The sequence below is a fragment of the Xenopus laevis genome, chromosome 6S (genome assembly GCF_017654675.1).
Source record: "Xenopus laevis strain J_2021 chromosome 6S, Xenopus_laevis_v10.1, whole genome shotgun sequence".
NCBI lineage: Eukaryota > Metazoa > Chordata > Amphibia > Anura > Pipidae > Xenopus > Xenopus laevis.
In genome coordinates, this window is record NC_054382.1 from 2,476,419 (window position 1) to 2,613,870 (window position 137,452).

At 42.3% G+C, this 137,452-nt stretch overlaps 6 protein-coding genes and 2 long non-coding RNA genes across 12 annotated transcripts; 5 read left to right on the forward strand and 3 right to left on the reverse strand.

Moving 5' to 3' along the window:
- The first annotated feature begins 4,223 nt into the window (after nt 1–4,223).
- Nucleotides 4,224–7,645, forward strand: LOC108695584 (thiosulfate sulfurtransferase-like). The gene is made up of 2 exons (XM_041567272.1): nt 4,224–4,862; nt 6,984–7,645. Exons 1-2 carry the CDS (start codon nt 4,292–4,294, stop codon nt 7,268–7,270), a joined length of 858 nt encoding a protein of 285 aa, XP_041423206.1. The 5' UTR covers nt 4,224–4,291; the 3' UTR covers nt 7,271–7,645.
- Nucleotides 7,646–10,599: 2,954 nt separating this feature from the next.
- On the reverse strand, nt 10,600–12,711 carry LOC108695558 (vomeronasal type-1 receptor 100). The gene has a single exon (XM_018224143.2). The coding sequence runs from the start codon at nt 12,080–12,082 to the stop codon at nt 11,117–11,119; it is 966 nt and encodes a 321-aa protein (XP_018079632.1). The 5' UTR covers nt 12,083–12,711; the 3' UTR covers nt 10,600–11,116.
- Nucleotides 12,712–22,831: 10,120 nt separating this feature from the next.
- On the reverse strand, nt 22,832–44,713 carry LOC108695513 (gastrula zinc finger protein XlCGF58.1-like). Its single transcript, XM_041567274.1, has 4 exons — nt 44,535–44,713; nt 42,160–42,241; nt 40,758–40,868; nt 22,832–25,458 (listed from the first exon to the last, which is right to left on the reverse strand). Exons 2-4 carry the CDS (start codon nt 42,206–42,208, stop codon nt 23,504–23,506), a joined length of 2,115 nt encoding a protein of 704 aa, XP_041423208.1. The 5' UTR covers nt 42,209–42,241; nt 44,535–44,713; the 3' UTR covers nt 22,832–23,503.
- Nucleotides 27,189–35,709, forward strand: LOC121394985. Its single transcript, XM_041567273.1, has 2 exons — nt 27,189–28,477; nt 33,758–35,709. The coding sequence occupies exons 1-2, from the start codon at nt 27,310–27,312 to the stop codon at nt 35,125–35,127; spliced, it is 2,538 nt and encodes an 845-aa protein (XP_041423207.1). The 5' UTR covers nt 27,189–27,309; the 3' UTR covers nt 35,128–35,709.
- Nucleotides 44,714–52,096: 7,383 nt separating the features above from the next.
- Nucleotides 52,097–61,317, reverse strand: LOC108695506 (oocyte zinc finger protein XlCOF6-like). 4 transcript variants are annotated; one of them, XM_018224063.2, is made up of 4 exons: nt 61,158–61,317; nt 60,582–60,840; nt 59,116–59,226; nt 52,097–56,046 (listed from the first exon to the last, which is right to left on the reverse strand). In XM_018224063.2, the coding sequence occupies exons 2-4, from the start codon at nt 60,700–60,702 to the stop codon at nt 53,729–53,731; spliced, it is 2,550 nt and encodes an 849-aa protein (XP_018079552.1). In that variant the 5' UTR covers nt 60,703–60,840; nt 61,158–61,317; the 3' UTR covers nt 52,097–53,728. The 4 variants fall into 4 exon arrangements, with proteins under 4 accessions (XP_018079552.1, XP_041423209.1, XP_018079553.1 ...); XM_041567275.1 differs by lacking the exon at nt 61,158–61,317 and having other exon boundaries at nt 60,582–61,148; XM_018224064.2 differs by lacking the exons at nt 59,116–59,226; nt 60,582–60,840; nt 61,158–61,317 and adding an exon at nt 56,257–57,236.
- Nucleotides 61,318–62,612: 1,295 nt separating this feature from the next.
- On the forward strand, nt 62,613–64,724 carry LOC108695533 (E3 ubiquitin/ISG15 ligase TRIM25). Its single transcript, XM_018224106.2, has one exon. It carries the CDS (start codon nt 62,770–62,772, stop codon nt 64,336–64,338), a length of 1,569 nt encoding a protein of 522 aa, XP_018079595.1. The 5' UTR covers nt 62,613–62,769; the 3' UTR covers nt 64,339–64,724.
- A 9,080-nt stretch (nt 64,725–73,804) lies between these two features.
- On the forward strand, nt 73,805–78,635 carry LOC121394986. The gene is made up of 3 exons (XR_005962151.1): nt 73,805–74,346; nt 76,032–76,101; nt 77,076–78,635. It is a non-coding gene; the product is annotated as an uncharacterized LOC121394986 (long non-coding RNA).
- A 44,607-nt stretch (nt 78,636–123,242) lies between these two features.
- Nucleotides 123,243–126,307, forward strand: LOC108695590. 2 transcript variants are annotated; one of them, XR_005962152.1, is made up of 2 exons: nt 123,243–123,774; nt 125,800–126,307. It is a non-coding gene; the product is annotated as an uncharacterized LOC108695590 (long non-coding RNA). The 2 variants fall into 2 exon arrangements; XR_001932156.2 differs by lacking the exon at nt 123,243–123,774 and adding an exon at nt 123,793–124,099.
- Nucleotides 126,308–137,452: the final 11,145 nt, after the last annotated feature.

Here is a 137,452-nt window from a genome sequence, read left to right on the forward strand (position 1 = left end):
CAGACCCAAAAGAGCCGGAGGCATCAGGGTATTCAGGATAAATAGTTGGCCCTGAGGTGGTGATATGTGACTTAACAGTTTCATCATAATGTGTAAATGAAGGCTAACTACAAGTTCTCGTAATAGTATGCAAAGAGCCTGACGTAAAAACCTGTTGTGAGATCAAGTGATTATCGGATCTCAAAAGTCTTCCTTTACATGCGGTGCGGGAAAGTTATGTCATCTAACAAGAAACAAGAGTCCATCTGAGCTTCTGTTTAGCCAGTTGTCTTGTGGGGTGAGACTCTAAAAACAGTATAAAAGATGTGTCCAAAGTACAGTCTGGAGTTTTGGGGAGCAGACCTCTGTGTATAGGGGTCCCCCTCTGAACTGGAACTCTGCAGGCCCAGAGACTGACGCGCTGTCCAAGGACTGGTAACTATCTCTGTGTCTCTTTATCATTGACAGTTATTACTTATGTGTGTGGTTATAGGTGTAAGAGGGTTTAGAGCATATCGTTTTGAAATAGTTGTAACCTTTTTCTCCTCGTTTACATACTGTATTGATTCTTGTTTAAAGGAAAACTATACCCCCCAAACAATGTAGGTCTCTATAAAAAGATATTACATAAAACAGCTCATGTGTAAAACCCTGCTTCATGTAAATAAACTATTTTCATAATAATATACTTTTCTAGTAGTATGTGCCATTGGGTAATCATAAATAGAAAATTGGCATTTTAAAAAATAAGGGCCGCCCCCGGGGATCGTAGGATTCACTGTACTCACAAACATACCAACAAACCATACATGTTAGGTCACATGAGCCAATTAACAGACAGAGTTGTGTCTTTTGCTTCCTCACTTCCTGTTACAGTTAGAGCTGCAGTATTTCTGGTCAGATGATCTCTTCCTGTTACAGTTAGAGCTGCAGTATTTCTGGTCAGGTGATCTCTTCCTGTTACAGTTAGAGCTGCAGTATTTCTGGTCAGGTGATCTCTTCCTGTTACAGTTAGAGTTGAAGTATTTCTGGTCAGGTGATCTCTTCCTGTTACAGTTAAAGCTGCAGTATTTCTGGTCAGGTGATCTCTTCCTGTTACAGTTAAAGCTGCAGTATTTCTGGTCAGGTGATCTCTTCCTGTTACAGTTAGAGCTGCGGTATTTCTGGTCAGGTGATCTCTTCCTGTTACAGTTAGAGCTGCAGTATTTCTGGTCAGGTGATCTCTTCCTGTTACAGTTAGAGCTGCAGTATTTCTGGTCAGGTGATCTCTTCCTGTTACAGTTAGAGCTGCAGTATTTCTGGTCAGGTGATCTCTTCCTGTTACAGTTAGAGCTGTAGTATTTCTGGTCAGGTGATCTCTGAGGCAGCACACAGACCATCACGAAATGGTGGCTCAAGGCAAGAGATGTAAAAGGGCAATATTTACTTTAATATATATTCCAGTTTGGTAAGATTCTTTAATATGTCACTTAATATGATATGAACTATCTGTTGCTTAAGTGTTCATTTTGGGGGTATAGTTTTCCTTTAAGTTAGAGTAGTTGATTAGTCTCACTGGTCGTCTTTATATGCATTGCAAATATCATTCTGAATTATAGATTGTTGGTTTTTCCTTGTACCTTTCTTATGTGTATATTATGGCTTATTATTTTCTGTGTTTTGATTTTATACATAAATCATCTTTTCAGTAATACCGTTGGTTGAATGTCATTTCTTTGCCAAACCTCCCCGTTAGAACCTACAGTTATTGTATTTTTATGGACTAATATTAATATTTCATATTAATATTGATATTGTCCATAAGAATATCTTACACCCCCTCCCAGCTCAATATAAGGTTACCACAGGGTTGGGCCCGATGGGAGTCCAGTCGGGCTGAGTAAGACGAGATGATTCAGACGTGAACCCTGAAAGGGACGAGACTTGCTAGGAAACGGATGGAGGTCGAGATAATTGGATTTTGCTCCATAGATCATGGATGTGTCAAGCACCGTCCTTTTAAAGGGGTGGTTCACCTTGAGGTTACATTTTAGTATGTTATAGAATGGCTAATTCTAAGCAACTTTTCAATTGGTCTTCATTATTTATCTTTTATAGTTTTTTAAAAATAAATTCTTATTCCTCTGACTCTTTCCATCTTTCAAATGGGGGTCACTGACCCCATCTAAACAAACAAATGCTCTGTAAAACTAGACATATATTCTACTTTTTATTTATCATCTTTCTATTGAAGCCTCTCCTATTCATATTCCAGTCTCTTATTCAAATCAATGCATGGTTGCTAGTGGAATTTGAACCCCAGCAACCAGATTGCTTAAATAACTCTATAGAGCTGCTGCGTAGAAGGCTAAATAACTAAAAAAAAAAACACACAAATAAAAAGTAAAAACTAATTGCAAATTTTCTCAGAATACCACCCTCTACATCATAATAAAAGTTAACTCCAAGGTGAAGAACCCCTTTAAATAAGCTTTTTTTATTGGAACACATTCTGCTTAGTTGACCTGGCCCATTGCATAAGCCTAGGTGGGACGTTGGCTTATAATCTTGGTACTCTGAGGGGGAAGTCCCTACAAACTAAGTAGTATGGGGTTCCTTAATTTCTGATGGAGGCCCTGTGTCCCTTTACTCTTGTGGGGGGTACAACTGACCTTCTACAAAATGAGAGAGTAGGAGTAACAGAGAGAGAGTATGAGTAACAGTTGGGTAGAATAGAATTCTGCAGAGGAAACAAATTAGGGGCAACTGTTGGGTAGATATAGACTCTGTGATCAAAGAAAATGTGAATAACATTTGGGTAGGGAAAAAAATCAGAGAGTAGGAGTAACAGAGAGAGAGAGTATGAGTAACAGTTGGGTAGAATAGAATTCTGCAGAGGAAACAAATTAGGGGCAACTGTTGGGTAGATATAGACTCTGATCAAAGAAAATGTGAATAACATTTGGGTAGGGAAAAAAATCAGAGAGTAGGAGTAACAGAGAGAGAGAGATTAGGAGTAACAGTTGGGTAGAATAGAAATTTGCAGATAAAACAAATTAGGGATCAAAGAAAATAATAATATCATTTGGGTAAGGAAAACAATCAGAGTAACAGTTGGGTAGAATAGAATTCTGCAGAGGAAACAAATTAGGGGCAACAGTTGGGTAGATATAGACTCTAAGATCAAAGAAAATATTAATAACATTTGGCTAGGTTAGGGGAAAAAATCTGAGAATAGGAGTATCAGAGAGAGAGTAGGAGTAACAGATAGACAAAGAGGAAATTCAGAGAGATTGTTGGAGTAACAGTTGTGTAGAGAGAAAATCTAGAGAGGAGAGAGAATTGAAGTAACATTTGGGAAGACAGAAAATATACAGAGTGGACAAAGCAGGAGTACCAGATGGAAAAAGAGGAAATCCAGAGAGAAGAGAGAGTTGGAGTAACAGTTGGGCAGAGAGAAACCCCAGAGAAGAGAGAGTAGGAGTGACAGTTGGTTAAATTACCAATCTGAAGAAGAGAGAATAATTAAAAGGAGGGCAGGACATTCTACTGTCACTTACTTTACTATAATTATAATGTTTCCAGTTTATTGAACACCATGAGGATCCATGATAGGAAAATAAGAATCCAGCAACCTGTATAAACTAATAGCAAAAGGGAAAGTTCTGCTCTAAAACCACTAAACATTTTTACAGGAATCGGGATGTGACTACATAATTGAGGGACAGAAGATACTCTCTGCTTGACCAAGGCATTTCTATCAATCCTTTATTTCATGCAACTGGAATATTCCCTGTAAGGTTCACTATGAACTCACAAGTCATATCTAACAATCATTGTCATTCCTTTCTATCCAGCTCTGTTGGGAATTTACTGTGTATGTTGTAAGGTTCTATTGGATATAACAGACCGACGGGGCTTAGTTGAAAGAACATTAATAGAAACCAGGACTTGCAGAGGATCGAAAAAAACGTCACCAAATAATGTAGAATTTGCCAAAACTTTGAGCATAAAGACAAGCCCAGGGCATTGCACAAAGCAGCACCTTAATGATCCCACGTTTACTCCACTTCTTGCTTTATATTTAACCCACTGGATCAATATCTTAGAGGAGGAACAGGTAAAAGGTTGCTCAGCCCTTCAGTTTATCACCCTAACAATTAACGCCCCAATTCTCTCAGCCGAGATACTATCAGGAAAATTATTAACATGAAATCCTGGATAAGAACCAAAGGAATTTTCCATAAGTCTACGACATATTCAACTCCCACCTCCTTCTGCACGCCATAAAAGTCAATATAAGCATGGTAGAGATGACTGGGCTATACCAATCATGGGAAAGCAAGTCTTCTGCCGGGCTCTCGTCTCTGCAAATTGGCTCTCAGGAGCCCTAAAGTCCCGGCCTAACTTGAGGGTCCTGGATGCCACGTACGATAAGGATGCCCAGAAGCAGTTCTCACAGAGGCACATGCCCAAGGCAAGGTTTTTTGACCTGGACCAATGCAAAGATCAAGCTTCACCTTATGAGATGATGCTGCCCAGTGAGAAACATTTTGGCCAATATGTAGGCAACCTTGGGATCAATAATGACAGCCATGTTGTGGTTTATGATACTGATAAGATGGGCATGCTCTCTTCCCCAAGGGTCTGGTGGATGTTTCGGGTATTTGGGCATAAGAATGTCTCTGTTTTGGATGGTGGGCTTCAGAACTGGCTGAAGCAGGGGCTTCCTGTAACATCAGAGAATCCACAGTATGGACCCGAGACCTTCCGAGCAAAGCTGGACCCCTCTCTGCTGAAAAGATTTGAAGACATTCAGGACAACATCAGCAGCAAGCGCTTCCAGGTGGTGGATGCCCGGTCAGCGGGGAGATTCAGGGGCCCGGAGCCAAAGCCCGGGGAAGGTGAGATGGAAGAGGGAGGTGAAAGGAGATACACTGTAGAGACGTATTCACAAACCAGGTGCAAATGTTGCTTGGGGGGTAGTAACCAATTGCAACCAATAAGATTTATCCTTCTTTAAAGGAGAAGCAGCCCTAATTGTGCCCAGTTCATAGACAATATAAATACTGTATATATTCCTAGTCCTTGAACCCAAAGGTTCTCCCTTGTATCTCTGTGAAATGATACAAGAGGGAACCCTTGGTTTTGCTTCCTCCTGGGAAATCCATGAATGGTCCATGCTGTGCTGAGTGGGAGGATAATACCCAGAGGGCAAAGGGGTTTGTTTATATTTAGTTGGCTTTGATGAAATCCTTTATTGTAATACATTATAAAACAAAAGTAATTTGTAGGGATGTCGCGGACTGTTCGCCGGCGAACTTGTTCGCGCGAACATCGGCTGTTCGCGCTCGCCGAATGTTCGCGAACGTCGCGCGACGTTCGCCATTTCGGGTTCGCCTTACCTGGCGCTTTTTTTTGACCTCTCACCCCAGACCAGCAGATACATGGCAGCCAATCAGGAAGCTCTCCCTCCTGGACCACCCCCACACCCCCTGGACCACTCCCCTTCCATATATAAACTGAAGCCCTGCAGCGTTTTTTCATTCTGCCTGTGTGTGTTTGCAAGAGCTAGTGTAGGGAGAGAGCTGTTAGTGATTTGAGGGACAGTTGATAGTAAGTTTGCTGGCTAGTAATCTACTTGATACTGCTCTGTATTGTAGGGACAGAACTCTGCAGGGATTTGAGGGACATTTCAGGTTAGGTAGCTTTGCTGGCTAGTAATCTACCTTCTACTGCAGTGCTCTGTATGTAGCTGCTGTGGGCAGCTGTCTGTCCTGCTGCTGATCTCTCATCTGCATCTGTTCTTCAAACCACTGCCACCTAGCTGTGTGAGCTTGTTCACATTCTGTCTAAATATCAATAATAATACCGTCTCCAGAAACACCACCTGAGTGACGTAGTGTGATTTCTGCCCTTTACAGCACAAAATGCAGCGCTGTGTCAACAATGGATTTTTTAGAAACATATTTGCCCTTGATCCCCCTCTGGCATGCCACTGTCCAGGTCGTTGCACCCTTTAAACAACTTTAAAATCATTTTTCTGGCCAGAAATGTCTTTTCTAGCTTTTAAAATTCGCCTTCCCATTGAAGTCTATGGGGTTCGCAACGTTCGCGAACCGTTCGCATTTTTGTCCGGACGTTCGCGAACATGTTCGCGAACTTTTTTTCCGACGTTCGCTACATCCCTAGTAATTTGCAAAGTAATTCCAGTCACCATGCTCCTACACACAGCCCACATGCAGCCTGACCCAAGGCTCTTCTCAAATATCCATATCCATATATCAATATCAATATCCACTGACTGAGTACTGACTGGCTACACCCCTGGCACCCTTATAGACTCCTCAACTCCCAGGCACCTTTATCTATAGCCCCAGTACTGACAGGCAGGTCCAACTCATAGATACAAACACAGGCTGGCACCCAGCTGGACACACGCCTGAACTCCTATGCCCTGAACTCCCAAGCAATTTCACTTGGATCCAAACAGACCTTATTAGTATGAGGGAATGTCATCCAGCACCCGCCCGGCAGGTTTTCTAGGGCAACTATAAGAATTTGGGGAAGGATAATAAGGACTTGGCCAAGTTTATAGAGTTAGGTTTTTGGTTTAACTGTTCTTAATTGAGTCACTGTCAGGTTCGTCTCTGCTCACCCTGGCAATAGCTTTAATGTGAGTCCTCTCCAGCCCAGGTGCATGAGCTTCTGCACCACTGATTGGGAACCCACATACATCCCAAGCCTGGGTATATTCTGCACCCTCTCACCGGCCTGGCACCTCAATAACCAAAACAAATACACATCATGAACATCACAAGCACCATGAGATCACCCCACACTCACTTCTGCCACTTGGTCATTTTGGGCAATACCCATTCAGGACACTCCCTCTAATGGGCACTATGGGCATGATAGGCACACTCTTGGCTCTATGGGCACACTCACTGGCACGAGGCACAGTTCATACATTTCTCTCTAGTGTTTCTCTGCTCTGAGTCATGTCTGGGTCTCGTCTCTTTCAGGCATTGAACCCGGGCACATCACTGGCACCGTCAATCTTCCTTTCTCCAGTTTCCTAACAAAGGAGGGTTATGAGAAATCCCCGGAAGAGATCCAGCGTCTGTTCCAGGAGAAGGGGGTGGACCTGAACAAGCCCATGGCTGCTTCTTGCCGTCGAGGAGTCACAGCGTGCCACGTGGCACTGGCTTCTTTCATTTTGGGCAAAGAGAACACAGCGGTCTATGATGGCTCCTGGTCTGAATGGTTCCACCGGGCCAAACCTGAGCACAAGGTGTTTGAGAAGAACTAGAGAGGCAAGAGGGGCTACATGTTTAGGCCACTGACCTCTGCCATGGACAACTGGAGTCACAGTCTCCATTGCTGTAACTGCCACACAAGATTATAGGGACTTTGTTACCCATAGCAACTAACTGTCAGCTATCATTATTATAAGTCTCTCTGGCAGTCAAGGGTAACTGCTTATTGGTTGCTATGGGTTACTGGACTGTATTATAAACAATAGCAGGAAAATGGAACATGCAGTCTTGTCCTGTACCCATAATGATTTTGCTAAAGCCAGATGTGAGTATATATATATATTTGTGGGTGGGTGGGCATGTCAGAGAGGTTACTCTACATGAATTTGTAAACTAAGAATCAATAAATGTGTATTTGTCTGCCTGTCTGTCTGCTTCCACTCTCCACATACTAAATGAGGGTAGGACTTCACTGGACTAGAAAGGGAATCTGAACTGGTTCCTGATTGCTTGGGCAAAGGTTCCCTAGCAACCAGGAATTTTTTGAATGGAAATAAACAATAAAACATAATGATACATCTGACTTCTCTTTGCTATAGAAGATATGAGAAGATTTAGGCAAAAAAAATTCTGGAAGCTGTAGGTAAAAAAAAATTTGGCCTAATTTTCCTAAAACTTCTGCATCATGCAGTCCCCCTCTGTCACTGATTTGGTGCAACCCTGCAGGACTGAACATCCAGGTGCTGAAAAGAAAAAAGTGCTGACATTAAAGGATAAGTAAACCTTTAAAATAAGTGGACAGGCCAATAAAGGAGGGAGTGTGATGGTCATAAACACCACGGATTATATAGCTGAGGCCAAGCGGTATGTTATGGTGTTTCTTTGGGGGTGGTGGATTCTTGGGATTGGAATTAACTGGTCAGGCAGATGCCAACCATCCCTATTTCCACCACCCCTCCATGATATATAAATCTGTGACCTTCCCTGAAAGTAGGCCTATTGTGGCTAGTGGGTCAGTCAACGAGGGGCTCTTGGACTAGTTGGATTTGGGTTTGAAGCCCTTGGTCCCGTAGTTGGGTCATATATTAGAGATTCAGGACACTTGATTCACAAGTTATCCACATTAAAGTGGTTGAATAGTTATCATTGGATTTCAATGGGTGTCAAATCCTTGCATTCTATGATACCTCACAGTTTAGCTGTACAAGCAGTTTTGGACTGGCCCACCGGGATACCAGGAAAGTTCCCGATGGGCCCCTGGTGTCCCAGTCCGACACTGTGTACAAGCTATTGCTGAGATATTGAAAGAATCACAACAGTACACACATGATTATAGTGACTATAATTTAATGGTTTTGGAGTTTTTGTTAAAACATAATTTTTTTCTATTTTGATGGGGGTTTTAACCTCTAGAAACTGGAGGAACTGCCCTGGGGCGACCTTTGCCCCCTCCTATGCCAACCTGTACATGGGAGCAGTCCCGCGTCTTTGGATGTGACAACCCCTTTCGAGAGCACATTATTTGGTACAGTCAATACATCGACGACCTTTTATTTGAATGGGGTGGCACGCCGGAATCCATAATCAATTTTCACACATATCTGAGCAACAATCATTATAATGTTGAATTTTCACTGGAGTTTCACAATGTCGAGATGAAGTTTTTAGATCTTAAAGGGGAATAGTCACACTGGGAAGATTGACACTGAAATCTTTAGGAAACCCACAGCGGGTAACGCCATATTTACAGCCAATAGCTGCCATCCAAAGAATATCACACAAATATTAGCCAGTTTGTGAGATATCAGAGGAACTGTATTTTTATAGGACGTACAAGGAAACAAACTATTTGAAGGATCTGGTTAGAACATCATACGAGAAAGCCAGTAGGTATTTTATACAAGAAACAAATAATGCTTTAATTAATTAATCATGAGAAATTAGGGAACACTGAGAAGGATACAATTTATTTTGTGATGGAATATAGTGAGGAATACAATGAAGTTTGTGGTATAATAAGGAAGTACCTTGCGGTTTTAAGTAATGATTCTAAATTGGCAGATGTTTTGATATTTAAAATGAATATTAAAGGTGTCTCCAAAAAAGAGCCTAGTCTGGGTAAGATTTTGGCACCGAGTTTAGTGTTATCCCTCCCAGTGAGCCCTAGGGAAAACTGGAAACTGTGAAAGGTTTGTGTAGATGTGGAGCAACTATATGTAAGACCTGTAAAGTAATTTCCATTGGTACGGGCGTTAGATCTAATGTTACCGGGCATATCAGAACAATGGCTTTTAGAATTGCAATACAAAACAGGGAATATACCTTTAAGAATGTGGATGTTGCAGGAAACAATATGTGAGCCGTACGAGCCGGTGTTTGAAGGAAAGGATAAGAAAACACATAAGGGCCATTACAAAGAGAGATGAAGTGTCCCCTGTAGGAAAACATTTTGCTTCACAGGTTTCACAGTCAGCACCTTTCACCACCAAATCACTTTAATCTGATGCACGTCCAACGGTTTCCACCTTCAATCCGTTCAATCAGACCACATTAGTTATTGACGGCACCAGTCAATGGTTTCTTTGATTAAAATGCCTTTATTAGGACATGGGCTCTGACCCCAAACAATGGCAATGTTTCAGACCGCACGGTCTTTTCTCAAGCTACATTGGCTTGAATTATGTCCCATGTGGCTCCCCTTATAGTCACTGACTAAAGGTGGCCATACACGGATAGATCCGCTCGTTTGGCGATGTCGCCAAACGAGCGGATCTCCCTCCGATATGCCCACCTTGAGGTGGGCAATATCGGGCAGATCCGATCGTGGGCCCTAGGGCCCAACGATCGGATCCTAGCATTCACAAACGGGCGGTCGGATCGCGGGACCGCATCAACTAACAGATGCGGCCGCGATCCGACGGGGTTTTTAAACCCATCCGATCGAGATCTGGCCGACTTTCGGCCAGATCTCGATCGGGGAAGCCCGTCGGGGGCCCCCATACACGGGCCAATAAGCTGCCGACACGGTCTGTCGGCAGCTTTTATCGGCCCGTGTATGGCCACCTTAACTCAGAGTTAGAGAGCTGAAAAGCAGGAAGTAGTGTTCTGGCTATTATGTTACACACCCACTCACTCCAGCCTTTATACATTACATTTTTGCCTCACTAACTATATTAGATACATTATTTATTTTGCACATAAATATTGGATGTAACTGTCAGTGAATATCTGACACCCAACTGCTGCATGAAGACAGAATGAAGAGAAACAGATGCTGAGAGAGGAATAGTGAAGATAAACTTGATTATTTCAGAAACAGTACAGAATATTTAATTTATGGTATTTAGAAAGTTTTTTATTTCGGTATGATGCTTATTTGGAATTTTCATTTTCGTGATGGTTCCCCTTTAAGTTAAGAACCAATTCACCTGCCTGTATATTTTTGGAGTGTATGGGGGAACCCTATAGACATGGGGACAGCATACAAACTCCTTGCAGATATTGCCCTGGAGGAATTGAACTCAGGACCCCAAAGCTGCAGGGTTCTAACCCTCTGTGCATACATTGTAATAATAAATAAAGTTGAGAGTCAGTCAGATCTTACAAATAACCCCAGGTCCTCCTTCCAGAACCTTCTCTAAGGGGAATGTCCTGACCCATCGTCTAGTGACTTGAACTTGGAACAACAACAAATCAATTTAAAATACATTTATCAAATTAGATTTACCCCTTTCACCTTCCACCTGCTTAAAACATCAATGTCTTCGCTGCTAACTATTAATCCACATATAACCACTGTCACAATGGTACAAAACTCTCTTGACTTATAATAACTAGACTTAGCATCTCTCATAGTCAAGGGCACTCTTCTTTGGCGCAACAAGGAGTATAATATTCCATCATTGCTTCTGTGGTTCTTCTTGTATAACCGGGGGCACCCTCCACTTGCAGGAACAAGTTGCCTTACATAAGAAGTCCCTCACTTTCCTGTAGCCAAAAACCATGATTCCAGAGGTGCCAGAATAGTAGAAAGAGGACAAAACCCCATACATTGCAACGTGAAGATTATTTTGGAAGCCCTCTGATAGTCCAGACACAATTGCAATCCAGGTCAGGTCGGTGGAGACCCAGCAGATGACATAGATAGAGAGAAGAGACAGCAGGATCTTTGTTGCCCGTGCCGTACGTTTGTCCCATCCTTGTCTGACAGTCATTTTGTCCCTTACTTGTCTCCTGTGTCTACAAATCAGATCGACGGTAAAGCCATTTAATAGTGTCACGAGGATTATCAGCAGGAAGTCCACACTCACTGTGATGTAGGTGAGAAGATTCAGCAGGGAGCTCTCCGATTGACCTAAACAGTTGGTGCTTGTGATTAGGATGCTGCTCTGATTGTGCACATGCTCTGTATCACTATATAGAAGATATGGTACATGAAATGTGATACTAACAACCCAACAGCCAGCCAGGGACCAGTTAACGTAGGGCCCATAATGTCTGTGAATATATTTCAACCAGCGATGGCTTGGCCTCCTTATCTTGATGAGATGAAGAAAGCTTAGGTTGGCCACTGACCATAGGCTGACTAACCTGAGAGTGCGGTATAGATAAAGCAGGATCCTGCATCCCACATCTACAAACACTTTAATATGGAAAAACACCAAGATCCCAGGAATCTTCTTGTAACAGCAAAGCAAGAAGTTGACCAATACCATGTTAACAATGATCCTGTCCAGAGGCTGGAAAACCTTCTTCTTGATGGCATTGCTGATAAAGGCGAAGAAAATGATCAGGTTTGCCACAGCCCCGAAAAGAGTGGTGAAATAAATGGCAATAGACACAATATCTGGCCACCCTAGAATCATTGTTCGCAGCACTGTTTCTATTCTTCTTGGAATGCTGATTTATCCGTTTTATGGCCGAAGAGGAACATCTCATCTTGTTTCCTTCATTTCTCTGTATCGTGCCCTGGAGATGCCTTGTTCTTCTGCTAATCAGCTAAAGGCTTGATCCTTTATAAAGGCTTCTTCTGAGAGAGCTGTGATTGCCTTATCTGTATATCCATGGCTACCTCTCTCCTTTCCAGTAAGATAAATAGGATGCATAGTAGTTAACAATGGTGTCATTATAGTATTTCAAGAAGGTCAACGCTGATGTCTGGTGAGACTTGTTTGTTCCTCTAGAAATCCCTAAGGATCAGTAATTCAGTACAGGGAGTAATGAGTGTAAGGGGTTTAGGTAGAAAGCTCTGCTGTAGGCTCAATCTATGGCTGAACTCAACGATCAAAAATATCTGAGATGTTTTTTGTATAGTGACTACCCTATGTGTAACAAGTCACTCCTCCCTGGGACCTCAGAATGAAGTATGAAAATCCTTTGATGTTTTTGAGGGATTGCAGCCACATTTTAGTTCAGATTTGTCTTCCTGAATTTGGATCTTCATACCTTAAGTCTACTAGAAAATCATATAAACATGAAATAAACCCAATAGGCTGGTTCTGCTTCCAATAAGGATTAATTATATCTTAGTTGGGATCGAAGTTACTGTTTTATTATCACACAGAAAAAGGAAATAATTCTTTAAAATTTGGGGGTGGTTTTTTGGATAAAGTCTATGGGAGATGGCCTTTCTGGATAACGGGTTTCTGGATAACAGATCCCATACCTGTACTTTTTTTTAATCCATCCGAATTAGTATCTGCTTAAAAAAAAATGTTTTTGTCATAGCAAACTGGGTGCTGGGTAGTGATAAGTGAATTTTTTGGCCAGGCATGGATTCGCTGAGAAATTTTGCAATTCATCATCTACAAATTATTTCATGAAACTGCGGCAGAATCCGCCGTGAAAAATTTCACACTCAAACAATAAAAAAAAAGTCGCCAAGACAAAATTGACGCTGAGACAAAGAAAAAGTCACCAAAAGAAAGAGGTGCCGGAATAGTAGAAAGAGGACAAAGTCCCATACATTGCAATATGAAGATTATTTTGGCCAACACTGATGTCTCCTAAAACATGTTTGTTCCTCTGAGAAATCCCTAAGGATCAGTAATTCAGTACAGGGAGTAATGAGTGTAAGGGGTTTAGGTAGAAAGCTCTGCTGTAGGCTCAATCTATGGCTGAACTCAACGATCAAAAATATCTGAGATGTTTTTGTATACTGACTAACCCATGTGTCACTCCTCCTCAGGACCTCAGAATGAAGTAGAAGAATCTTTTTTTTGAGGGATGGCAGACAAATTTTAGTTCAGATTTGTAATACAGATATGGGACCTGTTATCCAGAATGCTCGGGACCTGGCATTTTTCAAATAACGGATCTTTCTGTAATTTAGATCTTCATACCTTAAGTCTACTAGAAAATCATATAAACATTAAATAAACCCAATAGGCTGGTTTTGCCTCCAATAAGGATTAATTATATCTTAGTTGGGATCAAGTACAAGCGACTGTTTTATTATTACACAGAAAAAGGAAATCATTTATTAAATTTTGGATTATTTCCCATAATTCAGAGCTTTCGGGATAATGGGTTTCTGCATAACAGATCCCACACCTGTAGTTTTTTCCTAAGTTGTATCTGCTTTTGTCATAGCAACCGTATTTGTTAATGAGCAAACTGGGTGCTGGGTAGTGATAAGTCAATTTCTTCGGCAGTTATGGATTCGCTGAGAAATTCTGCACTTCACCATCTGTAAATTGTTTCCTGAAACTGGGGCATAAATCAGACGTGAAAAATTGTCGCAAACAAAAAAAAAAAAGCCGCCAAGACTAAATTGTTGCTGAGACAAAAAAAAAAGTCGCCATAAGAAATGAAAGCACATCGACTTTAACATAATTGAACTAAAAAGTTCTCAAGACAAAAAGGTGGCCACTAGTGATGGGCGAATCTCTCCCATTTTGCTTCTTTGAAAAATACGCGAATTTCCCGAAATTTCGGAAATGGAAAGTTCACGAAAACATTTTGGAAATTCAGCCGTTTTCAGCAAAAACTGTGAAATTCGTACATTTTCACGCAAAATTGAGCAATTCGAACCCTTTCACGTAAAAAATTGAGCATTTCGAACGTTTTCACGAGAAAAAAATTTGCAAGAGATTCGACGGCGTCGAAATGTGGGAATTCACCACAAATTCGTGCCTGCCGAATTTATTCACCCATCACTGGTGGTGACAATAAAAACACTCATTGGGGCTCATTTATAAACTTTGGGCAAATTTGCACCTGGGCAGTAACCCATGGCAACCAATCAGAAGTTGCTTTCAGTGCTCAACCTGTAGTTAGCAGGAAAAAAAGCTAATCACTGATTGGTTGCTATGGGTTACTGTCCAGCTTTATAAACGAGCCCCATTGCCTTTAATGGATTTGGAGTGAATTTTTTTTTTTTGAAGTCTATTAACTTTAATGCATTTTGAGAATTTTTTATCGTTTTTGCAAATCTTTTTGCAATTCCACAAATTTTAGGTACAGATTTGCTCGTCACTAGCGCTTGGCACTTTAGTTCAAATGTTCAGTTGTCCCATGTTTAAATAATAGTGTGAAACAAATGGGGATTTCACAAGGGACAAGTCTCCCACTGATAATCATATTGGTATTTATCAATATCCTCAGATCTTAGGGATGCAGGGAATCCAGGATTCGGCCTTTTTCAGTAGGATTCGGAATCCTAATTTGCATGTGCAAGAAAGGGACGGATATTGATAATTTTGCGTAAGAAAAAGTGACAGGTTTTGACAGTGGAGTTAATATGATCAGAGAAGGAGAGAGAGGAGACAAAGATTCCCCCCAGACAGCGAGCTGAGTTGACAGGATTAATGAGCCATCAATAGAGATAGTAAATAGGGGAGTAGGACCAGGCTTAGGTGGAAAGATGATTAGTTGAGTGTTGGGTTGAGTTGGAGGTGGCGCTGGTTCATCCAGTTGGAAATAACCAGGAGGCAGTTAGAGATCTGAGCCTCTGTTTCTGCTGTTAATGAAGGGGTGGATAAATATATTTGGGTACATCAGCATACAGATGATAATTAAAGCCAAATAATCGGATGAGATCTCCCAAAGACAGAGGGTACAGGGAGAACAACAGTGGACCAAGTACAGAGCCTTGCGGCACCCCCACATTAAGTGGAACTGGAGATGAGGTTTTGTTATCAGAGGAGACAGTGAATGATCAGTTAGACAGGTAATTAGAGAGCCAAGATGCAGCCTGGTTACTGATGCCAAGCGAATAGAGAATCTGCATCAGGAGAGAGTGATCAACTGGATCTAATGAAGATGAGGTCAAGGAGGAGAAGGGAAGGTTCCAGAAGCTAGAGAAGAATTGAAGATGTGAGTGAGAAGTGGTGGAGTGTAAGTTCTGCAACACAGTGTTTGAGCAGAGAAGAAGGCATAGGGTCCAGGGGGCAAGTTGTGAGTGGGGAGAACAAGAGAAGTTTGGAGACTTCAGACATTGTTACTGGAGGGAAGGGATTAAAGGAACAGTTCAGTTTGAAAATAAAAACCTGGGTAAATAGACAGGCTGTGCAAAATAAATAATGTTTCTAATATAGTTAGTTAGTCGAAAATGTAATGTATAAAGTCTGGAGCGAGTGGATGTGTAACATAATAGCCAGAACACTACTTCCTGCTTTTCAGCTCTCTAACTCTGAGTTAGTCAGTGACTATAAGGGGAAAAGCAAGAGAGCTGAAAAGCAGGAAGTAGTGTTCTGGCTATTATGTTACACATCCACTCACTCCAGCCTTTATACATTACATTTTTGTCTAACTAACTATATTAGATACATTTTTTATTTTGCACAGCCTATCTATTTTTACCCAGTTTTTATTTTCACACTGAACAATTCCTTTAAGATATGCAGAAGGGGCTCAGGAAGGAGGAGTTGCTTTACATTAGTAGAGTTAGGGATCTGATTGTGGATGGTCTACTTTGTTGTTAAAGTAACCAGCAAAGTCCTGAGGAGAGTGTGTCAGGTTGTCTGATCCTGTTGATGAGGAATGGAGAAGAGTATTGAATAGAGAAAGCAGGCGTCGTGGGTTGGGTTTGGGATTGGGGGAAAGGGTGACATCTAGTGGTTGACAGTTAGTAATGCAGTTCCCTCACTCCTGTAGTGAGAAGGAAAGGGTGACCTCTAGTGGTGGAGTGTAATGTAAGTGTACAAATCATTTCTATTCACGATTAGTTATCCACTAGTTATCCACGGGCAAAATCTATAGGCAGTCAAGCTGTTACTGTAGAAAGTAAAATCAGACACTGGTTTGGGGACCTCTAGAGCTTAGAAATGATAGTGGTAAAATATCTGGTAAGAGATATAACAATAGCTGTAGCTGTGGCACCGACTTCTGCCAGCCATGAAATATAATGGCAATAAATCCAATCAGTCAAGGCTGCACTTAATGCACAGGTTAGTGACATGTAGTGGTACAGGTTAGTGACATGTAGTGGTACAGGTTAGTGACATCTAGTGGTACAGGTTAGTGACATGTAGTGGTACAGGTTAGTGACATGTAGTGGTACAGGTTAGTGACATCTAGTGGTACAGGTTAGTGACATCTAGTGGTACAGGTTAGTGACATCTAGTGGTACAGGTTAGTGACATCTAGTGGTACAGGTTAGTGACATCTAGTGGTCAGATGGTTTCATGGCAAAATCATTCAATGGATTCCAGGCAAAGAAAGAAAATGCCGACCCCATAATATAGGTAATGTCAGTTAGACTACAATGATAGGTCTCATGCATTCATTTTCTACTTCCAATGTGGTGTACTTAATACAATGTGGTGTATTTAATACAATGTGATGTACTTAATACAATGTGGTGTATTTAATACAATGTGTTGCACTTAATACAATGTGGTGTACTTAATACAATGTGGTGTATTTAATACAATGTGGTGTACTTAATACAATGTGGTGTACTTAATACAATGTGATGTACTTAATACAATGTGGTGTATTTAATACAATGTGATGTACTTAATACAATGTGGTGTATTTAATACAATGTGTTGCACTTAATACAATGTGGTGTACTTAATACAATGTGGTGTATTTAATACAATGTGGTGTACTTAATACAATGTGATGTACTTAATACAATGTGGTGTATTTAATACAATGTGGTGTATTTAATACAATGTGGTGTACTTAATACAATGTGGTGTACTTAATACAATATGGTGTACTTAATACAATGTGGTGTATTTAATACAATATGGTGTACTTAATACAATGTGGTGTATTAATACAATGCACTAAATGTATAACAGGGGACTGTATATAAGAGAGACTGGGCAAAGCCTGAGAAAGAGAAATAATCACCACCCATTCACTATAACCAATAAAAAACTGGACACACCAATAGGAAATCATTTCAATGGCCTCATCACTCCATAAAGGATTTAAGAATTATTCAGTGCAGCTTGTAGGGAGATCAATGTGGGACATTTGAATAAGGATCTAGAATTGTGGGTTGAGATGTCAAAACTAGGACTGTCTCATGAAAAGAGCGTCAGTTGGGAGGTATGTAACAGCGGCACTTTCAATGCAACGTGCAGAGAACATCAGGCAAATTGGAGTCAGGAAGGAGCCAAAGGTCAGGGCAGGTAACAAGAGTCAATACGAGAAACAAACAGAAGCTGAGCAGGAATTCAGCAGCAGAAGAGCCCAGGAATCAGGTTCAGGATACAAAGCTAAAGGCTCAGCGTCACTCTGCTATAGGCAATTATCACTTCACTTCAGGGAATTCAACACACGAACACTGCAAAAAACTAAATAAATGTAATGTACAAAACTGATTTATCTCCTGAATGCGTCAATACCAAATAAATATAGTTTTTTGGAAATTTCTGACTTGTATTGGTCAGACACTCCCAGCAGTACACTATCCAATCACTATCAAGGAAACCGCACTTTTATTCGGAGGGAACACATTCTGATGGATCCAAAATGAGTACATTTGCATTTACCCTTTACAGAACTAAGACTCGTTACAATTGTTTGGGTTTAAAGGCCACAGCCAGATTAATTAACAATAAGTTACCCATAACAACAATGTAAACTGAATTGATTAACAGTAATTTGTAGACAGAACTGGATAATAGCCTCCAAGGGAACTACTAAAGGGTTAATCTAAGTATGTGGCATGCGTGTGCCCCAAAAGTTAAAATACCCCCATCGTTTCTGCTATTTTAGCTGCTGCAAAATCAATATTTTTACTGCATTTTATGTGGCCACAAAAAGTAAGTTCATCCCAGAAAACCATATTTTTATTTGGAAATTCCGATGAATACAAAAGGGTAAAAATTTCTACTCCAACCTACCACATTTTAAAGCTGTGCTAAAGGCAGCCATTTTTATTGCATTCCTGCAATTTGTCACATGTATCTCTTACTGTTTCTAACATACAGTGATGTTGTAACATACAGTAACATACAGTAACATACAGTAACATACAGTGATGTTGTAACATACAGTAACATACAGTAACATACAGTAACATACAGTGATGTTGTAACATACAGTAACATACAGTAACATACAGTAACATACAGTGATGTTGTAACATACAGTAACATACAGTAACATACAGTAACATACAGTGATGTTGTAACATACAGTAACATACAGTAACATACAGTAACATACAGTGATGTTGTAACATACAGTAACATACAGTAACATACAGTAACATACAGTAAGATACAGTGATGTTGTAACATACAGTAACATACAGTGATGTTGTAACATACAGTAACATACAGTAACATACAGTAACATACAGTAACATACAGTGATGTTGTAACATACAGTAACATACAGTGATGTTGTAACATACAGTAACATACAGTAACATACAGTAACATACAGTGATGTTGTAACATACAGTAACATACAGTAACATACAGTGATGTTGGTCGTTTTTACCTTATATTATATAACATATTTGGTATGGGACCTGTTATCTAGAATGATCGGGACCTGAGGTTTTTCAAATAAGGGATCTTTCTGTAATTTGGATCTTCATACCTTAAGTCTACTAGAAAATCATGTAAATATTAAATAAACCCAATAGGCTGGTTTTGCTTCCAATAAGGATTAATTATATCTTAGTTGGGATCAAGTACAAGCGACTGTTTTATTATTACACAGAAAAAGGAAATCATTTTTTTTAAATTTGTATTATTTGTTTAAAATAAGGGGAAATGGCCTTCCTGTAATTGAGAGCTTTCTGGACAACCAGAGCCGGATTTCTTTGCTGGCCGCCCCTAGGCCGTGCGGTCCGACCAGGCGGCCGTGTGGTCCGACTAGGTGGCCGTGCGGCCACCTACACTTCCCCTTCCCAGCGCGCCGGCGAAAAAACGCCGGCGCAGCTGGTGTAATTGCACGCGTCCCCATAATGCGGCTGGGCGGCATGCCGCCCCTATTTTTTGCCGCCCTAGGCCTATGCGGCCTTGCCGCAAATCAGGGCCTGTGGAAAACGGGAAAAAGAGATGCCATACCTGTATAGAAAATCAAATGTATCACAGAAAGTTTCAAATAGGTTTTGCAAGTCTGTATCCACTCGTCAATTGATGTCGCCAAATGAGCGGATCTCTCCCTATTGAGGTGGGCGATATCGGGATGAACCGATTGCGGCCATAGGGCCAAACGATTGGATCATAATGCAGCCAATAGGGATGCTCGGATCACAGGAGCACATCAACTGACAGATGCGGCCACGATCCAACGGGATTTTTAATCCTGCCCAATTTTCGGCCAGATATCGATCAGGGAAGCCCCGCCGGAGAGCCACATACATGGGCCAATAATCTGCCGATTCGGTCTGTCTGCAGTTTTTTTAGGCCCGTGTATGGGGTCCTTTAGATAGCATTCACAAGTTATGTGTTGTAAGAATACTATGGGTCAGTGTCGGACTGGCCCACGGGGATACCAGGAAAACTCCCGGGGGGCCCAGGTGTCAGTGGTCCCTCTTGCTGCTAAACTTTTGGCCTATTTCATGGTTATTCCCTATTTCTATGAGAACAAAGAGGCTAAATAGATGGAGTAATTGATTATAGTATGTAAAGAAAAGAGACTAGGAGAATAGAGGTTGATTGAGAAGATGAAGAATAATAGTACTGAGAGTGGCCCCTGGTCTAAGGTTTTATGGTGGGTCCCTGGTGTCCCAGTCTGACACTGCTATGGGTTGAAGCTAAACCACCAAAAAAATATTCAGTGGGGACAGTGTTTACATGCTAACTGCTTGGTAGAGTTAAGGGAGGTTTTTAATTAAGGGTTTAGTTCTCCTTTAAGCTTAGTCAGCCTTTGTTTTGCCAGCCTCTGAATAGTTTATGTGACAGTTCTGCCTACAAAACCTCCTGCCCCTCCCCCAGCCTTAGATTATCTTTCTAGGAGACACACATGGGAGAAGTAGGTAGGTGCTGCTGTATCCAGATCTTACCTGTCGTCAGTAAGTGTCTCCATCACAAACAGCTCCCCCTACCCGATTCCCTCTCACTTGCACCTACCGGCTGTGTGTAGTTTGTAGCTGGTGAACAAACTGTCAGGTAGGAGACCGGCTGAGATGGGGGATTTCTATTTAGCCGACCCCACCATCCAGGCCCACCGGTCCCTTGGACCCCTCTGCAACCACAGGTTTTGCTTCCTCTATAGTTACACCAGTTGGCAGGAATGAAAATAATGTCTATGAACTTCATGGCTGTCAATTCTGCTTCTGCAACAACAACAAAAAGCAACTGACTGCCTATTATTATGTATCAGAGATGCCCCAAACAGTATGAAAACCCCCCATAAAGCCATGTAATTTTGGAAAGTAAACATTCCGACAAATCTAACATGAGCAAAGACATATTTCTTCCCCAAACTAGTAAACTGCGAAGTTTAGCTAAATGCAACAGTTTTAATAATATTTTGGAAAATCACAAATATCTCATTTTGTCACATTTATTTTCCACAATTTCTTTCATACAGAGACAAATCACCATAAAAATGAAAGCAGGGGGTCTACTGACTAGTTGGATGTATACAGGAATATTTTCAGCTGCCAATTCAGCTTCTGCAAACAAAGCCGCCCGCCTGCGTATTATGGGGCAGATTTATTAAGGGTCGGATTGAAAGTTCTAGTTCAAACCTTCACTTTTTTATGGTCAAAACTCTCAAATTCGAATTGTGAATTATCCAAACTTGATTTTGAGTTTTAATTCGAATTTCGAGATTTGTCATAATCATAACCTTTAAGATCTCGAATTTGACTATTTGCCACCTAAAACCTGCCAAGTTCATGTCTAAGTCAATGGGAGAGGTCCAGGGACCAATTTGGTCATGTTAGTAGCTTTCTTGACATTCAAGTTTTTTTCGGAGAAATATTTAAATAAATGTTGCCCTTTTACATCTCTTGCCTTGAGCCACTTTTTCGTGATGGTCTGTGTGCTGCCTCAGAGATCACCTGACCAGAAATACTACAATTCTAACTGTAACAGGAAGAGATCACCTGACCAGAAATACTGCAGCTCTAACTGTAACAGGAAGCGATCACCTGACCAGAAATACAATTCTAACTGTAACAGGAAGAGATCACCTGACCAGAAATACTGCAGCTCTAACTGTAACAGGAAGAGATCACCTGACCAGAAATACTGCAGCTCTAACTGTAACAGGAAGAGATCACCTGACCAGAAATACTGCAGCTCTAACTGTAACAGGAAAATGTGAGTAAACAAAAGGCAGAACTCTGTTAATTTGCTCATGTGACCTAACATGTATGGTTTGTTTGGTATGTTTGTGTGCACCATGAATCATACAATCCCAAGGGGCGTCCCTTAATTTTTAAAATGGCAATTTTCTATTTATGATTACCCAATGGCACGTACTACTAAAAAAGTAAATTATTATGAAAATGGTTTATTTACATGAAGCAGGGTTTTACATATGAGCTGTTTTACTCAATATCTTTTTATAGAGACCTACATTGTATCGGGGGTATTGTTTTCTTTTAATGTTGAACTTGATGGACAGGGAGGGCAGCAGTTGTACTTACAAATGACCATCTTCATGTACCAATTATGATTTGTCTTTCTCTTTCACAATTCAGCGTTTAGATGGGATACTCTGAGTTCCAGCCCTGATTCTACATACTGTTAAAAGTTCATATGCCTCTCCTGCCCCTTCAGTATCCACGACTCTCCCCTATAATTATTGTGTATGGTTGAATGGGGTAACATCAACATAAACTTTTGGGGGAGGGGATTTTGGGTGGAATTGATGTTCTGAGCATCAGTTTGGCTGACCCTCTGGGTTATCTCAGCCTGTAAAGTCACTGTGCACAGCTTAGGGGTACAAAGTTGCTTCTGCACTTGCATCCAGGCCATTAAAGTATAAGTAAACCTTAAAAATATGTTAATATGAAAATGATGAGGGGGCTATTCTAAGCACTTTTGTAACGTACATTCATTATTTATTTATTTTTAATTCCATGATATTAAGGGATACATGTACTGTTAATTTGAATGAATTGTGTTACAACAGCGCCACCTGCTGGTCAGTTTCCCACCAGTCTGACCAGCAAGTAGTCAAGGAAGTTGTCAGGAGAAAGAAAGAGGCTGATGTTCTTCTGCTTAGGAAAAAATTTAGAAACCTTTCTCACATCTTTCCTAAGCAGAAGAACATCAGCCTCTTTCTTTCTCCTGACAACTTCCTTGGAAAAAAACCCCAGCAAAACATTTTATCAGTCTCTGAGATTATCCTTTAACTTTTCTCATGGTCCCTATTTTTCCTTATGTGCAATAGTTAGCACTGCTGCCTTGCATCACTGGGGTCCTTGGTTCAACTCCAGCCAGGGCACGATGTGCAAGGAGTGTGAATGTTGCCCCTATGCATACAGATTCCCTAGGATAAACCGAATTCCTCCCACACCCCAAAAATACATAAGCAGGTTAATTGGCAAATATTGTGAATATGATAGTAACATCAGATTGTAAGCTCCACTGGGGCATGGACTTATTGAGAGGATATGTTATCTCTGTTAAGTCTGAAATATATACATAAAATTAAAAAAAACTGAATTCTGAAATATTTTGCCACAATCTGTGCCGGCTCAAGGTTTCTCTCCTGCGTGGGAATATGAATGTGTCTTTAGGTTCATACAAACAAAAGGCTTCTCACTGGTGTGGATGCTCGAGGCTTTGATTGTTCAGGAATTGGCTCTCACATTTGTACATCCAAAAGATTAAATCCCAGTATGAGTCATCTGGTGACATTTCAAATGGTCTCTTTGACTGAAGCACTTGCCACATTCTTTACACTCAAATGGTTTTCCCAGTATGAATCTTTTGGTGCCTATTGAGCCTTGAACGAGATGTAAAGCTTTTCTCACACTCTGTACACTCAAATGGTTTCTCCCCAGTATGGATAGATTGGTGATATTTCAGTTCACTCTTTTGTCTAAAGTTTTTCCCGCACTCTGTACAGGCATATGGCTTTTTCCCAGTGTGAATGTCACAGTGTCGATTTAGATTTCCATAAGTGGCGAAACTTATCCCACATTCGGGACAGGTGTAAGGTTTCTCTCCTATATGTCTCTGCTGATGAACCTTAAGATTTCCCATCAGTAAGAAGGATTTACCACACTCATTACACTGATAGGGCTTCAGACCGGTGTGAGTCTGTTTGTGGGACTGGAGCCAACTCTCTGATAGAAAAGTTTTATTGCACTCTGTGCAGGCAAAGGGTTTCTCTCCTGTGTGAATCCGCACATGAGTATTTAGGCTCCTCTTCTGCCTGTAGCTTTTCCCACACTCCATGCAGACATGAGGTTTCTCACCAGTGTGAATCAGTTGGTGGTGGCGGAGGCTGTGTTTGTGAGTGAATTGTTTCCCACACTCTGTACAGACAAATGCTTTAATCCCAGTGTGAGTCTTCATATGAGACTTGAGTTCGCCATGATTTCGGAAACATTTCCCACACTCTGTGCATTTATATGGTTTCTCTCCTGTATGAAGACGTTGATGCGATCTAAGGTTCGCTATCCTGGAAAAACTTGCATTACACTCTTTGCACACAAATGGTTTCTCCCCAGTGTGTAAGAGGTGGTGCCTTTGCAGTTGGACCTTTGTTGCAAAACATTTCCCACACTCTGTGCAGGAAAAAGGCTTATTCCCAGTATGAAGATGACAATGTCGATCAAAATTTCCCTTCAATGCAAATTGTTTCCCACATTCAATGCAGGTGTACGGCTTCAATCCAGTGTGAGTCAGCAGGTGTTTTGTAAGAAACTCCTTTAGTCTGAAGTGTTTCCCACATTCTGAACAGGCAAATGATTTGGCTCCTGTGTGAATCAGGAAGTGCTCGTGTAGATGTTGTTTTGCTCTAAATCTTTTGCCACACTCTGTGCAGATAAAAGGTTTATTTCTAGAATGAATACGCTTATGTATGTTAAAACTCCCCTTGCAGGAAAATCCTTTACCACATTTGGTACAAACATAAGGTTTCTCTCCGGTGTGCGAGCGTTCATGAATGCGCAAACGTGATTTTTCTTGGAATGATTTGCCGCACTCAGTGCAGGTCAATGGTTTCTCTTTAGCAGCCGTCCCTTGGTGCCTGTGAAAGTTGCCCTTACCTGATGACATTTTATCGCCCCCAGTGCTGTGGGTGAAGGGTCCCTTTCCCGTATGAGCCCGGCGGTGCTGTCGGAGGATGGTTCTGTGTGAGAAACATTTGGCACAATCGGCGCAAGAGAACGGTCTCTCTATGTGAATTCGCCGATGGATGAGGAGGTTCCCATTGCTGCCGAATCGTCTCTTGCACTTAATACAGACAAAGGGCTTTATAATGCCCAGCGCTTTATGGAACATGGTTTGCTTTGTGCTGTGGGCAAATGTATTTCTTGGCTTTATGTTTTTCCCTGAAATATTATTTATCCTTTTCTGACTTTCATGAAGCTTTTCCTCAGCCCTGGGCTGTTTTGCTAATTTGTGGGTTACAATCAGCTCCCCCCCTGTTACTGTACAAAGTTGGAGCGTTTGTTTCTGTTGCGCTTTTGGGGCAGAAGTCGTCTCATTGGCGTGAGGTTTCTGGTGATTGTGGGCGGATCTGGAAACAAAGTCATGGCATGTAGAGGACTTCCTGTTTGTGTCACTTCCTGTCTGGTTCCTCACACCAAGCCCTTCTCTCCTCTCCCTGTTCATCTTTGTGATTCCTGATCCATATGGAACCAGTCTGTATCCAGCAGCGCTGAGTCTCCTCCTCTCCTCTTTGTTCTCTGTCACAATAAAAACACAAAAATGTCCCGTTATTATTACTTCTCTAAAAGAATAGTTTTGTTTTCTTGTTGTCACCATAGTCCTGACATAACGTATCAGGGTTGCCACCTTTTCTGGAAAAAAATACCGGCCTTCCTATATATTTATCTTTATTCCCTATTAATAACATTGGTATAACTGACCTTTCTATATATTTATCTTTATTCCCTATTAATAACATTGGGATCACTGACCTTCCTATATATTTATCTTTATTCCCTATTAATAACATTGGGATCACTGACCTTCCTATATATTTATCTTTATTCCCTATTAATAACATTGGGATCACTGACCTTCCTATATATTTATCTTTATTCCCTATTAATAACATTGGGATCACTGACCTTCCTATATATTTATCTTTATTCCCTATTAATAACATTGGGATCACTGACCTTCCTATATATTTATCTTTATTCCCTATAAATAACATTGGGATCACTGACCTTCCTATATATTTATCTTTATTCCCTATTAATAACATTGGGATCACTGACCTTCCTATATATTTATCTTTATTCCCTATTAATAACATTGGGATCACTGACCTTCCTATATATTTATCTTTATTCCCTATTAATAACATTGGGATCACTGACCTTCCTATATATTTATCTTTATTCCCTATTAATAACATTGGGATCACTGACCTTCCTATATATTTATCTTTATTCCCTATTAATAACATTGGGATCACTGACCTTCCTATATATTTATCTTTATTCCCTATTAATAACATTGGGATCACTGACCTTCCTATATATTTATCTTTATTCCCTATAAATAACATTGGGATCACTGACCTTCCTATATATTTATCTTTATTCCCTATAAATAACATTGGGATCACTGACCTTCCTATATATTTATCTTTATTCCCTATTAATAACATTGGGATCACTGACCTTCCTATATATTTATCTTTATTCCCTATTAATAACATTGGGATCACTGACCTTCCTATATATTTATCTTTATTCCCTATTAATAACATTGGGATCACTGACCTTCCTATATATTTATCTTATCCTTATTGGATCACTGACCTTCCTATATATTTATCTTTTCCCTATTAATAACATTGGGATCACTGACCTTCCTATATATTTATCTTTATTCCCTATTAATAACACTGGGATCACTGGCCTTCCTATATATTTATATTTTTTTCACTATTAAAAACATTGGGATCAATCCTCATTTTTACCGGCCAGGCCAGGAGGCAACCCTACGTGTCACCATAACGCATTTATGAACTTACAGTCAAACGGCAATGGCGCTTCCCAATAGAAATCAATATTCACACCAGTGTGTTTGTGTTTAGTTTGCAATAGAGTCTAAGGTACTTTTTCATTATACCCTTGTTCATATTTCTTGAAGTAGAAGACAAATCTAAAACTTGAACCAACTCCATCTAACAGAGCATTCTGTCCCAGTGGCTGCACAGATCCTATCTGATCCCCATTGTAAGCAGCAGTCCTGTCCTGCTTTATGGCAGCTGAGATTCTAGCTATCTGTATAACAGAACATTCTGTCCCAGTGGCTGCACAGATCCTATCTGATCCCCATTGTAAGCAGCAGTCCTGTCCTGCTTTATGGCAGCTGAGATTCTAGCTATCTGTATAACAGAGCATTCTGTCCCAGTGGCTGCACAGATCCTATCTGATCCCCATTGTAAGCAGCAGTCCTGCCCTGCTTTATGGCAGCTGAGATTCTAGCTATCTGTATAACAGAACATTCTGTCCCAGTGGCTGCACAGATCCTATCTGATCCACATTGCAAGCAGTCGTGTGTCAGAGAGCTCTGCAATGTCCGGAACAAGCCCAGGCCCTGCTAGGGCTGGTCGGGCTACCAGACAAAGCGAGGCCCAGGCTTTGGGGCCTAGCCTTCCGGCTGAACATACAAGGCCAAAGCTACGCTCCTCTTCTTTGGGAACCCCGAGATCAAGGAGGAGAAACAGCAGTGAAAGTGATGAGGAGATGGAGAAAAGTCTGGCTGAGATAAGAAAGCAAAAACAAAGGAATGTACAAGTGGCTCGGGCCCAGGAAGTTGGAAGCCGGCGTGGGGCTCCCACTGAGAAACCCCCCCAGGAAGAATCCAAGCTGAATCCTGCATTACCCCCAGGGAAACAAGGTAAGAAGAAAGAGCAAAAGCCTGAATGTGACCCTGTGTGTGCAGAGAATAAACAGCAGCAGCTGCAGGTTACAGCAGTGAATGAGTTAAGTAAATGCACTGACACTGAAAGTAAAACCCTGCAAAAGAAAGAAACATCTGACAAACCTGCTGATAAAATGCACAAGTTTATTGCACCCCAAACACACAGTGATCCCCCCCTGTCAGACCCTGTGATGCACATGGAGTTGGAGTCTGTGGCCCCTGGGGAGGGAGGTGTCTGTGTTGTGGAGCTGGGAGAGTCTGGGAAGCCAAGTGAACTGACAGTTGCAGCAGACCTGCAGTCTCAGCATGGGGAATCCAAGATGGCGCCGGCAAACACTGCACAAGGAGTTGGGGGCGTCGGCAATGACATCACAAAGGCTCCTGTCAGTCAAACTGAGCCTCTCACCTGTGCAGGTGCAGCCAATGTTACAGCTCAATCACCAGGGGGAGAGAATGTGCAGGAGGAACAGCTTGTGAGGAAGAAGGGGGAGGAGCCAACATTTAAAGCAACAGTGGCAAAGCCAAGCAAAGGAGCCATTCCATGCAAAGGCAAGATTAAAGGCAAAGACGAGCCAATCACTGCAGAGGAGGTTGCAGAAGCCTTAAAGGAGCTGCAAACATTACAAAATGAAAAGAAAAAACTGCAGATATCCATAAAGTGTCTGAATAACCTCGTATCCTTTTCTGATGGGAAGGAAACTGAGCTTCACAGGAGAAAGAAAGACAGTTTGTTTGATGAAATGAGCAGCATTGACCAGCGAATAAACCAACTGTATGGGAAAGTCGGGCCGTGGAAAGAAATCTATCAGAACAAGCAAAGTGTCAGGGAGCCGGGAGCTCCCTCCAGGGAGGTTGTCAGGATCAAGGAGGAAGCCCTCTTGAGGGAACAAGGTCGCGGTGTCCAAAGGGTTAAACGAAGAATAGTCAGGATCAGGCAAGAGTTCACAGGCAGGCAGAATACAACAAGGTCCAAAGTCCAGGCAAAGGGGTCAGGAAACAGATCAGGAACAAGATTTGGCAATAAGGTACACAGGAAACCCAGGATACACTTTAGGGAAGGTAATCCTATACTTGGGCGCCATTCTGGCGTCTAAACAGGCTTTTTATTTGAATTTGGCGCCTTAGTGACGTCATTGACGTCCTTGCGCCGACGTCGGCGCACTGACGTCATCGCGCCGGCGCCGCTTACCCACGTGGCGGCCATGGGCGCCGCCATCTTGGGAGCGACGCCGGCAGGAGAGGACGCGCCGCCCGGAGCTCTTGGACCTGCTCCGGGCGGCGCTCGTGACAGTACCCCCCCCCTCACGGGGGGCCTCCGGACCACCAGGATTTGGCTTCTGGGGAAATTTGGAGTGGAACTCCCTCACCAGACGAGGAGCGTGAACATCACGGTGACCTTCCCAGGAGCATTCTTCAGGGCCAAAGCCCCTCCACTGAATGAGGTACTGAAGAGACCCTCTGGAGATCCTGGAGTCTAGGATTCTCTCCACCTCGTACTCGAGTTGACCCTCCACAGAGATGGCAGGAGGAGGAGATTGACCGCCAGAGAACCGGTTGGTGATGGCGGGTTTCACCAGAGACACGTGGAACACGTTGGGGATTCTCATCTCTGGTGGCAGTTGGAGTCTGACAGCCACAGGGTTGATTATCTCCAAGATGGGAAATGGACCCAAGAATTTTGGACCCAACTTGGGAGATGGTATCTTCAACCGGATATTCCTGGAAGAGAGCCAGACATTATCACCCACCTTGTAGGGAGGAGAGGATCTTCGACGACGATCCGCGAAAGTCTTATGAACAAGAGCGCTCTTCTCTAGGTTCAACTTGGTAGCAGCCCAAATAGCAGACATATGGGCTGCGGAGTCGTCAGCAGCCGGGACATCAGATAGCACAAAGTCTTGGGGAAAAGCTTGAGGATGCAGACCATACACCGACATGAACGGAGACCTCCCTGTAGAGGAATGACAAGCATTATTATGAGCGAATTCCGCCCATGGGAGGAGATCAGACCAGTCATCCTGGCAGAGGGATACGTGGTTCCTCAGGAACTGTTCCAGGGCTTGGTTGACACGTTCAGCTGCCCCATTCGTCTGCGGATGGTATGCAGATGAAAACTGAAGAACAATTCCCAGGTCTTTGCATAGGGAACGCCAGAATTTGGCAGTAAACTGGGTGCCTCTATCGGAGACGATCTCCACCGGGAAACCATGCAGGCGGAAGATGTACTGGATAAATAGCTGGGACAACTCCACCGCAGAGGGCAACTTCTTCAGAGGGATGAAATGGGCCATTTTGGAGAAGCGGTCAATAACAACCCAGATCACAGTATTCCCACCGGAGGGAGGAAGTTCGACAATAAAGTCCATAGAGAGGTGCGTCCATGGACGAGAGGGTATCGGCAAAGGCTGTAACAACCCACTGGGGCGGGAATGGCTAGGCTTAGAAGTGGCGCAGACATTACAAGCAGCCACAAAGTCCTTTACATCCTTGCGGATATCAGGCCACCAGACTAGGCGCCTCAAAAGTTCAAGGGTCTTGGCCGGACCAGGATGTCCAGCTTGCCTGGAGCAGTGGGTTTGTTGCAGGATGGCCAGGCGAAGTTCTGGAGGGACGAAGGCCATGCCAATCGGAGTATCTTGAGGAGCCGAGGACTGCCCAGCCAGAATCTGGTCGGCAAATTGGGGATACAGAGAGGCAATGATCTTGACTTGTGGAATGATTGGTTCCTGTCTCTCAGGGTCACGGTCCACTGGAGTGAAGCTACGAGACAAGGCGTCGGCCTTCAGATTTTTGGAACCTGGGCGATAAGTCAAAACAAAGTTAAATCGGGAAAAGAAAAGGGCCCACCTGGCTTGTCTGGGATTTAGCCTCTTGAGGGACTGTATGAACTCCAGATTTTTGTGATCAGTGAAAATCTGGACAGGAATTTCAGAACCCTCCAGGAGGTGACGCCATTCTTCAAGGGCAAGCTTGACTGCCAGGAGTTCTCGATTTCCGACATCATAGTTCTGCTCTGCGGATGAGAACTTCTTGGAGAAAAACGCACAGGGGTGCAATTTTCCATCAGAGGAGTGTCTCTGAGACAGGATAGCTCCGGCTCCGACTTCAGAAGCATCAACTTCGATGCAGAAGGGTAGTGCAGGATTGGGATGTCGAAGAACAGGAGCAGACGTGAAGGCCTCTTTCAAGGACTGAAAGGCTTCTATGGCAGATGGAGGCCACAGGCTGGGTTTACCCCCTTTTCGGATGAGGGCCAGGATAGGTGCAATGCGGGAAGAGAACCCCCGGATGAACTGTCGATAATAATTAGCAAATCCGATGAATCTCTGGATTGCTTTGGTACTCAGTGGGAGAGGCCACTCCTGGATGGCCGACACTTTCACGGGGTCCATCTCAAATCCCTCTGGAGAGATAATGTATCCTAGGAAGGGGATCTTGGATACCTCGAAAACACACTTCTCCAACTTGGCGAAGAGAGAGTTCTTCCTCAGACGAGAGAGTACCTCCTTCACCTGGGAGCGATGACTTTCAAGGTCCTTGGAAAAGATCAGGATGTCGTCCAAGTATACGACTACGAACCTTCCTAGGAGATCTCGGAACACATCATTCACAAACTCCTGGAAGACGGCAGGGGCATTGCATAGGCCGAAGGGCATAACGAGATATTCATAGTGCCCATCCCGAGTGTTGAATGCCGTCTTCCATTCGTCACCCTCCCGGATGCGAATGAGGTTGTAGGCCCCCCGGAGATCCAACTTGGAGAAAATCTTTGCCCCTTTCAGCTGGTCAAAGAGCTCGGCAATCAGGGGCAGAGGGTATCTGTTTTTCACGGTGATCTTATTCAGACCCCGATAGTCTATACAAGGCCGAAGGCCTCCGTCCTTCTTCTCCACGAAGAAGAACCCAGCCCCTGCAGGAGAGGTAGAAGGGCGGATAAACCCCCGCTGGAGATTTTCTTGGATGTACTCCTTCATAGCGGTAGTCTCTGCAGGAGAGAGAGGGTAGGTGCGCCCTCTGGGGGGCATAGCTCCAGGCAGGAGTTCAACCGGACAGTCGTAGGAGCGATGTGGGGGAAGGAACTCTGCAGACTTTTTACAAAATACATCGGAAAATCCCTTGTAAGTGGAGGGCAAAGTCTTTAATTCCGCAGAGGAGACATTCACCTTCTCGAGGGGTTTTGGCGGAAGGCAATGTTGCAGGCAAAATGAACTCCAACGAGAGATCTGCCCAGTGGACCAGTCTATGGTGGGGTTATGCAGACGTAACCATGGAAGACCCAATATCACTGGAGTAGAAGGACAGGGGATGATGAAGAATGAAAGTTTTTCTTGATGCAGCGCCCCAACTTGTACAGATAGTTCCGCCGTGAACTTTGTGACGAATTCAAACTCCAGGGGTTTGTCATCTATGGCAGTAATTCGCAGGGGAGAAGACAATGGAAGCAGAGGAATCTTCATACGTTCGGCAAAAAAGGCATCCATGAAATTGCCATCCGCTCCGGAGTCGAGGAAGGCCCTTTCGAAGATAGACTTACTTGCCAGGTGAATCTGCAAAGGAAGAAGAAGCCTGCGTGAATTTTCTTGATACTTCTCCAGAGAACCTCGAGTGATGCCCCCTACATGAGAAACCTGAGACATACCTCGGGGTACAAAACTCTTGGCTTTGGCAGGACAGGCGTTGGCAAAATGGGAATGCCCACCACAGTATAAACAGAGACCTGCCATACGTCTTCGGAGTCTTTCCTGCTCGGAGAGGCGAGTCTTTCCTACTTGCATGGGTTCCTCCAAGGGAGACGTCGACACATGGGTCACAGGAACAGCGGGTGTTTGCAGAATCGGCCTTTGAAAGCGAGGGGCCAACATGGGAGAAAATCGTCTACTGCGCTCTCTCTCCACCTGGTGCTCTCTGAGACGAGTGTCCACCTTAATGGATAGAGCGATCAACCCTTCCAGGGTGTCAGGAGTCTCTCTGGAGACGAGATCATCTTTGATGCGGATGGATAGGCCTTGGTAGTATACGGCCTTGTAAGCGTCATCACACCAGGAAGTCTCCGCCATCAGTGTTCGGAAGTCTATAGCATACTCATTGACACTGCGGCTTCCTTGCCGGAGCTGCAAGAGACGGGCAGGGGCGTTCGTAACCCGACCTGGAGCATCAAAAACTATACGAAAAGCCTGGAGAAAGTCTTTAACATCAAAAGTCAGCGGGGAATTCTTCTCCCAAAGAGACGTGGCCCACTCTAGTGGCTTGCCTTCCAATCGAGACATCACATACCCCACCTTGGAACGCTCGCTAGGAAACTGTGTGGGTTGGAACTCAAATTGAATTTGGCATTGCGTGGCAAATCCCCTGCAGGCTTGTGGGTCCCCACTGAAACGAGGGGGAGGTGGAATGCGAGGCTCACCTGTCGGGTAGCTTGTGTTCGTGGGGGCTGCCGCCATGGGGGGATCCCCAGTAGGTGGAGCAGTGGAGGACGCAGAAGGCACTTGAGCCAGCAGGACATCGAGTGCTTGCCCAATGCGAACCTGCTGGTTTTCGTAGTCCTCCATGCGGGATGCCAGTCCGCGGAGCGCTCGTCCGACATGAGGTGTGGCTTCCTCAGAAGGATCCATGGCCCAAGTATAATGTCAGGGAGCCGGGAGCTCCCTCCAGGGAGGTTGTCAGGATCAAGGAGGAAGCCCTCTTGAGGGAACAAGGTCGCGGTGTCCAAAGGGTTAAACGAAGAATAGTCAGGATCAGGCAAGAGTTCACAGGCAGGCAGAATACAACAAGGTCCAAAGTCCAGGCAAAGGGGTCAGGAAACAGATCAGGAACAAGATTTGGCAATAAGGTACACAGGAAACCCAGGATACACTTTAGGGAAGGTAATCCTATACTTGGGCGCCATTCTGGCGTCTAAACAGGCTTTTTATTTGAATTTGGCGCCTTAGTGACGTCATTGACGTCCTTGCGCCGACGTCGGCGCACTGACGTCATCGCGCCGGCGCCGCTTACCCACGTGGCGGCCATGGGCGCCGCCATCTTGGGAGCGACGCCGGCAGGAGAGGACGCGCCGCCCGGAGCTCTTGGACCTGCTCCGGGCGGCGCTCGTGACACAAAGGTTTGAGTCAATGCGTTCTGGTTATAAAGCAGCGTATCCACATCCTGCTACTGGGCGGCGCCAGACCCGATCCAGTACCTCCAACAGTCCAGCCACTTCTGAAAGTGAACCAGAGTTTGCAAAACCATTGCCTCCCCGGCGGCAGCAGCAACAACGAGGTGACAGAGTCAATTGGCAGAACATGACTTTTGATGAGAAGGAGATTCAGGAGCAAGAAAAGAAGAAAAAAGAACAGAAAAGCTTCAAGGTGAATCTGCCACAAACCAGCACAAGACCTAAGCTACGGTATGAGGATTCATCTCAAGCCGCCTATGAAATCTCATCTGATCAGGACTTTCCAGAGTTGCCTAAAGCAGCAGTGAGACCAACAGAAGATCCAAGTGTCCGGCGCCGGAACCAAACAGAGGGCAAGAAGGTCTCCCATAAAGCAGCTGAGAGTGGCCCAGAATCTGAAGACAAAATGGAAGTGGCGGCTCAAGAATCTCTTTTGTGTGTTCAGAATGAAGTGGCTGAGAGTGTGGCTGAGAGTGTGGCTGAGAGTGTGGCACCTGTCACAGATGGGAATGAGTGTGAGCAGATGGAAGTGAGAGAGAGTCAAGCTGAAGAGGCAGAAGTGAGAGAGAGTGCGGCTGAGCAAACAGAAGTGAGAGAGAGTGCGGTTGTGCAGCCTGAACAAGAGAATGCAGTGGAAGAGTCTGTGACTCAGGAGGCAGGGGTAGAGGTGGAGCAAGTTGGTCATATAGAGAGTCAGTCAGATCAGGTACAGCAGAGAGTGGAGGTAGAATCTATTCAGGTAGGAGGGGTGGATGAAACTGCAAACAGTTTTTGGGGAAAGCGAAGGCTCTTTGCAACCCCAGACATGTCCCATGATAACCAACCCTTTAAGAGGAAACATTGGGTAAAAATTAAATGGGATGGAGAGAAAGAACAAGTTCCATCTAGAAGGTTTCTTGTAAGAACAGTCATACTGGATAGTATGGGTTTCAGGCCTGGGGATTTATCAGCTGTTATAGCACAAACTGAAACCGATTTTGATGTCACTTTTAAGCTTCAGGAAGCACTTGAAAATTTTTGGCGAATCTATAATATGCAAAAAAGGGCAGGTAACCAAAATTGGGAACAATTTGTGGTAATCCCTATGACAAAGCCTGAGACAAAAAACATCACAATTGTAACAAAGAATGACGCCATTCCTCAGGAAGACATTCTCATATGGTTGCGCAGGCAATGTACAGTCCTTACACCTCTAGTTAAGGTTTTTGATGAGGATGGGGTTTGGGCAGGAGTCTGGAAAACCCAGGTTAAGTTGAACATCTCAGGTAACGTTCCACAGCACCTGCCCAATTCCTTTTTCATTGGGAAAGAATGAGGTACCTGTTTTTATGCTGGGCAGCCCCGTAGGTGCTATAAATGTGGAGCAAGTAACCATTTGGCCAGGTCATGTGCAGTCCTGAGGTGCGCCCTATGTAATGCAATTGGTCATGTTGCAGATGCATGTGTAAATGTCAGGTGCAATCTCTGTAATCGAATGGGACACGTGCATAGGAGTTGCCCTGAGGCCTACCATAATATAGTCACCCTTTTCCCAGAGATTGACAAGGAGATGAGGAAGGATTTTGTAACACCAGAAAGAGAGACCAGTGAGGAAAGTGAAACAGAAGTGAGGGACTCACAGAGTAGTACTGTTCCAAAGAAACCTGTGGAGAAAACAGTGAGAACAAACAGAAAGGAGAACCCAAAACCAGACAGAAAGGAGAACCCAAAACCAGTCAGAGAGATAAGTGGGAAAGCAGTAAGAACAAGCAGAAAGGAGAACCCAAAACCAGACAGAAAGGAGAACCCAAAACCAGACAGAAAGGAGAACCCAAAACCAGTCAGAGAGATAAGGGGGAAAGCAGTGAGGAGCAATACCAACAAGGAAGGTAAAAAGGATGAGAATGGCTGGCAGACAGTCAACACAAAAAATAAAACCAAAATGCAGGCTGACTTGTTAGACCCAGGGGAAGGTTCTGCCTACATCATTCTTAATTACCACCAAAAACAAATTTGTGGTTTTGGAGAAGGAGTCTGAGACCTGGGGAGACAGAACTGAAAGAGAGGAGCAGGAGGAACTAGAGAAAATAGAGAGAGAAGAAGAGAGCGAACTAGAACAGGAAAATACAGAAGAAATGGAAATCCAACTCCCTTTAAAAAAAAGAGGAAGGGAAGGGAGTGACCAGACTGTCAGGAAGAAAGGTGTAGGTGCAAAATATTCCAGTGATCAGGACGGAGAGAGTGTTTGTCTTGAGGATGGAATGAGATCTCGCTGTGGTCCTCAAGTCAAGCGATATGGGGAGGAGGCTGTAGGTTTGGGTAAGAAAAAACATCCTCACAAGCATTCATGATGGGGCAGCCTACAATAAGATTCTTGACCTCTAATGTTTGCAGTGTGAGATTGCCTCGTACAAGATTCATGGCATTCGAAAGTTTAGCAAACTCAGATGCTGAGGTTTTTTTCCTTCAGGAAACCCGACTCACTACCCAGGCAGATCTTAGAAAGGCAAAAGCTGATTGGCAAACATGGGCCTTCCTTCTGGTCTATAGCAGAGGAACCATGTGGGGGAGTAGCAATACTGTTTCGGGGTGGCCTCAATATTACAGTACACCGTTTGCTTGAGATCCAGGTGGGCCGTTGTTTGCTACTGGATGTCACGATAAGTGGAAGTCGTTTCCGTCTTATAAACATCTATGGGCCGCAGTCTATGGCAGCCAGGAGGGCCCTGCTAGTTGAAGTGAGACCTTTTCTGCACACTTCCCTTCCAGTCATCCTGGCTGGTGATTTCAACCAGGTCCTTGGACCAGGAGATCGTTCTGGTAAAATGAGAAAATCAGAAAGTTATTATTTAAACATGCTTATTCAGCAGGCTGGTCTGGTTGATGTTGCAACCTGGGGTGGCCGGAAGGCGTCACATACCTATAGATGTGCAGAAAGAAGCAGCCGTCTAGATATGGCTTTTGTCAGGGCTGGTGAGGAGTTCACTAATGTGAAGGAAGTTGGGGTCGAGTACTCTGATCACTTGACACTCTCTTTCACAGTGGGATCCTCATCTATTCCAGTGAAGGGTAAGGGTCTGTGGCGGCTGAGTGTGGATTCCCTGGAGGGTGAGTCAGTTCAACAGTCTTTTGAGGCTCTTCTTTGCCACCAGCTCGATAGAGTCGATTTTTACAACTCTGTGTCATCATGGTGGGAGGATGCCAAATTCTCATTCCGGACCTTCTTCCGTAAGCTATCTGTACGTAGGGAGGGAAATAGGTATAAGAAGTACCTGACTCTTTTAAAGAAGTTGGAGTCCTCTATTTCGGATGGGGTGGAGGGGTCAAAAATTGCCCAGCTGAAGGCCCAGATCAGAGAATGTCAGTACAGCCGGTACAAATCTCTTGTGCAGGAAAGGGATTATGGGAGTTTTCACTCACCGGACCCCTTTTTAAACTGCAAAGAGAATGTTGGGCGAAAACTTGTCACCAGTCTGATCAATCCCAAGGGTGAGTTACAAACATCAAGGGAGGGCATCCTTGGGATAGTGAAAGACTTCTACGGTTCTCTGTTCCGGGCTAAGGCTTTGGATAAGGGAGGACTTCATCCTTCCTGGAGGCAACCCCAGGGCCTGATGTAACTAATTTGGACTTTGAGCCTTTGACAGCTGAGATCACGGAGGATGAAGTCAAAGCTGCCATCGATTGCCTCGCCAAAAAGAAGGCTCCAGGACCAGACGGCCTTACAGCCGAATTTTATAAGAAGTTTAAAGATCAGCTGGCTCCGGTTCTCGTAGAGGTTTTTAGAGACTGCCTGGAAGGGGGTATCTTACCCCCCTCTATGAGAGAATCTTCCTTGATCCTGCTGTCAAAAGGTAAGGATCCAAAGCATGTTGAGAATTGGAGGCCAATTGCCCTTCTCAACACTGATAGGAAGCTTCTCGCACGGATACTTTTTACTAGATTGAGTTCATTTTCAGGCACTTTATTATCTCCTGTCCAGTTCTGCACGGTGAAAGGGCGGAGCATCTTTGGGGCGATCCTTACTATTAGGGAAGCCTTGGAGCAATGCAAAGTCCAAAATACTGGGTGTTACTTTCTAACTCTGGACCAGGCTAAGGCCTTTGATCGAGTGGATCATGAGTATCTGTGGGCCGTTTTGGCAAAGTATGGCATCCCGGGAACATTCATTAGATGGCTCTCAGCTTTGTACAAAGGGGCAGTAAGCTTTCCACTTATCAATGGGTGGCGCGGTGAAAACTTTGAGGTTGGGGCCGGGGTAAGACAGGGGTGTCCCTTAAGCCCTCTGCTGTATGTTTTTGCGATCGATCCTTTTCTAAGGCATTTGCAGGTGAGTGGAATTAAGGGTCTCTCTGTTCCCCGTAGCCAGCCCCTCAGGTCGGTAGCCTATGCGGATGATGTCACGGTAGCAGTCTCTTGTCCGGAAGATGCGAGAGTGCTGTCCGAGAAAATCAGAAGTTACTCAGAGGCCTCCGGGTCTCTGGTCAACATGGATAAGTCTCAAGCTTTTTGGTCATTAGACGAGGAGCCGGCTTTTCCACTCCAGGAATTTTCAACAGCCCAAACTCAGATTAGAATTTTGGGAATCAAATTTGGGAAGGGAGATGATGGTAGGCAAAACTGGGAAGAAAAGTTGGATGCCGGAAATGCAAAGGTACAGCGATGGAAGGGATGGAAGCTGTCCTACAGAGAAAGGGTGAAGCTCGTGAAGACTTACCTGGTCCCTATCTTTTTGTTTGTTTCCTACGTGTATCCGCTGCCAGAAGCTCTCTATGCTCGGATCCAAAGCCTGTTCTTCCAGTTAATCTGGGGGAACAGGCTGAATCCTGTAAAAAGGGGCATTACTTACCTGCAGAGGAAAGAGGGAGGGTTGGGCATGTTATGTCCAGTGGCTTTCTTTGGATCCATTTTCTTGAAGTTTAACTTTGGGAGCCTGGGCCAAAGAACTGATTCCCTGTGGGAATGTTGCATCAAGAATTGGGCATTGCCTCTGGTAGGAGATTGGCTGCTTGGCGATAGTGTGAAGCAGGTCCGAGTACGCGGGAATTGTCTCCCACTGCATATTCGACTCGGGCTAAAACTTTTGAGAAAGTGGGACATTAGAATTGGGGAACTGAGTTCTGTTACAAGGAGACAAATTTATCAGAGGATCCTATTGAGCTACTTTGTTGTCCCCATGGCCTTGAAGGACTGTGTGGGGGATGTCCTTTCTCAGAGCCTGCGGTGGCTCAATGACAGAAGGGTGCCCCCTAAGTATTTTGATCTGAAACTGGCTGGCTCTTCAGGGAAGACTTTTTGTCCGAGGCAATGTGAGCTTTTTGAACATCACAGAGAGGGAGTGCCCATGGGGCTGTTCCACTAATGAGACCCTAGAACATTTTCTTGTGGATTGTCCTGTGACAAAAGTTTTAAAACATCGGCTGGCAGAGACTCTCAACGTGCCCCACATCAAACACTTGTCCTATGCTGATACGGCCTATGGTGTTCTGTCTGTCCCACCTCCCCTGGATAGAGGGACAGTGTATCTAATAATATCGGTGATGAGGTACCACCTATGGCAGTTCCGCTGCAGAAGGTCCATTAGCCATGAGAATGTTGTTATAGACCAAATAGTGAAGTCTGTGGTGGCTGATTTGGGTTTCCTGAGGGAAAGAGAGGTTAAGCAAAGCTGTCTGAATGCATCCAAATGGAGAGGTGTGAAACTGTGACTTATACTGATGTATTTATGATACTAATGCCTGTGATGTCTGACATGTTTCTCTTTCAAACAGACAATGTGATAACACCAGCTCATGTTTTTCAGTGGAAAAGTTCTGCAAGCTCTTTGGCTCAGCAATATATATGTCCTGAGTTGGGGGGGTGTATGTGGGAAGGGTGGTGTGATGGCCCACTAATAGAAAGACAAACTTTGGACTTTGTGGCTGGGTTTGTGGTGGTGAAGGTGGTGGTTGGGGAGGGAGGAAAACCTTTTTCATGGACAAAGGGAAAGACTTTGCCAGGTTTGTTTTGGGAATTATGGACAGAGGAAGGACTCCAAGAGGGTTTGGTGGTGGGAGATACTGCTGAGCCAAGCCAAAGATTCATGGACTATATTTTGCTTATTTGGTGGTAAATAGTTTAAAATCAGTTTTAATTTAGCTGAGCTGATGATTATTGTAAATTGATAAGTTTTTACAAAATAAAAAAATTCCTATCTGATCCTCATTGTAAGCAGCAGTCCTGTCCTGCTTTATGGCAGCTGAGATTCTAGCTATCTGTATAACAGAACATTCTGTCCCAGTGGCTGCACAGATCCTATCTGATCCCCATTGTAAGCAGCAGTCCTGTCCTGCTTTATGGCAGCTGAGATTCTAGCTATCTGTATAACAGAACATTCTGTCCCAGTGGCTGCACAGATCCTATCTGATCCCCATTGTAAGCAGCAGTCCTGTCCTGCTTTATGGCAGCTGAGATTCTAGCTATCTGTATAACAGAGCATTCTGTCCCAGTGGCTGCACAGATCCTATCTGATCCCCATTTGTAAGCAGCAGTCCTGTCCTGCTTTATGGCAGCTGAGATTCTAGCTATCTGTATAACAGAACATTCTGTCCCAGTGGCTGCACAGATCCTATCTGATCCCCATTGTAAGCAGCAGTCCTGTCCTGCTTTATGGCAGCTGAGATTCTAGCTATCTGTATAACAGAACATTCTGTCCCAGTGGCTGCACAGATCCTATCTGATCCCCATTGTAAGCAGCAGTCCTGTCCTGCTTTATGGCAGCTGAGATTCTATCTGTATAACAGAGCATTCTGTCCCAGTGGCTGCACAGATCCTATCTGATCCCCATTGTAAGCAGCAGTCCTGTCCTGCTTTATGGCAGCTGAGATTCTAGCTATCTGTATAACAGAACATTCTGTCATATTGGCACGTATCACTGTACAATTTTCAACTCCACACAAAATGAATAGTAACTGAAAGCACATTTACCCACATGAAGCCCAATCATTTTTCGTTGTACTTTCCCATTAAAATCTTCAGATATTGTCTTATAATTCCCAGAATGGAACTGTATCCTCTCCAACCGAACCACCGGAAAACCTGAAAAAACAAGAAAAATATATTCCCATATGAAAATGTATGATATATTGGTTATTAGGTTATCTGATATCTACTCTGAAGAATAAATACAGTTTGTACTTACACATAAAAAAATATGTAAATTATAAAAACAATGCCAGGCCTGAGATCCAGTTGGCATAAAGTGCACAGTGGTGATGTTTTTGAGTTTTCATTGTGGCGGGGCCAACTGACCCATTTCAGTTTATCCAAAAGTGTGGGGTAGTCAGTATGAGCAGCAGGGCCGCTAATCCGGGGGGCACAGGGGGTACAGCTGTACTGGGGCTTGGCCTGAAGGGGGACCCGGCTGTGTTGCAATTTTTGAATTAGCCGAGCCCCCCTTAACAGCGTCGAAGTTCATGCCCCACTGAAATGCCGAAGACCCGAAGTTGAAGTCCTGAAGCCGCGAAAAGACCCAAAGCTACGAAAGGAGCCGAAAGAAACCGAAAAAGCTGAAGAAGAACCTTAGGTAAGTTCCACTGAACACCAATGTTTTTTATTTTTTATTTTATTGAACCCTTGGCCACCAATGTTTTTTTTTTAAATAGTCTATGGGGCCCTTGACCACCAAAACTTTTATGGGGGGGTGGCCTGGCACAATTTTTTTTTATATATGGGGGGCCTGGTCACCACTGAATTTTTTTTAACTTGTAGGGGGGCCCTGACCACCAATGCTTTTTTTTAAAAATGTTTATGTGGGACCCTGGCTGCCAATTTTTTTTATTTTTTTAAATTATAAGGGGGGCCCTGACCACCAATGGCTTTTTATAACTTGTTAGTGAGGGGGTTTACCCTTTTTTAGCGCTGGTGTCTATGTGGACTTTTTACTGTGGTGTGGGGCTTGGGGGCGGGATCTGGAGGTGGTGATTTCTGATGACGGCAATGATGAGCAGTTCTATGCTCCACAAAGGAAGGAAAGTGTGGGGTTAGTAACCCCCAGCTGACACCCTACAGAGAATGTTTTTTTTTCAATACATATCAGTTAATAGTGCTGCTCCAGCAGAATTCTGCACTGAAATCTATTTTTTACAAGTCACATGACTGGGGCAGCTGGGAAACTGACAATATGACTAGCCCCATGTCAGATTTCAAAATTCAATATAAAAAAATCTGTTTGCTCTTTTGAGAAATGGATTTCAGTGCAGAATTCTGCTGGAGCAGCACTATTAACTGATGTGTTTTGAAAAAAACATGTGCCCCCATGACAGTATCCCTTTAACCATTTCATTAACACTGAGTTAGAGTTGGTCGGAGATATCACCCAAGTACTTACTGAGCAGCCGGGGATCCAGGGAGTCACTACCGAGTCGACATTTTTCCATATTGGCAGCAGAACAGACGCCCACAGTTTTTCTCTGGGATAAGAAACAAAAACATGTACAACAAAAAATATTTCAGAAAAATTGTGGAAATATCGAACTTCTAAACAGAACAAACGGGAGTCAGCTAATTCTTATTTGTTCTCCAATTAAATGAAAGGGACCCCCAGTCTCAAGCTTTCTCTCGTCAGCTCCAGCAGCTTCACTGTAGGGTTGATATATGGGGGGGCAGGATAAATACCTTTACTGAATGGCATGTTATGTGCAGTGATAATATATATAATATATGATGATAATAATAGAAATATGTGCAGGGTCTAAATATCCCTCACAGGGGAACCCAAACTAAAGCCACCTCCAGTCACCTTCACAAGATACTCTGTAGGCTTCATATATGGGAGAGGCAGGATAAAGGCAGCACCAATGGGTGCAACTATAACAGAAGTGCAATGAGCAGCTTTGGGTGGATATACCTTTAAAGGAGAAGCAAATCCAAAAGTTAAAAAAAACCCTTCCCACCTACCCTACATAGACCCACCTCCCCCCAGCCTAAGTATTACACCGGGCAAATGCCACGAAGTCTCTTGGTGCAGATTCTGTCCAGTGGAGTTCACGGGCGCCATCTTCTTCTCTTTGGTAACCTTCGGAATGAGACCGGCGCATGTGGCAATGAAAATTGCCGGTCTCATTCTGAAGATTATCGAAGCGGCTGAAGATGGCGCCGGTGAACTCCAATGCCTGAATCTGCACCGAGGGGTAATTAAAGTGTTAGGGGCATTTGCCCGGGGCAGAAGCTAGACTGGAGGGAGGGGGTCTATGTAGGGTAGGGTTTTTTAACTTTTGGGTTTGCTTCTCCTTTAATGAATGGAATGTCTCGCACAAGGACTGTGGTCATTTTTGCACAATCCCAACTGGTAATGGCTCCTTCAGTGGTTACTCATCTATTGCCTCGTGTCCAGGACATTACGTTATGAGATCACATGGGATCATATCTCTCAGCTGTGTGCAGTGAAATGACATGTGCTAATCCTAATTCCCAGGGTTATACTCAATGGTGTAACTAGATCTTATTCAAATTCTTTTAGTGCTGTAAACCATTGACCCCTATACCCATTCTTTCAAGACTTACTGAAATTGCTCATTATTTAGGGCCCTCTACTCTACTGGCCCCCCAGCAACTGTCGTTACACCTGCCCATACTGTGCAAAAGAGAAGGGGTCTCACCAACTCCCAGGATCCTGAGCTGCAGAACAAAGGGAAAACTCCTGGCAACTTTAATCCACACTGAAAGGTTTCCTTCAATCCTGATCCACACGGTGTTATGGACTCAAACAGTCCTACTGATATCTATTCCCGCCCTAATTAGATTATAGGTGTACACCAGAAGAACCACACTGACACGAGACGTTCAGTATAGAAAAAGATTCTCTTGTTATTGTGGTTACGTGAAACAGGATGAGGCACAGCCGTGTGCAAAACACACGTCACAGTCATGAGGCACTTGGTTATCAGTTTCATTCTTGTATACAGACTTCCTCAGGGTCGTATACAGACGTCAGACCATGTGCAGCAGAGACAACTGAGAAGCAGAGACAACTGAGAAGCAGAGACTACTGAGAAGCAGAGACAACTGAGAAGCAGAGACAACTGAGAAGCAGAGACAACTGAGAAGCAGAGACAACTGAGAAGCAGAGACAACTGAGAAGCAGAGACAACTGAGAAGCAGAGACAACTGAGAAGCAGAGAAAACTGAGAAGCAGAGACAACTGAGAAGCAGAGACAACTGAGAAGCAGAGACTACTGAGAAGCAGAGACAACTGAGAAGCAGAGACAACTGAGAAGCAGAGACTACTGAGAAGCAGAGACTACTGAGAAGCAGAGACAACTGAGAAGCAGAGACAACTGAGAAGCAGAGACAACTGAGAAGCAGACACAACTGAGAAGCAGAGACAACTGAGAAGCAGAGACAACTGAGAAGCAGAGACTACTGAGAAGCAGAGACAACTGAGAAGCAGAGACAAGTGAGACGTTGGCTATCGAGGAGGCTCTTTACTTAGTTACATCTCAAGCTGTATCATATATGTTGAGCTATAGCTGAGCGAGGAAATAATGTGTAAACAGTAAAATAGACATTTTAGAAATATGAAAATAGCTGTAGATCCCCCACCACTGGCTAAATTATTGTTGAAAATTAACCGGGTCCTTAAATGTTGTATCTGGGCAAAGTCCATTCTTTTCTCAATAGTTGTTCAAATATTCGCTATCCTGAAATGGAATTGTGAATTCCCAGTAGTTGCTCAACAATAATGTTTAGCCGCACACCACTTACTTGCTTGCTGGGTGCATCCGTATCCCTGGCAGCCTCCAAGCCAAATATTATACAGATATGTGAAGTGGGAAGGAGCACACCAAAAATGTCCAGGCAATGCCTTAATTCATATGCAGATTTATTGAGTGCACAAGCTTTCGGGGTCAGAACCCCTTCCTCAGGTGCAATGCATAGAAAATCTTAAGGAGGGAGGGTGGGAGAAAAAGCTCAGGTTTGTAATGCTCCTACTTCAAGTTCCATTGCTACCCCTGGTCCCTCCCCCACATTACCCCAAGGCTGTTGTTTTCAATACACAAAGCCCCAGACTGTCCTTCCCAGCAGCCTATTGTTTCCCAATCAACAAACTTGCAAACTTGATTTCACTGGCTGCTCCTCTGATTGTTTCCAATCACCAAACTCTATACTGGTTCCATTTGGCAGATTCCAACACACGGCCCTTATGTGTCTTTCCTTGTAGTCACTGCACTCAGCCTCTCATAGAAAGTCAGTGTATATAGATCAGGGCTCCCCAACCATTTTTTACCCATGAGCCACATTCAAATGTAAAAGGAGTTGGGGAGCAACACAAGCATGCAGGCCCGGATTTGCGGCAAGGCCGCATAGCCCCGGGCCTAGGGCGGCAAAAAAATAGGGGCGGCATGCCGCCCAGCCGCACTATGGGGACGCGTGCGTCCCCATTCAATTACAGCAGCTGCGCCGGCGAAAAAACGCCGGCGCGCTGGAAAGGAGAGGTGAGGTGGGCGCTAGGACCGCGCGGCCGCCTGGTCGGACCGCGCGGCCTAGGGGCGCCGCCCATTGAAATCCGGCGCTGCAAGCATGAAACAAGTTCCTGGGGTGCCAAATAAGGGCTGCGATTGGCCATTTGATAGTCCCTATATGGACTGGCAGCTACAGGAGGCCCTTTCAGGCAGTACAACTGGTTTTTATACAACCAAAATCTTCCTCCAAGCCTGGAATTCAAAATTAAACTCCAGCTTTGAGGCCACTGGAGCAATATCCAAGGGGTTGGTGAGGAACATGTCCACAAGTCACTGGTTGGGGATCACTGACATAGAGCCTGGCACATGAGTAGGGTTGCCACCTTTTTAAAAAAATAATTAACGGCTGCTGGGGGGTGGGGACACAAAGGGGTAGGCTGTGAGGTCAAAAGGGGTGCAAACAAGGGAAAGTTGTGCTCACCACTATTTTTTAAAACCATTAGGCGGGGGTGCAATGAGGCTGTGACCACAAAATACATATAGTCAACTACAAGAATCCTCTGCACTCAACCCATTATCAATATATTTAAGACAGAGACATTTTGTGCTACTGCTACTGAAAAATGCTTTGTCCATATATTGCAATATATTTAAGCTGAACAACAGTCACAGTCATCCCATATCTGGCCAGTCCTACACTTAATTTTCATCTGATTTATTAAGAATTCTATTGCTTCTATTGATTCTAATTCTATTCTAAGCAATTGAATTCTTAATGAATCAGATGAAAATTAAGTGTAGGACTGGCCAGATATGGGATGACTTTGACGTAGTTGTTCAGCTTAAATATATTGCAATATATGGACAAACAATCCCTGTGTTGTTTAAAGGGTAAGGCATTTTTCAGTAGCAGTAGCACAAAATGTCTCTGTCTTAAATATATTGATAATGGGTTGAGTGCAGAGGACTCTTGTGTTTGACGTCAAAAGGGGCGGGGCCACACCACGGACACCACAGCCGCTAGAAGAGGCAAAAGAAAAGGTAAGTTGCAGGGGATTGGGGGCAGGCCGAGGGCTCCTTTTAATCGTATTACAAATTTACCGGCAGCTACATTGCCAGTAAATTTGTAATACCGGCCCCGGCCTTGGCAGGTATTTTACCGGCAACCCTACACATGAGTATGTTGTTTCGCTGCTGTATAACTATAGCTCTGGTTTATTTACTCGCAGGGGCACCTGATTCATTTGTTCAGGTAAAACAGTGTGAAACATTCTAATCCCCAGATTACACGTCTCTGCTCTTCATGACCCTCCTTCTTTATCCCCTCATAACATCTCTGTATATTTTTATTATCATAGCGTTCATTGAGGGCAAAGCCCTGTACAGCTAAACAATAAATTAACAATAGGGCAAATTCACTAAACCACGAAGCGCCTAACGCTAGCATAGCGCTTTTTCGTTAATTCGCCGATTCACTAACAGACGCTGGCGTAAATTCGCTAGTGTTACTTCGCACCCTTACGCCTGGCGAATTTGCGCAACGGACGTAACTACGCAAATTCACTGACGCGCGAATTATTCTGAACGCTACCTTTTACGCCAGACTTCATTCGCCACCTCAGACCAGGCGAAGCGCAATAGAGTAGATAGGGATTGCTTCAAAAAAAGTTACAAATTCTTCTAAGTCCCAAAGAAACGCTGGTGTTCTTTCTTTTTTTATGGCTGATAGGCTGAAAAAGATTGAAATTTTTTTTGGGGCTCCCCTCCTTCCCCCCTACATTTCCTAACTCATGGCAACTTAACTATACAGTGGGCACATGTGTAGGGCAAAATAACATTTTATTTGCTGTTTTGAAGGTTTCCCAGGCTTGTGTAGTGTTGCTACATATTCCTCCATTGTAACTTCAATTTGGCGCCATATGCAAATTAACCATCGCTAGCGTAACTTCGCTTTGCTTGGCGAATTAACGCTAGTGCAACTTCGCAACCTTACGCTTCCCCTGAGCGCAACTTCGGATTTTAGTTAATTTGTGTAGCACTGGCGGAAATACGCCTGGCGAAGTGCGGCGAAGCGGACGCTGGCGCAATAACAAATCTTAGTGAATTTGCCCCAATGTGTCAATGCATTAATTAGTAACAATAAGTGCATTATTAGAAAACACCAAATTAACAAAACACACGCAGTCTTAACAAACATTCACTTATTCATTCTAGAAATAAACCTTTTATCTGTACTGAGTGTGGGAAATGTTTCCTTATAAAGAGCCGTCTGAAATCTCACCAGCTGACTCAGACTGGGATTAAAGGAGAACTAAACCCTAAAAATGAATGTGGCTAAAAATGTCCTATTTTCTATAGTGAACTTATTGCACGAGGCTAAAGTTTGAGCTTGTCAATAGCAGCAATGATCCAGGACTTCAAACTTGTCACAGGGGGTCACCATCTTGGAAAGTGTCTGTGACACTCACATGCTCAGTGGGCTCTGATTGGCTGTTGAGAAGCTAAGCTTAGGGCTCGTCACTAATTATCCAGCAGAAAATGACCTTCCCTGGCTGTAATATAAGCTGATGCTACAGGTTTGCTGATTATTCAATTCTGATGCTAATTGCACTGGTTTCTGTGCTGCCATGTAGTAATTATGTGTATTAATGACTAATCAGCCTTATATTGTGACATTTCTATTCTATGTGTACTGTATATTGTGAGTGGGTCCCTAAGCTCAGTAAGTGACGGGAGCACAGAGCATGTGAATCAGTGAATCAGCAGAAAAGAAGATGGGGAGCTACTGGGGCATCTTTGGAGACACAGATCTTTACTGCTAAAGGGCTGTGGTTGCCTTGGGCTGGTACAGAAGCACAAAACATCATGTACAACATTTGTAGCTACTTCTTTAGTTACGCTTTAATTCTTGTTTAAAGCTTCCCAGAGACTATTATCCACTGTTACTATAGGCACCATCTCTCCCTACTATACCTGCTATCCCACAGTCACACTCCCTTCCCAGAGACTATTATCCCACTGTTACTATAGGCACATCTCTCCCTACTATACCTGCTATCCCACAGTCACACTCCCTTCCCAGAGACTATTATCCACTGTTACTATAGGCACCATCTCTCCCTACTATACCTGCTATCCCACAGTCACACTCCCTTCCCAGACACTATTATCCACTGTTACTATAGGCACCATCTCTCCCTACTATACCTGCTATCCCACAGTCACACTCCCTTCCCAGACACTATTATCCACTGTTACTATAGGCACCATCTCTCCCTACTATACCTGTTATCCCACAGTCACACTCCCTTCCCAGAGACTATTATCCACTGTTACTATAGGCACCATCTCTCCCTACTATACCTGCTATCCCACAGTCACACTCCCTTCCCAGAGACTATTATCCACTGTTACTATAGACACCATCTCTCCCTACTATACCTGCTATCCCACAGTCACACTCCCTTCCCAGACACTATTATCCACTGTTACTATAGGCACCATCTCTCCCTACTATACCTGCTATCCCACAGTCACACTCCCTTCCCAGAGACTATTATCCACTGTTACTATAGACACCATCTCTCCCTACTATACCTGCTATCCCACAGTCACACTCCCTTCCCAGAGACTATTATCCATTGTTACTATAGACACCATCTCTCCCTACTATACCTGCTATCCCACAGTCACACTCCCTTCCCAGAGACTATTATCCACTGTTACTATAGACACCATCTCTCCCTACTATACCTGCTATCCCACAGTCACACTCCCTTCCCAGAGACTATTATCCATTGTTACTATAGACACCATCTCTCCCTACTATACCTGCTATCCCACAGTCACACTCCCTTCCCAGAGACTATTATCCACTGTTACTATAGACACCATCTCTCCCTACTATACCTGCTATCCCACAGTCACACTCCCTTCCCAGAGACTATTATCCACTGTTACTATAGACACCATCTGAGTGAGCCCACAAAAGATAAGGGGGTGTTGCAGGTAGGTGTTCCTATGCACATAGGGAAATTTTTCTGGTGGTGGGGCCCAGTGTGGTGATGTTATGCCCCTGGATACTTAGTTGTGTGGATTAATAAGCAGCTCCCAGCAGTCAGTGTTATAAGGCAAGTCCCTTAATTGTATAAATTGTAAAGAAAATGAATTAGTAGAGATCAATAGAGAATATAAAGAGCAGACTTACCCAGCAAGTAGGAAACAGTTGTGTCTGTGCTGCTTCCTTGTCTGCCGTCTGTTTTTGTTTCTGGGGGAGGTGCGGAACTTTATCAAATGTTCAGGACAAGTAAAGACCCTCCCTGAGATGCCGTAAAGGGGAAGCTTTTGTAAGACTTAAAAACTCTCCATGATTTTCAAAAGGAGTGTGTGTTGGTTTTCACAAATGTTTAGAATTGACCTTCGACCTAGGCACATTCCTAAGGTTTGCAGGATTAATAGTTTCATCTACACTCAAGTGAACCAATCAGAATAGACCATGTTACCATCTAACCAATGGCTTTTAAAAACATGTTAATTTGGAACTTTGTTGAAACAGTATAAATATAAATATCCTAAAAGTGTATTTGCATCAGCAATTCTTTTTTTTTATTGCTGGTCCACAATTGTGTGTGTAATAAGTCTTCTCTGGAGGAATTGTTCTTTAAAGGGATACTGTCATGGGAAAACATATTGTTTTCAAAACACATCAGTTAATAGTGCTGCTCCAGCAGAATTCTGCACTGAAATCCATTTCTCAAAAGAGCAAACTGATTTTTTTATATTCAATTTTGAAATCTGACATGGGGCTAGACATTTTGTCAATTTCCCAGATGCCCCAAGTCATGTGACTTGTGCCTGCACTTTAGGAGAGAAATGCTTTCTGGCAGGCTGCTGTTTTTCCTTCTCAATGTAACTGAATGTGTCTCAGTGGGACCTGGATTTTACTATTGAGTGTTGTTCTTAGATCTACCAGGCAGCTGTTATCTTGTGTTAGGGAGCTGCTATCTGGTTACCTTCCCATTGTTCTTTTGTTTGGCTGCTGGGGGGAAAAAGGAGGGGGTGATATCAGTCCAACTTGCAGTACAGCAGTAAAGAGTGACTGAAGTTTATCAGAGCACAAGTCACATGACTTGGGGCAGCTGGGAAATTGACAATATGTCTAGCCCCATGTCAGATTTCAAAATTGAATATAAAAAAATCTGTTTGCTCTTTTGAGAAATGGATTTCAGTGCAGAATTCTGCTGGAGCAGCACTATTAACTGATTCATTTTGAAAAAATGTTTTTTCCCATGACAGTATCCCTTTAAGAGAGTGATGTTTCTTTAAAGGAGAAGGAAAGGCTAAAACTAAGTAATCCTTATAAGAAAGGCCTATATAAATACACCAGTAAATCCTCAAAGTAATGCTCAGGGTCGGACTGGCCTGCTGGTGGCCCTGGAAAAAACCCAGTGGGCCCCTAGTCCCTTCTTTTAGTTACTTTTGGAGGCGCCATAAAATAATTAAATTTTAAATGTTCTCTGTGTCACTGTTATTGGGGTGGGGATAAGCAGAACAGCAATTCCTAGTTTTTTTAACCTCTTAGGGGGTAGTACACCTTTCAGTTAACTTTTATGAATGGACAATTCTTAGCAGTGTTTCAGTTGGTCTTCATTTTTTTTATGTTGTATAGTTTTCAAATGGTTTGCCTTCTTCTGACTCAAACCAATCCCTGGTTGCTAAGTTAATTTGGACCATAGAAACCTGAAACCAGACTATTGCTGAAATTCCAAACTGGTGAGTTGAACAAAATACTAATTAAATAAGTAAATTATAAAAAAACACACATAACGAATGACCAATTGCAAATTGACTTAAAATATCACACTCTGGGTCATACTGTTCTTCTGTCATGATTTTTAAGGTGTAATTTGTAAATTTCATTATTTACACTGCAAATAATCCACTCTACCATGTAAAATGTAATTCTAACCCAACAAGTGAATATTTCTTAGTTGTGATACACGGAACAGTATTACCATATGTGAACTTACTTAAAAGGTTGAACTTGATGGACGTGTGTCTTTTTCCAACCTCACTTACTATGTTACCCAGGAAGTTATATTTATGGGTATTTCTTATGGTCTATTGTAAGTTCTGTGTGAATCTGAAATGGTACATGAAGGGTTACATTTGAATTTTTGATAGCGGGGTCCTCACATGAATGGTGAGAAACGGAGTTTTTTTTAGAAATTGGAATTGTAACATTCAAGTGCCTAACCTAATATCACTTTTTTTAATAGTCTTGTACTTTTGAAAAGTAAAGTGTCCCATCTGATCCAAGTGGAGTACTCACAGGCGTCTAAGCAAGAGCAGAAATAGAAGAGGGTTAAAGGATAAGTAAACCTTAAAAATAAGTGAATGTTAAATTGATGACCATTGCAGAGGTCACAGTACTCAGAGGGGGGGCTTGAAAAAATACAATTGTTTCCCCATCTAGAGTGTGGATTCCTCTGAAGCCTGCAGCTTCAGAGGGATTATTTTTTTTTAGCAATAGGTGCCCTTTAAATGCAGTTTGTACATATGTACAGTACTATAAGCATCCACTTCCTTATTAATAACATTGGGATTATTTTTACCAGCCAGGCCAGTAAAATACCAGCCACTATATGGATCAGTCCCGGCTGGGAGAGCCACGTGGATGTCCGTCGCTTATGGTAAATCGGGACATTTACACCCCTGTTATGTGTATTTACAAAAATCCACTATGGAGAGTTTTTGAGTGTTGTAGTCCAGCAGTCGCCGAGTTGCAGATGGGACCTTTATTTTTTAATAATAATATATAACAATACATAAGTGATTAAGCAGGCAATCCAAATACAGGCAAAATAAAGTCAAATATATACTGTTTTATTGAATTCAACACAAACTCAACAAGAAAATCTACTCCCCAGTGAAGATTTGGTAAATACATTCTTTTACTCTCAGGACCATGATCCTAATGGCAGCAACCTTTCTGGGGTTCAGATCTAGTTCAGTGTACCTCTAATAAACACTTTGTGGATTTGCAAATTTAGATACACTTTCCTCAAACATCTAGTTTCCCAATATACGTCACAACATTGCCTCCAAAACCCTTCTGTGATAATTTGGAGACTAGGAGTCCAGAAAAGCACAGTACAGTGTCACCACCTAATAAGCAATAAGAGGGATATATCTCAGGGGGTCCTACGAGAAAATAAAATTCACAGATCTGCAGCAATGATAGATTTTATAGAGGTAGGAAAATGCAACAAATATACAATGAAACACAATGGTAACACTTGGGTGTCTACATGAAATACACTGACTTTGGTCCTTGGAATACAATGCAGTTTATATTATTGCAGTTCCTTAATATGTCCCTTCCCAAGAGCTCTCTAGGTGGTCATATCCTCCTCCAAGAATCTTTCCTTGGCACTGGGAGCTGCTTCCATGTAACAAGTACAAGAAGAAGACCTCTCTTCATGCAGGAGCCACAAACTAGTACTTCTACTGATGTCCTCCCCTTGGTGGGTCACTCATTGGGTGTCAGGCATGTTCCTCACCTCCCAGCGAATAGGATCCCCAGCTTGTAACTGGGCTGGATGATGTCACAAGCAGAGGACACAAATGCACAGAAGCTTATTGGCCTGAAAGGAATGCATCCTTGGACCCCTACATAGTTCTTCATATCTACAGAAACCTCATACTAGTCCAATCCTAAATCCATCCAGACAAATATAAAAATAAAATTAAGGAGAAAAATGTTTTTTCAGTCTTTAAAAGTTATGAATTTCATCAATCACATTAGTGAAACATCTAGTGGCTGCAATAAGATGCATGTGTTTTATCGGTTTACAAATATCTTTCTTATCGAGTTGTTATTCTGCATCATTTGGGGTTGTTTGACTGTGTTACTAGATTTCATACATCTGTGTTCTTCTGGAAGGTAGAAATAAGGTTTGAGTTGGTCGCAGACATCATAAGGGTCTCCTAAGCTTCTGCTTTAATGTGGCTTCTAAACGATAGGTGGGTAAGACAGTTGCCCTAGACCCCATCAGTAACCTATGTCCTTCAATTGAGTACAAGTATGGGATCTGTTATACAGAATGCTCTGGACCTGGGGGTTTCTGTATAAGGAGTCTTTCTGTAATTTAGATCTTCATGTCTACTAAAAACATCATGTAAACATAAAATAAAGCCAATAGGCTGGTTTTGCTTCCAATAAGGATTAATTATATCTTAGTTGGGATCAAGTTCAAGCGACTGTTTTATTATTACACAGAAAAATCATTTTTAAAAATTTTGATTATTTGGATAACATGGGGTCTATGGGAGACGGCCTTTTCCGTAATTTGGAACTTTCTGGATAATGGATCCCATGTTATTCATTGGTTAATTGCAATCCCTTCGCAGTAGCACACAGGTAGCATGGAGACCAATGTAGGCTCATTACACTTTGGAGTGAAGGTTGTGTTAGTAGGGGATTCCTGTATCGGTTCATTCATCCAAATTGTTGTCCTTGTTGTGAATGTGCTGATGTCTATTAAGGTCGCTCTTAAACAAAAACTTTTTCCGACACACGGTACAGCTGAATGGTTTTCTTCTATTATGGGTCAGCTCATGAATCTGGAGAAGATCCTTCCGGGAGAAGCTTTCCTCGCACTCGTTGCATTTATATGGTTTTTCCCCCGTGTGAAGCCGCTGATGAATCTTGAGGGAATCTTTACGGGAGAAGCTTTTCCCACACTCCTCGCACTTAAACTTGTTTTCCCCAGTGTGAGTCCGCCGGTGAGTGTACAGATTCGCCTTCTGCGTGAAGCTCTTGCCGCACTTCTCGCAGGTAAATGGCTTCTCCCCAGTGTGCGTCACTTTATGGACCTGGAGGTTTCCGCCTGTATTGAAAACTTTCCCACACTCGTCACATTTAAACGGCGTCTCTCCGGTGTGAGTCCGGAGATGAACCCTGAGCTGTTGTCTAGACCTAAAGCTTTTGCCACACTCAGTACAGACACGAGGCTTCTCCCCTGTGTGAGTGACCTGATGCTTTCGGAGTCCATCCTTGCCTTTGAACTGTTTCCCGCATTCGGCGCATGCAAACGGTTTCTCCGTACTGTGTACCAGCTTGTGTTCATTTAGGTTTTTCTGCAAGAGGAATCTTTTACCGCACTCTTTACATGCAAAATGTTTCTCCCCTGTGTGAGAGAGAAGGTGATTTTGCAGGGCGTCCTTGCTCTTGTAGCCCTGCCCACACTCCGGACACACAAACGGCTTCTCTCCAGTGTGACTCAACTGGTGGTTTTTGAAAACTCGCTTTTGAAGGAACTGTTTTCCACACTCGGTACATTCAAAGGGCTTTATCCCAGCATGCATTAGCTTGTGAGTCTCAAAATAGGTCTTATGGGAAAAAGATTTGCCACACTCGGTGCAGGTAAAGGGCTTGAGCCCAGTGTGTATCTGCATGTGGTTTTCAAGGCGTCTCTCTGATAGGAAGGTTTTGCCGCACTCCGTACAAGGAATTCCTGCCTCTCCTGTGTGAGTCTGAAGATGAGCGACCAGGCCCCTCTTATCCTTGTAGCCCATTCCACACTCAGTACAGACATAGGGCGTCTCCCCAGTGTGGACCAACTGGTGTTTATTGAGGGTAAATTTACGGCTAAACCGCCTGCCGCACGTGGCACATTCAAACGGCTTCTCGCCGGTGTGAATTAACTGGTGCTGAATGAGTCTGTACTTGCGACTGAATTGCCTCCCGCACTCCGAGCATTCAAATGATTTAATCCCGGTGTGGGTGAGCAGATGCGTTCTGAAATGGGAGTTTTGCCGGAAACATTTCCCGCACTCTTTGCACTCGAACGGTTTCTCGCCGGTGTGAACACTTTGGTGGATTTGAAGACTTAACTTTAATCGAAAGGATTTCTGACACTCGGAGCAGGAAAACGGCTTCTCCCCAGTGTGGAACAACAGGTGCGACTGGAGGGTCATTTTTAACCGAAATCGTTTTCCACATTCAGAACAAGCAAATGGTTTCTCCCCGGTGTGAATTCGACAGTGGGACTTAAATACTCCAGACTGGGCAAAGCTCTTTCCGCATTCATTACAAGTATATGGTTTCACCCCAGTGTGGGTTCTTTGGTGAATCTGAAGATGGGCCTTGAATCGGAAGCATTTGCTGCACTCAGAACAGGCAAAAGGTTTAAGGTTGCTGTGAATTTTCATGTGTTGATTCAGAGATGATTTGCTCTTCAGTTGTTTCCCACACGTAGAACAGACGTACGGTTTGTGCTTGCGGTGGATTTGCTGATGTTGATGAAGGTCTCTGTTGTACAGAAAGTTTTCATTACACTGAGTGCAGGTGAATGGTTTCTCCCCAGTATGAAGCCACCGGTGAGATTGGAGGATGATTCGGTGTGAGAAGCGTTTCCCACAAACATCACAGACAAATGGCCTCCCGGTGTGAATACGTTTGTGGGAGAGAAGTTCCTCGTTGCTACAGAATCGTCTCTCACACTTTGTACAAACTAAAGGTTTGATGAGGCTCTGGGCGCTAGAGATCAAACTTCTTTTTTTGCTTTGTGCAGACAATTTATGGCTTTCAGGGATTAATGAGGAAATTGCAGTTTCTTTAGCTTTTATCGGTAAAGTCTTCTTCATATCATTGTCCATTTTAGCTTCTCTTTGTTTGTAATTCTTCAGATTCATTTGCTCTTCGGCCAACCTGTTACTTTTATTCTCTTTTGCCTTTTCTGTTCCATAGGGAATAAGTCTAAATCCAGTAACACCAGCGTTGCTCCTGTTCTCCCAATGAGGCCAAGTTTCTAATAAAATAAAAAAACATTTGTTTAGTTTTGATTCTAGGTGAAACTATTATGAACACTGTTATGTAAAAGGTTCATTTAGGGCAGTAAAGACAATTTTTTAGATGTAATAGTCCAAAGTGGACAGTGAATAATTAATAAAAAGATCAGATACAATTACAAATAACATACAAGGCATAAAAAGGGATAAAAATACAGAAACCTACATACATCACCTACAGAAGGATCTTCTATGAGTCCTGTTCCGGAGGAACGGAATTAATAATGATAAATACCTCCCAACCTCCGATCCCCAAAGGTATATATCTCTCCCAGTTATCTGGACCCTTAATATCCAGGTTGGGAAGAGATGGGTCACACCCCCATCCAATGAGAAAGGTAAAGGCGGGTCACCAATTTACAACTTGCTATTCTGGAGACATAGATCTTTCAACCAGCCTAAACTATTTGTGGGTGTATAACAAAATTATGAAATTATCAATATCAAGTAGAAAATTGAATTCTCTTTCCATAGAGACCAAACACCCCAGGACTAACATATATTATTCTGGCCTTATCAGAATATCAGGTAATACTGGGAGGGTTTCTGTTTTTATTGTAATACTGGGAGGGATCATAATAATGTGGGAGTGTTGGGGCTCCTTGAGAAGTTCTAGCTATAAGGTAAGTAATGGGTGCAATGGTTTCTATCTCTATTAGAGGATATTTAAGTTATGAGCATAAAACAATATTACCTTTAAATCTGCCCTGAGACAGACCACCCCACTTTAACACAGGTATGATAATTGTGTTTTCAGTCCCCAGCCAGACAGTCTGTCCTTATGTCATTTAGTGGCTGTTTGTGAATGACCCCCTACTGTGAGGTCTCCTCTGAATGTGGATTCTAGAAGAAGACTTATTGAATTGGGAAGCCTAACCCTTTCTATGCTTGAACTTGCTGTTGCATCATAACAAACACATAATAAGACAAAGACACAAACAAATAAAGACAACCTTCAGTTATTATTATAGTAAACAGCTGGCCCTCGGGGAGATCTCTTGTTTTATAGGGTTTCAAAGGGTAACATTACCAAGACAAAACACTATGACAGTTATCATGGTCACATGTAGATGATATTCAAAATACCTCACAGTATAGTTTCTGTGTCATTAACCTTATGATCCCCTTTCAACTCAATTCCAATTCCTGCTTCATTGTCTTTGTTCCCCCCCCCCCCAGACCCCTTAGGGCAGAGACACACGGGCAGATTCAGGGAGATTAGTCACCCAGCGACAAATCTCTTCTTTTTGGGGGCAACTAATCTCCTGTACTGCCTTCCCGCTGGCTAGAATCTAAATTGACGGTGGGATGGCACTCGGAGCGCTTCGTTTTCCGTAGTCGCCCAAAGTTGCCTCACGAGGAAACTTCAGGCAACTTCGGAAAACAAAGCGCTCCGAGTGTCATCCTGCAGGCGATTTTTACATTCTAGCCAGGGCGAAGGCAGTTCGGGAGATTAGTTGCCCCGAAGAAGAGGAGATTTGTTGCCCCGAAGAAGAGGAGATTTGTCGTCGGGCAACTAATCTCCCCGAATTTGCCCATGTGTCTCTGCCCTTATCCTAATATTCCATATCTCTGACCCATCTCTCTACTTCTCACCCAGCATCACAATTTCTCTACTCAGTCCTGCATTTGAACATTCCAAGCCCTACAAAGTGCTGGGGCAATCCCAATAGGTTTGTGCGTTTTGCGAAAGAATGTGTGCATGAAAAAAGACAATCATGCAAGAAGGACACATGCACATTAGGATGGAGATGTTGGCCAGAGCACTGAGACGGGACCAGACTAGGGGGGCAGAAGGCAGAGAAGATGCGTGCCTGGTGCCCCCTGCAGCTTTGCGCCTGTGACTACTCTGCCGACCCCTAGTTCCAGCCCTGAACTGACTTCAGTTAAAAGAAAGCCCAATGACCCAGTGTATTTGGCAGCTGGCGTGACTGCTTCTTTGCAATTCATGAAATTTCCATCAACATTTTTATACAATTTTAGCCTTTTTGGAGTTAAAGGGGAACCATTAGTAATTATTAATAAATAATTCTTGAAATGAACCATCACAACATGTTATTAAAATTCCTAAATATAATGTATTAAAAGATTTATACCGTTTTTTGAAAGGTTATGAAAGTATGAACACATTTCTGTGGTTTTTATGTGTTATTACAGTTTGGCTAATGAATTGCTTGTAAGTCACAGTTCTTCCAAGAGACCTGCTTAACTTAAATTGTTACAATTGTTTCTTTGCTTATCTTAAATTGTTACAAAGGTATCCAAGTGCACCTGCCATGTATTCTAGGCTCTCTGCCAAAAGCCAATTAAGTTTTAGAAACATTGTATCTTTTTCTGGCTGTTCAGTGCAGGAGATCAAAGAGAAAGTCGGGACATTTCAGTACAAATTCAGGTTGAGCTGTCAAAATCGGGGCTGTCCCGCGAAAAATGGGACAGTTGGGAGATATGCACAACATCAATAAATACATTACTGAATAACGCATCCGACAACTTGAAATAGTCTTTTATAGTCTCCAGTAGGATCAGTTGCAATCACAGTTGTTACACCTGTATGTTATGGGTTAGTCAGTCTGTAAATGTAGCTAGTTAGTTCCCCAAAGGCCACACTAGGACATAGAAGGACCATCTGTTTTTAGTAGGAATTTGGTGATAACTTTCTTGTGTTGAATTCATTGCCATAAACTTTGTAATATTGATCTTATCAGTAAATGGCCCTTGGGTAGAGACAGAAACGAAACCATCAGTCCTGAGCCCAAATGTACTTGCTACTGTGTTTCCTACAACTGGTACCAATCCTACAGCAGAAGGGTTAAAAAACATTAAGGAATGAAGTATCTGTCACAATAAGGCCCATATGGGAACAGCACAGTTACCTCTCAGTCATTATTCAGATGCACAAGCTAAGGGTTGCCAGAAACACACAATAAACATGACTCTTGTAATGTACTAACTGAGGGGAATAATATGGTATAAATAAAGAACAGTGGTTATACAATAAGTTATATAGAGATATATTTCATGATACTCACTGATTTGCAGCTCAGTGCATTTCCCCTGTCTTTCATCCTGAATAGCATTTATTTTGGGCTGATGTTCTGCTGGATTTGTGTTTATCCTTTCTAATGTGACCACTGGAAAACCTGCAACAACAAAAACAGACAGAAATTCATTCATTATTGACGGTTTGGCCACTGTATGAATCTGCAGAGCTCAGTTTTGGGGGTCACTGTATTTACTTACTTAGCGGTAGGTTTGTTGGGGGAACTACATGGTTTTTGTTGCACAAATGGGCCTGCCCTATAAATCCTGGGTAAACAAGGGCCAGTCATAAATATAGATTCAAGGGATACTGTCATGGGAAAAAAACATTTTTTTCAAAATGAATCAGTTAATAGTGCTGTTCCAGCAGAATTCTGCACTGAAATCCATTTCTCAAAAGAGCAAACAGAATTTTTTACATTTAATTTTGAAATCTGACATTTTGTCAATTTCCCAGCTGCCCCAAGTCATGTGACTTGTGCTCTGATAAACTTCAATCACTCTTTACTGCTGTACTGCAAATTGGTGTGATATCACCTCCTCCCCCCCCCCCTCAGCAGCCTAACAACAGAACAATGGGAAGGTAACCAGATAACAGCTCCCTAACACAAGATAACAGCTGCCTGGTAGATCTAAGAACAACACTCAATAGTAAAATCCAGGTCTCACTGAGACACATTCAGTTACATTGAGAAGGAAAAACAGCAGCCTGCCAGAAAGCATTTCTCTCCTAAAGTGCAGGCACAAGTCACATGACCAGGGGCAGCTGGGAAATTGACAATATGTCTAGCCCCATGTCAGATTTCAAAATTGAATATAAAAAAATATGTTTGCTCTTTTGAGAAATGGATTTCAGTGCAGAATTCTGCTGGAGCAGCACTATTAACTGATGCGGTTTGAAAAAAACATGTTTTCCAGTGACAGGATCCCTTTAAGTATATTGGAGATAGATTTAAAGAAAGTAAAAATGGGATTTTATAATTTTTTTGCCTTTTGCCAGGGAGGAATATTGAATGGCACAGTGAGAGAGGTGGGGAGGGAAGCATGAGGAATAGTGGAGAGGGGGGTACAAATTCAACAGAGTCAATATTGTTGCAGAGTGTAATGTTACACGGGGGGGGGGGAAGTACAAAATAACTACAAACACATGCGCATATTCACTGCCTCAGGCACAACAAACTCATTGGAAATGCGCCAAACGAGCTATGGAGTGTGTTGGTGAGGCCACGAATCCCCCTGAAATACATGTTAATAATAATAATAATAATAATAATATTATTTGATGTACAAGAGCGGCTGAGCTGGATTCCAGGACACATGAGCCCGGAATTGGGCAGTAACTTTAGAATCAAACAAACTGGTGGAACAAAGTGGCGCTTGTGTGGCCTCTTATATTTAAAGCACTTTGTTACTCTTCATATCAAACGTTTTCACCCGTTTGCCCCTCTTTACTCACATAGTAACTGGGGATCCATGATGTCACTAGAGATCCGTATCCGCTCTCTGTGCTCCATTTCTTCATCCAGTCCATCCAGATAAGGAGACAAAGAATCAATGTGGTTGCTCAGCATTTCCATCCAACATCCAGTTCTTCACAGTCCAACCAACGTCAGGCACAAGATTAGGAACTTCTTCTCATATGAACTTCTCCTAATTTCTGCTACGGCTCAATTGTGAGTGAAGGTCTCACGGTGCATCATGGGATTGTTTGCTTGCTGGAAATGCCAATAGTAGCAGAATATAAGAAGACAAGACAGACGTTTGAGGGATATGATTGCAGCACTAATTCCAGCCCTTCTCATGTTGCTCCACGGAACCTTAGTGGAGTTGTAGTTTAAAAGGGGCCCATGTCCCACTCACTCACTGCAGGGTTCCCCCCATAGACTTTAGCTCAGTGTCCCCCTATCACTGGCTGCTGCTTCCAAAAAAGAAGAGATTGTGATTAACCCCCTAAATCCCACAGTTCTCTCCCCCACACACAGAGTAGAAGCTGAGCCTATGGGGACAGTGTGAGGAATAAGGAGACACTTACCCGGCAGCCATGAGATGAGAATAGAGCGGAGGGAAGAAACACAATTCCCACACTCTGAGCAGCAACTGCTGGATCCCAAATTTAATTGGGGAGGAACTGAAGTCATGGGGAGGGGGAACAACTGCTGTTTCCTGTCTTCTAACAAAACACAAGTCCCAACATTCCAGTGCGAGACGCCCCCATGTTTATAGTCATTGTCACAAAGGAAAGCGATTGGTTATCATTAAAGGGATTCTGCCACAGGAAATGGTTTTTTTTCTTCCCCAAAAAGCATCTGTTAAATGTTCACCTTCCAAACACTTTTTTCAGTTCACTTGTTTTCAGATTGTTCCTCAGAAATAAAGACTTTTTTTTCAATTACTTTCCATTTTCTTTTTTTTTTTTACTGTTTTTCCAAAAGTTCAAGGAGTTGTTCACCTTCAAACAACTAGTTGGTTTCAGACAGATCACCAGAAATAACGACTTTTTCCGATGACTTGCTATTTTCTATGTGTGACAGCTTTTTCGCCTTCTTAAGCAGCTCTGGGAGGGGGGTCGCCGACCCTGTAAACTGTTCTACATTGATACATTAAGTTGATACATTTCTTATCTTATCATGCTGTTGGGCCAGTTATTTTGTTCTTTCATTAAAGGGATCCTGACATCGGAAAACATGTTTTTTTCAAAACACATCAGTTAATAGTGCTGCTCCAGCAGAATTCTGCACTGAAATCCATTTCTCAAAAGAGCAAACAGATTTTTTTATATTCAATTTTGAAATCTGACATGGGGCTAGACATTTTGTTAATTTCCCAGCTGTCCCTGGTCATGTGACTTGTGCCTGCACTTTGAGAGAAATGCTTTTTGGCAGGCTGCTGTTTTTCCTTCTCAATGTAACTGAATGTGTCTCAGTGGGACCTGGATTTTACTATTGAGTGTTGTTCTTAGATCTACCAGGCAGCTGTTATCTTGTGTTAGGGAGCTGCTATCTGGTTACCTTCCCATTGTTCTGTTGTTTGGCTGCTGGGGGGAAAGGGAGGGGGTGATATCACTCCAACTTGCAGTACAGCAGTAAAGAGTGATTGAAGTTTATCAGAGCACAAGTCACATGACTGGGGGCAGCTGGGAAATTGACAATATGTCTAGCCCCATGTCAGATTTCAAAATAGAATATTAAAAAATCTGTTTGCTCTTTTGAGAAATGGATTTCAGTGCAGAATTCTGCTGGAGCAGCACTATTAACTGATTCATTTTGAAAAAATGTTTTTTTCCCATGACAGTATCCCTTTAAGGGTCTGGCCACATGGGCCTGTTAATATGAATGAATTTAGTTAGAACAGCGCCACCAGCTGGTCAGTTTCCCACCAGTCTGACCAGCAAGTAGTCAAGGAAGTTGTCAGGAGAAAGAAAGAGGCTGATGTTCTTCTGCTTAGGAATAAAATTAGAAACCTTTCTCACATCTTTCCTAAGCAGAAGGAGAGATTTGCCCTGAGATTTCTACTCTCCGGTTTCACTGAATCTCATTCAGACTGTAGCGAGAACCTGAGAGGGTTAAACACAGGAATCTGAAGTGCTGTTTATCTTTTAGTAAAGAGAACTTCCGTACTTTCATTTCTTGCTCCTGCTTTCTGCAATGGCGTCGGCTGCTGATCTGAAAGACGAGCTGAGCTGCTCCATCTGCCTGAGCATTTATACTGATCCTGTATCCCTGCCGTGTGCCCATAACTTCTGCCGGGGCTGTATTGGGACAACATGGGACACCCAGGAGGGATCTGGGGCTTATTCCTGCCCTGAATGCAGACAGGAGTTTAAGGAGCGCCCTGCCCTGCCCAGGAACAGAACTCTGGGGAACATAGCAGAGCGATTCCTTTCTGCTCAGCCCGAGCCGGGGGAGACTGGGATTCCCTGCACCTACTGTGACTCCCATGTACCTGCTGTTAAATCCTGTCTGCACTGTGAGGCTTCTCTGTGTAATAAGCACCTGAGGGGGCACAGCAAGTCAGCAGAACATGTACTGACCCAACCCACCACTTGCTTCATGGAGAGAAAATGTTCTGTACACAAGCGGATCCTGGAGTATTACTGCTGCGAGGCCTGTATATGTGTGTCCTGCTGTCTGGCCGGAGAGCACAGTGGCCACAAGGTGGAGCTGCTGAGTGAGGCCTCTGAGAAGAAGAAAGAGAAACTAAAAAATGTGAAACTGGGGAAGCTGAGCCCAGAGAGAGAGGGGATTGAAAGTAGAGCCCAGAGACTGCAGGAGCGCAGGAGAGAAGTCCAGGAAAGGGCAGACAGTGAGACAGACCTTGTCGCTGGCATCTTTAGGGAGATCAGGGAACAGCTGGAAGCCCTGGAGAAGCAGGTTCTGAGTGACATCTCCAGCCAGAGAGATGTGGTTTTACTCCAATTATCTGATCTAATCCACCAGCTGGAAATAAAGAAGGACGAGCTGACCAGGAGTATCAGTCACATTGAGGAGCTGTGCAACATGGCAGATCCACTCACTGTCCTACAGGAACGGGAATCACATGGAGCTGACTTTTGTGGGGATGAGTGGGAAAATTACAAGGGAAAGGAGCCAGGTGATAGAGAAGAACTGGATGTGGCTCTGATCTCTTTATTCACTGGTTTAGAAAGGATTGTGGCAGAGGTAAAAGAAAGGTGTAGCTATGGGCAGGGGGATACAGACCTGTTATTGGATATAAACACAGCCCTTGATAATGTATCAATATCCACAAACATGAAATGTGCCTCCTACTCACAGATACGCCAAAATTACCCACAATCCCAGGGGAGATTTCAGCACTACGCTCAGGTTTTAGGCACCAGGAGTTTCCACTCAGGACAACATTACTGGGAGGTGGAGGTCAGTAAATTTGGCTGCTGGGGTGTAGGGGTGACCTATCCCAGAATAAAGAGGAAAGGAAACCAGTCCTGCATTGGGAACAATAACAAGTCCTGGTGTTTGCAAAGGTGGGATAATAAATACTCTGTACGACATGACAGTAAAATTAGCAGTTTAACTCATATTCCATCTTGCATGAAAATCAGGATCTGGTTGGATTATGAGTCCGGACGTCTGTCCTTTTATGAGATGAGTGAGCCAATCAGACACTTGCACACCTTCTCTGGCTACTTCTCTGAGCCGCTCTATCCTGCATTCAGGGTATGGGGTGGTGGTGCCTGGGTGAGGATAATTAGTTAGTGCACATTGTAGGGTTACCAGGCAAATGTGATTGTTGCACTGGGATCACGTCCTGTGAGACTGAAACAAAAACATCAAAAATCAAAGATGAAACCATCAGAGGTGACATTACACTACTAACCCCCCCCCCAGACATTCACCACCCTCCCTCCACATCCCCAGTCTCTTCTGTGCTCCTTCTCCCCTGTGACTGATCAAAACTGTCTCAAAACATTTGGCTTCCTCTCACCTTACTACCTGCCCACTTCCAAACTTCTCCCCAATACCAATCCTTGTCTAATCAAAGCCTTATTTTGTCTATATAATATCTTGCTCTCAACTGGACTGTTTCCTTCTTGACTAAAACATGCTCTTGTCACCTACATTCTGAAAAAACCCTCTCTTGATCCCTCCAATCTTGACAACCTCCGACCTATCTCTCTGTTACTACTTGAGCGCCTAGTCTACAACCGACTAACCTCATTCCTCTCTGACAACAACCTGCTGGACCCCCTACAATTTGGTTTTAGGCAACTTTAAATGAAACCTCTCTAAAACAGAAATGGTTCTCCGTCCTCCAACTCACACCAGTAATATCCCAGAATTATCTATTGTAATTAACAATTTCACTGTCACCCCGTCTCCCAGGCCTGGTGCCTTGGGGTTATCCTCAATTTTTCCTTGTCCCTTACTCCTCATATCAATTATTAAATCATGTCACTTCCACCTAAGGAACATATCCAAAATACAATCATTTATCACCCAAGATGCCGCCAAAAGTCTTATTCACTCTCTCATCATTTCATATATGGACGACTGTAACTCTTTATTAATTGGCCTTCCCCTCCAGTCCATAATGAACACTGCTGCGAGGCTCATACACCTCAGCAACCGCTCCTCCTCTGCCTCGCCATTCTGTCAATCCCTGCACTGGCTTCCGTTACCTTTCAGAATCAAATTCAAATTAATGACCCTGACATTCAAAGCACTTCATAACTCTGCCCCACCCTACATTACATATTTCTGATCTTGTCCCTGCCCACACCTTGTGTCATTCCCTTTTAGATTGTAAGCTCTTTTGCACAGGGCCTTCCTCATATTTTGTACTAGTACTGGTCACTATGTATATAATTCTGTATTTTCTATGTATATAATTCATGTGATTTCTTTGTATAGATTTATTTTTCAGTGATGCGCAATATGTTGGCGTTCTAAAAATACATGTTAATTAATTATAATAATAATAATAAAATCATATGATTGCATTGGGATCACTTCCTGTGAGACTGAAACAAAAACATAAATGCGGCCCTGTTATAGGGGGATACAAAACATGAACTGCTATAAAATTCACATCTCTGAGCACTTTTGCAATCTACATTCATTTTCTACTTTTAGCCGAGATGCTTGCAGTTTTATGCCAGGCTTTAGGTTTAACTGAGGATCAGCAAACCAAGGGTTAACTGAATACAAAAAGTGCATAAACAGGGTCATTGCCACTATGAACTTCCAAGAGAACTGCTGGCTGAAGCCTCCCTAGCACTCTATAACTGTCTAAAACTGATAATATCTCACCAACCACTAAAAACAGAAAATTCATGAAAGACTGCTTATTTAAAGGGGATTTAAACCCAAAATAATGTATTGATGTTAACCTATTCCTAGTAGTCCACTATCTGCACAGGATTGACAACATTACCTGTCCCAGCTCATTTTCGGCAGACGGGCCATTCAGTGAGTCAGCTAAAGTTTCAGCTAATTGATTCTGTTGAACAACCCAGGAGAGGGGACAATAGGTTGACACTTTTACATAAGCTTGAAATACAGGGGATCGATAGGTTGGATACAATTTGGCCTAGGGAATAGGGATTACACTCCTGTTTATTTACCAGTAAGCAAGTAGACACTGGAGTAATTTACTGTTCTGCATTACAATTAATATCTTTATTCTCATTCTAGTTTGAAGGTTATTGAATGGGAAAAGAAAATTGGAATATTCTGAGTGCAGTTGTTACCTTCTACAAATACATTGAGGTCACAGAATGAATACAGAATATTTTCAGATTTTTCTGATTTTTCTGACCTCGTTGTGTCTTTGTCTAAACTTTCAGGGTTTTAAATTTAGAGTATTCCTGAATGTCACATCTGTATGCACTTCATTCACGTTTGACTCTCTGTAATTATTATGTAGGGTAGATACTAAAAATGACTTTCGTGTAACACAATAATTGATACGGTCAGGAATTTCTACACTTTTACAAGCGAAGAAAGGACATTTTTTTCATGGATTTGATACACATTTTATTCACCAATGATATATTTATTTATAACTATGAATGGATTTAAGTACAATTTGTCAACATGATTATAAATGATGAAGGAGATCACTAATTGACCCTGTTGTTCCTGCCCAGCACCTCCCCTGACCTTTCCCCACTCTCACCTAATACTATTTATCACTGAAGATTCCAGGATTGATAAAGGACCCTGCGAGGCCTGAAACGTTGCCACTTTTGTCTACTTGATCATTTGAGCCGATAAAATCACATTGCTAAAAAATCACTTCATTTCACATTGTGCTACAGTTACTGGACTTTGGTAGTTGGTGTTGGAATTATCATTATTATTAACTCAGTCCCTATGTGTCTCCACTCCCACTGAGATGAGAGTAATTAGGACAGGGAAATACAAGGGATTCCCAAGGTGCTACAGGGACAATGAGCAAATAATAAATCTGATGTAACTTCATCTAGTTACTACTTGGCTTGATTTTGGGATATAGGATTTGCTGAATTCTGAATGGTTGGAATAATGTTTTGTGGTTACACAGCAGGGACTGGTAATTATTGCTAAGGGGTAATAACAGTAATAATAATAATAATTAGAATTGCTGTTTGTTTTTCAGTCATTATCCTGTTTCCCATATGTAACTATTATTCCTGGGACTCACCTTGTTATATATAAACTGAGGACATTTCTGGGTGATGCTTTGTTCAAAGACTTCTCAGTGTCTTATCTGCAGTACACATCAGAGGGTGGCGCTGTTCTATTGCAGCCCTATGGGGAAAACTGGTGAGAAATGGTACTGCAACTATATGAATCAATGAATCAGTGAGTGGGATTACATCTATGAGTCGTATTATGCATATGCATAAATGGGATAGCAGGTATGAGTGGGATTATGCATATGTGTGAGTGGGATTATGCATATGAGTGAGTGGGATTATATGTATGAGTGGGATTATGCATATGTGTGAGTCGGATTACATGTATGAGTGGGATTATGCAAATGTATGTGTGGGTTTACATGTATGAGTGGGATTACATGCATGAGTGGGATTACATGTATGAGTGAGATTAAGCATATGAGTGAGTGGGATTATGCATGTGAGTGGGGTTACATGTATGAGTGGGATTATGTATATGCGTGAGTAGGATTATGCATATGTATGTGTGGGATTACATGTATGAGTGGGATTATGCATATGAGTGGGATTACATGTGTGAGTGGTATTATGCATATGTGTCTGTGGGATTACATGTATGAGTGGGATTATGCATATGTATGTGTGGGATTACATGTATGAGTGGGATTATGCATATGAGTGGGATTACATGTGTGAGATTACATGTGTGAGTGGGATTATGCATACGAGTGAGTGGGATTACATGTAGGAGTGGGATTATGCATATGTATGTGTGGGATTACATGTATGAGTGGGATTATGCATATGAGTGGGATTACATGTGTGAGTGGGATTATGCATACGAGTGAGTGGGATTACATGTAGGAGTGGGATTATGCATATGTATGTGTGGGATTACATGTAGGAGTGGGATTATGCATATGAGTGGGATTACATGTATGAGTGGGATTATGCATATGAGTGGGATTATATGTATGAGTGGGATTATGCATATGAGTGGGATTACATGTGTGAGTGGGATTATGCATACGAGTGAGTGGGATTACATGTAGGAGTGGGATTATGCATAGGAGTGGGATTATATGTATGAGTGGGATTATGCATATGAGTGGGATTACATGTAGGAGTGGGATTATGCATATGTATGTGTGGGATTACATGTATGAGTGGGATTACATGTGTGAGTGGGATTATGCATACGAGTGAGTGGGATTACATGTAGGAGTGAGTAGGATTACACATACTTACTAATAAAGTTACATTACAAAACAAAACTTCTGAGCAAGGACATCAGGCTGGATATACAAATATAAATGATGATGTAGCTGATAGAAATGGCCGCCTGGTTGAAGCAGATCTTGTATTCAGGAAACACTACAGTGCGGATAACGGAGGGGAAAAATACAGAGACAATGATGAATTTTGTGTGGGAAATATGTGCCCAATTTAAAGACATGGTAAGGGTTTATAGCAGGGGTCCCCAACCGCCGGGCCACGGACACTCCCGCACTGGGCCGCCAAGCCCAGTGCGCAAAAACGAGGCGCAACGAATTGGATGCAGACGCACCAAAATTGGACCCCGGCACTACAAATTTGCTGCCGACCCCACCCCCCCTGGAACCCTGGTTTATAGAGTTTACATGTCCATTAGTGTTAGATTTGGGATATGCTGCTCTTTTTACCTATGTGAGACTCTCAAGTAATGCACATAAAATAGCAGCCAATACAAGGGAGAAATGAACCAATGGCCTTTGAATTTATGTGACTGCTTACAAGTGCACAAGCAACCAATGAATTACAAGGGGAGGGCAGTATCAATGTCCAATAAGAAGAAAACTGATCAGTGAGACAGGAGAAGGACAAATGATATATAAATTAGCTTTTACAATGACCTTTTTACTTTTTTTGATGTCAAATGGGTTTTCTAACACAATGAGAGCATTTTTAGTGGTTTAATAAGATTTGGACATTGAAGGTGAACAACCCCTTTAAAGGGAACATGCAGTATACCATTGTTTTTTCATCTCCACTAATCCATCTAATCCATGTTATATACCTTTCTGGTCAAGTTTCCCCAGTGAGCCGCAGTCTCTGAGAAGGACGGGCCATGCAGACGTGGGCGTCGCTCTCTGGCGATGTCATTTTTATTCTAAGCACTTTTGTAATGTACATTCATTATTTATTTATTTTTAATTCCAAGATATTCACATGACCAGGGGCAGCTGGGAAATTGACAATATGTCTAGCCCCATGTCAGATTTCAAAACTGAATATAAAAAAATCTGTTTGCTCTTTTGAGAAATGGATTTCAGTGCAGAATTCTGCTGGAGCAGCACTATTAACTGATGTGTTTTGAAAATTTTTTTTTTCCCATGACAGTATCACTTTAAGAGGGATATAAATGAGCTGGAGAGAGTGCAGAGACTAAGTGCAACTAAACTGGTTAGAGGGAGGGAAGAGTTAAATTATGAGGGGAGACTGACAAGGTTGGGGTTGTTTTCTCTGGAATAAAAGGTAATTGCAAGGAACGACTACACTTTATAAGTAAATTAGAGGACGTTATAGACACATAGTGGGGGGATGGGACATTTTTCCTATGGAAAATAACTAAAAACAAGAGTGTCCCCCCTTTTGGACTAGAGGTTCAGTTGAAGCAGAGTAGGGGGTTCTTCACTGTGAGGGCCGTGAGGTTGGTGAATGTACTGCCGGGTGATGTAATAAAACCCTATTAATTATCAAAGAGTGAAATGCCACCAATCTCTATTTACTTGTAGGGGTAATTCTGTGTTTGTTTGTGTGAGGTTCATTAGGAGGGGCTGAACTTGATTAACACTTGTTATTAACTATATAATTATCTGCATGTACAATAGGTTTCCCCATTTCTTCAGTTATTGTTCCTCACCTGGGGGATATTTATTGTCATATTAGTGCAGATCATTTGGTTCCCTCCAAGACAACAGCTGGTGGTGTAACTGTAGTGGAAGCAGAAGTAGATCCCATGGAGGGCCCTGAAGGGTTTGCCGGCACATTGGGCCCTTCCAAGTATTTTCTTGCTGGGGGGGGTTCTGGAACCATTTTCTCATACCACTGACAACAACCCATCGGAACCACTCACTGTTGTGATGCAATACCTTAGCATGGGATTCAGTAGCTGTAAATTGAGAACCAAGGTTTGTACAAAGGTACCATGACTGCACCATGACCCTCTCTTAATTGTTTTGTTATTACCTTCATATACTAACAGCAACAAATCCTTAGTTTACATAACGTTTTATGTTTAGTCCTTTACTTGGTAGGCAATGGCACTCCCATATTATTTTTAGACTAGCGGACGAGTCCTTAATCCATAACAAGTTAGTCACATTGCAGGTCCAAAACTTAAAAAATTATACTTGTATAGCAATCAATATAAAAAACATTAGTACTCCAGTGTGAGAATAAGGTATTTTGGGTTACAAAACCCTTAATCATTGGCTCAAACACTTCAAGCCGAATTTCCTAAAATATTTCACTTTTCAGTGTGTCAGTTGGACCAAGACCAGGGCTGTGACTGGGCCATCGGATGGATATGAATCAGGATTCTGGATTTGCTGGTCCTGCTTCATTTTAATTCCCCATACACCAAGACGTTACCCTTTTATATACTGTATGACCCCCAAGCTTTATATTTAGAATAAATAGTGACTTACTATACCATAACTTACCTATGCTATGTATTTATTCCTGAATCCCAGAAAAGTCCTTCAGCCCCCCCCCATATAACCTATGGGGTGCCTGGAATAAGTCTCAGTTTATGACTGGATGAACTTGTAGATACAACCAGAAGTGATGGGCGAATTTGCGCCATTTCGCTTCACGAAAAAATCGCGAAAGGCAAAAAATTAGCGAAATGGCACCAGCGTCTAGTTTTTGACGCCGGCGTCCGTTTTTGACACCATCTTCCGTTTTTTTGACTCCGCCAAATTTTCGCGGCAAATCGCACAAATTCGCCCATCACTAACAACCAGGCATCAACTCCAGACATTCACAAAGATTGGGGTCCTATGGGTATAATTATATAAGAATATATGCAAGTTACATGTACTCTTTAGGTTGAGAGGAAGCACCTCCATACAGTAGTGTCTCTAGGATCACTGATACAAGAAATAGAACATTCATTATGAATTGTATCTTCCTTTAAAAGTTGGGACTAAATTTAAGAGGTTACTTGGATCTCATGCAGTAGGGACCCCCCATATCCCCCAGCCCATCCCCAGCTCCATCACTGTTGACTTTGAACCAACTGGGTTTAACCCAAAGGTTGAAAACAATATAAAAACAATTCCAATATTTTTATGACTGTTTGTTTCCTTCTTGATGACTGACTGAAGCTGGTAATTTCAGTTGTGACAACAAACAACTATATGGACTAGTAAAGAAATCCAATAAAAGGGAAAGAGTTTATAGAGAGTGAGTCACTCACGTAAACCCAACAGTCTCTTGTCAATCACAACCCTGTCCCAGAGCAGCCGCCCCCACATCCGGTGCCCCAAGCAACGAACATGGACAAAAGAGGTGAGTGAATATTTCCAATAGATTGAAATGGAAACATGAATGAATACTTGGCCATAAAACAGATACACGTCTTTTCTTTGCTATATACAATATGGAGATAGTTGCATCAGTGTGGAGGTTCCACTGCGTTGAGGGTCAATAATGACATTTGTCCATGGATTCATTTGGTGTAACTTGGGAATCCTGTAATTCCCTGGGTTTCTTTGTGCCAACTGCCAATTGGGTAGATCAGGGGCATCCAGTATATTGGCACACAGTGCAAGTAAAGACAAGCACAAGTAGGCACAAGTAGCATTACTAAGTATCACACTGACTGGTGGAAATATGTGCCAATATTTGAATCTGGCAATATGAATTGAAACTATACATTGTGTATTCCTAATATTTCCTGCCCCAGAAAGCCTGAATACCCAAGGACTCCCGAGTTCTCACTCTCCTTTAACTACACCAAAACTCTTCCCACTCCCCATATGGCCTACTTTCTTCTCATCCCATGTGTCATTCTCCTCTCCTCTCATTTCTCATTTTATATGTGGCTTCTTGCAGAGGAGAAGGGACCCCCAGTGATTTGGGGAGTATCCATTTATTAAATCACCCCTGGATGCCCAACAAAATCCTTGTTACCATTGTAAACATTGGGCAATGGGGTCATTAAAGGGGAAGTATGCCAACACCCTACTTTGGGCTATGATATTAAATGAAAACATTTTGCAACATGTGATACTGGATGTGTCGTATATTTGCTCAAGTGCCCATGTGGTCTCTTTTATGTTGGCCAGATCTCCAGAGCCTTTAAAATCAGAACGAATGAGCATAAGAGCATAATAAGAAATGTTAAACCTGAAGCTAATGGGGATGATACTGCTGTTGGCTGGAAAAAAGGGAAAGAGAAATTTAAAAAAAGAGACCCTATTAGAAAAGCACAACATCTCACAACTTAGAAGTAATACATACAGAGAAAGGTGGTGTAGATAAGTCTTTATTCAGACAGGAGGCCTTTAGGATCTGGCAGCCTAAAACACTCTTTCCTAAGTGCCTTAATGAGAATTTAAGTTTCACGTGTTTCCTATTGAAAAATTTTAATTATTTCCCCTTCATTCCCCCTTTTTTCTTTACAGATAAGAACTGCCGGGAGATTACATAGAATCCTAAAGTAAACGAGCAGTGAGAAATTATGTTTCCATACACCATGAATGTTGCGTGGTTTAATTAATGTAACTATTTTCCTCACAAATGTTGTGGTATATATTTAGGGGGTTATTTATCAAGCTCCGAATATCTGAACCTCAAATAATTCGCAGTTTTTGGAGAAAAAAACAACTATGAATTTTTCAAGATTTATTAAAGTCTGAACTGCAAATCCGAAACCCCATCATCTAAAAGCTCTCAAGGTCCTGTATAAGTCAATGGGGAAGGTTCCAGTATCTGCGCTGATGTCCATATCGATATCCGATGATTTTGGGGTTTCAGCGCAAAAAACGTTGAAAACGTGGGAAAAAAACTTAGTTTTTGCGGAAAATTCCAAACTCGGTTTCCCCGACCCTATGTTTTTGGGCTTTTTTCTTCATAAATAAGGTCCATTCGGTAATTCAGAGTTGCTCGAAGTTTGATATTAGAAATACTGAGATAAATTCAGACCTGGATTTGTTAATAAATGATTAGTAAAAATAATCTGCCTTCCCGTCGGCTAAAATGTAAATCGCCAGCAGGATGGCACTCGTTTTCTGAAGTTGCCCGAAGTTTCCTTCTGAGGCAATTTCGGGCAACTTCGGAAAATGAATTGCTCCGAGTGCCATCCCGCAGACGATTTACATTTTAGCCAACGGGAAGGCAGGGGAGGCAGTTTGGGGAGATTATTCGCCCCAAAGAAGAGGCGACTAATCTCCCCGAATCTGCCTGTGTGCCCTGACCCTTATAGTTGCACAACTGTAATCATATGGGATAAGTAAGAGAAACAGAATTATAAACTCATTAAGATCAAGATTTGAATCCTAAACGGCGTCTTGTTAATTGAATGAGGCATGAAATAAAAGGCGAATACGGGGGAAATGTATTTATAGCCGTTGTTACAACGTTGCAGCTAAGAGACGTAACTAATATACAAGTCAGCAACAGTGCGAGTAACAGTCGAAACCTTTGTAACAGACAAACACAAAGTTTAAGAATCCTTTTGAAATGATCTGCGAGTCGTTATTGTTGTATAGTCACTTGTGCTCATACCAATGTGACAGAATGATTTGTTGAGAGACTTGTATAAACGCTAAACAGAATTATTCCTGACAGGGTTAATAGTGGAACGAAATACGTCATTGGTGACATTTACCCCCAGCTTTATTTAATGCAATGTTTGTATTACTGATGGATGCCTATAAGTATGGGTGTGTGTGTTTATATGAAACGCGTTAGGAGGATTCTCCAGTGGATAAAGGAGTTTTAATTACAACACTGCTGTTCCGTTGAGTGGGAGCTGCAAGGGAATCGTGTTCACTGTGAAGTCTCCCCAAGCTGCGGGTTCGAGGCGCTGCACCCGGACCAGAGACGTGGAGCGGTGAGTGACCTGTAACATCAAATACTTACTGAGCGGAGAGGTTGAATTTTAAGCGAAAGGTCCGGGCAGTTGCTCACAGGGTGAGCGTTGCATGATTTATGCCAGTTTACCTTAAAGGGATACTGTCATGGGGAAAAAAATGAATCAGTTAATAGTGCTGCTCCAGCAGAATTCTGCACTGAAATCCATTTCTCAACAGAGCAAACAGATTTTTTTATATTTAATTTTAAAATCGGACATGGGGCTAGACATTTTGTCAATTTCCCAGCTGCCCCTGATCATGTGACTTGTGCCTGCACTTTAGGAGAGAAATGCTTTCTGGCAGGCTGCTGTTTTTCCTTCTCAATGTAACTGAATGTGTCTCAGTGGGACTTGGGTTTTTACAATTGAGTGCTGTTCTTGTATCTACCAGGCAGCTGTTATCTTGTGTTAGGGAGCTGCTATCTGGTTACCTTCCCATTGTTCTGTTGTTTGGCTGCTGGGGGGGAAAGGGAGGGGGTGATATCACTCCAACTTGCAGTACAGCAGTAAAGAGTGATTGAAGTTTATCAGAGCACAAGTCACATGACCAGGGGCAGCTGGGAAATTGACAATATGTCTAGCCCCATGTCAGATTTCAAAATTAAATATAAAAAAATCTGTTTGCTCTTTTGAGCAAGTATCGCTTTAAAGGGCTTGGAATGTAGTAGGGTTGGAGCTCTCCCTAATTGGTATATTCTCTATTACCAGAGTAGAAAATATTAATGCTGGTTTGAACTGAATTTGGAGTCCCATATAGGGGGAACTACACAGTGTTTAGAGTATCAGATATCCGTGCAGCCTACTCGCAGGAGGGCCCATACTTTACTAATGTGAGATCTACTTTTAGTGATGTTGTCCCATTATGATCTACATCCATTAAATCATAGTTAGCATTTTGTTCCATGGATAATATTAGTTAAATATTATATTGATTTATGAAAGAATTTATATTGCTATGCTTAATAAACAACTATTTCTTGATGTAACCTTAGAATAGAAATATCTGAATGAAAACCATGAAACAGGAGGGTGATTTAGAGAAGCTGTTTGAGGACAGTGTCTTGAGATCTACTGATCACCAACTAAAGGTCTACTGATAGATCCCGATCTACCTTTTGGGCACCCCTGGGCTACAGGGATCTATTTATACCTGTCCATTACTACTTGGAGTAGGGTCGTCACCATACTCTTCTTTTTCAAATTTGGGCAGTGATGTCATAGGGGTGAGGCAGGGACAGGGTGATGACTTTAAGGGGAGAGGCGGTGAAATTTAGGGATGAAGCAAAGCCATCAGTGAGCTGGGTAATGACATGTGGTGGGACATGGACCAATTCTAGGACTAGTGTTGGACTGGTGTGTGGAGGTCCACTGGGGCTTCCAACCGCCCTCAAGGCCCCCCTGCATCCAAAACAACGCACTACAGCCTCAATCACAACCCCCTTGCAGGCCCCCTCACATACCTGTCCTGTAGTTGTGGTGCTAGAGGAGATAGACTCAGTAGGTTGTATAGTATCAGTATAATTAGGAAACATCTTGGATCTGTGAATTAGACACCATATAGACCATATGTCCCAGCGTTGTATATTTATACAGCGTTGTATATATTTATTGTATGGTGTGTCCTAATTGTAGTTATTTTAATACATTTCTCCTCTCCTTTTTAGCACATTGGTAGATCAACCATAGCTGCTGCTTATTCTCAGTGTTGGTGTTGGGCTCAGCAAGACATGGGTGGTAAGAGTTTAAACGCGTTATATACATGTATGTTGGTGGTATATGTACAGCATGCTGGTGCTAGGTTATAAGGTTCTTTTACAATAATAATGACTAAGGGCTGAACTGTGAAAATCTTAAACTTGGATTATGTGGTCATGTGACACCAAGAGGGATTCCTATGGAAGAAGAGCATACAACTTCACACAAAGGGGTGGGGTTGAATCCCTTTGAACTCCAAATAAATCATTTTGTTGACTGATTGTTGTTATCAGTGGTAAACCCAGTGATCCCCAACCAGTGGCTCATGAGTAACATGTAACTCCCCAACCCCTTGGGCGTTGCTCCCAGTGGCCTTAAAGCAGGTGATTATTTTTGAATTCATGGCTTGGAGGCAAGTTTTGGCATCAGAGCCTCCTGTAGGCTGCCAGTCCTCATAGGGGCTACTAAATAACCAATCGCAGCCCTTATTTAGTACCCCCGGAACTTTTTGCATGCTTGTGCTGTTCCCCAACTCTTTTTATATTTGAATGTGTCTCGTGTGAAAAAGGTTGGGGACCCCTGGGCAAACCCATTCATGTCACCAGCCAGCCCCTTTGCATCACTGGTGCACTTTTTTCCATCATCACCACATACCCTTGATGTCATCAGGGGGGGGAACACCAGTTTTCATATTTTGAAAAGGTGGCAACCCTAGCTGTAAGACAGCAATGCTGGGGTCCTACGTTCATACCCACCCAAAATACTATCTGCATGGAGTTTGTATGTTCTCCCCATGTGTGTCTTTGTTTTCTTCTGCCTTTCTCCCAAACACCTACAAGCAGCTTAATTGGTTTCCTGTAAATGTGGATCAGGGGCTGGAAGCTCCTCAGGGGCAGGGATTGATGGGGATGATGTAAAATCTCTGTTTTGCAACATACCCTGTATGTACTTTTATTCATGTTGCTTGTTGTAACTCATATATTCTGTTCTATGTCCCCTTTGTCCCACTCCAGGTTGTTTGGGTCATTCTTCACACCATTGTGTTCCAGTCCGCCCGCACCATCCTTTTCACCATGCCCATCATCATGGTCATCATCCCCACCATCTTGCTCACCACGATCACATTTCTGCTCACCTCGGTCACATTATTGCTCATCATGGTCACCATCTTGGTCACCATGGTCACCATCTTGGTCACCATCTTGGTCACCATGGTCACCATCACGGTCACCGCGGTCGCCATTAAACACCCTTGCAGGAGGAAGATTAATTACTGTTTAATGTATCCCCCATGAATCAAGTGACTGACATTATATTCTCCCTGCTGGAATGGGAGGCTGGACCTCTGATCTATTAAACAACTGTTTGGAGTGGAAGTTTGGACTGGCCTCCAACCTTGTTCTCTTTCCAGTGCTCTGCCAGTGCAAGCCTGTTCTGATTCCTCCAATGGAAGGGCTTCTGTTTGGTCCTATGTGTCTGGAAGTGGAGGCCCTCCAGCCTACAGTTTCCCTGATACCAGTATTCAAAGTTTCAAAAGCACAGAGGGTTTGCCTGTTGCCCTGCTTGAATTCTGTGTACCCATGAGAGTGGTTCTGCCCATGGTCCAGCCAACTTCCATATCTATCTATGGTTCTATGCACTGGGCACCTCCAGTCCCTTCTTCCACCAGCGGGGCTCACAGGTCCAAATTAGTAGTTTAGAGAAAGGCTTGATTTAGGATCCATAAAGTGCACAAAATAGTATTGTCCAGGAAATAGCTGCAGGCAAAAGATAGAAGAGTAGAAAGGATAGAACAGGAGGGTGAGGATAGGGGGAGTATGGGAAGCAAAAGGAGAATACAGATTGGGGTACAGGATGAAACAAGAAGGGAAATGTAAAAAGTGGATGAGAAATGAAAGTCCTGGTCTCTACTGCAACTGTAGGATTGGGCCGTAGGGAAGACTGGGCTGATTTACCTTCCCGAGGGCTCGTTTATCGACTCAAGTGCAAACTGTTACGTGCAAAAATGGACTTGGCTGCCCTGGCAAAATATTGAGAGCTTTATTAGGCATCTTAGTGCACAATGAGATGGTGAAGCTACTTTGTGGGCACAGCATTTATTTTGCCATTATTGCATTTATCAGGAATCATGACTGGGCCCCATGCTGCTTGTATCTCTGTGACTACCATTTTTACATGATGCCTTCATCTGAAATCATGGGCATATAATATTTTCATTATTACCTACTGGCTGCCAGTATCACATGACATATCACATGACATATCCCATACAGGCTGGTGTGTTATACTACTGGCTGACAGATAAAGGTTGAATAAATCAAATCCAATACTCACACGCTCTCCACACACATGGATACATTACTTCAAAAAAACCCTGTACTTATACAAAGCAACTTATCTGATATTTGCTTTTATTTTCTGAAATGAATTGTAATGCAGATGCGGCTTAGTTACTATGGGTGCAACTAGTTGTCCTGATATATAACAGAGTGTGGGGACTAAAACAAAACATTGTGAAATGAAAATGATCAAATATTACATTTATTGCTACAATAAAATGCTGATTAAATTGATAAAATGTGAATAATGTGTTAAATTAAAGATAAAACCATTTGCATTAATAAAGAACCTTATGGCTGCACCTCATTAATGACAAGTGACCATCAACATCATCATCATCATCATCATCATCATCATCACAACCACTCCTGAAGCATTGCTTGAATACCGGAGCAATGGCTCCATGTTGTAGCTCCCTAACCAGCTACAGTCAGGTGATCCCAGTGGTGGCCAATAAAAGGGCAACCATGTTTTGGAGTTTAAACCTTCGAAGCAAGTAAGTTGCAGGTAAAAAAGTCCCCGGGTAAAATGTGTAATAAAGCGTTTGAATTCTTAATGAATCAGATGCAAGTTGAGTGTAGGACTGGCCAGACCAGGAATGACTGTGACGTAGTTGACCAACTTAAATATATTGCAATATATGGACAAATAATCCCTGTTTTGTTTCAAGGATAAGGCATTTTGGGCAGTTTAAGGCACAAAATGTCTCAATGTCCTTAAAGGAGAACTAAAGTGTAACTAAAGAAGTAGGTAGAAATGTTGTACATGATGTTTTGTGCTTCTGTACCAGCCCAAGGCAACCACAGCCCTTTAGCAGTAAAGATCTGTGTCTCCAAAGATGCCCCAGTAGCTCCCCATCTTCTTTTCTGCTGATTCACTGATTCACATGCTCTGTGCTGCTGTCACTTACTGAGCTTAGGGAGCCACTCACAATATACAGTACACATAGAATAGAAATGTCACAATATAAGGCTGATTAGTAATTAATACACATAATTACTACATGGCAGCACAGAAACCAGTGCAATTAGCATCAGAATTGAATAATCAGCAAACCTGTAGCATCAGCTTATATTACAGCCAGGGAAGCTCATTTTCTGCTGGATAATTAGTGACGAGCCCTAAGCTTAGCTTCTCAACAGCCAATCAGAGCCCACTGAGCATGTGAGTGTCACAGACACTTTCCAAGATGGTGACCCCCTGTGACAAGTTTGAAGTCCTGGATCATTGCTGCTATTGACAAGCTCAAACTTTAGCCTCCTGCAATAAGTTCACTATAGAAAATATTTAGCAAGGAAAGGCCATAGAAAAAAGGGAATTCTAGCAAGGTCTGCTGCCCTCTACTGGAATAAAATGATCAGTGCATCTTGGCAGTTGTGATGTTGGGTGCGGCTCAGAAACTGGCAGAAAATGGAAACAGTAGGAAGTAACAAGTGTAGTATAATGAGGTATAAATCACATTAACCCTGACTTATAGCTAAATTATTATGGTAAATAAGCAAATAACATGCAATATAGTTGTGTTTGGAAGCCCCATACAGTCTGAAGGGAGTGAATTGTTGGGGGAGGAGCCTTGGTTGGGTTACAAGAAGAAGATAAAGTGGACTGATTGGTAAAAGCAGACAAGGAAGTCAAATCTTATATTCCTAACAGGTTTCATCCAAACTCATCCCCCACCCAGTCCTGAAGTGACGATTACTATTGTTTATTTTATTTAAAAAAAAAAAAAAGACAATTTGTTAAAAGCCAAAAGGGTCATGACCTCATCAATCCCATGTAGAGCACTGAGCCACTTCCCTTACTCTTAATTAATGAGACTGTTATTGTATTGAATTCTTGTTTGTACATAAACTTACACTGGTGAGAGCTTGTGTCTGATTTCAGTGACTCTCTTCATAATATCAATGTGACAGGAGAACTAGAACTGATCAGATAAGTGACAAAAGACACTCATACCTCCCAACTGTCCCTTTTTCGGAGGGACAGTCCCTCTTTTGACAGCTCAACCCGCAGTCCCTCATTTGTACTGGAAAGTCCCTCTTTTCTCTGCACTGAACAGCCAGAAAAAGAAACAAAGTTTCTCACTTAATTGGCTTTTAGCAGAGAACCCAGAACAGCTAACAGGTGCAAATAAGATACTTTGTAACAATTTTGAGACACAAAAACACAGTTTAGATAAGGAAAAATATTTTCAAACTTTCATAACCTGCCAAATTTTGTAAAACAAACATGGTAATTAGGGTGTGGCCACAGAAAGGGGTGTGGTCAAAAATTTGCTGCGCTACATGCGGGAAAAAATTTTTTGTCCCTCTTTTTACTTACAAAATGTTGGGAGTGACTACGGTGCAATTCAATTTTGATATTCTCCTGACATTGCCCAGGCCAAACAGCAGAGGGCGCTGCTGGTACATGATTTGTATTGCTCATATTAAATCTTACATAATAATTATTCTGGTAAATTGCCAAAGTTCTTATATGAGCACTCAGCAAATTCACCCCATACAGATATATATATCTATATCTATATCTATATCTATATAATATATATATCTATATATATATATATATATATCTATATATATATATATATATATATATATATATATATATATATATATATATATATAGATATAGATATATATATAGATAGATATATATAGATATATATATAGATAGATATATATAGATATATATATAGATGTAATTAATCAGTTTTATGTCCAATCTGTTTTATACCAGACTATCATGATCAATACCCGACCCACCTTCTCCAGTCCATCCTATTCACCCCCCACCACCATCATTAAAAGGAAGAAGAATTGTTTAAAAAGGAGAAGAGACAAAGAACCTTGTTTGTGACTGCGAATTGCCTTTAATGGTTAAATTTAACCCTCACCTCTATGGAACCTGTTAACTTAATGACCAACTTTTTCCACTTAGTTCATTCACCAATCAGTTAACACCTATATATGAGATTCACACCTTGTGGCAATAAATATAAAGTGCTTGTGCTTAAATTAATACAACCAATAAAATATTGATTGTCACTACACCGGCTCTGTGTATGTTTTATCAATTAATAATTCTATTAAAAAACTAATAACAATTAATTTATACAGATTCTTAGTCTTGTATCAATTAGTTGATGAATTATAATTGATTAAGTTAAATTATAAAGTGCCTGTGCTGCAGTGGTTGGTAAAAAAAAACCTCTTAGTTCATATTTATCATAGTAATTAAGGTAATGAATATAAAAAGTGACCAGTGCTAATGGTATGTTTTTTAAAAAAAAAAAATTGATTGAATTGAGTTAAAATAAATGAGTGCTTCTCAATTGGAGATTTACCCAGCCGCTCCTTGAGAATGAGTGAGGAATTGAGAAAATATATGGGGTAAATTTATCAAAGAGTGAAGTTCCGCCACTAGAGTGAAATTCCGCAGCTCTCAATTCATTTCTATGGGATTTTGAAAGGCGTATTTATCAATGGGTGAAAGTGAAAGTTCAACCTTTGATAAATACGCCTATAAAAATCCCATAGAAATGAATGGAGAGTGGCGGAATTTCACTCTAGTGGCAGAACTCCACTATTAACTTCACTCTTTGATAAATAGACCCCATAGTTGGTGGAGTTGCTCCCAAGATTTCTAACTAGAATTTTCTCCTGGTCCCTAGGAGCACCACAAAGTGGGAGAAGGCAGAAACTGAAGGGCTGCCGTCTCGTTTGTTTAAACTTCAAAACGGGTCAAATTCGCCCATCCCTGATCCTATATAATAAAGTTCAAGTGTCCGTGGGATTGCGCTACTGCCCATGTGCCCCACGGACTGTCTCCTAGCGACGTAGATAGACGGACTACATACTGTATGTATATAATATATATAGAGGTGTATGACATTGGCAGCAGGGGGGCAGCTCCGTGTGCCCAAACTAAGCAGTTACCTGCCTGAGCAAAGGCACCCGCCACATGAGAGGTTAATGGCGCCACCCTGTGCCCGAGTGCAAATGAGCGCGCCCAATCAGCTGGTCCTAATGGCTGGGAAATGTTCTGGTGAGGACTCCGGATATTTTAATGAATGATCATGGGCTTTGATTGGTTTGCGCGAAAGCCGCTTCTCATTGGCTGCCGATGCCGGCACTTGATAAATCGGGTGCATAAAAGCCGGGAGATGTGACCCAGCACCCTGCACACTGGCTCCGAGCAGATTCCCACACAATGAACCACGTGACCGCGCTCCTCTTGCTCCCGGTGCTTCTGATCAGTGTCAGTGCCGGCTCCTATGATACCGACCCCAAGGACTAACAGCTGGGCGGCAGGAAGGGCAGGCTGGCATCCCACAGCTCAGGTGAGACAGGAGGGCACACACATATGGGCACACAGTGCTGGGGGAGGGGACGTGACTGACAACTGGGGGGGAATTCCTTTTGGTGCCGGCAATTTCCAATTTTGACCGTAAAAAGTGCCAATAGCCCTTATATACAGGGAGTGGTACCCACCCTCATCCATTACACTTATCCCCAAATGCACGCCAGTCATTCTATTATCCTATATAATAAAGTTCAATCTTATATAATAAAGTTGAAGTGTCTCTGCGTCCAGTCCCTGTGTCCGTGGGATTGCGCTACTGCGCATGTGCCCCACGGACCGTCTCCTAGCGACGTAGATAGACGCGCATCGGACTACATATGTTCTAGCGCCTGTTAATTTAACGGGCTTAATATCTAGTATTATTATAAAAAGGAAGAAGATACATTTTTGTTTAAGAAGTAACATTTATCCCCTCGTGATCAAGTGATTGACATTATATTCTTCCTGCTGGAGGTGGTACCGGACCCCTGGCAGAAACCCCATTATAACAAGTCCTACTGATCACTTCTATGACTTTCTTACAGTGGAAGTTTAGACCAACCTCAGCCTGTTGTCTGTCCAACGTTCCCCAGGAGAAGGGCATCTGCCGGGCTCTATTATGTGTCTGTAAGTGGTGACCCTTCAGCCTATAATCTTGCCTGATACAGTGCTCCACCCAGTGTGAGACATGTGCACATGAGTAGGACATTGTTTGTTTGTTTGAATCCTGTTTTCCCAATTCCCACGCACCTGACACTGGGCACCTCCACATACTCATTGGGCTCACAGCTCCCACACTAGTAGATCAGAGAAAGACTTGATTTGGGATCCATAAAATGCTCAAACAGTGATTGGCCAGGAGGTGGGTGCAGAAAAAAGAAAGAGGACTGAAAAGGAAAAAACAGGAGGGAGAGGATGGGGATATGGGAAGCAAAGGGGGAGTTGAGCAGAGATTGGGGTACATACAAAGAAACAAGAACGTCCCTTACTGATCCCATTAAATCAATGAATAGCAAAGAGTCTTCTCTACATCGTTCCTATTGGCAGAGGGCACAGCACTGACCTTTTGATTTCGGCTACTACATTACTTTGTTATTATTTTTCTTCTGTGCCCCTTCTCCACATCCCTGGGGTGGGCAAACAGTTTATTGCACAGGGAGTCGTGTTATTGTGTCGATTAAAAGTAAATAAGACAATTTGCACCAATAAAGAACCGCGTGACTGCGCCTTATTCCTGACAAATATAGTTTTCCCCGGGACAATTCCCAGGGGTGGGTGGCTTGCGCCGGGGGACTAGGCAGATAATGTTAGGAGCCGACTTGTGATGTCAGAGGGAAAAGCTATGATGCAGCGATTGGTGATTGGCCGTGTCAGTCAAGGCAAGTTCTGTCCTGATTTCCAAAGCAGGAAATCTCGTCAGGCAGCTTTGACAGCCATTATTAAAGGACAAGGAAAGTGTAAAATAGAATAAGGCTAGAAATGCTGTATTTTGTATACTAAACATAAACATGAATTTACTGCACCACAAGTCTAATCAAACAAATGATTTATGCTTTCAAAGTTGGCCACTGGGGGTCACCATCTTGTAACTTTGTTATACATCTTTGCAAGACCAAGACTGTGCACATGCTCAGTGTGATCTGGGCTGCTTAGGGATCGTCATAAACAAAGCTGCTTGAGTTCTGCATGGCTGGGAAGTAAGGCGGGGCTCCCCCTGCTGTACATAAGTATGATTGTTTCCTTGCAGAGCAGTTAGGGACCGTCTGACAATTCCTATCCACAGCAGTAAATGAAGGGAGAATTTCACTGCATACAGTCAGGTTTCTTATAAAAACAGTACACATTTTTTAATTAAAGTATATTGGAGAAAGGTTTATTTTTCATTAAAGAATGTAAAAATGGGATTTTATTGTTTTGCCTTTCCTTGTCCTTTAAAGCCAGAAAACTAGGGTTGGCACCTGGTCAGTATTTTACCAGTATAGCCAGTAAAATAGCAGTGAAGGCGAGGGCCAGTATTACAAATTTAATGGCAATGTATTTGCTGGTATCACTTGTTGTTCCTCTACTAGCCCCCCCCCCCAGCCTTTCTGATGTCCTCCCTGTTATGGGGGGCCGTTTGTCCCAAATACATTCTGTATACAAAACTATCCCTAATACACAGAATGAATGTCTCTCATATTATATAAGTATTTGTGACCATACACAGATAAAACATTTACAAAAGACTTATTTCTATTAAAGAATGAGAACAAAATCTGGTTAGTGCACAAAAGAATGTCATTATATCACAAACTCCATTCTGTACAGTTTAACAATCAATCTGTCTCACAAATGTATAACCTCCATGTAACGGACACACTTATGTGCAGAGTTACTTACAGAATGAATTATGTAAAAACAAAGTTGGACATAATATATAATAGTGTAATCCCATTATTACTCTCAGCTTAGACAGGAAGAGGAACAGGAGTGAGTCATAAGATAATGGCAAAACAGCAGGAATGCCCTTAACCAAAATGGCCACACAAGCAGGTTACTACAATAAGAATAGCCATATCACCTAAAATGATCATATTTATGTTTTGCATACTTTTCTTTTTCTACAATCATTATAAGTGCAGCATTATATTTCTCAGCCATTTGTAAGAACTTCCATTTATGAACGTGTAGTGTTTAACAGCAGCTCTTTTAGGAAAGGTTTGTTCATGTTTATTACTATGCAGCACAGGGGACATTAGAGGGCGCCCTCTATATCAGGTCAGATACTTTGCCTTAGCCATGTGGAGCAGAGCTGGCCACTTCTCATCTTGTTTGTATATGGCAATAAGCTTTGTTCTTATTGGTTCAGGAATGTGACTGACAGTGTTGCTTCACAGAATGGTTATTTTATCTGTTTTGTGAAACAAAACTGTCATTTTGTGGAAAGAATGAATCCTGTACAATAAAATCTTGCTTTCTGTCACAGATATCTATTTTGTCAATCAAATCTAGTTTGACAAGCACTAGTTACTTACACTATTATATATTATGTCCAACTTTGTTTTTACATAATTCATTCTGTAAGTAACTTTGCACATAAGTGCGTCCGTTACATGGAGGTTATACATTTGTGAGACAGATTGCTTGTTAAACTGTACAGAATGGAGTTTGTGATATAATGACATCCTTTTGTGCACTAACCAGATTTTGTTCTCATTCTTTAATAGAAATAAGTCTTTTGTATATTGTTTTCTCTGTGTATGGTCACAAATACTTATATAACATGAGAGACATTCATTCTGTGTATTAGCGATAGTTTTGTATATAGAATGTATTTGGGACAAACGGCACCCCATACACTGTAGCAGTGTACATTCCTCCATAGCATATTTCCCCTTCATGGTGATGTTTGGGAGGGAGGTGTGTTTGTATGTATGTATGTATGTATGTATAACTTTATTTGTAAAACGCTGTTAAAGAGCCACAGCGCTGTACAGTGCATAAAAGGAAACTTCGCGATTTTTCATTTTAGCCAGTGCAGAGTGAGGGAAGGCGTTCAGAGAGATTAGTGGCTGCAAAAATGAGGCAATTAGTCGCCAGGTGACTTATCCTAAGGTTGGTGACACACCAGGAGATTAATCGCTAGCGATAAATCGCTGCTTCTCTGCAAGAGGAAACGTCAAGCGATTTTGGGACACTGGAGCGACACATGGGTTTTACCACCATCGATTCACATTATTGCCTATGGGAAAGATTTTAACTGGAGAGTGCAGGAGATTAGTTGCCCAGAAAATCAGCAATTTATAGCTAGCGATTAATCTTCTGGTCTGTCACTGCCCTAAAGTCTGCTGATTAGAGAAAGAGAGGTTTATGATTGTTTAAAGGTAGATAAGAAACTGTGAACAAAAGCCAGACTTTCAAATGCTTTATAATGGCAAAAAAATTATTATCACTATTTTTTGTGATAATAATTATCAAAGGCGTTTCAGTTGTATACTATCCCTTTCTTAAGGTGGCCGTACACATTACAATTATGATCTTTCCTGCAACCATAATTCATTTTCACTACAAACATTAAGTGCTGAATTGTCAGATATACAGGTCGGAAACAATAGAATTTTACCTCTATTTGGTGATTTAGCAGTAACCCTTTGCCGCCCTTTCTGCCTTGGCCGATTGATGAGATGATCGCAATCTAAGTCTTTTGTCAATATCGGCCATCTTGTCTTTTGCCATACATGCACTGAATATTGCATGAAACTTATTTTCATACGATATCTGTGCTGTATGGCCACCTTTAATGTCACATGCTGATTGTAACAGGAAGCACACCTTCAGGATAGAACGACATCACTTTTAAAATGTTAAATGTTGACTAAATACTTTCTCTGGATGATAGAATGACCCTTTTTATACTAGGAAACAGTGTTGGACTGGGTATTTGTTCACCAGCGCTGCTGCTTCGGGGGCTTGAACATACCCCCCACCCAACTGACACTCCCAACACCCCTGGACCCCCACCAACCCACAACCTCTTGTTTTTAACTTGTTCACCAGGGGGCCCAGTCCAACCCTGCTAGGAAACACTGCAACTCTCCCCAGAACACATATACTGTACATTGATTAACATGTTGTACCTTGAACTTTGAAAATAGTGCTGCTGACTAAAACCTTTAACTGCCAGGAAAATGTTACACTGGTGAATGTATTAACAGATAGTTTCTACACATTTTGTGCCCTTTCACTTTCCTGGGGGTGGGGGACTTTTGTTAACCTAGAAAAACTACAGTTTATGTTTTTAAGGACAACCTTAGCTTTCTAGCATATTATGCTAGATTTGTTTTCTATAACAAGGTATAGGTTTCTAAATGCCTAAAATAATATTTAAAACATTGTATACCAGTATAAATATATCAATTTATTTTTGAAATACAATTGATTTAAAAAACCAACACATAGGGGCACATTTACTAAGCTCGAGTGAAGGATTCGAAGTAAAAAAACTTTGAATTTCGAAGATTTTTTTTGGCTACTTCAACCATCGAATTGGCTACTTCGACCTTTGACTACGACTTTGACTTCGAATCGAACGATTCAAACTAAAAATCGTTCGACTATTGCTAGACATGTTAGCTTGACCTGCTCCCATTGCCTTCGCTCTCCTCTCTTCTCCCTTCTCTCTCTATCTTTCTCTTCTCTTTTTCTCTTCTGTTGAAAACCTGAAAATAAAAACTTTTAAAAAAAAAAAAATCGTTCGACTATTTCGACTATTCCATAGTCGAAGTACTGTCTCTTTAAAAAAAACTTTGACTACCTACTTCGCCAACTAAAACATACCGAATTGCATTTTAGCCTATGGGGACCTTCCCCATAAATTTTTTTTTGATCAAGGGAAAATCTTTTGATCAAACGATTTTTCCTTCGATCGATGGATCTCAGTATTTTAGTCGAAGTCTAAGTATTTGCGCTAAATCCTTTGACTTCAATATTCGAAGTCGAAGGATTTTACTTTGACGATCGAATATCGAGGGTTAATTAACCCTTGATATTCGACCCTTAGTAAATGTGCCCCCAAGTATATATAATTTTATGGAGATTTCTGACTTGTATGGGTCAAAAACTCCCAGCAATATACCAATATGAAATATCCAAAGTACCGCTCCAGAAACCTGCATACTTTGGATTTCAAGGTCAAATTACCCAGGCTTCATCCATACATTTTGGAAAATAACATATTCTGATGCATCCAAAATGGCTAAATTTGTGTCTCTAACCCAAATTGCAATTCTTTCCAAATTTTTTTTCTGTTGGTGGTCAGTAGGTTGTGGATAACACAGTTGAGGGTAGTGGGTCTAAATTGTTTCTGCGCAGTACTTGTGGCATGTATGTGGCATGTAAGGGCCCCAAAATAAAAATACCCATATATGATCTATCATGTCTCTCATTTCAGTTACTACAAAATCAATGCATTTACTGTATTTTCTGTAGGGTAAAGCCAAAAATAAAGTTTGTAAAGTACACATTCATGTAAGTAGTGCTTTGAAAATTTGCTACTGACCTGGAGTTTGTGACCTCTACAAGTTAGAAATCTCCATTAAATTATACATATTTGGTATTGGCACATTTAGGAGACATGGAACTTTCCAAATCAGTTGTGTAACATACATATGTGTCTAGATTGTAATACATGATTTTTAAAAAATGTTTAAAGGGGATGTAAAGACAAAATTAATAATTGCTGTATGTAGTCTTTATCCCACGTGGAACAATTTTGGAATAAACACTGATTAAACTGTATCTATCATTTACAAGACTGATGCATTGGAATGTTGTTAGCATTGGACTGGGGGGCCCAGGGCCCTGCAGTCTGGTTGGTGATTCCCTATGTATAACATTGCTATCAAGCATAATTGACTATTACCCCAATGTTTCTATATATCTGTGACCTTGTTATGAGCTAAGGGGGCCCAGTCTGAAGGTCAGTTAGGGGGAGATTTGGGGTGAGTGCTTATTTGTACCCTGGGTACCCCTGGAACTATAGCAGGGTGACTGTTACCCCAATGTTTCTATATATCTGTAACCTTGTTATGAGCTAAGGGGGCCCAGTCTGAAGGTCAGTTAGGGGGAGATTTGGGGTGAGTGTTTATTTGTGCCCTGGGTACCCCTGGAACTATAGCAGGGTGATTGTTACCCCAATGTTTCTATATATCTGTAACCTTGTTATGAGCTAAGGGGGCCCAGTCTGAAGGTCAGTTAGGGGGAGATTTGGGGTGAGTGCTTATTTGTACCCTGGGTACCCCTGGAACTATAGCAGGGTGACACCCCAATGTTTCTATATATCTGTAACCTTGTTATGAGCTAAGGGGGCCCAGTCTGAAGGCCAGTTAGGGGGAGATTTGGGGTGAGTGCTTATTTGTACCCTGGGTACCCCTGGAACTATAGCAGGGTGACACCCCAATGTTTCTATATATCTGTAACCTTGTTATGAGCTAAGGGGGGCCAGTCTGAAGGTCAGTTAGGGGGAGATTTGGGGTGAGTGATTATTTGTGCCCTGGGTACCCCTGGAACTATAGCAGGGAGATACCCCAATGTTTCTATATATCTGTAACCTTGTTATGAGCTAAGGGGGCCCAGTCTGAAGGTCAGTTAGGGGGAGATTTGGGGTGAGTGTTTATTTGTACCCTGGGTACCCCTGGAACTATAGCAGGGTGACACCCCAATGTTTCTATATATCTGTAACCTTGTTATGAGCTAAGGGGGCCCAGTCTGAAGGTCAGTTAGGGGGAGATCTGGGGTGAGTGTTTAATTGTACCCTGGGTACCCCTGGAACTATATCAGGGTGACTGTTACCCCAATATTTCTATATATCTGTAACCTTGTTATGAGCTAAGGGGGCCCAGTCTGAAGGCCAGTTAGGGGGAGATTTGGGGTGAGTGTTTATTTGTACCCTGGGTACCCCTGGAACTATAGCAGGGTGACACCCCAATGTTTCTATATATCTGTAACCTTGTTATGAGCTAAGGGGGCCCAGTCTGAAAGTCAGTTAGGGGGAGATTTGGGGTGACTGCTTATTTGTACTCTGGGTACCCCTGGAACTATAGCAGGGTGACTGTTACCCCAATGTTTCTATATATCTGTAACCTTGTTATGAGCTAAGGGGGCCCAGTCTGAAGGTCAGTTAGGGGGAGATTTGGGGTGAGTGTTTATTTGTACCCTGGGTACCCCTGGAACTATAGCAGGGTGGCACCCCAATGTTTCTATATATCTGTAACCTTGTTATGAGCTAAGGGGGCCCAGTCTGAAGGTCAGTTAGGGGGAGATCTGGGGTGAGTGTTTAATTGTACCCTGGGTACCCCTGGAACTATAGCAGGGTGACTGTTACCCCAATATTTCTATATATCTGTAACCTTGTTATGAGCTAAGGGGGCCCAGTCTGAAGGCCAGTTAGGGGGAGATTTGGGGTGAGTGTTTATTTGTACCCTGGGTACCCCTGGAACTATAGCAGGGTGACACCCCAATGTTTCTATATATCTGTAACCTTGTTATGAGCTAAGGGGGCCCAGTCTGAAAGTCAGTTAGGGGGAGATTTGGGGTGACTGCTTATTAATGCCCTGGGTTATCCGGGAACTATGTGTAAGGCTCTGTTTATTATTTGCCCAATAAAGTTTTAGCTTTTACTTTACCTGTCTGTGGGATCTGTGAGTGCCTGAAGTTTCTGTCCTTGATCTCTTACCTCAGGAACTATAGCAGGGTGACTGCTACCCTAGATTCAAGGCCAGTTAAAGGTGAGATTTGGGGTGAGTGTCACTATTGTGAGGCCTAGAACTATAGCATAACATTTTTATGTAATCTGGGGCCCAGCCTGAAGGAAAGGAAAGGTGATATTTGAAGAGTGAAGGTAAAAAAAATCATACTTGCAAATAAATTAGCTCTTTGTGTAATAACATAACGGTAATTGGGAATTTGAATTCCAAATTTAATATTATGAAATTATTACTTTATATACCAACCATATGTAGCACACCCTTTGTGAGCCTGAGAAGTGTTTAGGGTTAGACTTGCTGTCACCCCTGCTCGAGGCTTCTAAATCAGATGGGTCCCTAGTTCTCTTCTTGACCTGATTAGAAAATTAATAGTAATCCGGGTGCTTCTTCAAACAATAAAATTCTTTTATTGAAACTCAGGCAGTAAATCAGTATAACAGCATTTAGACAGTAGAATATTGAAGCACATGTGTCTCACAGCATGGATACCTTTACACAGATAATTTCCCTCTCTCACATTCACGCTCCATCTGACCTTATTGTATAAATAAATAGCCATTGGATACAATTGTTTTCTATGCACTTTATCATGTTCTTTATCATGTTCTTACTACTGTTATGTCACAATGATACATCCATCATGTCTGACGTTTAGCATTATTTACTTAACATATTACATCTGCTGAGTGTGTCCTGTCCTGTCTCGCACCAGTTACTTATTTTTGCACTTGCACTTTTTGTCTGTTGTCCGGTACATCTATGTTGTGTGTAGCCCCATGGTCCTAGAGGAACGTTGTTTCATCTCACTGTGTACTGTACAAACGTATATGGATGAAATGACAATAAACTCACTCTTGACTCTTAGTGGATAGTACAACCTGTCTTGGCAATTCTTCCCCAGCACTAGGTATCCCACTGGGTATCCGGCACTTGGCACATTCCCTGCTCCTGAGTTTACCAACTCTGGCCGCCTTTCACCACAATCTAGCTGGAACATATTGCTATCCTTTAAAGGAGAACTAAATCTCTGTTAATTGAAAGCCCCCATCCCCTATCCTCCATTGGTCCTCCTCCCTGCTTTCTGCCTTCATATTAACTTTCTTGAAAAAAGTGTCCCTGGCATTAACATTGACATATTGATACAGAGTAGGGCAGTGGAGCTCACCCATCTCGCCGCTATTCATATTCCAGGCTCTCATTCAAACCATTCCACTGGTTGCTAATGTAATTTGAGCTAGTAACCTGATAACTGCTGAAATTTCAAAACTGGAGAGCTGCAGAACAAAAAGTGAAAGCAGTAAAATTACAAATAATAAAAAAGTCCAGTTGCAGTAAAGTCTTAGAATAACACTATCTACATCATACGTACAGCTCAAATGTGAAAACAGGAAGATAGGATTTCCTCCTATTCATAGCTCTGCCTGAGAGAAACTAGATAAGGGCAGAGAACAGTCAAAAAGTCATAAAACTACAAAATGAAAGTAATTTATGCTCATGGAATGAGTGCTTATTTGCACTATATATATATATATATATATATAAATATATAAAGGAGTTAACCTTCTTATGACATTGTTTTCAAGTGTTTCTGAGAAGTAATTAGAACAGACTGAGGATCAAAGAGATAAGATTCACATTTGGCCCTTGACTGATAAAAATAAAGTATAAGAGTAAAATACAAGGACAAAACAAAGTTAAATAAATATTTGATAACAAAACATAGTGAGAAAACTCTTAAGTGAAACTATTTCTCAGTTTGTTTTCCATGAAAGGGGTTTCCAACACTTTTATCAGTTCAGCTGGTTTAAGACAGTTCCCCAGAAATAAAGACTTTTTCCATTTACTTTTTTTCTATTTGCAACCTTTTTTCTAATATTTAACTGTAAAGTTAAATTTTCCCCTTCTTAGGTTTTTCTGAAGCAGTTCGGGGGGACACTGACTCTGTAACTGATCTAAACTGATACATGGGAGCTGTATCCAGCATTTATCTACTTACCAACGAACCATAAAATACAAACACAAGACACATACATGGTGGAGAATGACCACAGCTGCTGTTTTATTAATTATCTATTATATCAATCCGAACAATATAGAGAAATTTTTCTACTTACCGTAATTTCTATTTCCAAGTCACCTTCCATGGCAGCATTCACCAATATGAGTATTCCCGCCCTACAGGCCACTGGACAGGAAAGGGTTAACCCCATTAGGCTATAACATCCGCCTACTACCATCCCCCATTGTCTATGTATCCAAGCTCCAAAAGGGAGGGGAATTGGTGAATGCTGCCATGGAAGGTGACATAAAAAATAGAAATTACGGTAAGTAGAAAAAAATTCTCTATTTCCCAAGCCACCCCCATGGTAGCACTTCACCAATATGAGAATTACCATAGCTTAGCACAAGAAGGGAGGGACAAATGCTTAAATGTTTTTATTATGAATATATCACAGCCTGTAAGACTTTTCTCCCAAATCTAGCCTCTTGGGAAAACAAAATATTCAGCTTGTAGTGCTTTACAAATGTATGTAAGGAAGTACATCTTGCTGCCTTGCAAATTGTCTCCGGTGGAGCCCTGGCTTCTGCCACCCAGGAAGTAGCCAAGGCTCTGGTAGAGTGTGCCTTTAAGTCTCCAGGAACCTCTCTGCCTGCCTTGTGGTACGAAAACACAATACAACCAACAATCCAATGGCTAATCGTCGACTTTGAAGGAGCCATTCCTCTCCTCTGACCTCTCGGAATAACAAACAGGCTGTCGGTTTTTCTCCAAGAACTTGTCCTAGTTAGATAATGGGATACTGCCCGAACTAGATCCAGGGTATGCCATTCACGTTCCTGTTTGTTTCCTGGATTCAGACAGAAAGAAGGTAAGGTTATTTCTAAGTCCAGATGAAACTGTGACATCACCTTCGGAAGAAACAGAAAAGCTGGCCTTAGAACCATTTTATCCGTAAAGATTACTGTGTCCGGCTCTTTCGCTGACAAGGCTTGAATCTCTCCTATTCTACAAGCCAAAGTGATCACTACCAGGAACAGCACTTTCATTGTAGCATGCCAATCTGAGGCAGTTTCAATAGGTTCAAATGGAGCCGCCATTAATACCTTCAACACTAAAGGCAAATCCCACAGAGGAACTCTTCATTTCCAAGAAGGTTTCACCCTCTTTACGGCATTAAAGAAGCGTATCACCAACTTCTCTTTGGCCAGCGCCCTGCCAGTCAGAGCTGACAGAGCTGAGACTTGACCCCTCAAAGTACTCATACTCAGATTTCTCTGAAAACCTGAAAAGAGGAAGCCCACCAACGATACTGGAGAAGGGTTCTTAGGATCAAACCCCGAATTTTCTGCAAATTTCACAAAACAAGCCCATACTCGATAGTATTGGTTAGACGTGGACTTTTTTCTACATTTCAACAATAGATCCGTTAGTTCTCTTTTGCATCCCGCCTCCGTGAGCCTCTGCCTCTCAACTTCCATGCCGTCAGAGACAGACTGCCTACATCTTGGAAGGACATTGGACCCTGCATTAACAGGTCTTCTAGAGTTGGCAACGTCATTGGTGGCTGTACTGCCATTTGCATCAGTAGGGGGAACCACGGGCGTCTTGGCCAAAATGGGATTACCGCAATTACTAAGGATTCCTCTAGATCAGTGATCCCCAACCAGTAGCTCGCGAGCAACATGTTGCTCTCCAACCCCTTGGATGTTGCTCTCTGGGTCCTCAGAGCAGATGCTTATTTTTGAATTCCAGGCTTGGAAGCAAGTTTTAATTGCATAAAAACTAAGTATAGTACCAAGTAGAGCCTCTTGTAGGCTGCCAGTCCACATAGGGGCAACCAAATAGCCAATCACAGCCCTTATTTTGGCACCCAAGGGACTATTTTATGCTTGTGTTGCTCTCCAACTCTTTTTACATTTGAATGTGGCTCCCGGGTAAAAAAAGGTTGGGGACCCCTGCTCTAGATCTATCTTTTTCAACACCCTCCAAATCATTGGAAAGGGAGGAAAGACATATCCGAAAATCCCTCTCCAGTTTTGGAACAAAGCATCCACTCCACTGGTCTTTTGAGACGGGTATCTCGAAAAGAAAATTCTGCCCCACTCTTGTATTATATCCTGAAATACAGAGGGATTTAGACACCATTCTCCTGGGTCTATGACATTCCGGCTCAAAAAATCGGCCTGCACATTCGCTTTTCCTGGCACATAAAGAGCCGTGAGCCCCTCAAAGTTTACCTCTGCCGAAGACATCATTATTGCTAATTCTTTGAGTAATTGACCACTCCTGGTTCCTCCTTACTTTCGGACATATACTACAGCCGTGGCTTTGTCCGACCGAACTTTTACCCATCTGTGAGCAATTTTTTCTGCGAAGGCTACCAAAGCCATTCTTATGGCTCTTAATTTCAAAATATTGGAGGGAACCCGAGCCAAGTCCCACTGCCCTTGAGCAGACATGCCATCTAGTATTACGCCCCAGCCTGTTTGAGAGGCGTTCGTGGTTATAACCATGAAGTCGGGTTCTGCTAACGGCATCCCTTTTGACAAATTCTGCGGCCTTAACCACCATTCCAGACTTGCTGTTATATGATCTGGAACAAGAAGGGACTTCCCCATATTGAGGGGATTGCTCGCCCCTGACTTTAAAAAGAAAACTTGTTGAGGTCTCATGTGCCACCTTGCCCAGCGCACCATCTGTATTGTTGAGGAAAGAAGACCGAGGAGGGACATGCATTCTCAGACAGATACTTTTGACTTTCGTCTGAAGGATTCCACTCTGTCTATAATCTGCAATATCTTTTGATCTGGAAGAGACACGGTCTCTAGAACTGTATTCAACTCTGCGCCGGGAAACAGCAAAATCTGTGTTGGCACTATGTGGCTCTTCTGCCAATTTATTATCCAGCCGAAATCTTGTAGAACTTCGACTTTCTTGTCTCTGCTTCTCCTTGCCTCTTTTTCTGAATTGGCGACCAAGAGAATGTCATCTAAATAATGGAAAGCCGATACTCCTTCCACTCTTAACAGGGCTATCACTGTTACCAGTACTTTTGTGAAAGTCCTCCAAGACGTAGAGAGGCCGAACGGTAGGCTGAACTGTACGTGCTGTCCTTGGACTGCAAACCGCAAGAATCTTCTGTGGGACCTGTATATTGGCACATGAAAGTACGCGTCCTTGAGGTCTAACTTGACCATCCAAGCTTGTGGAGGCACTGCAGCAATTATGGTGGAGAGAGATTCCATCTTGAACTTCCTGCAATTTATAAATCGATTCAACGGACGTAAATCCAACACTGGTCTGAAATCTACCGATGATTTCCTGACTAGGAAGAGTCTTGAGTAAAAACCTTTTTGCTACTGCAGACAAGGTACTGGTTCCACTGCTCCTATCTGTAGAAGCTGATCTACATATTCCCGAAATATTTGACTTGCTCCCTGAACCTTCGGGATTGACATGACACGAAACACATTGTGCTTTGGAATCCTTGAAAACTCCAATCTGTATCCTTCCTTTATAACTTACAAAACCCAATGATCTCGAATTCTTTCGACCCAAACCTCGCTAAAGAGTGCTAGTCGCGCTCCTACTTCGTAGGCTTGAGTCCGCCTCTCATTGTATCCTGTTCGAGGAGGTTCCAAAGGAGGTATTCTTTCTTGCAGCTTGCCGTGGCTCTCCTTTAGCACTCCTCCAAGATGTCTGTCTATTCTGTGACTTTCCACGTCTATATTGCCTAGAATCTTGAAAGGATCTATTCCCAGGAGATTCTGACCTTTGTCCTTGTCATCTGAATCTTTTCTCCTGTGGCAAGAACACACTCTTGCCATCTGATGCCTTCTTTATTATAGAATCTAAGTTCTCTCCAAACAATCTTCCCTCTTCAAATGGGAGTTGGCACAAATTTGTTTTAGAGGCAGAATCTGCAAACCAGGGCTTTAGCCACAGGGCCCTCTTAGATACCACAGAGATCTGTTGCCACATTCAAATCAGACAACATTTCATGTAAAGTTGATCTTTTAACATTCGTAGTTACTGCTTCCTCCAAGTTACTGACCCATATTTTCATGGCCCTTGAAGTTGAGGTCAGCGCCACTGCCGACCTACAAGAGGGCCCAGCTGAGACAAAAGATTTTTTCAAATCAAATTCCATTGGTTTCTCCATTGGATCTTTAAATGCGACTGCATCGTCCACTGGCAAAGTAGTCTTCCGAGCCAATCTAACTACTGCAGCGTCCACTTTTGGTGAATTATCCCACAATTTTGCATTAATTTCGTCCACTGGATATTTCTTAGAAAACTTTCCTTGAATTTTTATGGAGACCTAAGCAATGGTCTCACGCAATTAACAAACTATATCTGTATATAAATCACTCCAGGAGACAATGGGTTAAGAGGGACAGGCCGGTGGTTACCTTGTAGTATGTGCTACAGGTCACATACACCCGCCTGCTTGAACAATGGAAGGCAGGACTCCTGCTACACCTGGGGGAGTAAAGAGGAAGACCAGCCAATGGAATGATAGCAAGGGGGTGGGGTCTTAAGCCCAGGGGATTTTCAAACTGGACACAGAGGACCTGGGCGAGGCAGTTGTTACAGAGTTGTTGTTGGACATAGTGGCTGCGGTGCTATGTCTGATATTGTAAGTATTGGCTACCCGGGGACGATGAGATTCCTTTGGATTACTAACTGCACTTTGAGGGGTTGGTACTTGGTCCATGTTGGATATTCTGGTGGTCCTATGTGGAATGTGGAACATTACTCCAGTTGAGGAGAATTACCAGCCAGCTACCCGTGGATTTACTCACATCAGGAATTTTCCCAGCATGGACAGAGATTTCCATTAGGTTGTCCTATTGTAATTGTATTGTAGCGTAATAAAATCACTGAAACCAATTGGTGAGCATTTGTGGCCTTGTCATACGTGATGTCACAGGATTACCACTCTCTTTTCCGTCTTCTTCCATTCTGAATTAATTAATTCTTTAATAGAATCGTGAACTGGAAATGTTGCCGCTCGCTTTTTCACTGACGAAAATAACTTGTCGGCCGAAGAACTTTTTGGCAACTCTTCTGTCAAACACAAAGTTTTCCTTACTGCTTTGATCAGGCCATCAACTATCGTCGTATCAAAACTCGATTCTTCCTCAGAGAGAACTTCCCCTTCCTCAGATAGATCTGATTGGATATACGCAGGATCATAGAGTTCCTCTTCCGACACTTCTGAAAGAGAATCATAAATAACTTCCCTTGCTCTTTTCTGCTTTCTAGTTACTCCAGATGTTGATGCTTCTTGGACCCCTTGTACTACTGCTTGTTTAATTATAGAAACTAATGCATCCAACTGGGGAAGTGAAGTAGTCTGAGGATCCCCTGAAGAAGGTTGAGCCTCAGTAGAGGACTGCTTTCTTGAGTGAAGACTTTCAGCTTTTGACATTTCAGCAGACACAGAGAGGCTAGAATGAAATATAAATCCTATAACCGCCTTACTCTCTTAATCAGGCAGAATAAACAAATTGCCTTATGCTTACCTAGAGACTTTAGGCTGAACCCCTTTCCCAGAGCCAGGCTGTTCCATACTGCAGGTTCCTGATTGACAAGCATAATCCTAATAAATCCACTGCTGCACAATATACACGCACCCCAAAGAGTACTAGCTTACTTTCATCCACTGCACCACGATCCGTTCGTTCCTGTGACGTCAATTCAGAGCGCCATCAGTTTCCTAACGCTCCCTGCTTAAAAGCATCGCACCCAGAAATGACGTCAACCGTGACACGCAAGCGCCTTCGCAGTGGAACGCAAGAGCGCAAACTAACCAAGGCTCTGGGAGGGAGACTTCCTGCGCGCACTTCCGGTTTACCAAACAACCGCGTCTACTGCCCCTGCTACTCCGTGCGGCCAGGAAGTCCAAGTGGTGCTGTCTAGAAGCCGCTACAACTCACCACTCTCACGGCCAGCTATGTTGTCGGCCTCTGTTAGGTGAGCTATGTGACCCAGCCTATTGGTCCTTCTCCGCAGCGATCCCCTCTGGGGAGCAATTTAGGAGGCATCAGGGGAGAAGAGAGGACACCCCTGGAATCAGTAAGCATATCCATGTCCTGGACAGGAAAAAAGACAATGGGGGATGGTAGTAGGCAGATGTTATAGCCTAATGGGGTTAACCCTTTCCTGTCCAGTGGCCTGTAAGTCGGGAATACTCATATTGGTGAAGTGCTGCCATGGGTGGCTTGGGAAATTATTGCTAATAACTGCTCAATACATACCTTCCCAGCTAGCCCCTGCAGGGGGCCGCCTTAAAGGATTAAGAAGCATTAAGTCCCTGCCTGTTTACTACCAAGCCAGGGGCATAGCTCCACATTAAGGTCAATTAAGACATTACATTGGCCTTGGCCATTCCCCATACATCTAATGCTTTAATTTTCATCAGGGGTTTGGCCAGGGCACTAAATTGGGGAACAAATTGGCGATAACAACCAGCTGTTCCTAGGAATGCCAGAACTAAATCTCTGTTAATTGAAAGCCCCCATCCCCTATCCTCCATTGGTCCTCCTCCCTGCTTTCTGCCTTCATATTAACTTTCTTGAAAAAAGTGACCCTGGCATTAACATTGACATATTGATACAGAGTAGGGCAGTGGAGCTCACCCATCTCGCCGCTATTCATATTCCAGGCTCTCATTCAAACCATTCACTGGTTGCTAATGTAATTTGAGCTAGTAACCTGATAACTGCTGAAATTTCAAACTGGAGAGCTGCAGAACAAAAAGTGAAAGCAGTAAAATTACAAATAATAAAAAAGTCCAGTTGCAGTAAAGTCTTAGAATAACACTATCTACATCATACGTAAAGCTCAAATGTGAAAACAGGAAGATAGGATTTCCTCCTATTCATAGCTCTGCCTGAGAGAAACTAGATAAGAAAAGGGCAGAGAACAGTCAAAAAGTCATAAAACTACAAAATGAAAGTAATTTATGCTCATGGAATGAGTGCTTATTTGCACTATATATATATATATAAATATATAAAGGAGTTAACCTTCTTATGACATTGTTTTCAAGTGTTTCTGAGAAGTAATTAGAACAGACTGAGGATCAAAGAGATAAGATTCACATTTGGCCCTTGACTGATAAAAATAAAGTATAAGTACAAGGACAAAACACAGTTAAATAAATATTTGATAACAAAACATAGTGATAAAACTCTAAAGTGAAACTATTTTTCAGTTTGTTTTCCATGAAAGGGGTTTCCAACACTTTTATCAGTTCAGCTGGTTTAAGACAGTTCCCCAGAAATAGAGACTTTTTCCATTTACTTTTTTTTCTATTTGCAACCTTTTTTATAATATTTAAGTGTGAAGTTAAATTTTCCCCTTCTTATGTCTTTCTGAATCAGTTCGGGGGGACACTCACCCTGTAACTGATCTAAACTGATACATGGGAGCTGTATCCAGCATTTATCTACTTACCAACGAACCATAAAATACAAACACAAGACACATACATGGTGGAGAATGACCACAGCTGCTGTTTTATTAATTATCTATTATATCAATCAGAACAATATCATTGCAAATAACTGCTCAATACATACCTTCCCAGCCAGCCACAAAAGGATTAAGAAGCATTAAGTCTCTACCTGTTTACTACCAAGCCAGGGGCATAGCTCCACATCAAGGTCAATTAAGACATTACATTGGCCTTGGCCATTCCCCATACATCTAATGCTTTAATTTGGAAATCCTTGTTCAGGGTGTCAAATCCAGTACCTGACAAATGAATTTTATCAGGGCAGTACAACCCTTCTCCACCTTGTTCCAACTCATGGGGACAGATTTACTTAAGGGCGAAGTGGCCGTCGACAGTGAAAATTCACCAGAAATCCAATCCGCAGAGACATCAGCAATTTACTAACAGACAGACAGAGGACAATTCACTAGAGAAAGAGACCATCGCTAGCACAGTTTCACGCCCTATCGCCAGGCAAATTTTCATTTAGTTTAATGATCGTTACTCCTCAAATTCCTCAAATTTTACAGAATGTTACCTATTTTTCCAAAGTTTCTTTCTCCACCTTAGAGCTGGTGAACTGATAAGATGAAGCTTCATCCTCCTCAATCTTATGTCAGAGACATCATATCCTGTATGCCAGAAAGACTGTATCTGTAACATTGTTATGAGCTAAGGGGGCCCAGTCTGAAGGCCAGTTAGGGGGAGATTTGGGGTGAGTGCTTATTTGTACCCTGGGTACCCCTGGAACTATAGCAGGGTGACACCCCAATGTTTCTATATATCTGTAACCTTGTTATGAGCTAAGGGGGCCCAGTCTGAAGGTCAGTTAGGGAGAGATTTGGGGTGAGTGCTTATTTGTACTCTGGGTACCCCTGGAACTATAGCAGGGTGACACCCCAATGTTTCTATATATCTGTAACATTGTTATGAGCTAAGGGGGCCCAGTCTGAAGGCCAGTTAGGGGGAGATTTGGGGTGAGTGCTTATTTGTACCCTGGGTACCCCTGGAACTATAGCAGGGTGACACCCCAATGTTTCTATATATCTGTAACCTTGTTATGAGCTAAGGGGGCCCAGTCTGAAGGTCAGTTAGGGAGAGATTTGGGGTGAGTGCTTATTTGTACTCTGGGTACCCCTGGAACTATAGCAGGGTGACACCCCAATGTTTCTATATATCTGTAACCTTGTTATGAGCTAAGGGGGCCCAGTCTGAAGGTCAGTTAGGGAGAGATTTGGGGTGAGTGCTTATTTGTACCCTGGGTACCCCTGGAACTATAGCAGGGTGACACCCCAATGTTTCTATATATCTGTAACCTTGTTATGAGCTAAGGGGGCCCAGTCTGAAGGTCAGTTAGGGGGAGATTTGGGGTGAGTGCTTATTTGTACCCTGGGTACCCCTGGAACTATAGCAGGGTGACTGTTACCCCAATGTTTCTATATATCTGTAACCTTGTTATGAGCTAAGGGGGCCCAGTCTGAAGGTCAGTTAGGGGGAGATTTGGGGTGACTGCTTATTAATGCCCTGGGTTATCCGGGAACTATGTGTAAGGCTCTGTTTATTATTTGCCCAATAAAGTTTTAGCTTTTACTTTACCTGTCTGTGGGATCTGTGAGTGCTTGAAGTTTCTGTCCTTGATCTCTTACCTCAGGAACTATAGCAGGGTGACTGCTACCCTAGATTGAAGGCCAGTTAAAGGTGAGATTTGGGGTGAGTGTCACTATTGTGAGGCCTAGAACTATAGCATAACATTTTTATGTAATCTGGGGCCCAGCCTGAAGGAAAGGAAAGGTGATATTTGAAGAGTGAAGGTAAAAAAAATCATACTTGCAAATAAATTAGCTCTTTGTGTAATAACATAATGGTAATTGGGAATTTGAATTCCAAATTTAATATTATGAAATTATTACTTTATATACCAACCATATGTAGCACACCCTTTGTGAGCCTGAGAAGTGTTTATAGTGTGACTTGCTGTCACCCCTGCTCGAGGCTTCTAAATCAGATGGGTCCCTAGTTCTCTTCTTGACCTGATTAGAAAATTAATAGTAATCCGGGTGCTTCTTCAAACAATAAAATTCTTTTATTGAAACTCAGGCAGTAAATCAGTATAACAGCATTTAGACTAGAATATTGAAGCACATGTGTCTCACAGCATGGATACCTTTACACAGATAATTTCCCTCTCTCACATTCACGCTCCATCTGACCTTATTGTATAAATAAATAGCCATTGGATACAATTGTTTTCTATGCACTTTATCATGTTCTTTATCATGTTCTTACTACTGTTATGTCACAATGATACATCCATCATGTCTGACGTTTAGCATTATTTACTTAACATATTACATCTGCTGAGTGTGTCCTGTCCTGTCTCGCACCAGTTACTTATTTTTGCACTTGCACTTTTTGTCTGTTGTCCGGTACATCTATGTTGTGTGTAGCCCCATGGTCCTAGAGGAACGTTGTTTCGTTTCACTGTGTAACGTACAAACGTATATGGATGAAATGACAATAAACTCACTCTTGACTCTTAGTGGATAGTACAACCTGTCTTGGCAATTCTTCCCCAGCACTAGGTATCCCACTGGGTATCCGGCACTTGGCACATTCCCTGCTCCTGAGTTTACCAACTATGGCCGCCTTTCACCACAATCTAGCTGGAACATATTGCTATCCTTTAAAGGAGAACTAAATCTCTGTTAATTGAAAGCCCCCATCCCCTATCCTCCATTGGTCCTCCTCCCTGCTTTCTGCCTTCATATTAACTTTCTTGAAAAAAGTGTCCCTGGCATTAACATTGACATATTGATACAGAGTAGGGCAGTGGAGCTCACCCATCTCGCCGCTATTCATATTCCAGGCTCTCATTCAAACCATTCACTGGTTGCTAATGTAATTTGAGCTAGTAACCTGATAACTGCTGAAATTTCAAACTGGAGAGCTGCAGAACAAAAAGTGAAAGCATTAAAATTACAAATAATAAAAAAGTCCAGTTGCAGTAAAGTCTTAGAATAACACTATCTACATCATACGTAAAGCTCAAATGTGAAAACAGGAAGATAGGATTTCCTCCTATTCATAGCTCTGCCTGAGAGAAACTAGATAAGAAAAGGGCAGAGAACAGTCAAAAAGTCATAAAACTACAAAATGAAAGTAATTTATGCTCATGGAATGAGTGCTTATTTGCACTAGATATATATATATAAATATATAAAGGAGTTAACCTTCTTATGACATTGTTTTCAAGTGTTTCTGAGAAAACTCTAAAGTGAAACTATTTCTCAGTTTGTTTTCCATGAAAGGGGTTGTTCACCTTCAAACACTTTTATCAGTTCAGCTGGTTTAAGACAGTTCCCCAGAAATAGAGACTTTTTCCATTTACTTTTTTTTCTATTTGCAACCTTTTTTATAATATTTAAGTGTGAAGTTAAATTTTCCCCTTCTTATGTCTTTCTGAATCAGTTCGGGGGGACACTCACCCTGTAACTGATCTAAACTGATACATGGGAGCTGCATCCAGCATTTATCTACTTACCAACGAACCATAAAATACAAACACAAGACACATACATGGTGGAGAATGACCACAGCTGCTGTTTTATTAATTATCTATTATATCAATCAGAACAATATTATTGCTAATAACTGCGGCCCCTGCATAAATTCTCTGCAGGGGGCCGCCTTAAAGGATTATGAAGCATTAAGTCTCTACCTGTTTACTACCAAGCCAGGGGCATAGCTCCACATCAAGGTCAATTAAGACATTACATTGGTCTTGGCCATTCCCCATACATCTAATGCTTTAATTTGGAAATCCTTGTTCAGGGTGTCAAATCCAGTTCCTGACAAAAGTGGCGCCTCCTCCCTGAGTGCCCTGTGTTATAAAAAAGTACTCACACTACTGCACAGCAAACTTTATTAGGGTGGGGAACAAAAAGTGCTGCTGTATGGACTTGAAGGAAAAGAAAATTACGGTAAGTTTAATTTAATTTTTTCTTTACATCCTATACATCAGCACCTACGGGACATAGCAAGTAAAGGGTGGGAACAGCATCAATTCTTCTGAAAAACTGTTTGGAGCACCTCTCTTCCAAAGGCTCCTTCCTGCAAAGCATCAACATCCAGCCTATAGTGCTTAGAGAAAGTGTGTAGGCTTGACCAAGTTGCAGCTCTACAAATTTTATCTGGAGAAACAAGAAGACATTCTGCCCAAGATGTCGCTGTTGCTCTTGTCGAATGAGCTTTAATAAAAATTGGGGGAGACAATTTTGCGGCTATGTAACATGTTTGAATAGTATACGAAAACAAGGTGATCCTTTCAAAATTAATTTAAACCCACGGTGGAGGCAGAGGTCTGACCTAAGTCAGAAACTTCAAATAATTCTATAAGCAAAGAAAAAAAAACCCCAATTGCCTCCCACTCGTACAGCAGTTCCTCAAATGTTACACTACTTATACAGTATTTTGTGATTGCTTAGGGGCAAACACTGAACGTTAAAAAATACTAATGTGCTTGGTTTGCAGAAGTTACAATTATGTTAAAGTGCCAGTGCTATAAGAATGAATTCTGTTAATTATACTTAAACTTAAAAATTGATAAATACTCAATACAATTAATGCTTTGCACAAATAAATAAATAGCCTTATGATACAGTGTATTATCAAATACCTTATATTTTCACCCGCAATCAATCCGACCAGGAATTGATTAGAATAAAATACTAAAGTGCTTTAAGTGCTAATAGGTTTATTATAAGGTAGCAATTACCAAAATTTCACAATTGCTTACAAATTAATTGGTTGTAAAGTGCTAAACAGTGCCAAGTAATTAATCATAATATGATTAATTACTTGGCACTGTTTAGCACTTTACAACCAATTAATTTGTAAGCAATTGTGAAATTTTGGTAAACAGTGCCAAGTAATTAATCATAATATGATTAATTACTTGGCACTGTTTAGCACTTTACAACCAATTAATTTGTAAGCAATTGTGAAATTTTGGTAATTGCTACCTTATAATAAACCTATTAGCACTTAAAGCACTTTAGTATTTTATTCTAATCAATTCCTGGTCGGATTGATTGCGGGTGAAAATATAAGGTATTTGATAATACACTGTATCATAAGGCTATTTATTTATTTGTGCAAAGCATTAATTGTATTGAGTATTTATCATTTTTTAAGTTTAAGTATAATTAACAGAATTCATTCTTATAGCACTGGCACTTTAACGTAATTGTAACTTCTGCAAACCAAGCACATTAGTATTTTTTAACGTTAGTATTAGTATTTGATCTGGAAAAAACTGAATATATGGTTCTTTAGCTGCTAAGGCCTGAATTTCACTGACCCTTCTTGCTGACGTTATAGCTGTAAGGAAAACAGCCTTAAAGGAAAGGTGTTTTAAGTCGATTTTGTCCAAAGGCTCAAAAGGGGGATCACATAATCCTTCCAAAACTATGTTCAAGTCCCATTGAAGAACTGGATTTTGAACCAAAGGTATTAGCTAGTGTGCCGCCTTCATTAATCTCTGGATTAGTGGAACAGCAGATAACTGGATACCTAGATAAGCAGATATTGCAGATAGTTGTACTCTAAGTGTTCCAGGCTTGAGATTCTTATCTAGTCCCTGCTGCAGAAAATCCAGGATATCATTAATTGAAGGAGAAACCGCTTCTACATCTCTTCTGGAACACCATTCCTGAAAAATTCTGACCATTCTAGAATAGGCCTTTGAGGAAGAACTTTTCTTGATTGAAGAAGAGTAATGATTACTCTATCTGATAATCCAGATGATGTTAATAGGGGCCTGTCAACTTCCAGGTAGTAAACCTCAGGCGCGCCAAGTCCGAATGAAGTACCTGGTCCTGGGAGATCAGGTCTTTAACTAGTGGAAGAATCCAAAAGTTCCCGTGACACCTCCTCATCACCTGAGAGAACAGACTCTCTTCGGCCACAAAGGAAGAATTATTATTACCGATGACTGATCCTGACGAATCTTCTGAATTACCCTGCTGATCATCAGAATTGGGGGAAAAATGTAGGCCAGTTTGAATTCCCATCTGACTGTCATCGCATTCAGGACCCATGGTTGATCATGTTGGGCAAGAGAGCAGAATCTGGGAAGCTTGGTGTTCTTCCTGGTTGCCATAAGATCCACTTCTGGAGTCCCCCAGAGGTGAACTAACCTGAGGAAAATGTCTTCCGTCAATGACCACTCCTTGGAAACTATTTTCTGTCTGCTCAGAAGGTCTGCTAGAATATTGTCTTTCCCCTTGATGTGAATCGCAGATATTCCTAATAGATTGTCTTCGGCCCATAGAAGAATTCTCTGGGTTTCTTTGAGAAGAATACGTGATTTCATCCCTCCCTGACGATTCAGGTTCATTATGACACTGGTGTTGTCGGACTGGATTTTGACTGCTTTTCCTCTGATGAGCTCTGAAATGCCATGAGTGCATTGAACACAGCCCTCATCTCCCTGAAGTTGGATGACAGAGATCTTTCCATGGCATCCCAGGTACCCTGAGTTGACTGACTTTCCATATGCGCTCCCCATCCCAAGGCAGATGCGTCTGTTGTTATTATGTTCCAATCTGGTTCCAGGATTGGCTTCCCTTTGATAAGCCTGTAGGTCTGAAGCTACCACTCGAGAGTCTTCAACATGTCTTGAGAAATTATCCAAGTGGAATCCAAAGATTCTATCATCTTGTCCCAATGGATCAGGATTTCCTGCTGAAGAGGTCGCATGTGTAACCTCACCCACGGAAGGGCTTCTATTGAAGACGCCATCAGACCTAAAACTTTCATCATCTGCCTCAAGGGGACAGGAGATGGCCTCGTGAGGTGTATTATCTGATTTTTTATGGTATGAATTCTCTGAGGAGTCAGAGTGACAACCATTGTTTCCGTATTGAGATACATTCCCAAAAATTGCTTTTGTCTGGATGGCATCAGTCAGATGTTTGTGAAGAAGGGATGCAGAAACAGCTTTCAACAACCAGTCGTCGAGATATGGTACGGCTTGTATGCCTTCTTGCCTCAATATAGCTGCAACCGAGGCTACTGCCTTCGTGAACACCCTGGGGGCTGACGTGATCCCAAAGGGTAACACACGGAACTGCAAATGATGAAGTTGACCCTGAAGATACACCGCTATCCTTAAACACTTTATGTGCGCTGGAAAAATCAGTATGTGGAGATATGCATCCTTGAGATCTATTGTGGCCAGGTAATCTCCGGGCTCTAAAATCTGAAGAACCGATCTTATGGTTTCCATCCTGAAAGGCTTCTTCTGAATAAAGCAATTGACGAATCTGAGGTCTACTATTGTTCAAAATGACCCATCTGGCTTTGGAACCAGAAACACAGTAGAATAAGTGCCTAATCCCTCCTCCAAGGATGGAACTTTTTCTAGCACTCTTTTGCTGTAAAAAACCTGAAATGCTTCCTCCAAGGCTTTTTGTTTGAACAAAGAAGCACTTTTGGGGGTAGGAAGAAATCTTGCAGGAGGAAAATCTTGAAACTCGATCCTGTATCCCTGCCTGATCAACTGTAAGACCCATTGATCTGACACAAGATCTCGCCAGTGTTCTAGAAAAAAAGCAAGTCTTCCTCCCACCTGAATACTTCTGGCGTCAGAGGTTCCATTTACAGCCTGCAGGGAAAGATCTATTTCTCCCTCTGCTGGCTCTAGACCCACTCTGGAATCTGGACTGATTCTTTTCCTTTTCACCATATCCTGGTTGTCTAGGTCTTGCTGGGGACTTCTTGTGCCGATGAAAAAAGAAGCCCCTCCCTCCATTCTGCCTATCTTGGGGCAGAGTCTTACCTTTTTCATCAGACATCTTCTCCAAAAGCGTGTCCAACTTAGAGCCAAAAAGGTGACCAGGCTCAAAAGGCATATTACACAAATTAACTTTGGAAGTATTATCAGCTGCCCAGGGTTTTAACCAGATAGCTTTTCTCACTGAAGTAGACAGGGCCATTGTCCTAGAGGCCAACTTAAGTGACTCAATAGACGAGTCGCACAAAAATTCAGATGCCAATTTAATTACATTCAGTGACTTGAGAAGCAAATCTCTTGACACCTTAGTTTCAATACCCTCCTCCAATTGGGTCAGCCAGTTCCTCCTAGATCTGGATATGGCAGAAGCGGCAACCAATGGCTTGCATTGGGCCGAGGTTGAAGAGTATATACTCCTCAACGAGCATTCAGCCTTACGATCCATAGGGTCTCTGAGGCCCGAACCATCCTCTACTGGAATAGTAGTTCTTTTAGATAGACGAGCCACTGCTACATCTATCCTGGTGGAGTTTCCCAACCCTTAGCTTCTTCATCGATAGGAAACAGGGATTTAAATCTTTTATTCAATACTGGTGCCTTATCAGGGGTCTTCCATTCAAACTGAATTAAATCTTTAATTACCGGGTGTAATGGAAAAGACTTGGTTCTTATCCGAATCAGAACTTTCCCCTCTTGAGCCTCAATGGCACCCTTGATGGCCTTAATCAGTTTGGAGACATTATCCGGCTGAAAAACAGATGTATCAATTGTTTCCTCATCCGAGGAGGAAGAAACTTCATCAATTACAAAAAATTCCCCTTCTTCAACAGAAGAGGGTGTATCAGGAGTTGCTGCTTTAGGCATTTCCTTAAGCAGGGATTCTTTCAACTCCATAAATGTTTTCTGCAGCATATCCTTAAACCATCCCATGGCTTGCTCAGACTGACCAGCAGGAGCATCATCTTTAGCCAAATAACTCTCACAGTGTCCCCTAGGATAGGCATCTGGCAGGGGAGCCTGGCACTCTCTGTAGGCAAGATGTTTAGATTTAGAAGTTCTTTTTCCTATAGATTGTTCCATTTGGCTGGACATCTAAAAAACAAAAATCACAGTGACACCTTCCGACCACATCCAGAAAGATAGAGAGAGAGAGAATGGATGGAAAACAAATAGCAAAGTCTGTAAGGCTACCAAGAGTACCTTTGTATGCTTTGCAGGCGACTGCAGCCCCAGGGAGAACAACACTTATCGTCTGCTTCCTTTCTTAGGGGCACTGTGCCTCTAAAACGAAGGATTATTTAAACTTGCCGGTTCCTGTGACGTCACCACGCAAAACCCGGAAGCGCTACTGTGTATGCGCCGTCCAGCAGAACCGGGCTGCAGCTGCTACCAACAGGAAAGGTTTCCACTTCGTCCCTGGGGGAAAACTACCACTCCGGTAGCTCCCCTAATGGCCTTCAGAGCGCTCAGGCTCCGGCAACGATCCTCTTCTTTCCTCACTCCCTACCTGCAGCAAGGTAGAACAAAAAAAACACCGTTTTGGTCCTTGCTCGTCCTACCATGTGGGGGGGGAGTTAACCCCGTAGTTGCTGATGTATAGGACGTGAAGGAAATTAATTTTATCAGGGCAGTACAACCCTTCTTCACCTTGTTCCAACTCATGGGGGCAGATTTACTAAAGGGCGAAGTGGCCGTCGACCGTGAAAATTCACCAGAAATCCAATCCGCAGAGACATCAGCAATTTACTAACAGACAGATAGAGGACAATTCGCTAGAGAAAGAGACCATCGCTAGCACAGTTTCACGCCCTATCGCCAGCCAAATTTTCATTCAGTTTAACAATCGTTACTCCTCAAATTCCTAAAATTTTAGGCCAAAAGGGGCCCTCATCTGTCAGGGGAATTTGCCAATATCCCTTGCTAAGGTCGAGGGTGGTGACATATTGAGCACTGGCAAGCTTGTCAAGCAGTTCATCAATGCGGGGCATAGGAAAAGCGTCACTAACTGTCCTGTCATTTAGGTGCCTGTAATCTATACAGAACCATGTGGTGCCATCTTTCTTGGGAACAAGGACTACAGGGGAGGCCCAGGGACTGTGGGAGGGTTGGATAACACCTAACTTTCTCATCTCTTCTATTTTCCTTCTCATAGTATCACTTACAGCCTCTGGGACTCTGTAGGGAGACTGCTGAATGGAGTGCTTCCCTGTGGTCTCTAAGTGGTGGGCAGCCCAGAGGGTTTGCCCTGGTAGAGAGGAAAATACATCAAGATATACGGGTATACGGGTCCTGTTTCTGCTGAGGATTCAACTGGCCCCCAATCTGTACCCTTTCAAAGGAATCCTTAGTCTTATTAACTTCCAGCAAATCGGGAAGGGCTTCATCCTCTGCTTTCTCTTGTGCAAGTCGGCAGATGGCCAGCACAGGGATAGAGCGGTCATGGTATGCTTTGAGCATGTTGACGTGAACTACCTTCTGCCTCAGGCCTGAGGGCAATTGCGTAGATGAGGCTACTCAACCTATGAACTACAGGGAATGGTCCCTCCCATGCAGCAGTTAGTTTGTTCTGGGGAGAAGGAAATAGGGCTAATACTTGCTGACCCTCTACAAACTCCTGGAGATGGGCGTGGCAGTCATACCAGGTCTTTTGTTTGCATTGGGCAGCATGTATGTGCTCATGAGCAATGGATGAAAGTTGGGCTACTTTATTTTGCAGCTCCAGGACATATATTATTATCCTGCCATATAACAGTTCAAAGGGCAAGAACCAAGTGGATTCTTGGCGGACCTCCGTATCGGCAAACAGTAAATGGGGTAGGTATCTCTCCCAGTCTTTCTCTGTCTCTGTGAAGACACACAGCATATCCTTAAAGGTGCCATTAAATCGCATCAAACCCATTTGTTTGAGGGTGATGTGGAGTTGAGCAGAGAGCTTTCACTCAGGCGTGTTCATTGGTTATTAATTCTCTCAGGGATTCCATAAATACTAAACATCAATACTGTGTGACCTGCCCCTGCCCAGATATTCACATCTAATACACAGAGTAACAAACCCAGTCATGTTTGGACTCGTTGGAAAGATGAAATAGCCTTGAACCCATCATCAGTTTTTTATACTGTTGGTACAACAGGTCTGGGTTCTGTAAGGATAAATATATTCGAGTATACATTATATGTAACCTGGACTGTTTCACTTTATGTTGCTGCAAAGGTAAATGATCTGCCGAATGAAGTAACTGCAGAGCTGCTATAGAAAGAATTTCAAATCCATGCGGGTTTTAATCTCATGAAGGTAAAAAAACAAAACAAAAAGGCTATGCAGTCACATTATAAAATAGGAGCTCTGTCAGATTTTCAAGTTTTGTTCCTTTAAGCTACTTTTCATTCAGACTGATTCATTCTTCGAAGCCTCATCAAAGTTCTCAACTGGGGAATTCTACTCCAGTGAAGATAGTCACTAGGGCTGCTGTAACTTTCATGGCAGATATGGAAGATAGAGCAACGTCTCTGGATAACAGGTGGCATAATCCACAACTGTCAGTATGTATTTTTTTCCAGAACGACTGGGTTGAGCTAAAGGGCCAATTATATCCACTGCAACCTGCTGAAAAGTCTCATTTATTATAGCACATCAGCTGGAAGGTTGCCCACCACACCTACTTTGCAGAGATTCTCCCCAAATCCGTAGTCCAGATGCACTGAAGCCTGTGGTATGAACTGCTGAATGCCCCTCACAAGATGAATAGTGTTATTTTGATCTGGGATGATTATATTTGGGGGATCACTTTTGGACCAGCAATTGTGAAGAACACACCAGTGTCTCTGAAACCAATTACCTGCTTCCCTCTACAAGAACCTCTTGGTGTCGGTGTCTTTTTCGCTGCTTGGAGTATGTCTTATCCTCGGTACATACAGTATACCATACACTCCAGGGGTCTGCTCAGTGGTGCCAGGGCAATGACTGTTAATCGACCAAGGCAGGGCTGTATTATTTTGTGGTGCGGGAGTGTCCACATAGTGTATTGGTTGTGGTGAATTTTGGGAAATATTTATCCAGACCCGAGATGGGCAGTGGGACTACTAATGCCCTGGCTGACCATAGCTGTAACATGAGGAGGGTGTGTATACGCTGGCTCCTTAAACAAGGGGTTTTTTTTTTATCAAAAAAAAATGGAATAACAAATATTTTGGGGAAGGGTGGGGTATTCAGTTTGAGTAAATGTCAGCTTAAAGAAGATCAAGAAAAAGTCCTTCAAAAGGGACTAAATTTTGCTTCAACTAATCAGCCAAATAGCTTCAAGCTTTTCATTGACGCACAAAAATTTATACGAAAACTCACCTTAAAAAAATATTTCATGAATCATAATGGCGTATTGAAAAACTATGAGCAACAGAATGAAAAGGTTAAAACAGTTAAGAAGAAATCAACATTTATACTGTCCCAAGAAAAGGGTAAAGCAATAGAGACATTTGCAAAATGTAGAGACAAATAGGAGAAAAAACAATCTTACAAATGGAGAAAGACAAGTGCTAAAGCAGGGGTGCCCAAAAGATAGATCGGGATTGACCAGTAGACCTTTAGCTGGTGATCAGTAGATCTCAATACACTGTCAGCTTGTCTATCACCCTCCTGTTTCATGATTTTCGTTCAGATATTTATAATGCAACGGTTACATAGAAATAGTTGTTAGTTAAACATAGCAATATAAATTCTCTCAAAAATCAATATAATATTTACGTAATATTTTCCATGGAACAGAATGCTAGCAATGCTTTTATGGATGTAGATCATAATGGGACAACAACACTAAAAGTAGACCTCACATTAGTAAAGTATGGGCACTCCTGTGCTAAAGGAACTCGCAGACAATTAAACAATAGTGATTAAACCATTTCGATAAGGGAGGGGGAACTGCAATAATGGATATAGAGATATATAAAGCTGAATGTGGTATACTATTGGGAGAAAAGAACACATATAGAAAATTAGAACATAACCCTATGGATATTTTCCAAAGGAAGTTGAAAAAAATCATTATGAAAGCTGAAACAGAAAAAGTTATTAACAGAACGGAAAGAAACTATATATTGATAGAACATCCAAAAGTTCCCTTATTTTACATGTGCTGCCCTCATTGTGATTCTGGCTGAACTGAATTGTTGATAGGTGCACTGGCATCTGGTGGCCACTCTCACTGAGGCAACTATAAAAAACAGGTACTGTATTATTCCAGAGATGCTTTCACTTTGTACTGTATATACTCGAGTATAAGCCGACCCGAGTATAAGCCAAGGTACCTAATTTTACCTAAGAAAACTGGGAAAACTTATTGACTCTAGTATAAGCCTAGACACAACTACATCCCTGTCTCCCAGCAGGGCACATTCTGCCAAAGCGACCCCCCCCAGCGATCATCCAGACTTCTTTGCAAAGTTGATGGTGACAGAGAATTGCCAAACGGATTACTGTGTGCATTGTCCCACTGTCCCACTACCATGTGCAGAGGGTGCTGTGTGATATTGCCATCACTGTTAATCTTTCATATAACCAACAGAGGGCGCTGTGTGATATTGCCATCACTGTTAATCTTTCGTATAACCAACAGAGGGCATTGTGGGATATTGCAGTCACTGTTATTCTTTCATATAACCAACAGAGGGCGCTGTGTGATATTGCAGTCACTGTTATTCTTTCATATAACCAACAGAGGGCGCTGTGTGATATTGCAGTCTCTCCCCAAGCGAACTGTTGGTATAGGAATGATTAAAAGTGACTGCAATCTCAGCAGGTACCGCTGACCCGAGTATAAGCCGAGGTAGACTTTTTCAGCACATTTTGGATGCTGAAAAACTCGGCTTATACTCGAGTATATACGATATGTTTTCTCCTCATGACTCTGGGTGTTTCTTCCTCTATCCTGGGACATCAATTGTCTGTAAGTTCATTATTGCACTAAGATGCTTAGATGTATAAGTGTGTTTACATTTGTTCTGCATATGTGTATATTGATTCGCTGTTATCTGTATTGTTTTTCAGTTTCACAAAAATATCAATATAAAAGATATAAGAACGTTAGAATCCACCAGTAATTATTACAAGAAAGCAACTTCTTCTGTTTATTAAAGATTCTAGCTATTGTTTAGCTGATTGTCTAGCTACACACACACAGTACAGTGCGTGAGGGTAGTACACTACATCTTGCCAAAAATACACAAAAACCCAATAGCTCCCCCCGGACGTCTAATAATTTCTGGTATCAATTCTCCAACAAGCAACCTTTCTCACTTTATAGATACAAAATTACAGCTTTATGTTACACATTACCCTCTTATCTAAAAGATTCAACATAGGTTCTAAATATCCTAAAAGAACTGGGGTGGGATCCAAGATGGATTTTGGCCACTCTAGGTGTTAAGTCCCTCTATACTTGTATTGAAAATCAACTGGGTATTAAGGTAGTAGAGTACTTCTTAACACAAGATGAAACTTTAGACTATGAGTTTATTATAACTGGGAAAGAATTTATACTTAACCTTAATATTTTCTGGTATGATGGGGGGTACTATCTTCAAGTCTGTGGTACTGCCATGGGAACACGGTTCACACCCAGTTACACTAATTTATTGATGGGTTTCTGGGAGAAGTTTATATTAGGACCCATGAAACTGGGCGCTGGCCTGTTACTATGGAAACGGTACATTGATGATGTCCTCATAAAAATGATTTCCATTTGGAATTCTCCTTAAATTTTTAGAGGAAATTGATTTTTTTAGATCTACAAATTTATATAGAAGAGGGACAAATGAATACACTGTTTTTAAAACGGTCGATACTAACAATTATGTTTTGGCTACAAGTAATTATAATCCCCAATGGATTAAAAATATACCATAGGGGCAGTTAAGACGAATAAGGAAAAATTGCAGCAATTTGGAAAATTATGATGCACAATCCAAGGTTCTATCAGATAGATTTCTAGAAAGAGGCTACCAAGAAAAAGATATACAAAAAGCATATAAGACAGTGAGAGAACAAGACAGGGGCAAAATGCTAGAATATAAGAGCAAAAGAGAAAATTTAAAGAAAGGAGAAATAGGGGAGAATTCTAATGTTTGCTTTGTTACACAATACAATTCCAAAGCAGAAGTGTCACGTTCGGCACCCAAACCCAAAACCGATTCTAAGCACCCTGGTCTTGGCTCTTTCTTCATCCTTTAGCAGCCGCCTTTCACCTCGGGAGGAGCCCTCGGCTAATTAGATGCCACCAGGTCTTTAGGAGAGGTGCCTAGCTAAGGGTTCTGAACAGGCAAAGGGGCACGACTATGAAGCAAAGTCTTTTGGGCAGAAGGTCGAAGTATAAGGAGTTTGGCAACAGAGTAGTCAGATCAGGCGGGTCGAGGCAGGCAGAGTATAAACAAAGTCAGGCAGAAAAGGGTCAAAACCAGGAGATCAATCAGAGGGATTAAGCAGAAGTGGAGTCGGGTATCAGGCAAGGGTCAGAATACAGGAGTTCAGAATCGTCAAAAAGCCAGGCAGGAGTCAAAACAGGAATCAAGATCAGAATACAGATTTAGCTCAAAGCTCAAAAGCACCAGGAATAAACCTATAACGGGCAAGGACCTGAAGCCCAAATGAGCCTTTTATAGTATTTGATTTTCGCGCCATTGCGCACCAGCGTCATCACGCCGGCGCGTCCATAAATGAAACGAGACACGCGCCCTAAGGAACCGGCGTGGAAGCAGAAGAGGAGCGCCATGGCGGGCGTCCCCGCCGCACCACTAGACCACCAGGGTGAGTATGAGTTGTTACAAGGAGCTATTAAAAGAATTGTTGAGAAACATTGGAATGTGCTCAGTGCAGACAAAGAATTCCAAACAAGCCCAAAATATTTTCCAGAAAGCCCCCAACCTAAAACAAAAATTGGTGTATACATGTAGAACTGATAAAAAAACAAAAAGGATATATTCCAAGGCTTTTTTCCATGCAGCTTGTGCAAAGCATGCAGATATGGTGCAAAAACCAAAACCTTTAAAAGTCACACAACTGGGAAAATGTTCAAAAATCCAGAATTTAATAAAATGTGATACAGTCAATGTTATCTACATGATGGAGTGCCCATGTGGCCTCCAATATGTGGGATAAACGAATAGGAAATTAAAAGACCGAATAGGAGAGCATATTAATAATATATGTAAAGGAAATATAAAACATTCAGTCTCCAAGCATTTTTCTGAAAAGCATAACAAATGCCCAATTGGCCTAAGATGGTTTGGCATTGAGACGGTTAAAGCCCATCGGAGCAGAGGTGATCTGATAACTAATACTTAACAAAGGGAGAGTTGGTGGATACACAAATTAAAATCGCTATGTCCTTGTGGTTTAAATGTTGATTTTAACTTAAAGGAACAGTAACATGAAATTTTTTTTATAAAAACTTTGTTTGCCCTTAACGGAAAAAAAACCACTAGCACACATTTAACTTTACATTCGCAAAGAATTTATTAAGAAATATCTTACAGATACTCCGCTTGCGCTCCTCTTCTGGCGCTCGATTTCTCCTCCCTGCCTTCTATAGGAGATAGCCACGGAAGAGAAATCGAGCACCGCCAGATGGATCATCGCCATGTCGGCTTTTCAGAAGAGGAGCGCAAGCAGAGTATCAGTAAGATATTTCTTAATAAAGTCTTTGCGATTGCGCTGGTGTTTTTTTTTCATTAAGGGCAAACAAATTTTTTATAAAAAAAATGTCATGTTACTGTTCCTTTAAGAGCATTTTTAATGTAACCCAAAAATGTTTATATGTAAATTCTGAATGTTTTAAATAAATGTTGAAATGAATGAAGTTTTGAAACAGTAGATATATGCGTTTTGAGAGACATTTGAATAGGACTGGTAAAGTTTTATAATACAAACACATGGGCAATAAAGAGTAACTATCCGGAGGAGGCGTCACCGCTTTTGGAAGACGAGGAAGTGCGGAAGCGTGAGGAGTGGAGACATGCGCAGTGGACTCTGAGAGATGCTGGAGAAGCGCAAGAGAGACAGAGAACCGCTGCAAAACTGCCCTTATTGATTTTAACAAGGATTTTAATGCAGATTCGTACTATACGCTTGTGAGTGCAAATTTTATTTATTTATTAAAAATATTAAACGCTTCTATACATGTTACTTTTTATTGCCCACGAAGAAGAAAGGGAGTGTTGGAACTAGAGATGGAATGCCCATGTTTCATATGTGCTCTTAACCATCTGTTGTCTGTGAGTATAAGAGACCACTGGGACCACTGCAGATTATAGTGTAGGTACCAACTATACCCCATTCTCTCTCATCACCTAAAATAAGCAACACGGTTGATGTGTTTCTTTCACCACAGTAAAAGACAATCTCTGGGTTGCAAAACTAAACCCTTGTTTAGTGGTAAATTAATCAAGTATACTACACTATATTACTTTTCTGTTTTTTCCCCCTCAAACTTTTTTGAGGTATACAGTGATTTATTTTGAAATTGACATTTTGTTTAGAGGCAGAAGAGAGCCTGACAAATTGCTGGACTGGGAACACGCTGTGTTTGGGATTCACCTTTGTGAAAATATTTAAGTTTATGTCTTCCATTGTGCTGATGCCCTCTCCTTCCAGCCACCTGCGGCAAGCCTGAGTCATTTTGTGGACATACATAGTGAAGGATCCACCGTGGTGCAGGGTAGATCCCTAAACTAGGACCAGTAGGTCTCTGGGGTAATGGCGTAATTGTCTGACGAACTTGGGCATTATCTGGACCCAGGGCCGGGCCAAGGTAGTTTGGCACCCTAGGCAAGAGTTTCAATTAGCACCCCCCCATTGAGCATTACCATTTCCCACTTTACCATCACAATATTTAAATAAAGCAAGCAAGAAAGTGTACAACAGATTAATTAATGAAACTTTTCATTTATATAAATATGTAATGTTAACAGAAATAAGGTAATATCATTAATAATAATAATATCAATATACCTCAACCCACTTACTAGGGTTTCTGGTTCTTTTGAGCAAGCAGACAATGAATCCACAGCAATGAGCGTATAGTAAAGTGAAATATTGTGAAATAAATCACTTGATTGTTCTACATAAATGATTACACTTAGACTAAACAATAATTACAATATTTACAGTTACAGATAACACAAGTCTACATAGTTGTTACCAAAAAGGCAGGGGAATAGAGTTCGGCTTCATCTCTGCCTTCCCCTCTGGTCTTCATTCCTCACATGTCTTGTCCCAGGCTCCTCTGGCTTCTCCAGCTCTCTAGCTGCCTCCTCTCAGCTGCCCAGCCCCCTGCTCATTTGTCCAGAGTTCTTTTTTCCTGGGGTCTCACCTGCCCCCACAGAAACCCTCCCAACTGCCAAGATGCTGTGATAAACCCCCAACTTGCCTACATCCTGTTGAGCAAGTTTTCTCACATACACAGTCAGTTTTATGGTCCCCACAGCAGACATAGACCTTAGTAATCACAGGAAAACCTTTGTTATGATAATCAGGGCTTCAGGTAAGTTCCCTGAACAACAGCTTTCATAGTAAATAACTAAATCAAGATGCCAATTTCTTATAAAGGGAATGGAAGGGATCAGTTATGGGGAAAGGCAAGTTGGGATTGGTTACACTGGAGAAGAGACAGTTAAGGGGGATATGATCACTATATATAAATATATAAGGGGGATATGATCACTATATATAAATATATAAGGGGGATATGATCACTATATATAAATATATAACTGGATATGATCACTATATATAAATATATAAGGGGGATATGATCACTATATATATATATAAATATATAAGGGGGATATGATCACTATATATAAATATATAAGAGGGATATGATCACTATATATATATATATATATAAATATATAAGGGGGATATGATCACTATATATAAATACCGTATATACCCAAGTATAAGCCGAGTTTTTCAGCATTCAAAATGTGCTGAAAAAGTCTACCTCGGCTTATACTCGAGTCAGCGGGCAGTAGCTGAGATTGCAGTCACTTTTAATCATGCCTATACCAACAGTTCACTTGGGGAGAGACTGCAATATCACACAGCGCCCTCTGTTGGTTATATGAAAGAATAACAGTGACTGCAATATCACACAGTGCCCTCTGTTGGTTATATGAAAGAATAACAGTGACTGCAATATCACACAGTGCCCTCTGTTGGTTATATGAAAGAATAACAGTGACTGCAATATCACACAGCGCCCTCTGTTGGTTATATGAAAGAATAACAGTGACTGCAATATCACACAGCGCCCTCTGTTGGTTATATGAAAGAATAACAGTGACTGCAATATCACACAGCGCCATCTGTTGGTTATATGAAAGAATAACAGTGATGACAATATCACACAGCGCCCTCTGTTGGTTATATGAAAGAATAACAGTGACTGCAATATCACACAGCGCCATCTGTTGGTTATATGAAAGAATAACAGTGACTGCAATATCACACAGCGCCCTCTGTTGGTTATATGAAAGAATAACAGTGACTGCAATATCACACAGCGCCCTCTGTTGGTTATATGAAAGAATAACAGTGACTGCAATATCACACAGCACCATCTGTTGGTTATATGAAAGAATAACAGTGACTGCAATATCACACAGCGCCATCTGTTGGTTATATGAAAGAATAACAGTGATGACAATATCACACAGCGCCCTCTGTTGGTTATATGAAAGAATAACAGTGACTGCAATATCACACAGCGCCATCTGTTGGTTATATGAAAGAATAACAGTGACTGCAATATCACACAGCGCCATCTGTTGGTTATATGAAAGAATAACAGTGATGACAATATCACACAGCACCCTCTGTTGGTTATATGAAAGATTAACAGTGATGGCAATATCTCACAGCGCCCTCTGTTGGTTATATGAAAGATTAACAGTGATGGCAATATCACACAGCGCCCTCTGTTGGTTATATGAAAGAATAACAGTGACTGCAATATCACACAGCGCCCTCTGTTGGTTATATGAAAGAATAACAGTGACTGCAATATCACACAGCGCCCTCTGTTGGTTATATGAAAGAATAACAGTGATGGCAATATCAAACAGCACCCTCTGCACATGGTAGTGGGACAGTGGGACAATGCACACAGTAATCCGTTTGGCAATTCTCTGTCACCATCAACTTTGCAAAGAAGTCTGGTTGATCGCTGGGGGGTCTCTTTGGCGGAATGTGCGCTGCTGGGAGACAGGGATGTAGTTGTGTCTAGGCTTATACTAGAGTCAATAAGTTTTCCCAGTTTTCGTAGGTAAAATTAGGTACCTCGGCTTATACTCGGGTCGGCTTATACTCGAGTATATACGGGTATATAAGAGGGATATGATCACTATATATAAATATATAAGGGGGATGTGATCACTATATATAAATATATAAGGGGATATGATCACTATATATAAATATATAAGGGGGATATGACCACTATATATAAATATATAAGGAGGATATGATCACTATATATAAATATATAAGGGTTCTCACCCTGACGAAGATTCTGATACGGAATCGAAACGTTGGTCCACCAATAAACCTGATTTATAACTAGATGACCTGTGTATCCTGATTACTTTTGGAGTGCCGTCACCTATGGGACATTTAAATATATAAGGGGATATGATCACTGAACTAACAAGAAGTGAGGTTTCAAGCCCAGCACAAGGATAAATAAAACCAGTGTCACAAGGACAGCCTGATAATTTACAGTTAATGCACAATGAATTCTTATTAATAGCCCTTATTTAGTAAAAAAAATGTTTAGCTCTGTACATTATATACATCTAAAAGCTTATTATTCAATCTAGGCAAATATAGCATTTTTTTGCATTTTAAAGTATTATATTTCTATAATAAATCATACAAAACAGTCCCCGGCAACACATCAGCCCAAGCTTACAACCGAATAATCACAGCGCACACTAAACAGCAGCTCCCACCCCCAGTTAGACCACACATAACCCTAATCTGCTCAGCACATCAGCCCCCACCCTCAGTCACAGCATGTCGCCCTACCAGAGGCCCAGATATTCAGAATTAATAAATGTGTCAGCTGCCATCATTCATCCACATAAACTTAGCCCCCTTCTTGATTATCCCCCAGTGCCAGAAGCCATTATATTACCCCAATGTATCTGTGCCAGCAGCCATCATATTGCCCCCCTATACGGTACCTGTGCCAGCAAGTACCAGCAGCCATCCATCCATACTGCCCCCCTGTGCAAGCAGCCATCAATACTGCCCCCCCGTACCTGTACCAGCCCAGCAGCAACATTAAAAAATATAGCCCCCAAATCTGTACCTGGCTGAGCCAGCAGCAGGGGCCTTCACAGTACACATAAATCCAATCTTCAGTGGTGGCAGTGCCAGCAAACTTTGTGGACTGTTGCTGCGAGTGCTGAGCCTGAGCCACACCAACACACTAGGGCCAGGCCAACAACTCTCTGCCTAGTTGACGTCAGTGACATGCCGTGTATATGCAACACAAGACACGATGCGCAACTGGACAGCATCTTAAGCTGCAGTAAATTGCCGACAGAGGGAGAAGGTTAGCGGAAGGGAAGGTGAGGGTGAGGCGGGAGGTTCTGCCCGGAAATAAATAATTAAATAATCACTATTTAAAAAAATTTAAAAAAAAAAAAAATCTGAAATAAATAAATAAATATTTTTTAAAGTGCGCCCCTCAATGATGGCGCCCTAGATGGAGTGCATCAGCGGCCGCACCCTCCAGTAGTGTTGACAGTAGGTAAACTCAGTCCTGTTGAGGTACCCTCATTAAATAACATTGGTTTTCAAAGTCCTAAAAGAAGCCCTCAATGTCTCCATCGGTCTCTTTAAATTGTTTAAAGTCTTTGTGGGTTGCTCTAGGTCTCTCCCATGCAACCTGAGGAGAGGTAGGGTGCTGGCTTATTTGGATCTCTGCTGTTACTTGGGCAGTTTGTAGCGCTGTCTGTCTTTTCACATACTCTCTCTACCATTCCTGGGCTTTGTGAATTACATCTTTTTTATCCTCTGGAGTGGCATCAGCCCCTAATATAGCCATTTCCTCCTCATACCATATGACCCAGCGACTTTTGCCCCCATGGCCCTGACTTTTTGGCATCCTTCCATAATTTATGCTTGTGGAGCGAGTGCTTATTTGCACTATATATATAAATAAAGGAGTTAACTTTCTAATGACTTATCTCAGGGGCAGGCCAGACGACTGGGCAACCTAGGTAATACAGCCGGCCAGGAGCGACGAGCAGAAAAGAGGCGCAAGATGCAAAGCTGGACACCAGGGAGCATTGAAACATGGACTAGAGTAGGCAGAGAGCACTTCAACAGGCACCTGCCCAGCACCCATCATTGTTGTGCCCTAGGCAGGTGCCTTTTCCGGCCTTGAATTATTTTGTTTTTGAGTGTTTCTGAGAAGTAATTAGAATAGACTGAGGATCAAATAGATAAAGTTCACATTGGGCCCTTGACTGCTTTTATAGCTCTAGGGAGATAAAATAGAGTAAGAGTAAAGTTACAAGGACAAAACACAGTTAAATAAATATTTGATAACAAAACATAGTGATAAAACTCTAAAAGTGAAACTATTTCCCTAGATGAACTCCATGTCAGTACTCATTGGGATAGCCCCTCCTCCCTGCTCCCATTTGAAGGACCCTTCCCAAGCCTTTGAAAGGCCAACCACACCCACTTACCGGCGTCTTTTTTTTTTCCCCTTCTCTTTTGCTTTTGGCTTTTGTTACCATTGGAAGCAAAATTTCTTTTTAACCTTGGGAAAGCATAGGCCTGCCCAAAAGGCATCCTAGGGACAGGGGTTTTGGTCCATGGGACCTTTTGTTCCCCAGCTCACTACCTCATATCTGAAGTCTTCTGAACTTCAGCGTCTGGATCAGGTAAGGCACTGGTGTGCAATGTTTGCTACTCCTTGTCTGCCTGTGTTTCAGTTGCCTTCCTGTATTGCTATCAGAGCATTTGGTGGCTGGTGCTTGTCCCCCATCCGTGTGCCCTCCTGACCTGCCCAGACGGCATCCGGTGGCAAAGGTGTACAGACTTTTGTTTTCTTTTATGTTTTAATGGGGCAGGTTAATGGCCAGCTGCCTCCCTCAACAGTCTTTCCTAAGGTGGAGGTAGTCAAAATAATAAAAAATAAAAATAAAAACAAAAGTTGCTCTATAGGCTTCAGCCAAAATAGCAGCAAACGTGGGCCCTTGCAGGAGGCACCAACACTAATTATCCAATTTGCCTCTGTATAACCTCAGCAGTTGCTTTTGGTTACCTGCTTATGCAGACAAATCAGATTATTCCTCTGTCTGTGCTGATACCAGCTGAGTATAATCAAGTGATTCCTGTGCAACTGCCAGCTATAGCAAGTGGAGATGGCCCCGCCCACTCTAAATTCAGCAGACTAGAACGCTGCTTCAGAAGCCTCAGGTAAGTACTGCTGTTGTAAGTAAACTTGTGAGGTCTGTCTTCCTATTAACAATGAACCTCCTAATGGATGTACAGAGTGTCCTGAAATAGGTGGCATTAAGGGTTCTGCTTCCAGCCAGTGACATAACTACCAGGGGTACACCCCCTTGGGGCCCACCGGAGCTGCAATAATGGTTATCGCAGGAGGCTGGGCAGGGGGAGATATTACAGTTTGCACGATTCATAGGGGGGAGAGCCCAACAGGGGGCCCAGGTGTACATGCTGTACCAGGGCCCACCGGTGAGAAGTTATGCCACTGCTTCCAGCCTTGTATAATAAGCAGCAGGTAAGAAGTGTGTCCATATGCGGTTCTGCAGTGTACTAAAGTCTTACTAACTGCTTGCATGCTATATAATCATATGCGTATCTGCACTGTTTGCTTCTGGTTGTTTGCCCACCTGAAACCAGTAGCCCTAATACAAATAGATAAATGGGCTAGCATGCTCTTATACTGACATGTATTGTATACTGACATGCAGGGTGAGTTCAGGCCATTTGAATACATGACATCAGTAGCCCTATTGAATATGGATCTCTGGGCTTGGTGGCTGCTAGGCCCTGATATATACTTGCTCTAAGCAGCAGCTAATCTAAAATTTGTATTCCAGGTTGCTGTGATTGTATCTATGTGCTCCTATCTTGTTCTGCAGTATATGTTCTGGCTATTGCTCACCTGGAACAAGTAGCCCTAATGGATGTGTAGAGCACAGGTCTTGCTGGCTGCTAGGCCATGATACATGCTATCTAAACTATGTATTACATGTTGCTGTGATTTAATCTGTGTGCTCCTATTTTGTTCTGCCATATATGCTCTGGCTATTGCTCACCTGGAACAAATAGCCCAAATGGATGTAGAGCACAGACCTGGTGAGCTGCTAGGGCCTGATATAGGATTGCCCTAAGCAGCAGCTAATATAAACTATGTGTTACATGTTGCTGGGATTGTATCTGTGTGCTCCTAGTTTGCTCTGCAGTATATATTCTAGTTATTGCTCACCTGGAATGAGTAGTCCTAATGGATGTAGATCACTGGGCTGGGGGGGTTGCTAGGTTCTTATATAGGCTTGCTCTAAGCAGCAGCTAACCTAAACTATGCATTACATGGTATTGTGATTATATCTGGGGTACATTGGGGTTCAATACCAATGAGTACTGACATGGATACTTACATGTGAATGTCTTATTATGCCATTGCTTTCTTCCTGGGAAAAGGTATGGCTTAATCAATTAAGCAGGGAATGTAATTTATTACTGTACTTGCCAATGTTTCTCCCTGTGGTAGGTAAGTTTAAATATGGTCTTGATAAACACAACAGTTTTCTGAAGCTCGTCTGTCATAAGGATCACTGGGTTAACAATAACCACAGGTATGTAGCACATTTGGGGCAGTTGAATGTAAATTCTCCCAGATTTAGCAGCCTTGTATTACAGATCACTGCCTGCATGAATGGAGGGCCAGGTAACAATTGCTTATTCCAGTCAAATGTGCAGTATAATTACTATCCATTGCTGGGGCTCTGGGGTTGGGCATGGTGCTCTGCTGGAACCAGTATCTTAGGGCCCTGACCGAGGCATATGTAATAATCACATGGTTTAATACGGGGATCAGCAACCTTTACTATCAAAAGAGCCATTTTGGCCCATCTTCCACTATAGAAAAATAGTCTGGAGCCGCAAAACATAACACAGCTTATATATATATATTTGTGTGTGTATGTGTCCGCTTCCCATTGGGCCCGCCGCACATTCTCCAATGTTAACCCTTACTGGGTTATTTAGTGCCCAAACCGCTTGGCGAGTCTGGCACCAAAGGAGGAGGCCAGCCAGCTGTTTATTCGGCAATATTCTATTTATTGTGCGGCTATGCGATGTCGCCTGGGAATACCTGACCCTGGTATATTAGTGGATAAGAGGGGTGGCATCTGTTACTGTCTTAGCGCACTCTGATCATATCTTCAGGTAAAGCGTATTAATCTTTCTCAACAGATCCTGCCACACACCGACCGAACTTCTGCAAGAGGCCCGCAACCTACCTTGCGCCAGATGATCCCCACAGCCAATGGTGTCAAACAGCCTGAAGGAAAACAATTGGGAATAAAATAACAAACTGTAACCAAAATAAAGGAGAAAATTAGTCAAAATGAAAATAGGGGTAACAAAGCCAAAAATAAAAAAGAGATTATTAACGGTTAATGATATTGTCAGAAAAATGGAAGCTCAGCAAGGTCGTTAACAGCCTTTCGATCTTATTGTTACTTATTCTTTGCAGGGAAACCAGTTCACCCTTCACAAGCTGCTATGTCTATTTTTCTTAGGGGTATTTATAAAAGAACACTTTTACATAAATGTAACTGAAAATGTATACATAATCACTAGATTGGTGAGATAACATACAAAGTAGCACAACTGTATCGTTTGGCTGACTGTAGCCACAAGAAGGCTGTAAAGTTCCATCTATGGTGTATTAAACAATAAACTTCAATTTAACAGTCCAGACTCACTCTACTGTCCTTTTTGGCTGGCCTGGTTGGAAAAAAAGGGGGTAAGGATATCGGGAGGGCAACATATGGGTTGATTGAATATGACAGGAGAACCATCAAGCCAAATCTCTTCTTAGGAAAAGACCAATATATTCTTAAGAAAAAACAGAGGATTTACAAAAATGGAGACATCGGGAGAGTTTCATTTAGTCCTTTTGGCGCTAGAACATCCAATTTGTAGATCCATCTGGATTCCCTTTGTAACAACAGTAAATCCCTGTTGCCCCCTCTTCTAGGGACTGGTACATGATCAATTAACATATGTCTGAAATGGGGCAGCGAGTGTCCCAGTTTTAACCAATGTTTCGCCACTGGTTGGTCCGCTCTGCCTGTAGAGAGGGCAGCTCGAATAGCACACCTGTGATTATTCATGCGTTCCCTATATGTCGTTGAGGCTTTACCTACATAGTATAGACCACAAGGGCACCATGCTAAATAAATTACATGATCTGAAAGGTATGATAATCTGTGCTTAATGATGGGTAAAGAAAGTTACCTGTGACATCCCACTGCACGTTAGGCAGCCTGTGCACTTGTAACAGCCATCCTTCAAAGGTCTGTCCAGCCACGTACCCCTGACTTTTCGTTCTGGGAGCACATCTTTGACTAATAACAAATCCCCAAGATTGCGTCCCCATCTGTAGGCTAGCAAGGGCCTTTTCTTATTTAGGAAGGGGAGGTGTGGATCTGAATTAATAATATCCCACCTTTTGGTCAAGGAGTCCTTGAGTTGTCCACTGATAGTGGTCCAAGTTGTTGTAAAAATTATGTCTGGTGGTGGTTTCTTTTCTTTATTTGTTGCCAATAGTTCCTCCTGGGACTTCCCCTTTGCTTTCTGTAGCTGTTCTTGTATGAGCCCAGACGAATAGCCCCTGGATTCAAATTGAGAGGCCAAGTTGTCAAGTTGTTTGATTGCAGTCTCTGTATCAGAATTGTTCCTAATAACTCGCAGGAATTGCGAATAAAGGACCCCTCGGGACATATGTGGGGGGTGATGTGAACCTGCCTGTATAAGGCTGTTTCTATCTGTGGCTTTCTTGTTTAGCGTGGTGCCAACCCCCTCTCCTAGTCTAAAGATGGTTATGTCTAGATAATTGATACTCCCTTTGTCATAGGTCATTGTTAGTTTTATAGGAGAGTCAAAGGAGTTCAGGGTCTCCATGAATGTACAAAGTTCAGTCTCGGTCCCACCCCAAAATAGCAAGAGATCATCTATGTAGCGCTTGTAGAACAGTATGTGTCTGTTTGCTAGGGGCAGAAGTAAATGTTCCTCATATTGTTCCATAAAAATATTGGCAAAAGAGGGCGCTACATTTGATCCCATTGCTGTGCCCGCTGTCTGTAGAAGAAAGGAGTCCCGGAAAATAAAATAATTGTATGATAGAATGAGGTCCAATAATGACATCAGGTATTCTACTGGGGGGGCCCTTGTGTTTGGTCTGTAGTGCTTTTCTACATGCTGCAATTCCCATATCATGAGGGATAACCGTGTACAGGCTAGATACATCCATAGTCACCAGCAGAATGTCTGGAGGAATCCTAACGTCTTTTAGCATCAAAAGTAAATTTGTGGTGTCCATACATATGAAGCCATGTTCTGCACTAAGGGTTGTAAAAAGTGGTCCACATATTTAGCCACTGGCTGGAAGAGGGATCCTATGGCCGAGATAATAGGACGTCCCGGGGGCGCAGTCAGGGATTTATGGATTTTCGGAAGGGTATAGATGAACGGTATTTTAGGAAATTCAGTAGTTAGATACTATTTAGTCGACTCCTCTATCCACCCACCTGCCACCCCCACTGTAATTAAGCTGTCAAACACTTTCTTAAATTTCACGGTTGGATCGGATTTTAGTTTAGTATAGGTGGTGGTGTCAGATAGTTGGGCTGATTTTATATATATATATATGTATGTATGTATGTACCGTATGTATGTGTGTGTGTGTATATATATATATATATATAGGCTTGAGCACACACTTAGAAAAAACTTACACCTGGGTGCAAAACAGGACAGCTTGTATAGTAATAGAATGCTGATGCACACCAGGATTTTTCTTTTAAAAATTTACTTTCTTTATTTAATCGACGTTTCGGTCCACGTCTGGGACCTTTATCAAGACACATTTCAGTACAAATGAACACATTATATAGAGACTCACCCATCAGTGACCCATCACCAGACCACACCCATTTTCCAATTACATGTATTAACCCATGTGTGCCCTCGTTATTCAGTTATGACATTATATTCCTTTTGTGGGCGTGACCTGTGAATCAAACATACATTGTTTCAATATATAGCTTAAAAACTGCTACAATTTATATAGTGATACATAGTAATCTGCATAGTACAACCCTTATGTTGTATAAATATTCAAATCTATAAATATATAAATTTGTAAATATTAAAAACATAAAAACAATGTCAATGTCGAGGATTTTCTTAAAAGCGGCAAACTCAACTTTTATAGTACTAATGATGATGTTAAATAATCTATGTTTCTAAAAAAGGTACGAAGGAACAATATTCATTTAGACCGCGGGGAGCTAAAGTGTCAAGTGTTCTAATCCAATAAACCGTAAACGATCCCAGTCACCTCCTCTGTTTGGTTCTGGGACTAGATCTATACCCATGAATTTTAGGGTTGGGAGTCTATGTCCTTCTCTTAAGAAATGCTGTGGAAGGGGCTGATCTGCTTCTCCTGTTTCAAATGCTTTTTTGATGGACGATCTATGATTTCCCATTCTTATACTTAATGTGTTTTGAGTTTTACCCACATATGTTAAACCGCACGGGCATATTATAATATAAATTACATGAGTAGATGTGCAAGTTATTCGATGTCTGATATTAATTGTTCTGCCCGAGTGCGGGTGTTTAAATGTGTCACCAGTCATCATAGATCTGCACGTGGTACAACCTGCACATTTATGACACCCTTTTTTTAGTTTACTTAAAATGTCTCTTTTCTGTTCATAACAGTGAACGGGGTCAGTCTGCATTAGTAGATCTCTCAGATTTGGCCCCCGTTTGTAACCCCACATAGGCATTTGTGTCAATGTTTTAGATAGCTTTTTATCACTTTGTAAAATTGGCCATTGACTATCGACAATGTCCTTAAACTTTGATGATCCAGTGGTATATTGCGATGTTACAATAAAGCGATTTTGTTTATTAGGGGTGGTTTTTATTTCCTCTCGCTGTGACATGTGTATACGTGCCTTTTTCAATGACGTGTTTAGTACGTGTGGTTTGTACCCACTCTGTACGAAGCGATTAAATGTTTCTTGTATTTGCTTTTCACAAGTGTCACTTTCCGAGTTATTGCGTATGGTATGCAAGAACTGTGAAAAAGGCACTTATATATATACAAATGCTAGTAACAGCACTCACGCTTTGCAGTAATTTTGCGGTGCATGTCCCATGAGGTCTCCGGTCAGTCCTCCATAGTATATGTGGTTTGAATAAAGAACAGCACTCACCATAAATGCTCAATATTTTGTATTAAATAGTAAAACAGTTACATCCCCATATATGTGCACATATGTAACAGCGACGTTTCGAGCCAAAAAGGCTCTTTCTCAAGCCATGTGAAACAATGGTGTAAAAGTGCATACAAAGTCCATAACGTTCTTTATAGTCCAGCAAGGAAAGTGACATAGTGCATTCTTGTTCATACTCTCTGTAGGGATTCCACCCTGTAATCTGAATAAAATGTACATAGCCTTACAGATATATATACATAGGCAGTTACTAAACACATTTTTTCTAATATTGTCAGGACCTACCCCAGTGGTCTAGTGGGCAGCGGGGTCCACTGCCGCTCCTTCGGCGTGGATGCCCGCTGCACAGCTCCTGCAGCTCCGGCTCACTTCCTGGTGCCGGTTTCCCCTAAGGCGCGCGCACCGCGCACGTTCGGTTCTTAAAGGCGCAGTGACGCTGGCGTGTGACGTCAGCGCGCAATGGCGCCAAATTCAAATGTATTTAAGGAGAATTTAGGTTTTAGCAAGTTGCCTTGTTTTTAGCAATTTGCCTTGTTCCTGGGTGTTGTATTTACCTCTTCTGACTGATCTATTTTGTTTGACCTTTTGCCTGCCTGAATTCTACTCTGAACTCTCCAATCCTGATCCTGTCTGTCTGTGACTACTCTGAACTCTCCAGTCCTGATCCTTCGCCTGGCCATCGACTATTCTTCGCTCTCGATCCTAAGTCTGATCTGACTATTCTACTGCTTGGGCTGGCCCGGCCTGCCTGTTCCTGTGGCTTCCTATCTTCCAGCATTCTTGTAGAACAGTCGTGCCCCATTGCCTGCCAGAACTTATGCCTTGCACCTCTCGTTAAGTCCAGGTGGCATCTGAGTACGCCAAGGGCTCCTCCCGAGGCCAAAGGCGGTCACTTAACTGGTGAAGTCGAGCCAAGACCAAGGTGCTTGGCATCTGTTCTGGTGTAGGGTGCCGACCGTGACAGTACAACGGGCCCATGAGACGGAAGAAAATGGAAGAAGCTCCTGCTATTCCGCAAACCACTGAACTGCTGTATTCGACCCTCCTCCAGCGCCTCGATGAACAAGAGGGGAAGCAGAATTTCATTATTCAAGGTCTGCGGTCTCTCTCTGAGAGGTTGGATGCACAGCAATCTGAGATTCCTGAGGGGTCTACTTCGTCAGTAACTCCTGGTAATAGAGATTTTTCCCATGACCCAAAAATCCCCTTTCCTGATAAGTTTAGTGGGGATAGGGGTAATTTTTTTGTTTTTCAAGAGGCTTGTAAGTTATACCTCAGTTTTTTCCCTCACAACTTCCCTACTGGTGAGGATGAAGTAAGGTTCATTATGACCTTACTACAAGGTGACCCACAAGTCTGGGCCCTAAGATTACCCTCCTCTGACCCTGCCCGTTTATCCCTAGAAGCATTTTTTGCTACCATGGCCATGTTATACGATGACGCGGATCGTGCTAGTTCTGCCGACTCCGCTATTCGTAAACTCCGTCAAGGGAAAAGAGTTATTGAGGAGTATTGTACTGAATTCCGCCGCTGGTCAGTTGAGACGGGGTGGAATGATACAGCTCTTCGTAGTCAATTCCGGGTGGGTCTTTCTAGCCCTGTCAAAAATAGCCTGGTTAATTACCCTCCTTCATCCACGTTGGATGACCTCATGAGGTTAGCCATTCAAATTGATAGGAGGCAAAGGGAAAGACGAGCTGAGGAGGATATAGTTTTCCCTACTACATGTATTGACAAGTCTCCAACTCCCTCGTTCCTAACCCTCAGGGGGAACCCATGCAATTGGGGGCTACACGCCTGTCTTCCGAGGAAAGGGGCCGTAGGCGATCCCTGGGTCTATGCATGTATTGTGGGGATAAGGGGCATTTCCTTAAAAATTGTCCCAGGAGGCCTGGAAATTCTCAAAACCTTTGTGGAGAAGGGAAGCTCCATTTGGGTAGAGAGATTTCCTCTTCCCAATTCGCCTCAAAAACTTAGTACCTGTAGTTTTATCCTGGCCTGAGGGTTCTGTTACAGTTTCGGCCTTAGTGGATTCGGGGGCTGGGGGGAATTTTTTAGATGCTGCCTTCGCAAAAAGGTATAATATTCCCCTTAATCCCCTCACACCTCCTATGAGGATTTCTGCTATTGATAAAAGCCCACTGGGGTCAGGTTTGGTAACCCAAAAATCCAAAGCATTATCCATGTGTGTGAACAATATGCATTATGAAAAATTAGCTTTTCACATTCTTGATGGTTCCTCCTCCCCATTAATTCTGGGGTTACCATGGCTACAGGTGCACAACCCCCACATTGATTGGGTAACTGGGGAGGTTATTCAGTGGGGTTCCAAGTGCCAAGATTCATGTCTAGCTTCCACTCTGATGGTAGCTGGTACTTCCTTAGAGAAACTCCCTTCTGTTGAGCATAGCTCTAAAGGTGGCCATACACGGGCAGATAAAGCTGCCGATATCGGTCGTTTGGACCGATTTGACAGCTTATCTGCCCGTGTATTGCGGCTTCCGACGGGTCATTCCGATCTATATCTGCCCACGATATCGATCGGGAAGGTTGGATATTTACCCGACCGACCCGTCGGAGCCGCTTGGCGCATCGTAATTCGATCGTTCGGCCATACGGCCGAACGTTCGAATTACCCCCGATATAGCCACGCAGTTAGTGGCATATCGGGGAAAGATCCGCTCGTTTGGCGATGTCGCCAAACGAGCGGATCTTTAAGTCTATGGCCACCTTTAGTCTTGTTCTGGGGTACGTAGTTCCCTATCGGCAGTTCCATCCGCTCAAAAAAGAGCAGTAGTTAAGTCCCATAGGGAGGTACCCAAATTTCAGGTTGGGGACTTGGTTTGGTTATCCACAGGGAATATTAAGCTTAAAATTCCAGCTCTTAAGCAGGGGCCCAAAGTTATAGGTCCATACCCTATTGTGGAAATTGTGAACCCAACCTCTGTCCGCCTTGAGTTACCTGAGATATTTCTGTTATCTAACCTGTTTCATGTTTCTGTGTTAAAACCAGCCATACAGGTCCACCAACAATCATGTCCTACTCCAGTGTTGATGAAAAGTCTGGTCAAGTCTGATGCCAGGGTAGACCACCTTAGGAGACAGTCCTATTCCAGGTCTCCTGGTAAGCTTGAGGGTCCAGTGGCCCCTCCTAGAGGGGGGGGTAATGTCAGGACTTACCCCGGTGGTCTAGTGGGATGCGGGGTCCACCGCCGCTCCTTCGGCGTGGACGCCCGCTGCGCGGCTCCTGCAGCTCCGGCTCACTTCCTGGTGCCGGTTTCCCCTAAGGCGCGCGCGCCGCGCACGCTCGGTTCTTAAAGGCGCAGTGACGCTGGCATGTGACGTCAGCGTGCAATGGCGCCAAATTCAAATGTATTTAAGGGGAATTTAGGTTTTAGCAAGTTGCCCGTTGTTAGGTTCAATTTGCCTTGTTCCTGGGTGTTGTATTTACCTCTTCTGACTGATCTATTGTGTTTGACCTTTTGCCTGCCTGAATTCTACTCTGAACTCTCCAATCCTGATCCTGCCTGTCTGTGACTACTCTGAACTCTCCAATCCGGATCCTTTGCCTGGCCATCGACTATTCTTCGCTCTCGATCCTAAGTCTGATCTGACTATTCTACTGCTTGGGCTGGCCCGGCCTGCCTGTTCCTGTGGCTTCCTATCTTCCAGCATTCTTGTAGAACAGTCGTGCCCCATTGCCTGCCAGAACTTATGCCTTGCACCTCTCGTTAAGTCCAGGTGGCATCTGAGTACGCCGAGGGCTCCTCCCGAGGCCAAAGGCGGTCACTTAACTGGTGAAGTCGAGCCGAGACCAAGGTGCTTGGCATCTGTTCTGGTGTAGGGTGCCGACCGTGACAAATATCCTTCAATTATCAAAGAAACAGATATAGATCATAGTCTTTATTTAGACCATGTGGGTGGAGTGAATTTAGTTTATTAATCCACCAAACCTCCCTTTGTTTTAATCTCAGTTCCCGATCCCCTCCTCTCTTAAGTGGAGGTACAGTTTCCAACACCATGAATCGTAACTGGTCAACCGTATGGCCATATTCCTTAAAATGTCTAGTGGCAAGGCCAAATTGCCAGATTTGATGGTAGATTTATGTTGTGAAATCCGTGACTTGACTTTCTGGACAGTTTCCCCAACATAAATTTTACCACATGGGCACACGATAGCATAAACCACATATTGAGACAAACAGGTATGGTATCCCCTAATCTGTACAATCTCGCCTGTGCTTGGATGTACAAAAGTTTTTCCCTTTATCACATATTTGCATTGTGTACAATTTAAACATTGGTACATACCCGTATTTCTAGCACCAAGAAATGTATTACTTTGTGTATCTCCCTTTTGAACTAGGGATCTAGATACTTTAGATCCAATAGTTGTACCTTTTTTGTATGATATCAATGGAGGGGAAGCAAATTGCCCCACCATAGGGTATGCCCTACGTAGTATGTACCAATGTTTACGTAGAATGGTATTGACCTGCTTGCTCAGTGGTCCATATTGGGTCAAAAAGGTGATCCTTGACCCCTTTGTTTTCTTAACCTTTCTGTGATCAATGATTTTTTCTGCCCTGTCTAATACCCTGGATGGATATCCCCTCTGTTTGAATTTAATTCTCATTTGTTTAGTTTGAATCCCTACAGAGAGTATGAACAAGAATGCACTATGTCACTTCCCTTGCTGGACTATAAAGAACGTTATGGACTTTGTATGCACTTTTACACCATTGTTTCACATGGCTTGAGAAAGAGCCTTTTTGGCTCGAAACGTCGCTGTTACATATGTGCACATATATGGTGATGTAACTATTTAATACAAAATATTGAGCATTTATGGCGACTGCTGTTCTTTATTCAAACCACATATATATATATATATATATATATATATATATATATATATATATATATATATATATATATATATATATATATGTGTGTGTGTGTGATCCCAGTAGGGGACCGGTAGTAGAGAGGGAAACTACTATGTGTATTAGTTAGAGCCCAAGTGTGGCAAGGATTTTGTTTTGTTTTATTTTGTTTTATGCTGCTGTTCGTATGATCCTGCTCACAATTGGTGGAGGTATGCAATGGGCAGAAATTTCATTTGCAAATAGCAAAGACCAAAGTTTAAAGGGACAGACAGTTTAAAGGGGAAGTCTTCAACAGATATTAAAATGGAAGAGATATTGAAGGCGATGCTGCAAACCCAGCAGCTAAATCATGCAAATCACTAGGAAGCTTTAAGGGCTCAGCAGCAAACCCATCAGGAGTCCTTAAGGGCCAAACAGGAAACCAATCAGCTGCTGATTACACAAATTAATGCCCAAGTGGAATCCAGTAAAGTTACCTTAGCACAACAACATAGTGTTACCATGCGTTTGCAGCAGGAGATCCAAGCACTGGCTGAGAAATTACAGGGTAGTGCGACCCTGGGGCAAGTACCTATAAATATCCGCAAAGTGGTACAAAAAAGTCTGCAAAAGATGACTCCAGCAGATGATGTCGAAGCATACCTGGCAGTGTTTGAAAGAGTGGCAACACGGGAAAAGTTATCCCCAGAGGACTGGGCTGAAGTGATAGCACCTTACTTAACAGGGGAACCCCAAAAGGTATACTTTGATCTAAAAGAACATTACTCTCATAACTATAATTAGTTAAAAGAGGAAATCCTGGCCCACCTTGGAATCACTTCAGCAGTTCACGCAAAAAAGTTCAATGACTGGGTTTACAGCAAAGGCAAGCCTGCACGTGCGCAAATGCATGACCTCCTGGGTCTCACAAGAAAGTGGCTGCAACCAAACGTCAACACAGTTGATCAAGTGGTGGAAAGGATCGTCGTAGACCGGTACTGGAAAGGTCTTCCCCGGGATATACAGCGATGGGTTGGACAGGCAGACCCCCAAGATATGACCCAGATGGTGGAACTTGTGGAGAGGTACATGACTACTGAGAGCTACCTAAGAGAGGGAACCTCTGTCCAGCTACCTATCGAGCCTCTGAGATTGCAAGGAAATCCTGGTAAGACTGTTCCATTTATTAAAGGGGTGGTTTCCCAAGATAACCGGGACAAAACCTCTGATATGACTTTGGGACTGAGTACTGGAGCCAAAGATAGGTCAAGAGGCCTCTGACAGAGATAAAAGCGGGTTACAATGCTGGAGGTGTAGAGAGTTTGGCCATTTCGCTGCTAACTGCCCCCTAACATCAGAGCCTATAGATTGTAGGGAAACAAGAATCCCTGTATGCTCTGCCAGCATGTCTGGTCTCTCTACAAGAAGAGACTGGTAAACAGTTTTGCCCAGTAGTCATACCAGGACACTGGGTGACTGCTCTCCTGGATTTGGGGAGCTTGGTAACATTAGTTCACGCTAGTTTGGTGGACATCGTTGACTCTACCCACCCAAGGGTCGGGGTAGTGTGCATTCATGGGGGCACTAAAGACTACCCAACTGCTTTGGTTCTGATTGAAACTCAGTCTGGGACTGTAAAGTATCAAGTTGGGGTTGTAAAAACCTTAATGCATGCTGTTATATTGGGAAGAAATTTTCCATTGTTCTGGCAACTGTGGGGTGGGGAGAGTAATTCTGAAAAGGGTTCCTCATGCAAGGCAGAGGAAACATGCTTGTCCTCAGAACCCTTTACACACCCTGAGAATGATGATAAAGAAGGGGTGACCCCTAATGTTCCCTCACCCCTAGAAGTGTTGGCAGGAGAAAGAAGAAAGAATTCTTCAGAGGTTCTTTTGGCCTGGGGTGGTTGGAGATGTAAAGCAATATTGTAACTCCTGCCCAGATTGTCAGTTAGCAGCACCAAGACCCCATTACAGAGGTCCCTTGGTTCCCCTTCCAATCGTTGAGGTCCCATTTGAGAGGGTTGCCATGGATTTGGTCAGTCCCCTACCAAAATCCGCTAGAGGGCACCAACATATCCTTGTAATATTAGATTATGCAACCAGATATCCAGAAGCAGTACCTTTAAGGAATACTTCAGCAAAATTTTGATCATAAAGTTATGATCATAAAATTGATAAGCCACCATACCACGTCAAGGTAAACCCCGAATGGCGGTCCCTAACTTGTTTTATTTTATTATGTGCATTTTAGCATTACCTGTAATCAATGTCCATTGAACGCTGTTTTTTCACTGAGGGCTAAATCCTCCCCAGCCAGCAATCAGGCTTTTAAAGGAGAGATATTCCCAAAACAAACGCCCAATTTTAAAAGCATAGGATCACCACTAGTTTAAAGGGGGGGGGTATGGGGTGCTACAACCACTGAAGCTATGCCACAGACACACACACATATACACACATATATATATATATATATGAAAATATAGCGTCCAACGGACATTGATTACAGGTAATGCTAAAATGCACATAAAAAATAAAACAAGTTAGGGACCGCCATTCGGGGTTTACCTTGAAGTGGTATGGTGGCTTATCAATTTTATGATCATAACTTTGTAACAAAATAACCCCTATTTGGGTACATATGCAATAGCATTTATTATACTTATATATATATATATATATATATATATATATATATATATATATATATATATATATATAT

Coding starts and splice junctions, on each gene's coding strand:
- LOC121394985 (XM_041567273.1), top strand. CDS start 27,310: ATGTCCGGAACAAGCCCAGGCCCTGCTAGGGCTGGTCGGGCTACCAGA. Junction 28,478..33,757: donor AATCTATCAGAACAAGCAAA/GTGTCAGGGAGC, acceptor TCGTGACACAAA/GGTTTGAGTCAATGCGTTCT.
- LOC108695513 (XM_041567274.1), bottom strand. CDS start 42,208: ATGGAAAAATGTCGACTCGGTAGTGACTCCCTGGATCCCCGGCTGCTC. Junction 40,869..42,159: donor CCTGGATCCCCGGCTGCTCA/GTAAGTACTTGG, acceptor TTGTTTTTTCAG/GTTTTCCGGTGGTTCGGTTG. Junction 25,459..40,757: donor AATGATTGGGCTTCATGTGG/GTAAATGTGCTT, acceptor TTATTGTGACAG/AGAACAAAGAGGAGAGGAGG.
- LOC108695584 (XM_041567272.1), top strand. CDS start 4,292: ATGGGAAAGCAAGTCTTCTGCCGGGCTCTCGTCTCTGCAAATTGGCTC. Junction 4,863..6,983: donor GGAGCCAAAGCCCGGGGAAG/GTGAGATGGAAG, acceptor CGTCTCTTTCAG/GCATTGAACCCGGGCACATC.
- LOC108695558 (XM_018224143.2), bottom strand. CDS start 12,082: ATGATTCTAGGGTGGCCAGATATTGTGTCTATTGCCATTTATTTCACC.
- LOC108695506 (XM_018224063.2), bottom strand. CDS start 60,702: ATGGAAATGCTGAGCAACCACATTGATTCTTTGTCTCCTTATCTGGAT. Junction 59,227..60,581: donor CATGGATCCCCAGTTACTAT/GTGAGTAAAGAG, acceptor TTGTTGTTGCAG/GTTTTCCAGTGGTCACATTA. Junction 56,047..59,115: donor ATGCACTGAGCTGCAAATCA/GTGAGTATCATG, acceptor TTATTTTATTAG/AAACTTGGCCTCATTGGGAG.
- LOC108695533 (XM_018224106.2), top strand. CDS start 62,770: ATGGCGTCGGCTGCTGATCTGAAAGACGAGCTGAGCTGCTCCATCTGC.